Source organism: Callithrix jacchus, chromosome 22 (genome assembly GCF_049354715.1).
Source record: "Callithrix jacchus isolate 240 chromosome 22, calJac240_pri, whole genome shotgun sequence".
Taxonomy (NCBI): domain Eukaryota; kingdom Metazoa; phylum Chordata; class Mammalia; order Primates; family Cebidae; genus Callithrix; species Callithrix jacchus.
In genome coordinates, this window is record NC_133523.1 from 21048026 (window position 1) to 21164045 (window position 116020).

Here is a 116020-nt window from a genome sequence, read left to right on the forward strand (position 1 = left end):
CTTTACCTTTTTGCAAAGTAAATTAGCAGTTTACAGAAACCAAGGTTAGCAGTCCTTGCGAGGAGAATAGAAACAGTTTTGTCTTTTATAAAATGGCAGTGTACGGGTTCTAACTCTAGGCTAGCTATATCACAATATAAAGGCAGAGCCTCTCTTTTAGACAAGCTGGGTTATTTAGACAAATCATTGCCTGGCTCCCGGCCATAATAATAATAATAATAATAATAATAATAAACTCCTTCCTTCCCCGTTAGGTGTTCCAGAGCTCTGTTTCTCGCAGCCACTCCTGCTATCCTAGCAGAGATTTTCCATTAGCCTTTGCCTCTGCAGCAGGCTACTTTCCCTTCCTACTCTCCAACACTCTCTCACAACCTTACTATAAACCTATTCCTCCCCACCTTACCCAATCATTTTTTCCTTCATGCTCACCAACCTCCAGTCCATGATTGAATAACCTCCTACCAGACCCCACCTTCAACATTTGGGAATACAATTCCACATGAGTTTTGGTTGGGAAACACGACAAATCATATTATTCTGACCCTGACACTCTGAATCTCATGTCCTCAGAGAACAAAATACAAACAAGTATTTTCAAATGTTCCAAAAATCTGAACACATTTCAACAGTAATTCAAACGTAAAAAGTTCAAAGTCTCATCCAAAACAAGGCTACAGTCCCTTCTGCCTGTGAATCCCTGAATTTAAAAGGGAGGTCTTGTCTTTCAAGATACAATGATGGTACACGCATGAGCAAGCTTGCTAAGGCAAAATGTGCAGTCCAATGGGAAAAAAACATTCCATTAAAGTAACACAAGGAGAAACAGGCCCAATGTAAGTTCAAAAGCCAGAAGGTCAGTATTCATTTATCATGGGAATTCACTATCACCCAGACAGCATTAAGAAGATAGTGTTAACCATTTGTGCCCCACACCCTCACTTCCAAACGCCACCGTCCACCATGATTAAATCACCTTCCAGCAACCGCTTCCTTTAACATACGCCATATTACATTTCACATGAGTTCTGGCAGGGACACGGAGCCGAACCATATTATTCTTCCCTTGGCTCACCAAATCTCATGTCCTCCTCACATTGCAAAATAAAATAAGGCCTTCTCTGCAGTCCCCCAATGTCTTAACTCATTCCAGCATTTACTCAAATGTTCGAAACCCAAAGTCCCATCAGAGACAAGGCAGCAGTCTTCTCTGCCCCTGAGCCTCTGAAATACAAAGCAAGTATAATAGAGACTATACCGTCTAATTCTTTTTTCTCTCCGTTTTCTAATTTATTACTATAAGGTTTTTTATATTGGTCTCCAGGGGTTTAAAAATATCAATTGTTGGGGCCGGGTGCAGTCGCTCACTCCTGTAATCCCAGCACCTTGGGAGGTCCAGGCGGGTGGATCACAAGGTCAAGAGATCAAGACCATCCTGGTCAACATGGTGAAACCCCGTCTCTACTAAAAATACAAAAAATCAGCTGGGCATGGTGGCGCGTGCCTGTAATCCCAGCTACTCAGGAGGCTGAGGCAGGAGAATCGCCTGAACCCAGGAGGTGGAGGTTTTGGTGAGCCAAGATTGCGCCATTGCACTCCAGGCTGGGTAACAAGAGCAAAACTCCGTCTCAAAATATATATATATATCAATTGTTTTAATAACATGTATTAATATTTAAGTTAGTTTTTTTTCAACATTGCTCTAGGTCTGTGTATTTTACTGTTGATTTTACTCATTTGTGTTATATTCTCTGTAATAATTGTTCTGTATTTTATTATCTACCTTATGCTTTATTGCTACACATTACTGTATTTCACCTATGCTTCTTTTTGTAAATTCCAGAGACTGACATCTAGCATGCATATTGTCGGCATCCTCTATTCTAGTAAGTAAATTTGCAGTTATCTTATTTTGCCTAAAACTTTTTTTTTTTTTTTGAGACAGAGTTTCCCTCTTGTTACCCAGGCTGGAGTGCAATGGTGTGATCTCGGCTCACCACAACCTCCGCCTCCTGGGTTCAGGCAATTCTCCTGCCTCAGCCTCCTGAGTAGCTGGGATTACAGGCACGCGCCACCATGCCCAGCTAATTTTTTGTATTTTTAGTAGAGACAGGGTTTCACCATGTTGACCAGGATGGTCTCAATCCCTTGACCTCGTGATCCACCTGCCTCGGCCTCCCAAAGTGCTGGGATTACAGGCTTGAGCCACCGCACCTGGCCTGCCTAATACTCTTGAATTAAATAGAGTGAGCAGCTTTGATGTGAAGGATTTAAACTGTCTTTTAGTCTAAAAAAATAATATTCAGTAGGAGTATTTCCCAGTTATAATCTTTAAAATTCTTTAATATACTATTTCAAAAATATTATTATATCATGAATAACAAAGCTAATCTCTTTGATTAAAATATTTTATATTTGGTAAAAATTTCTTTGAGATCAAAATATTTCAGTGACCTACTTGTGCTGAAAAATGTGATGTAAAACCCACTTTCTCCATATGTCAATTAGAACTAGCATGTGTGTCATATTGTTGAAATTGTTGAATAATCAGTAAATGCTATCTATGTTATCACAAATATAATCACAAAGCGTCTTTTAAAATTTTCCACTGTGGTCAAAGAATTGTACATTTTACTTCATGATACCTTTAAAAATTCTCCCTTGAATATTTCAAAGCAACAATTATCTTCCCTGCAAAATAAACAATGACCTATATGCTCGGACACCTTGTCTTCAGCTCTTCCATGGACAGTAGACGGTTCCCCCATAGATTCATTCCCAAAGTTCAAAGCAGATACTCAGTCTTTTTTTTTTTCATTTTATTAAGTCTTTCTTATATTTCTGTGTCCAGTTAATTTTAGGATATTTTTAATTAGTTAGTTTTATGTTACATACTCATACATGTTTTTCATTGTCTCCAAGTTGTTAGAGGCCCATTTTAAAAAGAGTTTTTACCCTTGAAATGTCTCCATTAAAGTGTTCAATAAATGAAAATTATAAAATCATTTTCAAAATATTTAATCTGTACCTGCCATTCTCATCCCATGACACATCATACGAGAACAGAGGCTCGGTTTCTGGATCACACTCTCTGTCATGTGACTGCTCACAATGGTGCTTCAACCTTGGCATGGGGAGAAGAAATGGCTGAACAACGTAGAAGCACTCAAGACAGCTCACATAAACTGGAGCTATCTGACTAGCTCAGGAGATTGTCTATTCCTGCCACAGCAGGTAGAGCTGAGCCTGGATGTCCCGGGATCACGGCCCATTGAGGACAAAGGGGCTGACTGTGGGAAAACAGGCAGTGATCGGTGCAGACGTGTTCACCAGCCACCAGCTGGGGTTAGGGTACTTAGCCAAAAATAGTGTGAAGACAGAGGAGAGGATGTAAAATGATGCAAAGGTGCTCACTAGAACAAGGATTCTTTTGGTGACTCTGGACTCCCGGGAGGACCTGGGGAAGAGCTTAGTCCTGTGAAGGTGTTGGACCCACTTCCTGTGCCCATGCAGAATAAAAACCATGGAGCCGCTGGCCCAGGTGGTGAGGCCCAAACACAAAATATGAGAAGATGATGGCAACGTTGTATGTAGTAATCCTGTAGTTCCGTTATTACCTACTGCAGAACAACATCTCAAATCTCTTTTCTGTGTATTATTTTTGTTACTCCACTTGCCAGTCACACTCCTAAGAAAAATGATCGTTACCAGCATATTCCTCAGCCAGCACAGGAGGTTGAAGGCCCCAGTGTATCTGGGAACTTGTAGTTTCAGCTCTGCCCACCTGGAATTTGTGGGGCTGATCACAATGGCCTAGAGGATACTCAGGAAGCAGGAGGTGCCCATGCACATACCCCTGATCACTCTGAAAACAGAAAACAAATTGGCACTCAGTTACACAGGGGAAATGTTTCAGCCTCAAGGAGGTCACTGTCTGTGGGGCTCCTTTAGAGAGAATGACCAAGGAGTTGGCTACAGTCAGGTGCTGGAGAGTCAGATCTGTGGACATTAATGTGCATCTGGTGAAATGAATAACAATAATGGTAAAGAAGGAAGCAATTGCCCAGGAATCCTACTGTGGTTTGAGATAAGAAGATCATTCCTATGGCCACATCCCTGGAGGCCATTTGTCATTTTTCAATGACTATTCATCTTATTCAGAGTGAGAGGATCCAGAGTGGAAACAAGAGACCTGTGGTACCGTGGCAACTGAAATCCACTCTTTTCCACTTACCATTGTTTCCAAGCCATCAATTTCCTGTTACATTTCATTTTCTTTTTTTCTGAGAGTTCTGCTATAAAAATATACATGTGTGTATAGATAAAAATTCCTAGCCTGAGTACTATAACAGTGTTGTACATCAAACTGTTACCATTCTCTGACGTACTCTATTGTTTCCATTTGGCAAGTGAGGCAATCTTGGGGACAGGAAAACTGAATGATATTGGACTTGACAATGGACTTGACCACTTGATATTGACAATGGACTTGACCGCTATGCTGCCTGAGCAACAGAAACAATTAATTTTTAAGACAATCCAGATATTTAAAACATATTTTTGTATTTCTTTTGGGATTTTAAAAGAATGGTTGTGAGACTTGTTTTTCAATATCATCTATAGTGATCAGAGATCCAAGTAAAATATACATGAGCTGATTTTAGTATAATATTAAAAGAGTATTACATATGACCAAATGGAATCTATTAAATGCAAAAATGGAATTAAAAGAGGAAGCTATTTTCCATCTTAACCATGAAGGAGCGCACAATGGAATGACCACGTGCTAAGTAAGAGAGCAGGAAAAGGAGTAGGAGGTGAAACATTGGGAGGATAAATTAAAACACCATGAATGTATAAAGAAAATGAGTAGTTGTGAATGCAAAAATATCAAATATAGTATTCAATGTCAGAATGGTTAACTGTCTTAAAACTCAAGTCCATTAGGCAAAAGAAAAACTGAAGGTAAAAATTATACATTGACTCAAAATAGTACTAAGATGAGCACTGAGCCCGGGACTGGCATGAAAACATTTTTAAACCAGAGGATAGATCACAAAATAATGCAATTATGAGAACTGCTGAAGAGCATAACATTTTTTTTCTACCACAAAAAGCTGAGGTCAGTTACTTTTCTTTCCTGATTTCATGACGGAAAACAGTCTCACCATAGTAAAGAGACAACAGATTTTTTTCTGTCCTGACACAGTTATGGTCTCCATTTGGTATATTCTATGCACAGAGTTGGTGAAAACACTATATTTACTATTTCCAAACAGAATAAGGTAAGTCAATTGGCTATATCTTATACATGATTACAGGCATGGAGGTGTTATAGAAACACCTCTATGAATATTGGAAATGTTCATGTAAATAAGACAGCAGCTGGCAAATTAATTTCCAAATTATATTAGGTATCTTAAAAATAGGCTGAGTGTGATGGCTTATGCCTATAATCCCAACACTTTGGAAAGCTGAGGCAAGAGGATTGCTTGAGGCCAGGAGACCAGCCTGAGCAACACAGGGAGAGCCTGTCTCTACAGATTTTTTTAAACATTTGCTGAATGCAGTGGCACATGACTGTGGTCTCAGCTACTCAGGAGGCTGAGGTGGGAAGATTGCTTGAGCTGAGGTATTCGGGGCTGCAGTAAGCCACAATTGCACCTTCACTTCAGCCTGAGCAATAGAATAAGGCCCTGTCTCCTTATTCTTTTCTATAAAAAAAAAAAGATTTCCTGACTTTATTGAGACAAAAAATTATAAACAGCGAGGATTACATTAAATGAGAAGCAGTTAGGGGCTCGTTCGTGGTCTTGACCTTCATGGCTTTTGTAGGTCTCTAAGAATGTGTTTTTTTTAAAATCTGGGTGCTCCTTGGATTGATTCTTTTAGCGTTATGTAATGCTCTTTTTGTCTTTTTTGATCTTTGTTAGTTCAAAGTCTGTTTGTCAGAAACTATGATTGCAACCCCTGCCTTTGCTTCTGCTTTTATTTGCTTGGTAAAGTTTTCTTTTCTTTTTTTTTTTTTTTTTAATTTTGAGCCTATTTGTGTCTTTGCATGTGGGATTGGTCTTTTATTATTTTTTTTTTGAGACGAAGTTTCACTTTTGTTTTGGCTGGAGTGCTGGTGTGCAATGATGTGATCTCGGCTCACCACAACCTCCACCTCCTGGGTTCAAGTGATTCTCCTGCCTCAGCCTCCCAAGTAGCTAGGATTACAGGTATGTACCACCACACCTGGCTAATTTTGTATTTTTGGTAGAGAGTCTTTAACTCTCAACCTCAGGTGATCTGCCTGCCTTCGCCTCTCAAGTGCTGGGATTACATGTGTGAGCCACTGCACCCAGCCCATGAGATGGGTCTCTTAAATATCGCACAGCAATGAGTCTTGACTCTTTATTTAACTTCCATTCTGGGTCTTTTAATTGGGGCATTTAGCCCATTTACATTTAAGGTTAATATGTTTTGTGTGAATCTGATCCTGTCTTCATGGTGCTGGCTAGTTATTTTGCAGACTTGGTGTTGTTTCACGGTGTCATTAGTCTTTGTACTTGAGTGTGTTTTTGTGGTGGCTGGTAATTCTTTTTCTTTTCCATATTTACTTCTTTTAAAACCTCTTTCAAGGCAGGCCTCATGGTGATGACAGATTTCTTCAGCATTTGCTTGTCAGACAAGGATTTTATTTCTCCTTCACTTATAAAGCATTATTTTGCTGGATACGAAATTCTTGGTTAAAAATTATTTTCTTGGCCAGGCACGATGGCTCACGCCTATAATCCCAGCACTTTGGGTGGCCGAGGCGGGTGGATCACGAGGTCAAGACATTGAGACCATCCTGGTCAACATGATGAAACCCCGTGTCTCCTAAAAATACAAAAATTAGCTGGGCATGGTGGTGCGCGCCTGTAGTCCCAGCTACTCCTGAGGCTGAGGCAGAAAAATTGCTTCAACCCAGGAGGCGGAGGTTGCAGTGAGCCGAGGTCGTGCCATTGCACTCACTCCAGTCTGGGTAACAACAGCGAAACTCGGTCTCAAACACAAAAACAAACAAACAAACAAAAAACAATCAGGCTCTTCTTTTTTCTTTCTTTTTTTTTTTTTAGATGGAGTTTCACTCTGGTTGCCCAGGCTGGAGTGCAATGGTGCGATCTCGGCTCACTGCAACCTCCACCTCCAGAGTTCAAGTGATTCTCCTGTCTCAACCTCTTGAGTAACTGGGTTTGCAGGCTCTTGCCACTTCACCCGTCTAATTTTTGGTATTTTTGGTAGAAATAGGGTTTCGCCATTTTGTCCAGGCTGGTCTCCAACTCCTGACCTCAGGTGTTTCGCCTGCCTCCACCTCGCAAAGTGCTGGGATTACAGGCAAGACAGGCTGTTCTGTAGGGCTGCTGTGATTCGCTTGGAATTCACTTAAGACTCTTTGAGTTTCTCTCACACCTGGAGATGTCACCAGTGGAGCCTGCAGAACAGCAGAGATGACTGCCTGCTCCCTTTTCTGAGATCTTATTTTTTCTTGTTTTTAAAAAAAAGAAAAATGTAAACGCCGCCCCCGCCAGGCTGAGGACGGGGGAGCACAGCGAGGTCGGGCCGGATTCCATACCACTATGCCTCCCAACACAAACCCCACAGGCAGGGAGGAGAGGCAAGGGGCCCCCGCGGGCAGGACGAGAAGAGCGTTCCCATTGACTATGAATGTCCGTCCCTCACCCACCGCGGATCGGTCGCGGCCGGGGAGAGCGTGACGTCACCACGTCGATCGGAAAATCTCTGAGATCTTAATCTCAGAGGGGCACCAACCTGATGACAGTGGGAACACTCTTTTATAAGTTGTCTGACAATGCCTGTTGTGAGGAGGTGTCTCACCAAGTCAGGATGCCCAAGATTGGGAAGCACTTAACAAAGCTCTCTGGCTGCCCCTTGGTGGAGGGGGCATGCTGCACAGGGGGAAATTCCATACATCTGTACTGCCCTGTTGCTCAGAGCCAGCAGGGGGAAAGAATAAGTCTGCTGATCTGCAGAAACCACCTCATTGTTAGAGTTTTATGTGTTTCTTGGAGACATATTTTTTTTTCATTTCCTGTTTTACTTCCTTAATTTTTAACTTTGTTGTGACATGCTTTGATTCCTTTTTTATTTTGTATTGTATATTTTCTATAAATATAATGCAACCATCTTGTAGCATACTGTAACCATCTTAACAAATGAAGATTACATTTGTTAAGACGGAGTTTCGCTCTTGTTACCCAGGCTGGAGTGCAATCGCGCGATCTCGGCTCACCGCAACCTCCGCCTGCTGGGTTCAAGCAATTCTCCTGCCTCAGCCTCCCAAGTAGCTGGGACTACTGGCGTCCACCACCATGACCAGCTAATTTTTGTATTTTTAGTGGAGACGGGGTTTCACCATGTTGACCAGGATGGTATCGATCTCTTGACTTCGTGATCCACCCGCCTCGGCCTCCCGAAGTGCTGGGATTATAGGCTTCAGCTACCGCGCCCGGCCTACATAAAAAATCTTAAAGTTAAGGCCCCGCGCGGTGGCTCACGCTTGTAATCCCAGCACTTCGGGAGGCCTAGGCGGGTGGATCACGAGGTCAAAAGATCGGGACCATCCTGGTCAACATGGTGAAAACCTGTCTCTAATAAAAATACAAAAAATTAGCTGGGCAAGCTGGCGCGTGCCTGTAATGCCAGCTACTCAGGAGGCTGAGGCAGGAGAATTGCCTGAACCCAGGAATCGGAGGTTGCAATGAGCCGAGATTGCTCCATTACACTCCAGCCTGGGTAAAAAGAGCGAAACTCCGTCTCAAAAAAAAAAAAAAAAAATCTTATAACAATTTATTTTAATCTCATAACTTCAATTAAATGCAAAACCTATACTGCTATATTTTCTAGTTTGTTATAGATATTACGCATTATCTTATATTGTGTATCTATTAAGAGATTTATGCAGATTTATATCTTGTTTTTTGTATCTATAGAAGAACATTAAGGGTTTTACGCACCATCATGATAGTAAAACATTCTATGTGTGTCTGTATGTTTACATTTAATAGAGAGCTTTATATTTATATATGGTTTTATGATGCTGTCCAACATCATTTTGTTTTAACATAATCGACTCATTTTAGTATTTCTCTTTGTTTATATGCAGTCTATGTTTCTCAGGCTTTCTTCAATTCCTTGTCTCAAGTGGTCTGACTGCCTTGGCTTCCTAAAGCTGTAGAATTACAAGCATGAAAAAAAAAAAAAAAAAGAAAGAAAGAATTACAAGCATGAGCCACTGTGTCTAACCACTCTGTAACATTTCTTTTTATATATTTTTTATACATTTTTATTTTATTTCTGTAACATTTCTTATAAGATTATGCTAGTTGTAATAAATACCCTGAGCTTCTATTTTGGAAAGTCTTTATTTTTATCTTGTTTTTGAAGTAAAATAACTTTGAATTAAGTATTATTGTTAGAATATTTTAAAATACATCAAAATTTGGAAAATTCTCAGTATTTTTGTCTTCATGTTACCTGTGTATTACTTTTTCCCTATATTCTGCTTCTAAGATTCCTGTCATGAATATATTGATCTACTTGATGGTGTCCAATAAGTTTTACATTCCATATTTTAATTTTGTTTTGCAACATTATATTTTTGTGTTATATATTTCAGGGTATGCCACCTCAAACCAATTAGTTTTCTTATTTTGGTTTATGTTATAATTGTGTATGACAATGTTTAACTCTGTACAATTTAAAACAGTGCTGAGCAAAATTAGAATCAGTCATATGTCTATTGCCAATATCACATTACCTCTGTTTGTTTCTCTGTATAAATATTATTCCTGTTTTTTGCCGGGTGTGGTGGCTCACACTTGTAATCCAAGCACTTTGGAGGCCAAGGCAGGTGAATCACCTGAGGTCGCGAGTTCAAGACCAGCCTGACCAACATGGTGAAACCCCGTCTTTAAAAAACATAAATAAAGGCCGGGTGCGGTGGCTCACGCCTATAATCCCAGCACTTTGGGAGGCCGAGGCGGGTGGATCACGAGGTCAAGAGATAGAGACCATACTGGTCAACATGGTGAAACCCAATGTCTACTAAAAATACAAAAATTAGCTGGGCATTGTGGTGCGCGCCTGTAATCCCAGCTACTCGGGAGGCTGAGGCAGGAGAATTGCCCTATAACACTGGTCTGGGCGGCAAGTTTTTTGATTAAACCTAAATGTCCCAGGACACAAAAGAAAAAATAAATAAGTCATATCATTTCAAATTAAAAAGCTGGCTGGGCACAATGGCTCAAGCCTGTAATCCCAGCACTTTGGGAGGCCGAGGCAGGGGGATCACGAGGTCAAGAGATCGAGACCATCCTGATCCACATGGTGAAACCCCGTCTCTACTAAAAAAATACAAAAAATTAGCTGGGCATGGTGGCACGTGCCTGTAATCCCACCTACTCAGGAGGCTGAGGCAGGAGAATTGCCTGATCCCAGGAGGTGGAGGTTGTGTGAGCCGAGATTGTGCCATTGCACTCCAGGCTGGGTAACAAGAGCGAAACTCCGTCTCAAAAAAAAAATTAAATAAATAAAAAATAAAAATAAATATAAAGCTGATGTGCAGAATCTGATACAGTCCACCAAAGGTGACAACTAAAAGACTGACAAAAATATTTGCAAATTATACATGTGATGAGGGGTTAATATAAAAAAAATCTATTAAAAAAACTCAAATGACAATACAATTAAAAAACTACTAAAAATAAGCAAGTAGCTGAAATAAGTATTTTTCAAGACAAGACATACATCTGTCCAACGGATATATTTGAAAATGCTCAATGTCAATTATTATCACAAAAAGGCAAACCAAAACACAAAAGCTATGAGATATCAACTCATTCCTGTTAGAATGACTCTCATTAAAAAGAAAAAATTGTTGGTAAACATGTGAAGAAAAGGGAATCCTTGCAGACTTTGGTTTGAATGTAAATGAGGACAGTCATTATGAAAAACAAAATAGAGATTTCCCAAAAAACTTAACTACCATGTAATATGGCAATTGCACTACTGGATATATATACAAAACAAATAATATCAGAATGAAGAAATGTTTGCACTTCTGTTGTTTGCAGCACTTTTCACAATAGTCAAAATACAGAATAAACAGTTCAACATCTAATATGTAAATGAAGACAAGGTGGTAGGCATACACAATGGAATACTATTTATTATTATGTTTGTTTGTTTGTTTGAGACAGAGTCTCTCTCCATGACCAGGCGCCAGGCTGGAGTGCAGTGGTGCGATCTTGGTTGACTGCAACCTCCACCTCCTGGGTTCAAGCAATTCTCCTGCCTCAGCCTCCAACAAGTAGCTGGGACCACGTGTCAAGGTATTTAGAATGGAGGGTTGAAAAAATGTCTGTCAAATAATACATAATTACAGTTGAAGAGGACAAATAATTTCAAGAGATTTATTGTACAACATGGTGACTACAGTTCATAATGATGTATTTGGATTTTTGAAAAACAAGACAATGTCACATGATCTCACCAAAAAATGTTAACTATGTAAAAGTATTAATTACTTTCTCTGAGTTGAAGTTACAAACTAACTGCAGCAGGAATCTTTGCGAATCATTATGGAGCATCTATTACACAGCAAAACCTGCAAGGTATGTTTGCTACCTTTATATATAAAAACATCCTCATAACTTGCTGAGTGCGGTGACTCAAGCCTATAATCTCAGAACTTTAGGAGGCAGAGGAGGGTGGATCACTTGAGGCCAGGAGTTCAAGACCATCCTGGCCAACATGGTGAACCCCATCTCTACTAAAAAAAATTACCTGGGCATGATGACGCATGCCTGTCATCACACATGCCTCTAATCCCAGCTACTCGGGAGGCTGAGTCTGAGAATCACTTGAACCCAAGAGGTGGAGGTTGCAGTCAGCCAATCATGCCACTTCACCATTGCACTCCAGCCTGGGCAACAGGACTATGTCTGAAAAAAAAAGAAAAAAAAAGTCCTTAAATGACTTATGAAGACTGTCTAGTACTTAGCTGAACAAATGGACTTAACAGTTAAAAATACTTATGTCAATTATAAAAGGTGAAGGAACAATCACTAAAGAAAAGAAAGCTTATATATTGTTCTCCCATTAAAAGAACAAAATGGAGTGCATCAACTCAAGAAAGTGTAACAATACACTAATTTTAGAATTAACATCTAAAAATTATTTTGAGTGTACTAAATTTTATAAAAATTATTGGCTGGGCGCAGTGGCTCACGCCTGTAATCCCAGCACTTTGGGAGGCTGAGGCGGGTGGATCACGAGGTCAAGAGATCAAGACCATCCTGGGAAACATGGTGAAACACCGTCTCTACTAAAAAAATACAAAAATTAGCTGGGCATGTGGTGCGCGCCTGTAGTTCCAGCTACTCGGGAGGCTGAGGCAGGAGAATTGCTTGAACCCAGGAGGCGGAGGTTGCAGTGACCCGAGATCACGCCACTGAGCTCCAGCCTGGTGCCTGGCAACAGAGCAAGACTCTGTCTCAAAAATAAATAAATAAATAAAAATAAAAATAAAAATTCTTACAATCACAGACCAGTTCACATAATGAATACTTCATAAACTAGTAAACAAACAAAAAATATGCAAGAAACAAAAAAAGTAGGGGTCTAGCATGAATACTAGGCAAGTAAATACAGAGAATTTGCATGGGAAGATGCAGAACTGTAAGTCATGGATTTTGCAGGGAGAAATTCAATACAAAGCAGAAAGTATATGTTTGCTTTCAGCATTTTTTTAGATTTTTTAAAAAATCTAAAAGTAGTCACTTTAATTAAAGTAATTTTTGTTCCCATTTTGCTCTTTTCAAACTCATACTCATACAAACACACTCTATAATTTTCTTACACCTAAGGTTTGTCTTTACACTAATATATATTTAACTCTATGTAAGTCAAAAGTAAAAGTCTGTATGTTTTTGCAGGCAGACAGGCCACAGGTTCAAAGAAAAATATATAAAATTTGAAAAAACATTTATTAAGAATCTAAAAATAAATTATATTTATACTTGTCTATAATTTTTATTATGACCATAAAAATAACCCTGTAGTAAATAAAAATTGTACCTGTAAAATTTATTCTTATGTGTAGAATTGGATTGTTTGTAAAACAAAAGATAAATGCTAGCACTGAAGGATGCCTCACTTAATGCTGATATGACTATTACATATTCTACTCCTGTATTAAAATAAGGCATATATCACATGAATGTATACTCATATTATGTACCCAAGATTAAAATAAATTTAAATGATTAAAAACGGAATAAAAATTTAACCTGGCTGGGCGTGGTAGCTCATGCCTGTAATCCAAGCACTTTGGAGGCCAAGGTAGGCAAATCACCTGAGGTAGGGGTTCAAGACCAGCCTGACCAACATGGTGAAACCCCATCTTTTTATTTTTGAGACGGAGTTTTGCCCTTGTTACCCCGGCTGGAGTGCAATGGTGCAATCTCGGCTCACCGCAACCTCCGCCTCCTGGGTTCAGGGAATTCTCCTGCCTCAGCCTCCCGAGTAGCTGGGACTACAGGCTGCGCCACCATGCCCAGCTAATTTTTTGTATTTTTAGTAGAAACGGGGTTTCACCATGTTGACCAGGATGGTCTCGATCTTTTGACCTTGTGATCCACCCGCCTCGGCCTCCCAAAGTGCTGGGATTACAGGCGTGAGCCACTGAGCCTGGCAACCCCATCTTAAAAAAAAAAAAAATTTAATGTACAGAAATAATATTCTTTAACTTATTTGCAGTTGAAAGCCACTGGCAAAAAAAACTAGAGACGTTAATCCGTTATGTATATTTTTACGATCTTTTACCTATACCCTTGGATAAGGTGGAAGAGGTTAAAGTTTGTGGCATAATAATGCTTCATTGAATGCAAAATAGTGTTTAACATGTAAAAATTTTGAATTAAAGTATTAACTTTATTAATCTAAAAATTTTTAAATGTACTGCATTTCATTATATAATAGTTAATATAATACTAATTTAATTTTTAACATGTTGTCTTCATATGACAATGCACAATATTACTCTGAACATCTCCGTCATGCATCACTCAATATTATGTTAACCTTTAAGAGCCTCTCCACTCAGATTTTCATTGTGCATTTTACATTTTAATGTCTTCACTTTTGTATAGAAAAGATCATAAGTAACACCCACCTAATAAAAAAGAACTTCTTGTCTAGAGGCCCAGGTGGGTGGATTACAAGGTCAGGAGTTTGAGACCAGCTTGTCCAACATGGTAAAACCACATCTCTATTAAAAATACAAAAATTAGTTGGGTGTGGTGGCAAGTGCCTGTAATCCCAGCTAATTGGGAGACTGAGACAGGAAAATTGCTTGAATCCAGGAGGTGGAGGTTGCAGTGAGCTGAGGTGTGCCACTGCACTCCAGCAACTCTGTCTTAAAAAAAAAAAAAAGCCAGACGCAGTGGCTCACACCTGTAATTCCAGCACTTTGGGAAGCTGAGGTGGATGGATCACGAGTCGGGCCAACATAGTGAAACCCCAACTCTACTAAAAATACAAAAAATAGCTGGGTGTCATGGTACGCATCTGTAATCCCAACAACTCAGAGGCTGAGGCAAGAGAATCGCTTTAACCCAGAGACAGAGGATGCAGTGAACCGAGATTGCGCCACTGCACTCCAGCCTGGGCGAATGAGCAAAACTCCCTCTCAAAAGAAAAAACAAAAAAACAAAACAGAATGTCGCCTATCTTTGATGCAGCAACAATTGATCCATGCTTTCATGTGTGAATCCAACAGAAATGAAGAAACAGAGAATAATTTCAGGATTGAATGACATTATTATTCACTTCTCAAAAAATCTGTAATATTTTTTAAGAAATATACTTTGAATGTCATACCTGCAAAAAACCCTTCTGATCCTCTTAAAGTTATATACAAAGAATTTCTCTACCGACTTTAGTTTTAGATTTTCTATACTCAGCATTCTGATTTAGGATATCTGATGTGTCAGTGCCTTATATATTTCTACCATAAATACTCTGATATTTGCATAGACTTAATTATGTATTAATTTTTTTAACTTTTAGTGTAACTGCATAAATATCTTCTAGTATAAACTGTTATTTTCTAAGATGTAGGTTTTGAAAAAGTTTTTCCAAATCTATTACATCTGCACAACTTTTCTTCAATATAAATCCCCTGATGCAGAACAAAGTTTGAGCAACTACTTCAGAGTTTTCCTCTAGAACAAACTGTCTATAATAAAATCTGATACCAGTAAAGAGGTATAACTCTCTTTATATTTGTAATGTTCATCTTCAAAATAAATACTCTTCACTATGAAAGCTTGTATTTTCTGAAAAATCTTGAAATTGCACTTATAATGCTTTTATTAAGTACAAATTCTCTGGTGTTAAGATGTGAGCATGTGGTGTGAGATGTGAGCAAGTAAGACATGAGTCAGATATGAAAATGGATTTTTCAGTCTTTATATAATTTATCTCAAGTATAAAGGCTTTCTTGTACAGTAAGGTGTGAGCACTGGTTACAAGTTTTGCCACATTGTTCAAACGTGTAGGCCTTTTTTATAGTATAAATTATCTTACCTAAATCAAGTGTGACAACCATTTAAAGGCTTTGTCTCATTCTTCAGATTTCTAGGGTTTCTCACCATGATAATTTCTCTTATGGTTAGAAAAGTTTGCGGTGTTGTCAAAAGCATTGTCAAGTATTTCTGGTTTGTAGAGTTTCTCTCCAGTATAAATTATTTTATGTCTGTTAAGAATTGAGGGCTGGCCGGGTGCAGTGGCTCATGCCTGTAATCCTAGCACTTCGGGAGGCTGAGGAGGGTGGATCACCAGGTCAAGAGATCAAGACCATCTTGGCCAACATGGTGCAACCCCGTCTCTACTAAAAATACAAAAATTAGCTGGGCATGGTGGTGCGCGCCTGTAGTCCCAGCTACTCAGGAGGCTGAGACAGGAGAATTGCCTCAACCCGGGAGGCAGAGGTTGCAGTGAGCCGAGATCGCGACATTGCTCTCCAGCCTGGGTAACGAGCAAAACTCCGTCTCAAAAAAAAAAAAAAAAAAAAAAAGAATTAAGGGCTTACTAAAGGCTTTACCAGGTCTTTCACACTTGTAGGATTTCTGTACAGTATAAATTTACTACTTAGTAAGACTTGAGAAATGGTTAAAAGCTTTGCCACATTCTTCACATTTGTAGAGTTTCTCTGCAGTATAAATTATTTGTTTAATAAGGTTCAAGGATTAAAAGCATTGCCACATTCTTCATAGTTGTAAGGTTTCTTTCCAGTATGAATTTTCCTATGTTTAATAAGAACTGAGGATTGGTTAAAGGCTTTACCACATTCTTCACATTTGTAAGGTTTCTCTCCAGTATGAATTATCTTATGATTAGTAAGGGTTGAGGACCAATTAAAAGCTTTGCCACATTCTTCACATTTGTAGGGTTTCTCTCCAGTATGAATTATCTTATGTTTACTAAGGTTTGAGGACCAATTAAAACCTTTGCCACACTCTTCACATCTGTAGGGTTTCTCTCCAGTGTGAATTCTCTTATGGGTAGTAAGGAATGAGGACCGATTAAAAGCTTTGCCACAGTCTTCACATTTGTAGGGTTTCCCTTGAGTGTGAATTTTCTTATGTTTAGTAAGGATTGAGGACTGATTAAAAGCTTTGCCACAGTCTTCACATTTGTAGGGTCTCTCTCCCATGTGAATTCTCTTATGTTTAGTACGGTTTGAGGACCAGTTAAAGCCCTTGCCACATTCTTCACATTTGTAAGGTTTCTCTCCAGTATGAATCATCTTATGTGTAGTAAGGTTTGAAGGCTCATTAAAGGCTTTGCCACATTCTTCACATTTGTAGGGTTTCTCTCCAGTTTGAATTCTTTTATGTGCAATAAAGGTTGTGGAAAATTCAAAAGCTTTGCCACATTCTTTGTATTTGAAGGGTTTCTCTTCAATATGAATTCTCTTGTCTCTAGTAATGGTTGAGAACCACTTGGAGGCTTTGCCACGTTCTTCACATTGGTACAAATTCTCCCCACTATGAACTCTTTGATGTTGACTTAGGTGTAAAAGCATGCAAAACAATTTGTCACATTTTTCACATTTGAAAGGTTTCTTTCTAGTCTGTCTTATATTATGTCTATTTGAATTTTAAAATTTATGAAAGACTTTCATTTATTGATCACATTGAAATACTTTGCTCTGGGTAGTTGTGAAACACTGGTTGAGTTCATTATAACCTTCTTTATGCACCTTAAACTCATCCACCACACTTTCACAGCCTTTTCTTAACTGTAAATTCTCAGGTCCACATTTTCTGTACCTTCTCAGTATCACTTCTTGAAAAGAATCTTTTATGTCTTGCTCTGGCCAAAGGTATTTTGGAAAATAAGAACACATAGCTGAAAGAAATAAAAACAACAAATTGTTAAACTTACTATGCTTAGATAAGCATACTTTACAAATTGAACCTATATTATAAAGGTAGCTGAGGACTGTAATCCCAGCACTTTCAGAGGCCAAGGCAGGCAAATCACCTGAGGTCAGGAATTTGAGACCATCCTGACCAACATGGAAAAACCCTGTCTCTACTAAAAATACAAACTTAGCTGGGTGTAGTGGTGCATGCCTGTAGTCCCAGCTACTAGGGAGGCTGAGGCAAGAGAATCACTTCAACCCGGGAGGCAGAGGTTGTGGTGAGCCGAGATCACGCCATTGCACTCCAGCCTGGGCAACAAGAGCGAAACTCTGTCTCAAAAAAAAAAAAAATTCTGAGGCTGGGCGCGGTGGCTCACGCCTATAATCCCAGCATTTTAGGAGGCCAAGGCGGGTGGATCATGAGGTCAAGAGATCGAGACCATCCTGGTCAACATGGTGAAACCACGTCTCTACTATAAATACAAAAATTAGCTGGACATCATGGTGCGTGCCTGTAGTCCCAGCTACTCGGGAGGCTGAGGCAGGAGAACTGCCTGAACCCAGGAGGTGGAGGCTGCGGTTAGCCGAGATTGAGCCATTGCACTCCAACCTGGGTAACAAGAGCAAAACTCTGTCTCAAAAAAAAAAAAAAAAATTCCGAAAGAAAAAATGTCAAAATAATGAGGCTAAACAAAGATATTTATAACAAACATATATATAAGAACAATTTCAAAAGTCACAGAAAAGAGAATGGAGCTGCAAGATAAAAATGATGTGTCACTTATAAGCATAGTCTTATGAGATAGGTGGTGAACTGTCCACAAAAACTCTGCCAGCCACAAAGAAACTGTGTGATATAGTTAACATCCTGAAGAAAATACCTATCAAGTGAGAATAACACCATCAACATATCTATCCTGCCAAATAATTTTTTAAAAAGACCTTAAAAAATAACCAAATTCTGAAAAGTTATATTGCAATTCATTTGCCCTAAATATAAACGGAGCTGAAAGCAGTTGCTTTTACTGAAAATAACACGATTCAACAAAACAACACATAATTGTATAAAATACCTTATTTTCTGGGAAGAAAATGTACATACATAAAAATGGAATTTCTTAGCATTATAATAATGGTGCAAAAACATTTTTAGTTATTCTCTAAAATTTGAAAGATAAAAGCATATAAATCATTATAAACATTTATTAATGAATATACAACATGATATATATAATTAGCAACATCAATGACAAATTTTAGGGCAGATATAATGAGAAAAAAATTTTGAATGCAGCTTAAGTTCATTTTCACCAGATTAAAATACATTTTTGTATCTTTTAGAGGCTCTGTGTAATCCCAAAGGTACCACCAACAATGTGTCTGCATAGATACACAACACAAAATAAAAAAGTGAAAGCATATCAAGATAAGTATAAAAAAGACACAAAGACAGAAAAAGAGAATGAAGAACAAAGATACAAGAAGCAAATGAAACAAAATAACAATACTAAGTTTTCATAAGTGAAGAAAAGTAAAATTATTCTCACACAAGCAAATGCTGAAGGAATACATCACCACCAGGCCTGCCTTGCTAGAGCTCTAGAAGGAAGCACTAAATATGGGAAGAAAAAACCATTACCAGTCATTGCAAAAACACACTGAAGTACCAAATCAATGACACTATAAAACAACTACATCAACAACTCTTCAAAATAAGCAGCTAGCTCCATTTGGACAGAATCAAAACCACACATAACAATATCAGCCTTAAATGGAATAGACTGAATGCCTCAACTGAAACAGAAGGGCAAGCTGGATACAGTTACGACCCATATGTATGCTGTATTCAAGAGACCCATTTGACAGGAAAAGACAAACCCAGGCTCAAAGTAAAGGAATGGAGGAAAATTTACAAGGCAAATAAAAGCATAAAAAAGCAGGGATTGCAATCATAGTTTCTAACAAGACAAACTTGTTGTTCAAACCAACAAACATCAAAAAAGAAATGCATTAAATAATGGTAAAGAGATCAATTCAAGCAGGACCCAGATTCATAAAACACATTGGTAGAGACCTACAAAGAGACTTAGACTCCCGCATAATAATAGTGAGAGACTTTTAACATTTCACTGTTAATATTAGACAGACCTGTGAGACAGAAAAGTAACAATAGTTTTCAAGACTTGAACTCGGCTGCGGGTCAAATGGACCTGATAGATATCTATCTACAAAACTCTCTAGCCACAAACACCACAATACACATTCTTCTGAGCTGCACATGGCAGGTAAATATACATATTGATCATACAATTGGAAGTAAAACACTTCTCAGCAAATGCAAAAGAACTGAAATCATAACAGTCTCTCAGACTGCAGTGAAATCAAATTAAAACACAAGAGTAAGACTCACCAGGCACGATGGCTCATACCTGTAATCCCAGCACTTTAAGAGGCTGAGGTGGGTGGATCACTTGAGGTCAGGAGGTTGGGATCAGCCTGGCCAACATGGTGAAACCCCATCTCTACCAAAAATACAAAAAGTTACCTGAGCATGGTGACACATGCCTGTAGTCGCAGCTGCTCAGGAGACTGAAACACAAGAATCACTTGAAGCCAGGAGGCAGAAGTAGCAGTGGGCCAAGACCATGCCACTGCACTCCAGCCCAGGTGACAGAACGAGACTCTGTTACAAAAAAGCAAAACAAAAAACACCTCAAAAGTAAGAAACTCATTCAAAAGCACACAACTACATAGAAATTGAGCAACCGGCTCCTGAATGACTTCTGGCTAAATAACAGAATCAGCAGCGGGCATCTATGCCTACACCCTTCTGATCATACCGGATCTCTGTATCTAAGCAGGGTTGGGCCTTATTGAGACTTGGATGTGAGACCACTTGGGAATAATGGGTGCTTTACACTTTCGCTGGGCATGGTGGCTCACTCTGTCCAACACTTTGGGAGGCTAAGGCGGGCAGATCACCTGAGGTCAGGAGTTTGAGACCAGCCTGGCCAACATGGTGATACACCATCTCTACTAAAAATACAAAAAACTTAGCTGGATGTGGTTGTGGACACCTGTAATTCCTCAGGAGTTTAAGGCTGGAGAATCACTTGAAACTGGGAGGTGGAGGTTACAGTGAGCCGATATCATGCCACTGCACTCCATCTAAAACTAAATAGATAGTTTTAGATAGAGCAAAACTCCATCTAAAAAATAATCAGAAATAAAAAAATTATTTGAAACCAATGAGAATGAAGAGACATTCCTTGTACCAGAATCTCTAGCACACAGCTAAGGTAGTGTTAAGGGGGAAATTTATAGCACTAAACACCCACATCAGAAACCTAGAAAGATCTCAAATGGACACTCTAACGTCATAACTAAAAGAATGAGAAGACCAAGAGCAAAGAAACCTTCTAGCAGAAGACAAGAAGTAACCAGATTCGAGTGGAAGTGAAAGCCACAGAGACAAAAAAACTCTTCTAAAAAAAAAAAAATCCAATGAATAGGAACTTTTTTTTTTAAAACAGAGTCTCACTCTGTCGCCAGGCTGGAGTTCAGTGACACAATCTTGACTCACTGCAATCTCCACCTCCCAGGTTCAAGCAATTCTCCTGCCTCAGCCTCCCGAGTAGCTGGGACTACAGGCGAACACCACCACATCCAGCTCATTTCTGTATTTTTAGTAGAGACGGGGTTTCACCATGTTGGCCAGGATGGTCTCGATCTCTTGACCTCGTGATCTGCTCGCCTCGGCCTCCCAAAGTGCTGGGATTACAGGCGTGAGCCACCACACCCGGCCAAAACGTTCTTTTTTTTTTTGACAAAATTAATAGACTGCTACCTAGACTAATAAAGAAAAAGAGAAGAATGAAATAGATAATAAAAAATTATAAAGGGGATATCACTACCGACCCCATAAAGTAAAAACAACGTTCAGAAAATACTGTAAACACCTGTATCCACATAAATTGAAAAATCTAGAAGAAATTAATAAATTCCTGGACCCATCCATCCTTTCAAGACTGAACCAGAAAGAAGTTGAATCCCTGAAAAGACCAATAACAAGTTCTGAAACTGAGGCAGTAAATAGCTTACCAACCAAAAAAGGCCAGGACCAGATGAATTTATAGCTGAATTCTACCAGAGGTACAAAGAGAAACAAAAAGAAACCGTTTCTTCTGAAACTATTGCAAATGATAGAAAAGGATGGGACTCTTCTTCTTTTTTTTTTTTTAGAAAGGAGTCTCGCTCTTTTGCCCAGACTGGAGTGCAGTGGTGCGATCTTGGCTCACTGTGACCTCCGCCTCCTGGGTTCAAGCAATTCTCCTGCCTCAGCCTCCTGAGTAGCTGGGACTTTAGGCATGTGCCACCACACCCGGCTAATTTTTCATATTTTTAGTAGAGACGGGTTTCATTATGTTAGACAGGATGGTCTCAATCTCCTGACCTTGTGATCCATCTGCCTCTGCCCCCCAAAGTGCTGTGATTACAGGTGTGAGCCACTGCGTCTGGCTGGGGCCTCTTCCTAACTCATTCTATAAAACCAGCATCATCCTGATATCAAGACCTGGCAGAAATTTAAAAAAATAAAATAAACTTCAAGCCAATATCCCTGATAAACATCAATGCAAAAATTCTCAATAAAATACTAGCAAACTGAATCCAGCAGCACATCAAAAAGCTTATCCACCACAATCGAGTTACCTTTATTCCCAGGATGCAAGGCTGGGTCAACACACAAAAATTGACAAACCTAATTCATCACATAAACAGATCTAAAGACAAAAACCACATGATTATCTCAACAGATGCAGAAAAGGCCTTTGACCAAATTCAACATTCCTTCATGTTAAAAACTCTCAATAAGCTAGGTATTCATGGAACATACCTCAAGATAATAGGAACTATCTATGACAAATCCACAGCCAGTAGCATACTAAAAGGGAAAAAGCTGAAAGCATTCCCCTTGAAAACTGGCACCAGACAAGGATGCCCTCTCAGCACTCCTATTTAACATAGTATTGAGTTCTGGCAGGGAAATTAGGCAAGAGAAATAAGTGATATTCAAATAGGAAGTCAAACTGTCTCTGCAAACAACAGGATCCTAGATCTAGAAAGCCCCATTGTCTCAGCCCAAAACCTTCTTCATCTAATAAGCAACTTCAGGAAAGTACTGAGATACAAAATCAATGTGCAAAAAACACAAGCATTGCAATAGGCCAACAATAAACAAGCGGAGAGCCAAACTTCGAATAAACTCTCATTCACAATTGCTACAAAGAGAATAAAGTACCCAGGAGTACAGCTAACAAGGGAAGCAAAGGACCCAAATAAAAAAGACAGAAAGAATCAATATTGTAGAGATGGCCATACTGCTCAAAGTAATTTATAGATTCAGTGCTATTCAGACTAAACTACCATTAGCATTCTTCACAGAATTAGAAAAAACTATTTTAAAATTCATATGAAACCCCAAAATATCCTATATAGCCAAGAGAATCCTAAGCAAAAAGAACAAAGCTGAAGGCATCATGATATCCAACCTAAAAGTGTACTACAAGACTGTAGTAACCAAAGCTGCCTGAAACTGTTATAAAAACAGACACAGAGACCAATGGAACAGAATACAGAACTCAGAAATAAGATTCCGTATCTACAACCATCTGATCTTTGAAAAACCTGACAAAAACAAGCAATGGGAAAAGGATTCCCTTTTAATAAATGGTACTGGGAGAACTGGCTAGCCATATGTAGAAGGTTGAAACTGGACCCCTTTCTTCCGCCTATACAATTAACTAAAGATGAATTGAAGACTTAAATGTGAAACTCAAAACTACAAGAATCCTAGAAGAAAATCTAGGCAGTACCATTCAGGACATAGGCATAGGCAAAGATTTTATGATGAAAGCAATTGCAACAGAAGCAAACATTGACAAATGGCATCTAATTAAAGAGCTTCTGCACAGCAAAAGAAATTAGCATCAGAATGAACAATCTACAGAATGGAAGCACATTTTTGCAGTCTATCCATCTGACAAAGGTTAGATGCAGAGTCTACAAAGAACTTAAACAAATCTACAAGAATAAAACAACCCCATTGGAAGGTGAGCAAAGAACAAGAATAAACACTTTTCAAAAGAAGACATTTATGTGGCCAACAAACATGAAAAAACTTTCAACATTAGTTATCATTAAAGAAATGCAAATCAGGCCAGGCGCGGTGGCTCAAGCCTGTAATCCCAGCACTTTGGGAGGCTGAGGCGGGCCGATCATGAGGTCAAGAGATCGAGACCGTCCTGGCCAACATGGTGAAACCCCGTCTCTACTAAAAATACAAAAAAAAAAAATAATGAGCTAGGCGTGGTGGCGTGTGCCTGTAGTCCCAGTTACCTGGGAGGCTGAGGCAGGAGAATTGCTTGAACCCGGAGGTGGAGGTTACAGTGAGCCGAGATCACACCACTACATTCCAGCCTGGCACCTGGCGACAGAGCGAGACTCTGTCTCAAAAAAAAAAAAGAAATGTAAATCAGAATCACAATGAGATACCATGTCACGCCAGTCAGAATGGTGATTATTAAAAAGTCAAGAAACAACAGTGTTGGGGAGGCTATGGAGAAGCACACATGCTTTTACACTTTTGGTGGGAATATAAATTAATTCAACCATTGTGAAAGCCAGTATGTGACTCCTCAAGACCTAGAACCAGGTATACTACTGGACCCACGAATCCCATTAGTGGATATATACCAAAAATATATAAATCATTCTATTATAACGATACATGGTTGTGTATCTTCATTGAGCACAATTCACCATAGCAAAGATATGGAATCAACCCCCATCTATGGTAGACTGGATAAAGAAAATGTGGTACACATGCACCATGGAATACTATGCAGCCATAAAAAGGAACAACATCAGGTGCAGCAAACTACCACAGTGCATGTTTACTTATGTAACAAACCTGCACATCCAGCACTTTCAGTGGGAATGTAAATTAATTCAACCATTGTGAAAGCCAGTATGGTGACTCCTCAAGATCTAGAACCAGGTATACTACTGGACCCAACAATCCCATTAGTGGACATATACCAAAAGAATATAAATCGTTCTATTATACAGATACATGGATGTGTATCTTCATTGCAGCACAATTCACAATAGCAAAGACGTGGAATCAACTCAAATGCCCATCTACAATGGACTGGGTAAAGAAAATGTGGTGCTGGGCATGGTGGCTCATGCCTGTAATCCCAGCACTTTGGAAGGCTGAGGTGGGTGGATCACGAGGTCAGGAGTTCAAGACCAGCCTTACCAACAAGGTGAAACCCCATCTCCGTTAAAAATGCAAAAATTGGCCAGGCACAGTGGCTCACACCAGTAATCCCAGCACTTTGGGAGGTTGAGGCGGGTGGATCACGAGGTCAAGAGATCAAGACCATCCTGGCCAACACGGTGAAAGCCCATCTCTACTAAAAATACAAAAATTAGCTGGGCGTGCTGGCACACACCTATAGTCCCAGGTACTCAGGAGGGTGAGGCAGGAGAATTGCTTAAACCCAGGAGGCGGAGGTTGCAGTGAGCCAAGATCATACCATTGCACTCCAGCCTTGGTGACAGAGTGAGACTCCATCTCAAAAAAAATAAAAAAAGTAAAGAAAATAAAAGGAACTCTGCTTGATTATCCTCTTTATAGCAAAACAATTTTTCAATAATCCCTGAAAAAAATGCCTTCATGAGAGAGCCAGGCATCATGGCTCACATCCGTAATGACAACTATGTGGCACAGTCAGGTTGGAGAATTTCTGCAGGCCAGGATTTCAAGACCAGCCCAGGCAATAAACAAGACCCCATCTCCAAAGTAAGTGCCTTTAGGAGACCTTTGAGATTTAGGGAGGGAATTGTGAAACTCTGCTAAAGCCAAAAATTGAGGAGTGTTTTTTTTCAGAGGACAGGACCTCATTCCGGTGGGAAACTACCTGATCTTAGCTACAGAACAAGAAATGGCCCAACCAACTTGGTCCCACTGAGAATTCTGAAGTTAACCCTGTAATTATTACAACCGCCTCCCTGTTACAGTTTGAGAGAGGTCCTGCCCTACCAGAGATGTGGAGGAACATACCCATTTACAGCCACACAGTTTTTACTGTGGCCCCTCAAGCAGTTCAGTAACTCAGTTCCAGATCTCTGAGCCAAACTTCATTACCACTTTTGCCTAAACAGAAATTCACACAGTGACTTGAGACCACTCTGTGTACTTACTCAGTGAAAGCCATACCCATTCACCTGCTGATATAAGGGCCATTATATATGGACCCAACCGCAGAAACCTGTCCTACAGATCAAAGTCCTTAAGGATAAAATCTGTCCAAAAATAAAATGGAAATTACAACTACCCAAACCCTTTGTAACAAGCCACCTAAAGGTGGACCCTAGTGCAGACGCAGCAGCCTGTGACCAAGCTACAAACCCTCCACTACAAACCCAGAGGGCATCCCATCACTCTAGGCACACAACAGAAAATGGTCTTTGCCTCCTGAAACCAGTTTATAAAATCGTAAGGAGTTGTTGCTCCTTCAAATTCACAGACACCAATATGAAAACATATTGTGCCCACCGTCAATGCTTCTATTTTAATGTGGAATTGAAAGTGTGTGGCACAAGAATTACTCAAAAACATTTTTAAAAAGCCATTGGAATTGAAAAGAAATCAGTAAAAATTGCTGTTTGTGGATCATATGATCTTATATATAAAAAACCATGAACAAACATTAAAATTTGTCTAAACTAATAAATACAGTCAGTAACTTAACAAAATATAAAATTAACATAGAAGTTATGATTCCATACACTTAGCACAAGATATCTGATACAATAAAGAAAACAATCTTATTTATAATAGCATTAAAATAATAAATTTCCGAGAACAAATTTAACCGAGAAGATGAACAATCTTTGCAATGAAATATATAAGCTATTAATGAAAGAAATTAGAGAAGACAAAAATTTAAAAATATTTTATGTTGGCTGAGTATGGTGGCTCATACTTGTAATCCCAGCACTATGGGAGGCTGAGGCAGGTGGATCATGAAGTCTGGAGATAGAGACCATCCTTGACAACATGGTGAAACCCTGTCTCTACTAAAAATACAAAAATTAGCCAGGCATGGTGACACATGCTTGTAATCCCTGCTACTTGGGAGGCTGAGGTAGGATACTCATTTTAACTCAAGAAGTGGAGGTTGCAGTGAGCCAAGATCGCACCATTGCCCTAAAACCTGAGTGACACAGTGAGAATATGTCTCAAATAAAAAAAATTATGTCTGTGGATTGAAAGAATAAATATTGCTGGGTGTGGTGGCTCACTCCTGTAATCTCAGCCCTTTTGGAGGCTGACGCTGGCATATCACCTGAGGTCATGAGTTCCAGACCAGCACAACCAACAGAAGAAACCGTCTCTAGTAAAAATACAAAATTAGCCAGGAGTGGTGGTGCATGCCTGTAATCCCAGCTATTCGTGAGGCTGAGGCAGGAGAATCACTTGAACCCAGGAGATGGAACTTGCAGTCACCTGTACTGCACCATTGCACTACAGCCTGCGAAATAAGTGAAACTCCATCTCAAACAAAAACAAACAAAAAACAACAAAAAAAGGAAGAATAAATATTGTTAAAGTGCCATATTATAAGTATTCTACACATTCAATAAACTTCCTGTCCAAATTCCACTGGCATTTTTTTCATGGTAATAGAAAATACAATTCTAAAATTTATAAGAAACTACAATAAACTTAAATAGCCAAAGCATTCTTGAGAAAAAAAGAACAAAGAGGAGGAACATCATAGTTTACCATTATTTTTTTATTTTATTTTATTTTTTTGAGACGACGTTTTGCTCTTTTTGCCCAGGCTAGAGGGCAATGGCACCATCTTGGCTCACTGCAACCTCTGCCCTCCAGGTTCAAGCGATTCTCCTGCCTCAGCCTCGCAATTAGCTGGGACTACAGGCACGCCACCACACCTGGATAATTTTTGCATTTTTAGTAGAGAGGGGGTTTCACCTTGTTAGTCAGAACCACCCTCCTTGGCCTCCCAAAGTGCTGGGATCACAACCATAAGCCACCATGCCCAGCATAATTTTCAATTTCAAACTATATTTTAAGACTATAGTAATATAGTTGGCTGGGCGTGGTGGCTCACGCCTGTAATCCCAGCACTTTGGGAGGCTGAGGCGGGTGGATCACTAGGTCAAGAGATCGAGACCATCCTGGCCAACATGCTGAAACCCTGTCTCTACTAAATTAAAAAAAAAAAAATTAGCCGGGCATGGTGGCACATGCCTGTAATCCCAGCTACTTGGGAGGCTGAGACAGGAGAATCGTTTGAACCCAGGAGGCGGAGGTTGCGGTGAGCCGAGAATGCGCCATTGCACTCCAGCCTGGGTAACAAGAGCAAAACTCCGTCTCAAAAAAAAGACTATATGGAATATGCAGAAAAATTAACAAAGACGCCTCTAATGCAACAGAAATCACTACTCTCACACATTCCAGACATGATGCAAAAAAAGAACTAATAGTTTAACATAGAGGTTTTCAAAATTATGCAAATATTTGTGTGTCCCCCAAAAACAATTAAAAAGCAGTCAGATTGTACGGTCTCTAATATGCCATGAAGAGGACTTTGGCTCTCACTGGAAATGAAGGAAGGTCACCCAAGGAAAAGTAGAATTTTTAGAGAATTTAAAAGCATAAGACAAAAGATGCCTCCACAAGAGAGAAAAATTTAAGAAAATACTCAGGCTTCCCAAAAACTATTTGCTTTTCAGCATACCTTCCCAAATCAAGTTGTAAGAACTGGCTTTTTTTTACCTTTGGACCTCTCATCTGTGATGTCTATTATATTCACTTTCACCTACCATTGGGTCTGGCCACCATCTCATGTGTCTTCACATTACAGGGCTCTTTTCCTTGCACCAGACAGGTGATTGGGTTTTCCTTACAGACAGTAATACCTGCTTTATTAAAAATAAATAACATGTATCATTCTTCTATTCTCTAATTACTAACCTAGTACTGTGCTCAGTAAAAAGTATGTAATAGCATATTCTAGAAAATTAATCCCCAAATACTAATTAATGAGAGACATCTCTAAATATTTGGAAATATTTTAAATTTGTAAGTCCTTAATTTAGTACCTAGTACTTATGAATTAAAAACTGATGGCAGTAAATAGAGTTTAAAATATGGGCAATGATATTTTATGCCACTAAATTTCAGGAATTACCATTAATCTAGAGTAAAAAATACAGGGCAGCTGAGGAATGTGGAAAGTTCAGATCAAGATCAAACATGTTGAATAAATTCTTTTCTACATAAACAAATTCATCAAGATTTTCTTAAAACAAATCAGAAAATCATTTATACAAAGTATAAATTACCAAAATAAAAAATTCTACAGAAAAAGAAACATAAATTTTAGGATATATTAATAATTGTGTATTAAAGTTATTCTCACCCAAGAAGACCAGGTTTCTGTAGTTCTCTAACATCACATTTCTATACAAATCCTGCTGAGCAGGGTTCAGGCACTGCCACTCCTCCAAAGAGAATTCTATGGCCACATCCCTAAAAGTCAGTGTCTCCTGAAAAACACACATGCACACATATATTTAACAAGTGGCCATGGGAAGAATTTCTTATTTGAGTTAAGGTGAAATGACAGCATAAAGACAATTGGTTCTGACTTATAAAAATAACAAATTATCCAATAATTTTCAATGCAGAAATATTCTCTAATGTATTCTCTTCCTTTGAGGGCAGAGGAAGGCATAAGATACACATCACCAGTGCCTATCTGATACTCTTCTGGATGATAAACTGTGGGTGGGAGACCCTATAAGTATGAGGAAGGAGTCAGAAGCCTCAACCTGTTCCCATATAAATAATGAAGAAAATAACTAGAGATATAACTATAGTAGTTATTCCTACGTGATCTTAGTTATTCACAGGTTATCTTAGATATTCATAGGTAACCATTAAGATATATATACATATACTCAGCATAATCTTTTACTAAAGCCTCTCAGGTTGAAGTATGAACCTAAGGTGACACTGTGAAAGAAGTGACCCTAATGCAAGATACTCTAAGCCCTCTGTCATGCCCACGTAAGGGCTGCTGGAGGGTGCCTTGGCTGTGCAGCAGCACCAGCACTGGGAAAGGGCCCGCTGTTTAGCCAGCTGTGGAAGGGGATATTTACGATGTCTCCTTCCCCAGAGGAGCTAGGAGAAAACTCGGCGCCTCCAACCTCTTGTGGTATGTGACATCTGGGGACTTAATTGTCTCTATGTGATGCTGTGCTTCAGTGGTCATATTCCATGTCCACTTTCATCTTCCGCTTCTGCACCTGGTCTTTCTTTTTCTTAGAAGATATTAGTAATACTAACATAAATCTCAAGGTCTTTATTCTTTCTTGACAAGTATGAAAAAAGTGTTGGCGTATTATGCTTCTTACCTCATCTTGGCTACTTGAAAGTTCTGGGCCGCCATTCCTATGGCACATAATGTACTTGACCCTACCACTGACAACCATGACCTCACCCTACCTACCCTGCCCCCTGCTTTTTATTCAATAAAAGTCAGAGTGCCCAGGCACTCGGGGCCACTGCCGGACTCCGTGCTTTGGCTGGCAGTGGACCCCTGGACCCAAACTCTGTTTTCTCTTTCTCAGTGTCTTGTGTCTTTTATTTCCACAGTTTCTCATCTCCACACCTGTAGAGAGGGGCTCACAGAACCCTGTAAGGGCTGGACCCTATAATAAAATATATAATTAAGGACATAAACACAAATGTATACATTTTTTAGTGTTATATTTACATCATGATGAGTTGTGTATATTTTCAGACAAAGAAAACATGATGAGTTATAAGGTAACTCTCAAATTTAAATGTACAATAAACTAGAGATCCTGTCATAACAATTGTTTTTTTTCCCAGAAGATTTGGAATAAAGTGTTCGTTTTTAAAATTCTAACAAGGTCACTAGTAATGCCAGTGTTTTTGACCCAAGAAGACTATTTTGTCAAACATTCAGTAAGTAAAAGAGACTGTTGTCCCCAATTTTTCTGGCCTGTAAACAAAGACAAGAGCCGGCCAGGCAAGGTGGCTCCTGCATGTAATCCCAGCACTTTGGGAGGCTGAGGTACTCAGATGACGAGGTCAAGAGATCAAGACCATCTTGGCTAACATGATGAAACCCCGTCTCTACTAAAAATACAAAAATCAGCTGGATGTGGTGGCACAAGCCTGTAGTCCCAGCTACTCGGGAAGCTGAGGCAGGAGAACTGCATGAACCCAGGAGGCAGAGGTTGCAGTGAGCCAAGATCATGCCACTGTACTCCAGCCTGGTGACAGAGCAAGACTGTCTCAAAGAAAAAAAAAATTCTTCATTTTCCAAAGACAGATAGGTGAAAAAAATAAAAATAAAAAAAAAACCTAAGAAAAAATGGCAGGTGCCAGATTAAATGTGATGGTTTATGCACATTAGCTGCATAAATATACTTGACAATGAAAAGAAAAATAATTAACTCTATAGTTTAAAAAAAAGAGAGCTCTTTAAGCAAGTAAAGTATTCACATCAACTACTCAGAACAATTTCTCATGATGTGCTATTGCACACGGAAAAACAGCATCACTGCTGAGATACTGCCCCTCAAAAAGTCAATTATAGACTGAATTTAACCATAAAGAAAAATTAGTTTAAGCAAAGGTGAAGATATCTTCCATATTCTATACTTTTTAACCATGATTTTAAGTAATCTTTCTTTAGCACCCTAAAGAGCAGGTATCTCTCAATAATTTTTTTCAGAATACCTGGGTAACAAATGCCATCCCGTTTAAATAAGCATTTTCTTAATCCTGTTCTGCACAGTGCTACCGGAGAACACAGATGAAACCTCAACATTCTATGTTCTCCATCTTTACTAATGACCTCAGCTTTCCCCCAATAGGAATCATGAGTATCCACCTCTTCCCATGTTCAACAGCAACAAAAGGAAGACTTTTTTTTTTTTTTTTTTTTTTGAGACGGAGTTTCACTCTTGTTACCCAGGCTGGAGTGCAATGGCGTGATCTCACCTCACCACAACCTCCGCTTCCTGGGTTCAGGCAATTCTCCTGCCTCAGCCTCCTGAGTAGCTGGGATTACAGGCGCGCACCACTATGCCCAGCTAATTTTTTGTATTTTTAGCAGAGACGGGGTTTCACCATGTTGACCAGGATGATCTCGATCTCTTAACCTCGTGATCCACCCGCCTCAGCCTCCCAAAGTGCTGGGATTACAGGCGTGAGCCACCGTGCCCAGCTTCACAGATGTTCTTAAATGCAAGCTTAAGATAACTTTAGGAATTGTGACATTAGAAGAGAGAATAAATTTTAGTATTTATGGGAACTGAAATGTTCATGACTATCAAACAGAATAGGAATTAACTGAAGGGACTGAACTAACAGAAGACTGAGTAATATTTTTGACTTTGCACAAAACATCACTGATCCTTTGGTTTGTTTTTTACAGTCAAGAAACTGGGCCAGGCGCTGTGGCGCACGCCTGTCATTCCAGCACTTTGGGAGGCTGAGGCTGATGGGTCACCTGAGGTCGGGAGTTTGAAACCAGCCTGACCAACATGGAGAAACCCTGTCTCTAATAAAAGTACAAAATTAGCCAGGCGTGGTGGCACATGCCTGTATTCTCAGCTACTGGGAAGGCTGAGGCAAAAGAATTGCATGAACCCAGGAGGCAAAGGTTGCGGTGAGCTGAGATTGCATCATTGCACTCTAGCCTAGGCAACAAGAGCAAAACTCCATCTCAAAAAAAAAAAAAAGAAAAGAAAACTAAATAGTAAGGCAAAAATATCATCACCACTATTCAGCATGAAATAGTTACAGTAAATGGATCTTCGTCCCTTTACAATCCTTAGGACTAATGGTGTCCTTGTAGAAAAAAAAAAAAAAGAGGCGGGAGATGTCAGAGGTAGACGGAACCAGAGCAAATCTATTTTGAATAGGGGCTGGGTAAAATTGGGCTGAGATTACTGGGCTGCATTCCTGGATAGTTAGGCATTCTACGCAACAGGATAGGATAAAATGTCAGCACGAGATACAAGTCATAAAGACCTTGCAGATAAAACAGTTTGCAGTAAGGAAGTCAAATAACATCCACCACCGAGAGTTACGGTGGCTGTATGAGAGTACATCTCTGTACTCTCTGTAACAAGAAAATAAACAAATAAATTAAAAAATTGCTTGAACCCAGAGAATACAGTGTATTTTCTCTGAATACAGAGAAATAATTTCTTTACAGAAAATATACTCTGTAAAGAGAGTGACCTCTGGTCGCCCTCACTGCTACACTCCCACCAGTGTCATGACAGTTTACAAATGCAATGGAAACATCAGGAACTTACCCTATGTGGTCTAAAATTGGGAGACATAAATAATCCACCCCTTGTTTAACATATAATCAAGAAATAAAGATAAAAATGTGCAACCAGCATCCCTCGGGGCTGCTCTGCCTATGGAGTAAGCCATTCTTTTATTTCTTTCCTTTCTTAATTAATTTTGTTTTTTACTTTACTGTATGGACGACCCTGAATTTTTTCTTGAGCGAAATCCAAGAATCCTCTTGTGGGGCTTGAATTGGAAGCTCTTTTTGATAAGAACTCTGCACATTTTCTTCTTTTTCCCATTAAAAGAATCAGCTGAAGGGACAGGCACAGTGGCTCAAGTCTGTAATCCCAGCACTTTGAGAGGCTGTGGCGGGTGGATCACCAGGTCAAGAGATCGAGACCATCCTGGTCAACATGGTGAAACCCCGTCTCTACTAAAAATACAAAAAAATTAGCTGGGCGTTGTGGCACCTGCCTGTAATCCCAGCTACTCAGGAGGCTGAGGCAGGAGAATTGCCTGAACCCAGGAGGCAGAGGTTGCGGTGAGCCGAGATCGTGCCATTGCACTCCAGCCTGGGTAACAAGACGGAAATTCCGTCTCAAAAAAAAAAAAAAAGAAACTGAATTTGTCTCCAGTGGTCTAAATACAATTTTTCACAGGCTCCAGAACTTTGAACTATTCTCAGTCTGAGTCAACAACCTCATTTTATATCTCTTCCAAGAGCATGATGACTTCACAATAAAATATTCTCTGATCTAAAAATCTGATTTTTCACCCTTCATTTGCCATTCTCCTCCCACCTTCTCTCTAATCTTGTTTGCTGCTCCCTAGAAAAGAAAGCCCCTGTCTGCCTAAACTTTGCCATCCTTTCTTTTTTTTTCTCTCTCTTTTTTTTTTTTTTTGAGACTGAGTTTCACTCGTTACCCAGGCTGGAGTGCAATGGCACAATCTCGGCTCACTGCAACCTCTGCCTCCTGGGATCAGGCAATTCTCCTGCCTCAGCCTCCTGAGTAGCTGGGATTACAGGCACGCGCCACCATGCCCAACTAATTTTTTTGCATTTTTAGTAGAGACGGGGTTTCACCATGTTGACCAGGATGGTCTCGATCTCTTGACCTCGTGATCCACCCGCCTCAGCCTCCCAAAGTGCTGGGATTACAGGCGTGAGCCACCGCACCCAGCCTTTTTCCTCTCTTTCATACCTATGACTCAACTTTGCCATCCTTAAAATTTTTTTTATTTATTTCTTTATTTTGAGACAAGGTCTTGGTTTATTGCCCGGGCTGGAATGCAGTGGTGCGACCTTGGCTCACTGCAACCTCCACCTCCAAGGTTCAAGCAATTCTGCCTCAGCCTCCTGAATAACTGGGATTACACATATATGCTGCCCACGCCCAGCTAATTTTGTATTTTTAGTAGAGATGGGGTTTCTTCATGTTGATCAGGCTAGTCTCAAAGTCCCGACCTCAGGTGATCTGCCCACCTCAGCCCCCAAAGTGTGAGCCACCACATCTGGCCCTTGAAGTTTTTAATAATTGGTACTTTTTCCTGTTGCAATACTCCTTTGGAATTTAATTTTTTTAAAACATAAATCTAACTTTGTTTTATATTCCAAAGCCCAGAAACTGCCTCAAAACAATAATAACTTCAACACCCATAAGACCCTCTCAGTCCCCTTTCATCTTAACCTTAACTGCACTTAGCAGTAAGTCTTCTTCCATAACTGGGATGCGCAGGCTGAGACATCTGCAGGAAAGGCAACCCAGAAGAAAAACTAACTTTGCTTTTAAAAACCTTTTTGCGGCCTGGCGCGGTGGCTCAAGCCTGTAATCCCAGCACTTTGGGAGGCCGAGGCAGGTGGATCACGAGGTCAAGAGATCGAGACCATCCTGGTCAACATGGTGAAACCCCATCTCTACTAAAAATACAAAAAATTAGCTGGGCATGGTGGCACGTGCCTGTAATCCCAGCTACTCAGGAGGCTGAGGCAGGAGAATTGCTTGAACCCAGGAGGCAGAGGTTGCGGTGAGCCGAGATCGCGCCATTGCACTCCAGCCTGGGTAACAAGAGCGAAACTCTGCCTCAAAAAAAAAAAAACAAACCTTTTTGCAAGCTCAATATTACCCTTAGCTATTAGTCACTGGGCTGAAGATTTAATTTCCATGTTAGTTACTGACTTGGTTTTGGAAACTATGTGTTTGAAAAATTCAGCAAAATTACTCAAACACAGTGTTCATGTAAGGGAAGAATATTTTAAGCTACTTATATTTTATACATCAGTAAGAAAAGCAAAAGTATCTATTCCTATCAGATAACATATTATTTTATTGCTTTTATTAAAAATCGTGTAGTAAAGAATTAGTCATATGGGAACACTTCTAGGTGGTACCAAATTTCATCTCATAAAACTCAGAAATCAAGATAACAAGATGTGAACAGAGATATTCACTCTCAGAAATTTACCCTCCTAAAAGAATCTCTGTAACTCACCAATTATCTACCACATTTCTCATGAAAATATATTAACTGGCCGGGCGCAGTGGTTCATGCCTGTAATCCTAGCACTTTGGGAGGCCCAGGTGGGTGGATCACCCGAGGTCAGGAGTTCCAAGACCAGCCTGGCCATCAGGGTGAAACCCACCTTAAAAAATAAATAAATAAAAGGGAAAACCCATCTTAAAAAAAAAGGCCGGGCGTGGTGGCTCACACCTGTAATCCAAGCACTTTGAAGGCCAAGGCGGGCGGATCACCTGAGGTTGGGGGTTCAAGACCAGCCTGGCCAACATGGTGAAACCCCATCTTAAAAAAAAAAAGAGGCTCAAGCCTGAAATCCCAGCATTTTGGGAGGCCGAGGCGGGTGGATCACGAGGTCCAGAGATCGAGACCATCCTTGTCAACATGGTGAAACCCGGTCTCTACTAAAAATACAAAAATTAGCTGGGCATGGTGGCACGCGCCTGTAATCCCAGCTACTCGGGAGGCTGAGGCAGAAGTATTGCTTGAACCCAGGAGGCGGAGGTTGTGGTGAGCAGAGATCGCGCCATTGCCCTCCAGCCTGGGTAACAAGAGTGAAACTCCGTCTCAAAAAAAAAAAAAAAAAAGTGAAACTCTGTCTCAAAAAGAAAAATGTCTACCTTTCAAGCCCTACGAATGTAATGCAATTTACAGCTAAAAAACTGAGGTCAAAATAAGTAAACAAATATTTTTCGACGTGACAAACCCAGGCAGTGCTGATCAAAAAACAGATGTGTCAGCCGGGCGCGGTGGCTCAAGCCTGAAATCCCAGCACTTTGGGAGGCCGAGGCGGGTGAATCACGAGATCAACAGAGACAATCCTGGTCAACATGGTGAAACCCCGTCTCTACTAAAAATACAAAATACCAGCTGGGCAGGGTGGCGCGTGCCTGTAACCCCAGCTACTCAGGAGGCTGAGGCAGGAGAAGTGCCTGAACCCAGGAGGCGGAGGTTGCAGTGAGCCGAGATCGCGCCATTGCACTCCAGCCTGGGTAACAAGAGGGAAACTCTGTCTCAAAAAAAAAAAAAAAAAAAAAAGACACTGCTTAGGACACGTGAAAAATGTAGCAGAAAATCAATTTCCCATGGAGTGTGAAAATAATTAAATGGCAATTAGACTGAGGTGTGTCTAGTTCCTGGATTCGTACTTTTAAAGAAATCTAACTGAGGTGCATTTTTTAGTAAATAACTACACTGAGAGAAAATTCAGCCTTAACCAACTATAAACTGCCAATTAACCTCTGATTACATAACCAAGAAATGCTCAGCTTTATTGTACCAATTAAGAAACTCCATAACTGTACCTAACCAGTTAGTGAATTTGGTTTCCTTCATCATGCAGTTTATTTATTTGTATTTTTATTTCTGATGAATTCACAGAAACAGGCTTCAGAAGGTGGGCATCATGCAGTTTATAACGCTCTTTCCTTCAAGCCCCGTCCATGAACCACAAATGACAAACCACAGCAGGTGCTTGACAATTTTTTAATCACTCTTTGATTAAATTATTTAATGGTTTTAGGGTGACTCCCATACATTTTTAACAGAAGAAAAGAGCTGGGAACCCCACGGACTAAAGCTTTTCACTCATGGAACCCGCACCCGGAGTCAGAATTCTCCCCTGACGACCCTCCTGTGGTCCCTGCACAATCGGAGAGACGCGACGCTACGGGTGAAGAGCCGCCCAGGGATGGCTCCAGACCAGAGCACAGTCACTGTGCAGGGAAGAGGCAGTACACCGGGCCCGGCTGTAAGCGCAGCCGCCATCTTATGGCTGAAGGGGACTGAGGCCGAGCTGGGCAAGAACTCCGGGCGCAGACTGTGGGGAGCCCTGAGTCCCGCCACAGCCACTTCCCACCGGTTCCAACCAGCCCCTTCCCCTGTCTCGGGGGTTCGACCCGGCACTCTCACCATTTCTAGGGCTCCAGGGGGTCCCGGCGTCATAGCTGTGGAACTCCCAATAGCTGCAGGTCGCAGAGCCACAGAGGCTGAGACTCTAGGAGCAGAAGACACAGAGAAGTGAAGATGAGACCCGGAGCTCCTGCAGCGGGAAACAAAGGCCGCGCCACATTCCGGAAACCTTCCGGTCCGCTCCAGCTGCGTGCCTGATTGGACGGTTCCCAGCCCAGCGTCGCTGATTGAATAACGTGTAAAACCCCACCCTCTCAGGCCCTGAGTGACAGAAGATGTGATCAGACGCTGGACTGAGTAAAGAAAAAGTGACAGACAGCCTAGGCTGCAGCCTTTTCGGGCGGTACTTCCTTCCTGAGCTGGGCCTGGCCCACCACAGAGTATTAAATGCCTTTAAACTGGTGTGTAAAGTCGTATGCATTTACAAATAATATTTTACATGGCTATTTACAAATAGAAAGAATATACCTGGGTTCAAACAATTCTCCTGCCTCAGCCTTCCGAGTAGCTGGTACTACAGGAGCACGCCACCATGCCCAGCTAATTTTTGTATATTTAGTAGAGACGGGATTTCACCTTGTTGACCAGGATGGTCTCAATCTCTTGACCTCGTGATCCACCCGCCTCGGCCTCCCAAAGTGCTGGGATTATAGGCGTGAGCCACCACGCCCGGCGCATCTTTTTTCTTATTGTTTTCAAAGACTTTCTTGATTTCTGACTTAATTTTACTTAATTTTTTTTTTTTAACAGAGTCTCACTGTAAGGCTGGAGTGTGATGGCATGATCTCAACCCACTGCAACCTACGCCTCCCAGGTTCAAGTGTTTCTCCTGCCTCAGCCTCCTGAGTAGTTGGGACTACAGGCACCCACCATCACACCCAGTTAATTTTTGTGTTTTTAGTAGAGGCAGGGTTTCACTATGTTGGCCAGGCTGGTCTCAAACTTCTGACCTGGTTATCCACCAGCCTTGGCATCCCAAAGTGCTCAGATTACAGGCATAAGCCACCGCACCTGGCCCTTAATTTTACTATTTACCCAGAAGTAATTCGGGAGCATGTTGTTCAATTTCCATGTGGTTGTATAGTGTTGAGGTCTTTGTTTGTTTGCTTGTTTTTAGAGGAAGTTTCACTTTTTCGTTCAAGCTGGTGTGCAGTGGCCTGATCCGGGCTCATTACAACCTCTGTCTTCCAGTTTCAAGCAATTCTTCCACCTCAGCCTCCCGAGTAGCTGGGATTAGAGCTGCCCGCCACACACCCAGCTAATTCTTGTATTTTCAGTACAGACTGGATTTCACCATGTTGGCCAGGCTGGCCTCAAACTCCTAACCTTGTGATTCACTTGCCTTGGCTCCCAAAGTGCTGGGATTACAGTGGTGAGGCATCACACCAGGCCATAAATTCTAATTTGATTTCTCTGTGCTGAGAGAGATTGTTATAATTTTAGTTCTTTTGCATTTGCTGAGGAGTGTTTTACTTCAATTATGCGACCACTTTCAGGCTAACTGCCATGTGGAACTTAGAAGAATGCCTGTGTTGTTTTTGGCGGGAGAGTTCTGTAGATATCTGTCAGGTCCGCTTGACCCAGAGCTGAGTTCAAGTCCTAAATATCCTTGTTACTTTTTTTCACAGTTATCTGTCTAATATTGGCAGTGAGGTGTTAAAGTCTTCCACTATTATTTTGTGGCAGTCTAAGTCTTTTTGTAGGTCTCTAAGAATGTTTTTTATTTTTATTTTTTGTTGAGACGGAGTTTCGCTCATGTTACCCAGGCTGGAGTGCAATGGCGCGATCTCAGCTCACTGCAGCCTCCACCTCCTGGGTTCAGTCAATTCTCCTGCCTCAGCCTCCTGAGTAGCTGGGATTACAGGCACGTGCCACCATGTCCAGCTAATTTTTTGTATTTTTAGTAGAGACGGGGTTTCACCATGTTGACCAGGATGGTCTCCATCTCTTGACCTCATGATCCACCCGCCTTGGCCTCCCAAAGTGCTGGGATTACAGGTGTGAGCCACCGCGCCTAGACACGCTAAAATGTGTTTTCTTTTAAATCTGGGTGCTCCTTGAATTGATTCTTTTAACGTTATGTAATGCTCTTGCTGTCTTTTTTGATCTTTGTTAGTTCAAAGTCTGTTTTGTCAGAAAGTATGGTTGCAACCCCTGCCTTTTCTTCTGCTTTTATTTGCTTGGTAAATTTTTCTTTTTTTTCAATTTTGAGCCTATTTGTGTCTTTGCATGTGAGATCGGCCTTTTTTTTATTTTTATTTTTTTGAGACAAAGTTTCACTTTTGTTTTGGCTGGAGTGCTGGTGTGCAATGGTGTGATCTTGAATCATCACAACCTCCACCTCCTGGGTTCAAGTCATTCTCCTGCCTCAGCCTCCAAGTAACTAGGATTACAGATATGTACCCCACACCTGGCTAATTTTGTATTTTTGTTAGAGAGTCTTTAACTCCCAACCTCAGGTGATCTGCCTGCCTTGGCCTCCCGAAGTGCTGGGATGACAGGTGTGAGCCACTGCACCTAGTCCATGAGATGGGTCTCTTAAATACAGCACAGCAATGAGTCTTGACTCTTATTCAACTTCCATTCTGGGTCTTTTAATTGGAGCATTTAGCCCATTTACATTTAAGGTTAATATTGTTTCGTGTGAATGTGATCCTGTCTTCATGGTGCTAGCTGGTTGTTTCGCAGCCTTGATGTTGTTTCACAGTGTCATTAGTCTTTGTACTTGAGTGTGTTTCTGCAGTGGCTGGTAATTTTCTTTTCCATATTTACTTCTTTTAAAACCTCTTTCGGCCGGGTGCGGTGGCTCACGCCTATAATCCCAGCCCTTTGGGAGGCCGAGGTGGGTGGATCACGAGGTCAAGAGATCGAGACCATCCTGGTCAACATGGTGAAACCCTGTCTCTACTAAAAATACAAAAAATTAGCTGGACATGGTGGCGCGTGCCTGTAATCCCAGCTACTCAGGAGGCTGAGGCAGCAGAATTGCCTGAACCCAGGAGGTGGAGGTTGTGGTGAGCCGAGATCACGCCATTGCACTCCAGCCTGGGTAACTAGAGCAAAACTCCATCTCAAGAAAAAAAATAAATAAATAAATAAAATAAAATAAAACCTCTTTCAGGCTGGGCGCAGTGGCTCACGCCTATAATCCCAGCACTTTGGGAGGCCGATGTGGGTGGATCATGAGGTCAAGAGATCAAGACCATCCTGGTCAAAAAGGTGAAACCCCGTCTCTACTAAAAATACAAAAATTAGCTGGGCATGGTGGCACATGCCTGTAGTCCCAGCTACTCGGGAGGCTAAGGCAGGAGAATTGCTTGAACCCAGGAGGCGGAGGTTGCGGTGAGCCGCGATTGTGCCATTGCACTCCAGGCTGGGTAACAACGGCGAAACTCCGTCTCAAAAATAAAATTAAAAAATAAATAAATAAAACCTATTTCAAGGCAGGCCTCATGGTCATGTCAGGTTTCTTCAGCATTTGCTTGTTTGACAAGGATTTTATTTCTCCTTCACTTATAAAGCATAATTTTGCTGAATATGGAATTCTTAGTTGAAATCATTTTCTTTAAGAATGTTGAGGCGGGGCACGGTGGCTCAGGCCTGTAATCCTACCACTTTGGGAGGCCGAGGCGGGTGGATCACGAGGTCAAGAGATCAAGACCATCCTGGTCAACATGGTGAAACCCCGTCTCTAGTAAAAATACAAAAAATTAGCTGGGCATGGTGGCACGTGCCTGTAATCCCAGCTACTCAGGAGGCTGAGGCAGGAGAATTGCCTGAACCCAGGAGGTGGAGGTTGCGGTGAGCCGAGATCATGCCATTGCACCCAGCCTGGGTAACGAGAGCAAAACTCCATCTCAAAAAAAAAAAAAAAAGAATGTTGAATATTGGTCCCCAATCTCTTTATGGCTTGTAGGGCTTCTGCTTAGAGATCCACTGTGATTCTGATGGGTTTCCCTTTGTAGGTAACCTGGTCTTTCTCTCTGGCTGTTGATGTTATTTTTTCCTGCTTTTCAACCTTGAAGAACCTGATGATTATGTGTATTGGGTTTGATTTTCTCATGAAATATCTTACTGAGGTTTTTGGATTTTCTGAATTTGTATGTTGGTCTGTATTGTTAAGTTGGAAAACTTCTTCTGAATGATACTCTGAAATACATTTTCCAACTTTGTTCCATTATCTTAATCTCTTTAAGATACCCTGATCAGTCATAGTTTCGGTCATTTTACATAATCCCATAATTACCAGAAATTTTGTTTATTTTTTAACTTTTTTTTTTTTTTTTTGAGACGGAGTTTCGCTCTCGTTACCCAGGCTGGAGTGCAATGGCACGATCTCGGCTCACAGCAACCTCCGCCTCCTGGGTTCAGGCAATTCTCCTGCCTCAGCCTCATGAGTAGTAGTTGGGATTACAGGCACGCGCCACCATGCCCAACTAATTTTTTTGTATTTTTAGTAGAGACGGGGTTTCACCATGTTGACCAGGATGGTCTCGATCTCTCGACCTCGTGATCCACCCACCTCGGCCTCCCAAAGTGTTGGGATTACAGGCTTGAGCCACCGCGCCCGGCTGAATTTTTCAATTTAAATATATGTCTTCTCCCTTTTCCTTTGGTGGAAACTTTCTTTTCAGCGGCCGGAGCAGATTTGTATTTAGTGTTTCTGAGCCGAGCAGACCTCCTGTGAATTTCCTGCTTACTCTGCTTGCCGCCCCCGCTCCCATTACTCTGCGGAGGGGCGGCGGAGGTGCTGGCAAAGGTCACCGCGCGGAATCTGCCGCCGCCGTGGTCGCCGCTGCTGCGGCCTCCAGTCCCTCCCGCCGCCCCCGAGCCGGCAGCCCCGCCGCCCACGCCGCCCGGGCCCGTGCAGTGATGGCAGAGGATCTTCCCCTGAGCGCCCTTCTTCCACGTGGAGGAGACGTGGTCTTGCAGACGCTGCAGGTGGGCTTCAGGCCCAGCGGCATGGTGGCCGGCTCGGGCGGCCCCCGCGGGCGCAGAGACACTGGAATGGTGGAGGCTGGCCCGGCTGCCCGCTGGTCGGTCAGCCACTCCGGCGATAGGAAGAGCTGTGAGGCCGATGGCACCGAGCTGCCCGTGAAGGGACTAGGCCTCGGCCGCTGTCCTCTGGAGGCGGGAAGCGGTTCCGCCAGCTCTGCCAGTTCAGCGCCCAGCACCAGCCCCGGGAGGCCGGAGACACTGGGAAGCAGGACGGACCTGGCCCAGGAATCAAATATTTAAAAAAAGTGTCAACTGCTCTGTGAAAAAGTGTTAAAATACTGCTTCTGAAATGTACAATAAAGGACAAAATTAGTTGGTCATGTTGTGAATTGAAGGGGAGAACTTGGCTTTGGGGAATGTTGGAAAGAAACTGGGAATTTAAGATTTTACTGCAAACCTGGCAAGTCCTGGCAAGGCTGAACAGAACAGAGAGTGGATTTTGACCCTCTTTGCCCACATTTGGAAAATGCAGGGGGACACCAGTGTCTTTGATCAAAGTTAAAATAATTAAATAGCAGGTAACTTGACTGGAGTGGCTCTAGTGGTCTAGGTTCCTATGTAACAACAACAACAAAATCAAGCTCAAATGCATTTTTTTAACTTACTACCTTAAGAAAAAAACAAAATCCAGGCTCAATCAACAATAAATCTCCAATTAATCTGATATATAACCAAAACATGTTCTCCCGACACAGCAAATGAATTGACTACCTAACTGTACCCAGTGGATTATTTAATTTGCTTTGCCTCTTCACACGCCTTACAGAAGCCTTTTCTTCAGCACGTTCTGGTGGCTCCAAAACCACAAGCTATTGGGACTGTGGCTCATGCCTGTAATCCCAGCACTATGGGAGGCAGGTGGATCACCTGCCTGGGAGCTCCAGACCAGTCTGACCAACATGGAGAAACCCCGTCTCTACTAAAAATACAAAATTAGCCGGGCATGGTGGTGCATGCCTGTAATCCCAGTTACTTGGGAGGCTGAGGCAGGAGTATTCCTTGAACCCAGGAGTTGAAAGTTGTGGTAAACTGGGATTACAGGCATGAGCCACTTCACCAAGCCAAGTTTTGTATTTTGTGAAGTGAAACAACTAGTTCCTGCCTCAACTGATTGCTCTCCCCTACAACCTTCAACCATTGTTCCTGTTCAGTCATGTGAAAATTTCACCCCTAGACATTAGGTTTCTCAAGACCCCCACTCCTGTCACCATGTAATTTATCTCACCCTCCCTCTGCTTATAACCAATAACCCCCATCCTTATGATCATGCCTGTTTGTTATAGATGACCCCCACCCTTGTGGCCATGCATCCCTTGATGCCCTTCCTTTCCCTAAAATAGATTACCCACTTTTAACTAACAATTTTCCCCAACCTATATAACCAGCCCCCTTTCTTTTTTTTTTTTTTTTTAAATAAAGACTGGGTTTCACCATGATGGCCAGGCTGGTCTTGAACTCCTGACCACAGGTGATCCACCCACCTCAGCCTACCAAAGTGCTAGGATTACAGGTGTGAGCCACTGTGCCTGGCTAACCAGCCCCTTTTCTTACTCCCCTTGCCTAACTCCTTTTTTGGACTTGGCCTGCTTGCACCCAAGCATGAAAGAAAATGGCCTCATTGTCCACACAAAGCCTGCCTGGTGGTCTCTTTATGGGAGTGAGGCACCTAACAGTGCGGCTGGATGTGAGTGCTAGAAAGGAGACAGCATATTTGTCATAGGAGATTATGAGCTGACCAGATCCCTTTTGACAGCCCCCCAGGACAAGTGGGGGCTGGTGCTGCATTGAATGATGCCCCCTAGAAAATGCGTTTGCACTGGCTTAATAAATATGCAATGCAGAGGCCTACACGAAGACACATGAACGGCGTATGCAAACATCAGCTTGCAGCTGGGAAACAGGTGCCTCTCAGGACCCACATTCTCTCCAGCAAGTGTGGAATGTGTCCATGCACATGAGTGTATAGATCTGTCCTTCTTAACTTGTACACAATTCCAGGTCAGCTCTGAGTGAATGATGTGTAGATGGGATTTCTCAGGTTTCTCAGGTCATTTGTATGTTTCATATTATCGCTGCTGTTTTGCTGCTACTACCCGCAGTCCCGACCTGGTTCAAAGTTCAGGATTTAGGTCAAAAAGATGGAGGGCTTTCTTGGGTTATGGAATGGGACGTCCGAGATCTGTGGTAGGGCTGGCAGTTCGGGTACCCTTGACTTTTGTGGCAGGATGTGGTTTTAATTGTGATTGACCTGGCCTGGTTGTAGCTCTGGGTGATGAAAAGGGAGTCAGCAGTGGTAGTCTCCCAGCATTCATGTGCTCAGGTCTGGCCTGCCTGCCCTCAGGCCCAGCAAAGGCACCACCACAGGCACAATTACCCTGAGAATCGCTGCTTCACACAGAATGTTTGAGGAGCCTTTCTAAGATGAATACATTTGGCCAACATAATCATAATTCATGCTTATCCATTCCCAGCCCCTGCTGTCCCTGCCATTCCTTTTTTTGCGGGTGGGGGGACGGAGTTTCGCTCTTGTTACCCAGGCTGGAGTGCAATGGCGCGATCTCGGCTCACCGCAACCTCCGCCTCCTGGGTTCAAGCGATTCTCCTACCTCAGCCTCCCGAGTAGCTGGGATTACAGGCGCGCCCCAACATGCCCGGCTAATATTTTTAGTGGAGACGGGGTTTCACCATGTTGAACAGGATAGTCTCGATCTCTAGACCTCGTGATCCACCAGCCTCGGCCTCCCAAAGTGCTGGGATTACAGGCGTGAGCCACCGCGCCCGGCTGTTCCTGCCATTCCTAATGGCCATCTGATGATATGGTCAGCATTAGGGTACAACATGGTGAGAGAGGGGCTCAGGGATGGGATGAAGTTCCTTCCTGCATTATCAAAATGATTAAAAAGTTGTTAAAAAGGTGTCCAATTTTTTTTTTGCCTTTAAATAGCTACTAAGATGTATTATACAAGCCGACCCAAGTAAGGGAAAGAGCAAGTGCATTTCAAGCCTCAGCTCGCTTCTTGATTAGCTGTAATTCTCTGGGAACAGGACTGCCTGTTTGAGCCTGTTTTTCCTGTCCGTAAAATGCGCTAATGCTGGGGAAGGTGCGGCCAGGAGGTGGGTCTTGAAGGTTTATCCAATCGTGGCGCAGGCGCGGGTACCGCCCCATTAGTCGCCCAATTGGAGAGGAGGGCGTGGCTTCCCGCATTTGGCTGGGCCTTCGTCTCTCGCTCCCGCCAGAGCTTGGGATCCATCTCCACCGTTCTGCGTCCTCCACCTCTGGAGCCTCCAGTGACTGTCACAGCCTCTGTTGCCCTGTGATCTGCAGGTCCTGGGAGAGGCACAGCTAAGATGCCAGGACATCCTGGAAGCTGGAAAACGGTGGGTGTGCAGGGTTGGACAACCCGACAGGGGAGAGCCGGCTGTGAAACCGTCTGGACCCGCCTCCACACAGTCCGCTTTCCAGTGGCCGACCTGAGTCCCCGCTGGCGCAGCTCCGCCCCAGGCCCCTCTGGCCGCAAGATGGCGGCTGGGCCCGCAGCCCCGCGTCCCGCCTGTCCCTGCGCGGCGCCCTGTCTGGAGCTCTCTGGGCAGCTCCGCACCCGCTTCCCCGAGTATTTCCCAGATTGTTCATGGATGACAGGCGGGTCATCAGGGCAGAATTCCCACTCTGTGTGTGAGTGGGAGGGGCTGCGGTTCGTGGGGTCTTAAGTCTTTCATGATCATTATTGTTTGTGTGTGTGTGTGTGTGTGTGTGTGTGTGTGTGTGTGACGGAGTCTCGCTCTTGTCGCCCAGGTTGGAGTGCAGTGGCGCGATCCTGGCTCACTGCCACCTCCGACTGCCGGGCTCAAGCGATTCTCGTGCCTCAGCCTCCAGAGTATCTGGGATTACAGGCACCCGCCACCGCGCCCGGCTAATTTTTTTTTTTTTTTTTTTTTGAGACGGAGTTTCGCTCTTGTTACCCAGGCTGGAGTGCAATGGCGCAATCTCGGCTCACCGCAACCTCCGCCTCCTGGGCTCAGGCAATTTTCCTGCCTCAGCCTCCCGAGTAGCTGGGATTACAGGCACGCGCCACCATGCCCAGCTAATTTTTTGTATTTTTAGTAGAGACGGGGTTTCACCATGTTGACCTGGATGGTCTCAATCTCTTGACCTTGTGATCCACCCTTCTCGGCCTCCCAAAGTGTTGAGATTACAGGCGTGAGCCACCGCGCCCCGCCAGAAAGAAATTTCTGTACCATCCTTTTAATATTTATTCATTGCATTTTCTCATTAGAGCCTATTATTGATTGTAATGCATTTCTCTGCGAAATTTTGCTGCCATTCATTGAATGCCAATGATTCAGAATGCCTGCTTTGCATGAGTACACGCAGCTAACAACTGTAGATATCCAAAGAATTATTTTTTATAGTCTATCTATGTTGTATTCAGCATTTTATGCATTAAAATCTTTCTTGGCCAGGCGTGGTGGCTCATTCCTGTAATCCCAGCACTTTGGGTGGTGAAGGTGGGTGGATCACCTAAGGTCAGGAGTTGGAGACCAGTGAAACCCTGTCTGTACTAAAAAAAAATAGCCAGGACTGTTGGTGGGTGCCTGTAATCCCAACTACTTGGGAGGCTGAGTCAGGAGCATTTCAGTAGGCGGAGGTTGCAGTGAGCCGCAATTGCGCCACTGCACTTCCAGCTTGGATATATTGTTGTATATAATCTATACAGCAAACCCCCATGACACAAGTTTACCTGTGTCACCAACCTGCACTTTTACCCTTGAACTTAAAAGTTTTTAGAAAGACCTATTTGTACATTTTAAAGAGGAATCATTGAGTATTTTTCAAAGATAGTTTTGTTTATAAAATGTAATCTTTCATTTGTCCAGTAGATACTCTTCATATACTGATTGATTGATTCATTCATTCATTGGAGACAGACACTGTCTCCCAGCCTGGAGTGCCGTGGTGCAATCTCATCTTCTGCAACCTTGGCCGCCCAGGTTCAAGTGATTCTCCTGCCTCTGCCTCCTGAGTAGGTGGGATTATGTCCATGCCGCAACACCCGGCTAATTTTTTATTAGTAGTAAAGACGGGGTTTCACCATGTTGGCAAGGCTCACCAGCCCAGATTCACAATGCCCAGCCAGAAGCTCTAACTTAATTTGATCCCATTTGTTAATTTTTGCTTTTGTTGCAATTGCTTTGGCATCTTTGTCATGAAGTCTTTGCCTGTGCCTATATCCTGAATAGTATTGCCTAGGTTGTCTTTCAAGGTTTGGTTTTTGTTTTGTTTTGTTTTTGGAGATGGAGTTTCACTCTTGTTCCCCAGGCTGGCGTGCATGGCAAGATCTCCACTCACCGCAACCTCTGGTCCTAGTTTCAAGTGATTCTTCTGTCTTAGCCTCCCAAGTAGCTGGGATTACAGGTTCCTGCCTCCGCACCCAGCTAATTTTTGTATTTTCAGTAGAGACAGGGTTTCACCATGTTGGCTAGGCTGGTCTTGAACTCCTGACCTCAGGTGATCTGTCTCCTCAGCCTCTGAAAATGCTGGGATTATAGGTGTGAGCCACCATGCCCGGCCCTCCATTAAAGTCTTTAATCCATCTTGAGTTCATTTTTGTATTTAGTGTAAGAAAGGGGTCCAGGTTCAATTTCTAGTCAGCCGGTTCTCCCAGTACAATTTATTGAAAATTCTTTCCACATTGCTTTTTTTTGTCAGCTTTGTCAAAGGTCATATGGTTGTAGGTGTGAGGCTTGATTTCGGGCCCTCTATTCTGTTCCATTGATCTGTTTCTGTTCTTGTACCAGTACCATGCTGTTCTGGTTACTGTAGCTCTGTAGTATAGCTGGAAGCTGAGTAGCAAGATGCTTCCAGCTTTGTTTTTCTTTTTTTTAGGGAGGATGGAGTTTTGCTGTTGTTACCCAGGCTGTAGTGCAATGGCACGATCTCGGCTCTCTGTGACCTCCACTTCCTGGGTCCAAGTGATCCTCCTGCCTTGGCCTCCTGAATAGCTGGGATTACAGGCATGTGCCACCATGCCTGGCTAATTTTATATTTTTAGTAGCGATGGGGTTTCTCCATATTGGTTAGGCTGGTCTTGAACTCTCTACCTCAGGTGATCCACTTGCCTCAACCTCCCAAAGTGCTGGGATTACAGGTGTGAGTCACCATGCGCAGCCAGCTTTATTATTTTTGCTCAGGATTGCCTTGGCTATTTAGGCTCTTTTGGTTTCCTTTTTTTCTTTCCATTGCCCAGGATGAAGTGCAATGGCATGGTCTTGGCTCATTGACAACCTCTACCTTTTGTGTTCAAGCGATTCTCCTGCCTCAGCCTCCTGAGTAGCTGGGCTAACAGATGCCCACTACCATGCCCTGCTAATTTTTGTATTTTCAGTAGAGACGAGGTTTCATCCTGTTGCCCAGGCTGGTCTGGAACTCTTGACCTTGTAATCTGTCTGCCTCGCCCTTCCAAAGTGCTAGGATTATAGGTGTCAGCCTCCATGCCTGGTCTCAGGCTCTTTTGGCTTCATATAAATTTAAAAATGATTCTTTTAAATTCTGTGAGAATGTTAGTGATTGTTTATGGGGAATAGCGTTGAATGTATAAATTGCTTTGGGCAGTATGGCCATTTTAATGATACTGATTCTTTCTATTCATGAGCATGGAATGTATTTTAATCTGTTGGTGTCATTTCTGATTTCTTTGAGCAGTGCTTTGTAGTTCTCCTTGAGAACCTTCACCTCCGTAGTTAGCTGTATTGCTAGGTATTTTACTCTTTTTGAGGCAATTGTGAATGTGAGTTCATTCATGATTTGGCTCTCAGCTTGACTGTTGTTTGAGTATAGGAATGCAAGTAATTTTTGCACATTGATTTTGCATTCTGAGACTTTGCCTAAGTTTTTTATCAGTTTAAGGAGCTTTTGGACTGAGACTATGGGGCGTTCTAGATATATGATTATGTAACCTACTAACAGAGATGGGTTGATTTCCTTTCTTAGTATTTGGATGCCCTTTATTTCCTTCTCTTTCCTGACTACCCAGACCACAACTCCCAGTAGTTTGCTGAATAGGAGGGATTAGAGATGACACCCTTGTATCATTCTGGTTTTCAAGGAGAATGCTTCCAGCTTTATCCCATTCAGTATCATGTTGGCTGTGGGTTTGTCATAGATGGCTCTTATTATTTTGAGGTTTTTTTTTTCCCCCAATACCTAGATTATTAAGAGTTTTTTTTTTTTTTTTTTTTTGAGACAGAGTCTCGCTCTGTCACCAGGCGCCAACCTGGAGTGCACTGGCACTATCTCGGTTCACTGCAACCTCCGCCTCCCGGGTTCAAGCAATTCTCCTGCCTCAGCCTCCTGAGTAGCTGGGACTACAGGCGTGCGCCACCATGCCCAGCTAATTTTTGTATTTTTTTTAGTAAAGACGGGGTTTCACCATGTTGGCCAGGATGGTCTTGATCTCTTGACCTCATGATCCACCCGTCTCGGCCTCCCAAAGTGCTGGGATTACAGGCTTGAGCCACCGCGCCGGGCCTATTGAGAGTTTTTAACATGAATAGATGTTGAATTTTAATGAAAGTCTTTTCTGGTTTGTTTGTTTGTTTTCTGTGTTTTTGTTTTTGAGATGGAGTTTCACTCTTGTTACCCAGGCTGGAGTTCAATGGCGCGATCTCGGCTCTCTGCAACCTCCGCCTCCTGGGTTCAAGCAATTCTCCTGCCTCAGCCTCCCGAGTAGCTGGGACTTACAGGCGCGCGCCACCAGGCCCAGCTAATTTTTGTATTTTTAGTAGAGACGGGGTTTCACCTTGTTGACCAGGATGGTCTTGACCTATTGACCTCGTGATCCACCTGCCTTGGCCTCCCAAAGTGCTGGGATTATAGGCTTGAGCCACCGCGCCTGGCCGATGAAAGTCTTTTCTGAATCTATTGTAATGATCATGTGGATTTTGTCCCTAGTTCTGTTTCTGTAATGAGTTGTTTTTATTTATTTGGGTATTTTGACCCAGACTTGCATCCCTGAGATGAAGCCTACCTGAGCAAGGTGGATAAGTTTTTTGTTTTTTTTTTTTTGAGACGGAGTTTCGCTCTTGTTACCCAGGCTGGAGTGCAATGGCGCCATCTTGGCTCACTGCAACTTCCGCCTCCTGGGTTCAGGCAATTCTCCTGCCTCAGCCTCATGAGTAGCTGGGATTACAGGCACGCGCCACCATGCCCAGCTAATTTTTTGTATTTTTAGTAGAGACGGGGTTCCACCATGTTGACCAGGATGGTCTCGATTTCTTGACCCCGTGATCCACCTGCCTCGGCCTCCCAAAGTGCTGGGATTACAGGCGTGAGCCACCGCGCACGGCCCGGTGGATACGTTTTTTGATTTGCTGCTGAATTTGCTTTGCTAATATTTTTTTGGAAGATTTTTGCATCAATGTTTATCAAGGATATTGACATGAAGCTTTCATTTTTGTTGTCACTTTTTCAGGTTTTTATGTCAAGATGGTCCTGACCTCATAGAATGAGTTTAGGGAGAAGTCCCTTCTCTTCAATTTGGAATAGTTTTAGTAGGAACAGTACCAGCTCTTCTTTGGGAGAATTCAGCTGTAAATCCATCTGGTCCTGGACTTTTATTGATTCATAGGCTGTTTATTACTGCCTCAATTTCAGAACTCATTATTGTTCTGTTCAGGGATTCAGTTTCTTCCTGCTTCAGTCTTGACAGGGTGTACGCTTCCAGGAATTTATCCATTTCTTTGAGATTTCCTAGTTTCTGTGCATCAAGTTGTTCATAATATTTTCTGATGGTTGTCTGTATTTCTGTGGGGTCAGTGGTAATATCCCCCTTGTTGTTTCTTATTGTGTTTATTTTGTAATAACCTACCCTGGGCTAGCATCACTGACTCCATCTTAGCTGTAAGCTCCAACCTGGCTTCCCCTCCCTACCACAGTCCCTTTGGGTGCATAACTGGGCCACACTGACACTGTGCTTATGTCACGCTGACTCTGTGCTTATCCTACCATATAACCAATGTAACTACATCCTGCTTGGCAAGCACACCTTCTATATGTGTAACTCTCTTTAAACCCCCTCTTGGTGATTGTTTGGAAATACCCTTAGCAACCAACAATCCTGGGAACCTCCTCCCCCCTGGTTACTAGCTAACTTGCCTCTTCTGCTTCTGTAAAATTCCACTTCAGCTAGGCTCTTCCTCCCCTACCTAAATCAAGGTATAAAGGGAAATCCAGCCCCTTCCTCGGGCGGAGAGAACTTTGAGCATTAGCCATCACAGGCTAATTAAAAGGACTCTTAATTTGAAACTCAGTGTGTGGCGCATTCCTTCTAACTGGCCTGGATGTTAGAATTTGAAACTTCTCCCTTTTCTTTTTTGTTAGTCCAGCTAGTGGTGTTTTTATTTATTTTATTTTATTTTATTTTTTTCAAAAAACCAGCTCCTGGATTTGTTGGTCTTTTGAATATGTATTCATGTCACTATTTTGTTCAGTGCAGCTCTGATTTGGGTTATTTCTTGTTTTCTGCTGGCTTTGGGATTTGTTTGCTCTTGGTTCTTTAGTCCTTTTAGTTGTGATGTTAGGTTGTTAACTTGAGATCTTTCTAACTTTTTGATGTGAGGCCTTAGTGCCAGAATGTAGTGAGATCAGATGTATTAAGGAAGACCAGGCATGATGGCTCATGCCTGTAATCCTTACACTTTGGGAGGCTAACACAGGAGAATCACTTGAGCCCAGGAGTTTGGGACCACGCAGGGAAACGTGGAAAACCCGTCTGTACTGAAAATACAAAAATGAGCCAGGCGTGCTGGCGCACACCTGTGATTTCAGCTACTTGGGAGGCTGAGGTGGGAGAATCATCTAAGCCTGGGGAGGTTGAGGCTGCATGAAGCCATGATGATACCACTGCACTCTACTCTGGTGACAGAGTGAGACCCTGTCCTAAACAAATAAGCAAGCGACAGATATTTTATGCCCTTCTCAGGGTAGGAAACAAAATTAACTATATACAGTATTTTAAAATTAAAATTTTATTTTTAAATTTTTTCTTTCTTTTTTTTTTTTTGAGATGGAGTCTCACTCTGTTGTTAGGCTGGAGTGCAATGGTGCGGTCTCCGCTTACTGCGGTCACTACCTCCTGGGTTTAACTGATTTTCCTGCCTCAGCCAACTAAGTAGCTGATACCACAGGCGCCCGTACCACACTCGGCTAATTTTTGTATTTTTAGTAGAGATGCGGTTTCACCATGTTGGCCAGGCTGGTCTGGAATGCCTGACCTTGTGACCTGCCTGCCTCAGCCTCCCAAAAGTGCTGAGATTACAGGTGTGGGATACCTCACCCAATTTTTAAAATTATAATCTACTTATTTATGTATTTTGAGATGAGGTTATGAAACTGGCTAATTTTTGTATTTTTGCTTGAGACTTAGTTTTACCATCTTGCCCAGGCTGGTCTTGAACCCCTAGGCTCAAGCAATCCGCTTTAGTCTCCTGAAGTACTGGGATTACAGGCGTGATTCACTGTCTGCCCGTGATTTTTTTCTTTTTTTTTCTAATTGCTTTTCTTTCTGAGAGTTTCATGGTAAAGAGTTTGGTTTGTTTAAATTCATTCTAAGTAGACATTTAGGATGTCAGCTTCTGGCCTCATGGACTCTGAGGTTACAAGTCCCCTGGTCTATCACAGGACCATACACGTAAGAAAGAAAAAAATCAGCTGGGCATGGTGGCTCATGCCTGTAATCCCAACACTTTGGAAGCCTGAAGCCGGCAGATCACCTGAGGCCAGAAGTTTGAGACCAGCCTGACCAACGTGGTGAAACCCCGGCTCTACTAATAATGATAAATGAGCCGAGCCGGGAGAGGTGGTGCGTGCCTGTAATCCCAGCTACTCAGAAGGTTGAGGCACCAGAATCGCTTGAACCTGGGAGGCGGAGGTTGCAGTGAGCTGAGATCGTGCCACTGCACTCCAGCCTGAGCGACAGAGCAAGACTCCATCTCAATAAATCATAACGTTTATAATTAATTTTGTTTATTTTATTTTTTTCCCTTTTAAAATTTAATTTAATTTTTTTTTTTTTTAAGAGATGGGGTTTCTCCAAGTTATTCAGGCTGGTCCCAAACTCCTGACCTCAAGTGGTCCTTCCACCTCGGCCTCCCAAAGTGCTGGGATTACAGGCGTGAACCACCGCGCCTGGCCTTTGTTTATTTTATTTTTTGTCTTTCTGTTTTTTCCCTTTTTGTGGAGAACGGGGTCTCGCTATATTGCCCAGGCAGGTCTCAGACTCCTGGGCTCAAGCTGTCCTCCTGCCTCTGTCTCCCTAAGAGCTGGGGATTACAGGCGTGAGCCACTGCGCCCAGTAGTAATTTTGTTACATTGAAATATAGTTATGTACCAGAAACCCAGGTCTCACAGAGGAAAGAGCACAGGCCGCCTGTGCAGACTGCGGCAGCTGTCTTCTCTACCTTCCCCACCTTAAAGTAGCTTTCTCCCTTGTTGCCTAGAAAATCACCTCCCTGACTATGATTTTTCTTTGATCAGTATATGCATGCGCGCGCACACACACACACACGTTTTTTTTTTTTTCCCCCATTCTCTCCAGGCTGACCATTGCGTGGGTGGTCCTTGGTCGCCATCTAGCGACCGTCTAGCGGCACAGCCCTCCAGAGACCGCCTGGGTTGAAGGCACAGCGTGTGGCCCACGGGAGCCCCCGCCTTCCTGGAGTTCTCTTGTTCTCCGGAGCTCCAGCGGCAGCTGCCTAGAGAGGGACAGTCCCCGCTGTGAGCTGGGCAGAGCTCGGGAGTCCCGCAGCCTTCAGCAGAACTGTCCCGATGGTGCCGGAGTTCTGTCGCGTCCCTTGTGAGTCAGAGCTCCGCTGTGCAGGGCAGTGGAGGAGAGGCTGTCTCCGCGCTCTCGGGATGAGCCCAGTGTGGGGCTGCCCGGGCTGTTCCCCGGCTCACCGAAGCTGCAGAGGCGCCACCCACGGGACCCACCAGGCATGATGCAGGGTTCCAGGGACACCCAACAGGATGACGGATCAGGCGCCCTTCACCTTCCCGGGCTCAACTAGGTCATCCTCCCATTTTGGCCTCCAGAGTAGCTGCAGCTCTGGGGATCTGTTTTTCAGTCTTAGGTTTTTTTTTCCTACCCTCGCTTTGGGTTTGTTTCCACAGTCCATTGAGGTATTGGTTTTTCTTTGTTTTGTTTTTTCTTTCTCTCATGCTCCTTCGTCACAGTGAAGTTGCTGTCGTTTTAAATGTCTTTCTTCTTTTATATACGTGTGTATACAAATATATACCTCTATATACACATAAATATATATATTGCATGAGGTCTTCTCACTCTGTCACCCAGGCTGAAGTGCAGGTGTGTGATCATGGCTCACTGCAGCCTGGACCTCCTTGGGCTCAGGACCTTCCCGTCTCAGCTCCCCTTGTAGCTGGTCACTTGCCACCACGCTGCCTCTTTATTTTGTAATTTTTACTTTTTATTTTTGTAGAGACATGGTTCTGTTACGTTTCTCAGGCTGGTCTTGAACTCCTGTGCTCAAGCAATCCACCAGCCTTGACCTCCCAAAGTGCTGGGATTACGGGCATGAGCCATCCTGCCTGGCTCTCTATCTATCTATCTATCTATCTATCTATCTATTTATCTATCAGTCATCTATCTACCTGTCATCTATCTCTGTCTCTCTGGCTCTATCTATCTATCTATCTGGCTGGCTCCATCTGTCTTTCTGGTCTATCTACCTATCATTTTTTTTTAGTAGAGATGTAATCTTGCTATGTTGTCCACACTCTGGATATGTTGCTTTTTGTTTTTTTTGTTTTTGTTTTTGTTTTTTTTTTTTAGGAAGGGAAGTCAGGAAGGGAGGAAAGGAGGAAGGGAGGGAGGAAGAAAGGAAGGGAGGAAGGAAGGAAGGGACGGAGGGAGGGAGGGAAGGAGGGAAGGGAAGGAAGTAAATCAAGCAATGAGAGAGACATTGCCGACCTGGATCTAGAGGTTTACAAGTTGATTTCTTTTTTTTTTTTTTTCTTCTTTCTTTGAGAGAAGGAAAGAAAAAAAAGAGTAAAGAAGAGGAAGAAAGAGGAAGAGAAAGAGGGAGGGGGAACGGAAATATTGCTTTATTCTGAAAAAATTGGGTATTAATAATGGCCAATCAATGTTTCATTTAAACCTATGAGTAGGTATGATGTGGTATTGACAAGAATGTATATTTTGTGTATTTGAAGTGGAGAGCTCTATAAATATTTATTAAATTTACTTGTTCCAGATCTGAGTTCGAGTCCTTGATATCCTTATTAATTTTCTGTCCCATTGTGTCTAAGTTTCTGTGTATCTGGGTGTTAGGATCGTTAGCTCTTGTTGCTGCATTGATCCTTTTACCACTGTATCTTTGTTGCTTTGAAATCTATTTTATCAGATGCGAGAATTGCAACTCCTGCTTTTTATTTATTTATTTATTTATTTATTTTTGTTCTCCATTTGGTTGGTAAATCTTTCTCCGTCCCTTTGTTTTGAGTCTTTGTGTATCCTTGCATGTGAAACGGGTCTGGATGTACCATGCCGTTGGGTTTTGGCTGTGTCTTTTGATTGGGGGATTTAGTCGATTTAAATTTAGGGTTACTGACATTTGATGTTAACTGGCTGTTTTATCCATTCGTTGATGTAAATTCTTCTTTATGTTGGTGCTCTTTACTTTTTGGTGTATTTTTAGAAAGGCTAATACTGGTTGTTTCTTTCTGTGTGTAATGCTTCTTTCAGAAGCTCTTGTAAAGCAGGCCTGGTGGTAATAAAATATCTGAGTACTTGCTTGTTCATAAAAGATTTTATTTTTCCTTCAGTTGTGAAGCTTAGTTTGGCTGGATATGAAATTCTGGGCTGAAGGTTCTGTTCTTTGAGGATGTTGAATATTGGCCCCCACTCTCTTCTGGCTTGTAGAGTTTCTGCTGAGAGATCTGCTGTAAGTCTGATAGACTTGCCTTTGTGGGCAACCTGACCTTTTTCTCTGGCTGCCCTTAGTATTTTCTCCTTCGTTTCAACCCTGGTGAATCTAACGATTATGTGCCTTGGGGTTGCTCTTCTTGAGGAATATCTTTGTGGTGTTCTCTGTATTACTTGGGGTTGAATATTGACCTGCTTTGCTAGTTTAGGAAAATTTTCCTGAATAATATCCTGAAGGGTATTTTCCAGCTTGGATTCATTCTCTCCGTCGCATTCAGGTACACATATCAAACGTAAATTGGGTCTTTTCACATAGTCCCATATTTCTTGGAGACTTTGCTCATTCCTTTTTACTTTTTCTTCTCTAATCTTGTTTTCTCGTTTCATTTCATTAATTTGGTCTTCGACCTCTGATATCCCTTCTTCTGCTTTAACTATTCGAGTGTTTAAACCTGTGCATACTTCTCGGAGTTCCTGTATTGTATTCTTCAGTTCCATTAATTCACTCATACTCCTCTCTAAGTTGTCTATTCTCATTAGGATTTCGTCAAACCATTTTTCAAAGTTCTTAGTTTCTTTACGTTGGGCTACAACATGTTCTTTTAACTCACAGAAGTTTCTTATTATCCATACCCTGAAGCCTGATTCTGATATTGGGATGCACTCGTTCTCCATCAAGCCTTGTTCCATTGTTGATGTGGGACTGTGATCATCTTTAGAGGGAGAGGCATTCTGACTTTGAGTATTCTCAGCCTTTTTACACTGGTTTCTTCCCATCATTGTAAATTTATCCTCCTGTCGTCTTTGAAATTACCAACTGTCAGATTAGGTCTCTTGAGTGGACGTCCAAGTTGTTAGTTCCCAGGGCCAAAGCAGTGGCATTAAGACTGATGGTGCTTTTCTGCCCAGGATTCTCCTGTCTCGCTTCCTTCTTGTGTCCGTAATAGGCGACTCTGCCTTCCCGGAGCGCCAAACCTCTGTCAGAAGGGGGGCCAGCCTCGTTTACTCTGCTCTGAGAGCTGCCACGCTGAGGTGCCAGCAAAACTGCTGTGCCGGCCACAAGAGTTGCGCTGGCGACCCATTGTGGCTCCTCCACTGGGAATCTTCTGCTCCCTGAGCGACCAGAATTTGTCTGAAAGTGTGGCGTCCTCTAGTTCTCTGCGCTTTCACTGAGAGCTACAATCCTGAGATGTTAGCGATCGGCCATCTTGGATCGTCCCCCTGCTTTTTGTTTTTTGTTTTTTGATTTTTTTTGAGACAGAGTCTCACTCTGTCGCGCAGGCTGGAGTTCAATGGTGTGCTCTCGGCTCATGGCAACCTCTGCCTCCCAGGTTCAAGCAATTCTCCTGCCTTAGCCTCCCAGGTAGCTGTGATTACAGGTGCACACCACCATGCTGGCTAATTTTTGTATTTTTAGGTAGAGACAGGGTTTCACCATGTTGGTCAGGCAGGCTGGTCTTGAACCCCTGACCTCATGATGCACCGCCTCAGCCTCCCAAAGTGCTGTGATTACAGGTGTGAGCCACCATGTCCGGCTTATGTATTTCTTTTTTTAAGTTTAATTATTATTTTTTAATAAAGATATCATCTCTTCATGTTGCCCCCAGGATAGTGTTTGGACTCCTGGGTTTCAGGTATCCTACGTGGCCTCCCACAGTGTTGGGATTACAGGTTTGAGCCACTGTACATGGTCTGATCTGTGGGGATCGCTCCTGCAAGGGATCCTTGACAGGACCCTTGCCATCTTGAGCTTGAGCCCATACACATTTCTCCTGTCCTGGAGGCTGTTGAGCTAAGGGAAAAAGAGGAAGTCTGGTTGCACTGATTTTATAAACATCAATCTTTGCCTCTGACATTTGCAACAGGATGGCTGAGCTCAGGCTTTGTGGTCTAATGAGACATTGTGTGGTTAGACATTGTATGCCTCCTAGTTCCTTCTCTGCACAATAACTGTATGACTTTGTTTACCTCTGCTAACTCAATCATATTGTTTGCATATGATCCTATATGAATAGGCAAGGTTAGAATGACATTTGGAAAGTTCCAGCTGTACCTTGTTAATGATCTTACCTGCTTGCTTGACTGATATTAAATAAACACGTTTAGATTTATGACCCCCTTTTTTGCAAACTTTATTGTCCCTTTGCTGTACACCCTTTGATTATGAGTCATACTTTCTGTACCCCTTTTTTGTGATTCTTATTCTTGATTTTAAGATACAATGGAATGTATGTCACTCCTCAAGCACTGAAAGGTATATAACCTGTGGTGTGCACAAATAAACTCACTGTTCCGGCATTGCCTGGCAGTCCTCCAGACCCCACTGTCTATCTGTCTTTTCTTCTGCGCACTCCCTCTTCCAGGTTGAGAACACTTGAGTGGGGCTGAGGCTCTCCGCTGGTCAGAAGCCCCCCGGCAGATGTGCCAGACCCCCACACTGGCCATATTTTTGATGTGTTGATTCTTTCCAAATCAGGTGCATAATCTCCTATCTGAACATTCCCACTGGTGTGATTGTAACATATGACTTTCACCAGAGTGATTTGGTGCTCCTGCACTGGCCCAGCCCACAGAAGGGATTGTGACATATCCTTGGACTCAGCACTAAGGTGACGTGACTATTTTACTGCCTTGCCACAGCCCACAAGGGACATTGTGACATCACTACGTCTTATACCCAAGTGATATGAATCTTCTCTCCAGCCTTGGCTATTCCACAGGGACATTGTGTCATATTGCTGGGCCCCACACATAGGTTATGTGACTCTCCTGCCTGTGCCCTGCCCTTGTGAGCCATTGTGACCTTTTCTGGGTCTAACACCCAGGTGATGTAACTGTGCTGCCTATGTCCTGCCTACAGAAGACATTGTGACGTATTTCTGCATCCATCACACAGGTAATGTGGCTCTCTTCTCCTGCCTGGCCCCTGCTCACAGAAGGGATTGTGACGTATCACAGGGCTCAGCACCTAGCTGGGTTTTCTTTGGTGATACTCATGTTTTCCTGATTCTTTTTTGTGTGTTTGTTTTTGGGAGGGAGTGTTGCTCTGTCGCCCAGGCTGGAGTGCCATGGCACAGTCTAGGCTCCCTGCAACCTCCGCCCCCCAGGTTCAAGTGATTCTCCTGCCTTAGCTGTGTTCTTGGTTTTCTAATTCTTTTAGTTGTGATGTTTGGTTAACTTGATGTCTTTCTAACATTTTGATGTGAGGCTTCAGTGCCAGAATGTAGTGAGGTCAGATGTATTAAGGCCAGGTGTGGTGGCTCACGCCTGTAATCCCTACACTTTGAGAGGCCAACATGGGAAAATCACTTGAGCCCAGAAGTTTCAGACCAGACTAGGAAACATGTGGAGAATCTTTCTTTACTGAAAATATGAAAATTAACTGGGTGTTCTGGCTGTGATTTCAGCTACGTGGGAGGCTGCAGTGGGAGAGTCATCTAAGCCTGGGGAGTTTGAGGCTGCATTCCATGCGGGGCGACAGAGTAAGACCCTGTCACAAACAAACAAGCAAGCAACAGATATTTTATGCCCCTCTCAGGGTAGGAAGCTAAATTAGCAAAATACAGCATTTTAAAATTTAAATTTTATTTTTAATTTAATTTTATTCATTTTTTTGAGACAGAGTCTTGCTCTAGTGTTTAGGCTGGAGCGCAATGGTGTGATCTCGGCTCACCACAACCTCCACCTCCCTGGTTCAAGTGATTCTCCTGACTCAGCCTCCTGAGTAGCTTGGAGTACAGGCATGCACCGCTACGCCTGGCTAATTTTTGTATTTTTAGTAGAGAGAAAGTTTCTCCATGTCGGTTAGGCTGGTCTCAAACTCCCTACCTCGGTGATCTGCCCACTCTGGCCTTCCAAAGTGCTGGGATTATGGGTGTGAGCCACCATGCTTGGCCTTAAATTTTATTTTTAAATTTTAATCTATTTATTTATGTATTTTGAAATCAGGTTATGAAACTGGCTCATTTTTGTATTTTTGATTGAGATGAGGTTTCACCATCTTGCCCAGGCTGGTTTTGAACTCCTGGGCTCAAGCAATTCACTGTCTTGGCTTTCTAAAATACCGGAATTACAGGTGTGATTCACTATGCCTGGCTGCAATTTTTTTGGGAGAGAGTTTGGTTTGTTTATATTCATTCTAAATAGACATTTAGGTTGTCAGCTTCTGTCCTCATGAACTCTGAGGCTACAAGTCCCCTGGTTTATCATAGGACCATGCAGGTGAAAAATAAAACAATAGAGCTGGGCACAATGGCACACAAGAATCACTTGAACCCAGGAGGTGGAGGTTGCTGTGAGCCAGGATCATGCCACTGCATTCCAGCCTGGGCAACAAAGCAAGACTCAGTCTCAGGCTGGGCATGTTGGCTCACTCCTGTAATTTCAGCACTTTGGGAGGCCGAGCGGACAGATCACAAGGTCAGGAGTTCAAGACCAGCCTGGCCAACATAGTGAAACCACGCCTCTTCTAAAAGTAATACAAAAGTTAGCTGGGCATGGTGGCACATGCCTGTAATCCTAGCTACTCGGTAGGCTAAGACAGGAAAATCGCTTGGACTTGGCAGGTGGAGGTTGCAGTGAGCTGAGATCACGCCATTGCACTCCATCCTGGGTGACAAAATCAGACTCCATTAAAAAAAAAACAAAAAACCCTCAATCTCCAAAAGTAAAGAAAGAAATAGGAAAACATAACGTTTATAAGAAGTCATTTTGTTATACAGAAAGTTATATATACTAAACCAAGGTCTTAGAGATAAAAGGAAACCTGTGCACAGACTGGGGCAACTATGTCTTCTCTACCGTCTCCACCTCAAAGTTGCTTCCTCCCTTGTTGCCTAGAAAATCACCCGGATTGGGTATGATTGTTCTTTGATCAGTATGTGCATATTTATATTTTTTCCATTCTTTCCAGATTGACCATTGGGTAGGTGGTCGTTGGGCGTCACCTAGCGGCCGGCTTGCAGTACAGGCCTCCTCCAGAGGCCTCCTGGGCTAACAGCGCAGCCTGTGGCCTGCGGGGGCGACAGTCTTAATTTCTTTCTTTCTTCTTCTTTTTTTTTTTTTTTTTGAGACGGAGTTTCGCTCTTGTTACCCGGGCTGGAGTGCAATGGCACGACCTCGGCTCACCGCAACCTCCGTCTCCTGGGTTCAAGCAAGTCTCCTGCCTCAGCCTCCCAAGTAGCTGGGACTACAGGCATGCGCTACCATGCCCAGCTAATTTTTATATTTTTGGTAGAGACGGGGTTTCTACCATGTTGACCAGGATGGTCTCGATCTCTTGACCTCGTGATCCACTCGCCTCGGCCTCCCAAAATGCTGGGATTATAGGCGTGAGCCACCACACCCTTCTTTCTAGAGTTCTCTTGTCCTCCGGAGCTCCAGCGGCAGCTGCCGAGGGAGGGACAGTTCCTGCTGTGAGCTGGACAGAGCTCGGGAGTCCTGCAGCCTTTAGCAGAACTGTCACAATGGTGCTGGAGCTCTGGTGCGTTTCTCGTGAGTCAGAGCTCAGACGTGCAGGGCTGTGGAGGGGAGGCTGTCACCGCGCTCCTGGCACGAGCAGAGTTGGGGGCTGCCCGGCTGGTCCCCAGCTCACAGCAGCTGCAGAGACCCCACCCGCGGGATTCACCAGGCATGGTGCAGGGGGCCGGGCACAGCCTCCAGGCCCAGCTGTGGGCCCCCGTGGGTCCTGACCGTCTGAGGCTCCGGCCGATGTTTTTCCCAAATCCCCATGAAGAGTCGGGACAATCCTGTGCCATCGCTGGAGGGCCGGGAAAGCTGTCTGTGGGCTTTCCGAGCGCAAAGGGGCCATGGGCTGCTCCGAGGCTGCCACAGGTTCGGAGGGCGCCCCTGCTTGGTGTCCACTCCCTCTGGTTTCCTCTTCCCATCCTTTGGGTGGCTCATCCCCCGGGCTGGGACTGGGCTAGGGTAGTGTCCTGGGGATGGCTGAGATGCGGTTGTCGGAGGGTGAGGCCTGGCTGTCCGGGTCCTGGGCCTCGCCCACTGCGCGGTGGGAAGGAGGGGCGGGTCGCCCCCTTGAGCCCTTCTCCGTCTTTCTGCCTCCCGGGTGGACCAGCAGACAGCGTGGGGGAGCGGTGGGAAGGAAGGTTGGCGGAGTTAAACTCCCGGCAGACGGCTTCAGGCCCCGTGCGCCACACTCGGTCACACCTGGCCTGTGGGTGGCCCGGTGGGCCTCTGCCCTTACCACTGGCTGGCTTCTCTGTCCAGCTGCCGGGTCGACCAGATATCAGCTCCGGGGCTAGGACTTGGCCACCGGCTTGAAAATGTTTAAGGTGGACCAGACGCCTCTCTGCCTCTCGCCGGCGGCAGTACCGCTTAGGTCCAGGAGAGGGCGCCATGACGGCTCACGGCCCTCCACCTTCCCGGGCTCACCCAGGTCATCCCATTTCGGCCTCCAAAGTAGCGGCGGCACTGGGGATCTTTCTGTTTTGTTTTGTTTTTTCCTAGCCCCACTTTGAGTTTGTTCCACAGTACATTGAGTAATTGTTTGTTCTTTGTTGTTTTGCTCTCTCTCTTATGTTCTTTCCTGCACACTGAAGTTGTTTCTTGTGTGTGTGTGTATATTTATAATACATATGTGTATATGTATGTGTACACATTTTTTTTCGAATGAGGTCTTCCCACTTCGTGACTTAGGCTGAAGTGCAGGTGTGTGATCACGACTCACTGCAGCTTGGACCTCCTTTTTGTAGAGACGAGGTTCTGCCATGTTTCTCCGGCTGGTCCCAAACTCCTATGCTCAAGCAATCCACAAGCCTAGACCTCCCAAAATACTGGGATTACGGGTACGAGCCATCCTGCCTGGCTGTCTATCTATCTGTCCGTCTATCTAACTGTTTATCTATCATCTATCTCTGTATGTCTGGTTCTATCTGTCTATCTGGCTGGCTCTGTCTGTCGGTCTTTCTGGCCTTTCATCTTTTCAGTAGAGATGTGATCTTGCTATGTTCTCCAGGCTCTGGATATATATTTCTTTTTTAAGTTTAATCATTGTTTCTTTTAGAGATGTTGTCTCTCCATGTTGCCCCAGGATAGTCTTGGAACTCCTAGGTTGCAGGTATCCTCTGTGGCCTCCCAAAGTGCAGGGATTACAGGTGTGAGTCACTGTGCATGCTCTGGTCATGTTTTTGATGTGTTGATTGTTTCCAGTTCAGATGCATAATCTCATGTCTGAACATTCCTGCTGGTGTGATTGTGACATTTGACTTTGCCTAGTACCAGAGTGATTTGGTGCTCCTGCACTGGCCAAGCCCACCGAAGAGAATGTGAAATATCCCTGGACCCAGCACTGAGTTGGTGTGACTATTCTCCTGCCTTGGCACTGCCCACAGGGGACATTGTGACATCACTGGCTCTTGTAGCCAGGTGATGTGAATCTTCTGTCCAGCCTTGGCTCTTCTACAGGGAACACTGTGTCATATCACTATTTCATGTGACTCTCCTCTGTTACCTGGATGTGGCCCAAAAAGAGATTGTGACATAACTTTGGGCCCAACAGAGAAGTAATGTGACTCTTCTCTCCTGCCCATTCCTTGCCCACAGAAGAGAAAATGACTTATTGCTGAATTAGCACACAGGTGATGTGGGGGTGATTCTTCTGCCTGCTCACAGAAGTCATTGTGACATATATCTGGGCCTGTCACTGAGATTATGTGACTCTCTTCTTCCTGGGACCTGTCCACAGTGGGGAGTGTGACATATTGCTTGGCCCAGAACCTACATGATGTGTCTCTCCTCTTATGTCCAGGCCCTGCCCACTGGGGTGATTTTGACATGTAGCTGGGCCCAGCCCCAAGGTTGTGTGACTCCACCTTCTTCCTGAGCCCCACCCACAGGGGCCATTGTGTTATATGTCTGAGACCCTCCATTAGGTGATGTGACTCTTTTGTTTGGGCCCTTTTCTCAGGATATTGTGACATCGCTGAGCCCAGCATCTAGGTGATGTGACTCTTCCCTACAGTTTGGTCGCTACCCAAAGAAGGATTGTGACGTATCACTCTGTCAAGAACCTAGATGAGGTGACTCTCCTCTCCAGCTAGGACCTGCCTACATTGTGTATGGAGACATGTCACTGGGTCTAACACAGAGGTAATGCATCTCTCCTGCGTGGATCCTGCCCATAGGGGTATTACGAGCTGTCTTTCTATTAATCACCTAGGTGAGGTAACACACCTCTTCTGCCTGGGACCTGTCAAAAAAGTATTGTTGGTATCGCTGAGCCCAGCACTAGGTGATGTGACTCTCTCCCATGCTTGGGCCGGGCCAATTGGGGTGTTTGCTACGTACAGCTCAGCCCATCCCCCAGGTCACGTGATTCTTTTTTTTCCTGAGTCCTACCCACAGAGAGAATTTGGACCTATTTTTGGGCCCATCATTTAGGTGATGTGACATTTCACCGGCCCTCCCCGCGAGGTGTAGTGTGACACATTGCTAAACCCAGTACATAGGTGATGTGACTCTCCTCTGTGGGTTGGGCTTTGGCCAAGCAGGGACTGTGATGTGTTGCTGGGCCCACCACTCAACTGCTGTGATTCTTCTCTTCTGCCTAAGCCCTGCATACATCGTGTATTGTGACATATACTTGGATTTAGCACCCAGGTGATAGAACTTTATGTCATGAGAACTGCCCACATTATTATGACATATCTCTTTTTCTTTAATTTTTGAAATGGAGTTTCTCTCCTGTTTTCCGGGCTGTAGTGCAATCTCGGCTCTCGGCAACCTCTGCCTCCCAGGTTCAAGCAATTCTCCTTCCTCAGTCTTCTGAGTAGCTAGGCATGCGCCACCATGCCTGGCTAATTTTTTGTTTTTTGGTTTTTGTTTTTAGTAGAGAAAAGGTTTCTCCATATTGGTCAGGCTGATCTCAAACTCTCGACCTCAGATGATCTGCCCTCTTCAGCCTCCCAAAGTGCTGGGATTACAGGCGTGAGCCACCACACTTGGACCTGTGATGGGGTCTTTTTATGTTAGCCAGGTTGGTCTTGAATTCCTGGCCGAGGCTGTTCTACCTCAACTTCTTCAATTTTTTTTTTATTACAAGTGTGAGCCACCATGCTTGGCCTACTTCTCCATTAGATTTCTCATTTTGTTTCATACAAAATTTTCAGTTATCTATTTGTCTTTTTTTATTATTTTTTGAGACGTCTCTGTCACTCAGGCTGGAGTGCAGTGGTGCGATCCTGAGAATAGCCGCTTCACACAGGATGCTTGAGGAGCCTAAGATGAGCAACTTTGGTCAACATAATTCATGCATAGCCATTCCCAGCCCCCGCTGCCCCCGATTCCTAATGGCCTCCCACGATGTGGTCAGCAGTGGGGTACAGCATGGTGAGAGAGGGGCTCAAGGATGGGATGAAGGTTTTTCCTGCATTATCAAAATGATTAAAAAGTTTTCAAAAAGGTGTCCAAACTTTCTTTTTACCCTCAAGTTGATACTAGGATGTATTAAACAAGCAGACCCAGGTAAGGGAAAGAGCAAGTGCATTTCAAGCCTCAGCTCACTTCTTTATTAGCTGTAATTCCCTGGGCCTGTGGCCCTTCCTATGGGAGCCTGTTTCCCTGACTTTAAAAAGCGTTGATGGGGGGAGGGTGGGAGTGGGAGGTGGGCCCGGATCTTTATCCAGTCAGTGGCGCTGGCGCGGGAACCTCCCAATCAGGCCCGCAGTTGGAGCTGAGGGCGTGGCTTCCGGCATTTGGCGGGGCCTTTGTCTCTGCTCCCGCCAGAGCTTGGGATCCGTCTCTGCGGCTCTGAGTCCTCCACCCTGGGAGACCTTGTGACTTGGTTACATCCTCTGTTCCCCTGTGATCTGCAGGTCCTGGGAGACGCGCAGCTAAGATGCCAGGAGACTCTGAAAGCTGCGAAACAGTGAGTGTGCGGGGCTGGGTATCCCGAGAGGGGAGAGCGGGCTGTGAAACCGGCTGGACCGGCCTCCCCACAGTCCGCTCCCAGGTCGCCGACCTGAGTTCCCGCAGGCGCAGCTCCGCCCCAAGCCCCTCTGGCCGCAAGATGGCGGCTGGACCCGCAGCCAGGACCCCCGCGTCCTGCCTGTACCTGCGGGGCGCCCTGTCTGGAGCTCTCTGGGCAGCTCTGCACCCGCAGCCCCGGGTATTTCCGACATTGTTCAGGGATTTCAGGCGGTCATCAGGGCAAAATTCCCACTCGGTGTGTGCGTGGGAGGGGATGCAGCCCGTAGGATCTTCAGCCTTTCCTGATAATTATTTTTGTGAGTGTGAGACGGAGTCTCGCTCGTCTCCAGGCTGGAGTGCAGTGGTGCTCTCTCGGCTCACTGCAACCTCCGTCTCCCGGGCTCAAGCGATTCTCGTGTCTCAGCCTCTTGAGTATCTGGGATTACAGACACTTGCCGCCGCTCCGGGTGAATTTTTTGTATTTTTAATAGAATCGGGGTTTCACTATATTGGCCAGGCTGGTCTTGAACTCCTGGCCTCAGGTGATCACCCCCACCTTGGCCTCCCAAAGTGTTGGGATTACAGGCATGAGCCACCACGCCCGGCCATAAAGAAATTATTCTATCGTCCTTCTAATATTTATTAAACTTTATTTTAATGATCGTAGTGAGTTTTACTGTGAAATTTTGCTGCTATTCATTGAATGCCAATAATTCAGAATGCCTGCTCTCCATGAGTACACACAGATAAAAACTACAGATATCTAAAGAATTATTTTTTAAAATTTATATTTATTTATTTATTTTTGAGACGGAGTTTCGCTCTTGTTACCCAGGCTGGAGTGCAATGGCGCAATCTCGGCTCACCACAACCTCCCCCTCCTGGGTTCAGGCAATTCTCCTGCCTCAGCCCCCTGAGTAGCTGGGATTACAGGCAGACGCCACCATGCCCAGCTAATTTTTTGTATTTTTAGTAGAGATGGGTTTTCACCATGTTGACCAGGATGGTCTTGATCTCTTGACCTCGTGATCCACCCGCCTCGGCTTCCCAAAGTGCTGGGTTTACAGGCTTAAGCCACCACGCCCCGACAATAATTCTTTTTAATAGTATATCCATGTCATATTCAGCGATTTGCGCATTAAAATCTCCCTTGGCTGGTGCTGTGGCAAATCACTTGAGGTCAGGAGTTCGAGACCAGCCTGGCCAACATGGTGAAACCGTCTCTGTTAAAAATACAAAAATTAGCTGGTCGTGGTGGTGCACGCCTGTAATCCGAGCTGCTGGGGAGGCTGATGCTAGAGAATCACTTGAACCCAGGAGGCAGAGGTTGCAGTGAGCCCAGATTTCACCACTGCACTCCAGCCTGTGGGACAGAGTGAGAATCCATCTCCAAAAAAGAGAGAGAAGGAGGGAGGCAGGCAGGCAGGCAACAATTCCATAAAAAAGTAGATGAATAGGGCCAGGCTCAGTGGCTGACGCTTGTAATTCCAGCTCTTTGTGAGGTCAAGGTGGGTAGATCACTTGAGGTTAGGAGTTCAAGACTAGCCTAGCCAACATGGTAAAACCCCATCTCTATTAAAAATACAGAATATTGGCGTGGGCACTGTCGCTCACGCCTGTAATACTAGCACTTTGTGAGGCCGAGGTGGGCCAATCACAAGGTTAGGATTTCAAAACCAGTCTGGCCAACAGAGTGAAACCCCATCTGTACTAAAAATACAAATTAGCCGGACGTGGTGGCCCATTCCTATAGTCCCAGCTCCTTGGGAGACTGAGGCAGAAGAATTGCTTGAACCCTGGAGGCAGAGGTTGCAGTGAGCCGAGATCACACTACTGCACTCCAGCCTGGGCGACAGAGTGAGACTCCAACTCAAAAAAAAAAAAACAGCAAACCAACCAACCAAAATATTGTCAGGTGTAGTGACTCACGCCTATAATCTCAGCACTTTGGGAGGCTGATGAAGGTGGATCACCTGAGGTCGGGAGTTCGAGACTAGCCTCACCAACATGGAGAAACCCATCTCTACTAAAAATATAGAATTAGCCGGGTGTGGGGGCACATGCCTATAATCCCAGCTACTTGGGAGGCTGAGGCAGGAGAATCTCTTGAACCCAGGAGGTGGCGGTTGGGGTGAGAGGAGATCACACCATTGCACTCCAGCCTGGGCAACAAGAGCAGAACTCATAAAAATATATATATAAATATATATTAGTTGGGCATGGTGGTAGACACCTGTAATATCAGCTACTGGGGAGGCTGAGACAAGAGAATTGCTTGACCTGGGATTATGCCACTGCACTCCAGCTGGGTGACAGAGCAAGACTGAGTCTTAAAACAAAAGCAAAAACCAGAGTTGGGAAAGGACATCAGCAGACATGTATTAAAAGAAAACTTTTGGCCGGGTGCGGTGGCTCACGCCTGTAATCCCAGCACTTTGGGAAGCCGAGGCGGGTGGATCACGAGGTCAAGAAATCGAGACCATCCTGGTCAACATGGTGAAACCCCATCTCTACTAAAAATACAAAAAATTAGCTGTGCGTGGTGGCGCGTGCCTGTAACCCCAGCTACGCAGGAGGCTGAGGCAGGAGAATTGCCTGAACCCAGGAGGCGGACATTGCGGTGAGCCCAAGATCGCGCCATTGCACTCCAGTCTGGGTAACAAGAGCAAAACTCCATTTCAAGAAAAAAAAAAAAAGAAAGGAAACTTTAGTGTGGTCAACAGTCATATGAACAAAAAGCTCAACATCACTGATTATTAAAGAAATGCAAATAAGATATCATCTCATGCCAGTCAGAAAGGTGATTTTTTTTTTTTTTTGAGACAGAGTCTCACTCTGTCACCAGGCGCCAGGCAGGAGTGCAGTGGCACAATCTCGGCTCACTGCAACCTCCGCCTCCCGGGTTCAAGCAATTCTCCTGCCTCATCCTCTCGAGTAGCTGGGACTACAGGTGTACGCCACCACGCCCTGCTAATTTTTGTATTTTCAGTAGAGATGGGGTTTCACCATGTTGGCCAGGATGGTCTCGATCTCTGGACCTCATGATCCGCCCGCCTCAGCCTCCCAACGTACTGGGATTACAGGCTTGAGCCTCTGAGCCTGGCCAGAAGGCGATTTTTAACAAGTTAAAGAAATAACAGATGCTGGTGAGGTTGTGAAAAAAAGAAATGCTTATACTGTTTGTGGGAGTGTAAATTAGTTCATCTATTGTTGAAGACAGTGTGGTTATTATTATTATTTTTCTGAGACAGAGTTTCTCTCTTGTTGCCCAAGCTGAAGTGCAATGGCACGATCTCAGCTCACTGCAACCTCCACCCCTTGGGTTCAAGCAGTTCTCCTGCCTCAGCCTCCCAAGTAGCTGAGATTACAGGTATGTGCCACCATGCGGCTAATTTTTGAACTTTTAGTAGACACTGGGTTTTGCCATGTTGTCCAGGCTGGTCTCAAATTTCTGACTTCAAGTGATCTGCCCACCTCAGCCTCCCAAAGTGCTGGGATTACAGGTGTGAACCACCATGCCTGGCCCAGTGTGATGAGCAATCCTATTACTGGTTATATGCCCAAAGGAATATAAATTATTCTATTATAAATACACATGAACATGTATGTTCACTGCTGCACCATCCACCATAGCAAACACATGGACTCAATGTAAACTTCCATAAATGATAGACTGGACAAAGAAAAATGTGGTACATATACACTATGAAATATGCACCCATAGCTGGGCGCGAAGGCTCACACCTGTAATCCCAGCACTGTGGGAGATCGAGGCGGGTGGATCACGAGGTCACGAGATCGAGACCATCTTGGCCAACATGGTGAAATCCCCGTCTCTACTAAAAATACAAAAAAAAAAATTAGCCGAGTGTGTTGGCCAATGAATGCCTGTAATCCCAGCTGCTTGGGAGGTTGAGGCAGGAGAATTGCTTGAACGTGGGAGGCGGAGGCTGCAGTGAACAGAGAATGCACCATTGCATTCCAGCCTGGGCAACAAGAGCAAAACTCTGTCTCGTAAAATAAAAATAAAAATGCTACGCAGCTATAAGAAAAATGAGACCATGCCCTTTGCAGGGGTGTGGATGGAGCTGGAGAGCTGGAGGCCATTATCCTTAGCAAACTAACACAGGAACAAAACCAAATGCCACATTTTCTCCCTTATGATTGAGAGGTAAATAATGAGAACACACAGACACAGGGAAGGAAGCAACACACACTGGGGTCTTTCAAAAAGTGGAAGGTGAGAAGAGAAAGAGGATCAGAAAAAATAACGAACGGGTACTAGGCTCAGTACCTGGGTTAGTAAATAATCTATACAGGAAATCTCCGTGACACAGTTTACCTATGTCACAAACCTGCACTTGGATTCTTGAACTTAAAAGTTTTTTAAAAGAACTATATTTTGAGACAGTCTTGCTCTGTAGCCCAGGCTGGAGTGGAGTGAGTGGCGTCATCTCCGCTCACTACAACCTCCATCTCCTGGGTTCAAGCGATTCTTCTGCCTCAGCTTCCTGAGTAGATGGGATTCCAGGGATGCATCACTAGGCCCTGCTATGTTTGTACCTTTTAAAGAGGAATCAACCAGTATTTTCAAAGATGGTTTTGTTTATAAAACATAATCTTCCACTTGTCCAGTAGACCAGTAGATACTCTTCATATATTGATGGATTGACTGGAGACAGACACTGTCTCTCCCAGGCTGGAGTGCAGTGGTGCGATAAGCTCACTGCAACCTTTGTCTCCCGTGTTCAAGCAATTCTCCTGCCTCAGCTTCCAGAGTAACTGGGATTACAGGTGTATGCCACCACATCTGGCTAATATTTTATAGTTAGTAGAGATGAGGTTTCACCATGATGGCCAGGCTGGTCTTAAACTTTTGACCTCAGATGATCCACCCACCTCAGCCTCCCAAAGTGTTGGGATTACAGGCTTGCGCCACCACACCCAGCCGGAAGCTCTTTAACTTAATTAAATCGCATTTGTCAATTTTTGCTTTTGTTGCAATTGCTTTGGCATCTTCGTCATGAAGTTTTGCCTTTGCCTATGTCCTGAATGATATTGCCTAGGTTGTCTTTCAGGGTTTTTATAAGTTTTGGGTTTTACATTTAAGTCTTTAATCCATCTTGAGTAAATGTTTGTATAGGGTATAAGGAAGGGGTCCAGGTTCAATTTTTTGCTTATGACTAGCCAGTTCTCCCAGCAAAATTTACTGAAAATTCTTTCCCCATTGCTTCTTTTTGCCAGCTTTGTCAAAGGTCAGATGGTTGTAGGTGTGCAGGTTGATTTCTAGCCCTCTGTTCTGTTCCACTGATCTATTTTTCTGTTCTTGTACCAGTACCATGCTGTTTTGGTTATCATAGCCTTGTAGTATAGCTGGGAATTGAGTAGCATGATGCCTCTAGCTTTGTTATTTTTGATTAGGATTACCTTGGCTATTCAGGCTCTTTTGGTTTTATATAAATTTTAAAATAATTCTTTTAAATTCTATGAGAATGTCAGTGGTTGTTTTTGGGAATAGCGTTGAATATATAAATTGCTTTGGGCAATATGGCCATTTTAATGATATTGATTCTTTCTATTCATGAGCATGGAATATGTTTGTTTGTGTCATTTCTGATTTCTTTGAGCAGCGATTTGTAGTTCCTGAGATCTTCTGCCTCCCTGGTAGTTATCTGTATTCCTGGGTATTTTATTCTTTTTGTGACACTTGTGAATGTGAGTTTGTTCATGAGTTGGCTCTCGTCTTGACTGTTGTTTGAGTATAGGAATGCTAGTAATTTTTCACATTGATTTTGCATTCTGAGATTTTGCCGAAGTTGTTTGTCAGCCTAAGGAGCTTTTGGGCTGAGACTATGGGGTTTTCTAGATATAGGATCATGTAACCTGCAAACAGGGATAGTTTGATTTCCTCTCTTCCTATTTGGATGCCCTTTCTTTCTTTCTGTTGCCTGATTACCCAGACCAGAACTTCCAGTTGAATAGGAGAGATTAGAGACGACATTTTTGTCTCATTCCTATTTTCAAGGAGACTGCTTCCAGCTTTTTCCCATTCAGTATAATGCTGGGTTTGTCATAAATGGCTCCTATTGAGGTTTTTTTTTTTCTGTTTCTGTAATGAATTGTAGTTATTAATTTGGGTATTTTGACCCAGACTTGCATCCCTGAGATGAAGCCCACCTGAGCATCGTGGATAAGTTTTTTGATTTGCTGCTGAATTTGCTTTGCTAGTATTTTGTTGGAAGATTTTTGCATCAATGTTCATCAAGGATATTGACATGAAGCTTTCTTTTTTGTTGTGACTTTTTCAGGTTTTTATGTCAAGATGGTTCTGGCCTGATAGTATGAGTTTAGGGAGTCCCTTCTCTTCAATTTTTTGGAATAGTTTCAGTAGGAACAATACCAGCTCTTTGGGAGAATTCAGCTGCGAATACTTTTTACTATTTATAAAAAGTAATAAATAGCCTTTTATTGATTGGCAGGCTATTTATTACTGCCCCGATTTCAGAACTTATTATTGTTCTGTTCAGGGATTCAGTTTCTTCCTGGTTCAGTCTTTTTTTCCCCCCCCGAGACGGAGTTTCGCTCTTGTTACCCAGGCTGGAGTGCAGTGGCGCGATCTCAGCTCACTGCAACCTCTGCCTCCTGGGTTCAGGCAATTCTCCTGCCTCAGCCTCCCGAGTAGCTGGGATTACAGGCACGTGCCACCATGCCCAGCTAATTTTTTGTATTTTTAGTAGAGACGGGTTTTCACCATGTTGACCAGGATGGTCTCGATTTCTTGACCTCGTGATCCACCCGCCTCGGCCTCCCAAATGCTGGGATTACAGGCGTGAACCACCGCGCCCGGCCCTCTGGTTCAGTCTTACTTAACAGGGTGTAAGCTTCCAGGAATTTATTGCTTTCTTCTAGATTTTCTAGTTGATGTGCATTGAGTTCATAATATTCTCTGATAGTTGTCTGTATTTGTCTGGGATCAGTGATACCCCCTTATTGTTTCTGATTCTGTTTATTTGAATCTTCTCCCTTTTCTTCTTTATTAGTCCAGCTAGTGGTCTTTTTAGTTATTTTATTTTATTTCATTTTTCAGAAAACCGGGTCCTGGATTTGTTGGTCTTTTGAATGTGTTTTCACGTCACTTGTTTAGTGCAGCCCTGATTTTGGTTATTTCTTGTCTTCTGCTGGCTTTGGTTTTTTCTGTTCTTGGTTCTCTAAGCCTTTTAGCTGTGATGTTAGGTTGTTAACTTGAGCTCTTCCTAACTTTTTGATGTGAGGCCTTAGTGCCAGAATGTAGTGAGATCAGATGTACTAAGGAAGTCCAGGAGTGATGGCTCATGCCTGTATCCTTACACTTTGGAAAGCCAACACAGGAGAATCACTTGAGCCCAGGAGTTTGAGCCAGACTGGGAAACGTGGAAGACCCATCTGTACTGAAAATACAAAAATGAGCCGGGTGTGCTGGCACACACCTGTGATTTCAGCTACTTGAGAGGCTGAGGTGGGAGAATCATCTAACCCTGGGGAGGTTGAGGCTGCATGAAGCCATGGTGGTGCCACTGCCCTCCATCCTGGGTGACAGAGTGGCACTGTGTCACAAACAAGCAGCAGATATTTTATGCCCTTCTCAGAGTAGGAAGCAAGATTAACAGAATGCAGCATTTTAAAATTGAAATTTTATTTTTAAGTTTTTTTTTTTTTTAATGTAAACGGTTTTATTTAGAAACAACCTTTTTGCATTGTAGAATATAAAACTTGGTTTACACTCTATAAAAAATAACCAATATCCAAATTCAAGAGAGCTAGCATTCACAGAACACACGATATGGGTGTGTAGCTACTGTTCACCAGCCTCAGGCTTGATTTAAACCAAAAAAATAATCCAAGGGGATCATTCAAGATTAGCATACAGTGCTTGCTGCCGGGTCCTCAGCATGCAGAAGTTGCTATCTTAGCAGATTAAGGTTTGCTTTTCAAGTGCATGCCTTTAACATAAGGCCTGGGCTCTCTGCACCTAGTGAGGTGTGAAACTCTCTTGCCACACAGTTCACAAAACTAAGCCAGAATTGGTGGCATTATTAAATTATCACTGGTCTTTTTTTTTTGTTTGTTTTTTTTGAGACGGAGTTTTCTTGTTACCCAGGCTGGAGTGCAATGGCGCAATCTCGGCTCACCGCAACCTCCGCCTCCTGGGTTCAGGCAATTCTCCTGCCTCAGCCTCCTGAGTAGCTGAAATTACAGGTACGCGCCACTATGCCCAGCTAATTTTTTGTATTTTTAGTAGAGACGGGGTTTCACCATGTTGACCAGGATGGTCTCGATCTCTTGACCTCGTGATCCACCCGCCTCGGCCTCCCAAAGTGCTGGGATTACAGGCTTGAGTCACCGCGCCTGGCCTATTGCAACCTAATTTCTATATATTTGTGAATGTTTCAGTTTTTTCTATTATTGCTATATACTCTCATTCAATTTTGGTCATAGAAAGTAATCCATAATATTTCAGTTTTAAAAAATTTGTTAAGACTTCTTTTTTGGCCTAACAGGTGATCTAGCAAGAAAAATTTGAATGAGCATTTGAGAAGGGTGTGTGTCCTGATGATGTTTAGGGGTATTCTCTATAACTCTGTTAGGAATAACAGTTTTATATACCTTCAATTCCTCTCTTCCCTTATTAATGTTCTGTCTTGTCTTACTATTATTACAGGAAGTGGGTACTGAAATATCCTACTATAATTATACTGCTTTCTGTGTGTTTCTTGAATTCTGTCAGTATTTGCTTTACATATTGGGAACCCTATGGCTGGGCATTGTGGCTCATGCCTGTAATCCCAGCACTTTGGGAGGCCAAGACAGGTGGATTGCCTTGGCAACACAGTGAAACCCTGTCTCTACTAAAATTTAAAAAAAAATTAGGCGGGCATGGTGGCATTCTACTCCCAGCTACTTGGGCAGCTGAGACAGGAGAATTGCTTGAACCTGGGAGGTAGAGGTTGCAGTGAGCAGAGATCACACCACTGCACTCCAGCCTGGTCAACAGAGTGAGACTCCATCTCCTTTCACGTTTACACATGCAAATTTGTCATAGGTTCCCAGTGAATGAATCTGTAATTGTTTAATGTTGTTCTTAGTCTCTTTGGAGTTTCTACTTAAAGTACATCTTATAAAATATGACAGTTTTTGAAATAAACTTTAAGTATATTTTATAAAATATGACAGTATCTTGTGTGATATTATTTTGACTTCTCTCACTTGGCTAATATTTCCATGAAATTTCTATTTCCATTTTGCCACTCTCAGTCTTCTTTTATCGTTAGATCTTCACTGACTCTTGTAGAAAGGCAAGTTGGATCTTGATTTTTTAAATTTTTATTATAAATCCCTTTATTGAAAGTATGTCTCTTGATGGGAAAGTTAAATTTATATATAGTTAGATAATTTGCTGAAAGAAAAACTGTTGTTTTATTATTTCATTTTTATATCTTTGTCCATTTTCTCTTTCTGTTTTGCTTTGTGTGTTTGAAATTTTTGTATTGATATGCTTTCACTTTTTGTGTGTGTGTGTGTGTGTCTGTCTGTACAGATGTGTTTGTTGTGGTACCTTCAGTATTAAAAATTTCTCAACAGTAAAAGCGTGTGTGTGTATGTGTATATATATTTTTTTAGATAGAGTTTTGCTCTTTGTTGCCTAGACTAGAGTGCAGTGGCACGATCTCTACTCACTGCAACCTCTACCTTGCAGGTTCAAGTGAGTCTACTGCCTCCGCCTCTTGAGTAGCTGGGATTCCAGTTGCCCACCACCACACCCGGCTAATTTTCCTATTTTTAGTAGAGACAGGGTTTCACCATGTCAGCCAGGCTGGTCTCGGATTTAGACCTAAGCTAATCCTCCCGCCTTGGCCTCCCAAAGTGTTGGGATTACAGACATGAGCCACTGCGCCTGGCCAAAAGAGTATATTTAAATGTGGTAAAACATTAACTTCAATTGCATACAAAAATTCTTCCTCATTACATCTGCCCTCAGATTTGTTATTCATGTTGCTAATTGTATCTTTTTATGTTGTATATTCATTAACAGATTTCTATAATAATTTTTATGCCTTTATCTTTCAACTTTTAGATAATAATTAAAAATGCTTTCTCCACCGTTGTGATAATTCTAAGCAATTTTATTTTTGTGTATGTGCACATCATTCCCAGAAAGTTATGTATTTTTACATAATTATGTGTTGTTTTCTTGCATCGTGTTATTTTCAGCAAAGATACTATATATCAGTATCTTTGATATATAGGAGATAGGTAGGGTACACACAGTGCCAGTATGCTTTCTCAGCATTTGGTTATTTTGGAATGGGTTTTACTTTTTATTTGGTAGGACAGTTTTGCTGACTATTATATTCACTTGACAGCTGTTTTTCTTCAGGATTTTGAGACTATCACACAGTTTACTTCTAACCTGAAATGTTCTTGCCGACAGATTCACTGGTTATTATATAAGACTATGCTTGTAAATGACACATCACTTTTGTCTTGCAGCTTCTAAGATTCTCTTGTCTGTGACTTTTACAATTGTGCTATATATGTTTTTGTTATAAATATCTTCTGTGTATATCCTAGTTTGCTGAACTTCATTTTTATATTTTTTTACTTTTATAATTTTTCAGTTATATTTTTATCTCTACAATTTTTGTTTCTGTAACAATGTTAGTATTTTTGTTATCCTCCTTTCTCTGATTTTCAATCGTAGATTATGTTCCTATTTTACTCACTTAGTGTTATTTGATTTATCTTAATTTTTTTTTTTTTTTTGAGATGGAGTTTTGTTCTTGTTGCCCAGGCTGGAGTGCAGTGGCATGAAATTGGCTCACTACAACCTCTGCCTCCCAGGTTCAAGCGATTCTCCTGCCTCAGCCTCCTGAGTAGCTGGGATTACAGGAATGCACCACCATGCCCGGCTAATTTTGTATTTTTAGTAGAGCTGGGGTTTTGCCATGTTGGACGGGCTGGTTTCAAACTCCTGACCTCAGTGATCCACCTGCCTCGGCCTCTCAAAGTGCTGGGATTACAGACATGAGCCACCACGCCCGTACTTTTCTTAAATATTAAAAATTAATCTATCAATCTATATTTTTTAGGTGGAGTTTTTGCTCTTGTTGCCCAGGCTGGAGTGCAATGATGCAATCTCGGCTCACTGCAACCTCCACCTCCTGGGTTCAAGTGATTCTCCTGCCTTAGCCTCCCAAGTAGCTGGGATTACAGACATGCAGCACCACACCCAGCTAATTTTTTGTATTTTTAGTAGAGACGGGATTTCACCATGTTCGTCAGGCTGGTCTCGAACTCCAGACCTTAGGTGATCCACCTGCCTTGGCCTCCCAAAGTGCTGGGATTACAGGTGTGAACCACACACCCGGCTTATCTCTATTTTTTAATGGTTTTGCTTTCTAAAAATTTTAGAAATTTTTTGATGGGGCCATGGTGACCTAATATTTTCCATGTTGCAATCTTCGATTGAGATTTAGACATTTAAAAAAGCTCTCTCACAATCTTGATAATGCAGCTCTGTTCTGCATAGTCTGAAATCAATTGTCTTGGTTAGAGATTCTGGCAGTCTCTCAAATATGTTGTTAGCATGTGTCTTATCTGAAACTTTGTTTTTATTTTTTAGTTAAAGAAGTGTATTTGGCTGGGCATGATGGGTCACGCCTGTAATCCAAGCACTTTGGAGGCCAAGGCAGGCGGATCACCTGAGGTTGGGAGTTCAAGACCAGCCTGACCAACATGGTGAAACCCCGTCTTACTTTAAAAAAAAAAAAAAAGAAGAGAAGTGTATTCATGTTTCATCTTAATAGTCAGTGGTCACTTTCTACACCTGTTCCCTATCTGTGGTACTGCAGTCTCTCCGCTGTTTGGTCTCAGCAGACTCAAATTGTCATTGCAATGTATGCCACTATTTCTTTCAGCATTTTATGTCATGGGAAACTAAAACCAGCCTCTGGTAATATCCCTAGAAGCCAGAAATAAAGATGTATGTGCCAATTTATTTCTTGTCTTTTAAAAACAAAACCAGGAGTTGGCAGTTTACTTCTAGAGGCACTATGTTTTACTGGGGAACAGGCGTATGCTAATATAATATTGATGTAAATAGAGGGCATTAGGTAAATATGGTCTATCATAATCTGTGTTGGGTGGGTGTAACAGAACATTTTTTTTTTCATTCTGTGTGACTCTTTGCATTGTATTCAGCTGTGGCACTGCACACACTTATTTATACATTATCCGCAAATATATTTTGGTCAGTATGTCTTTGTTACATTTATAGATGTTTATGAAGAAATTAGAGTCTGGTATTTTGCTGTGCCGTGTTGCTCATGTAGTTTATATAATTTTAGAGGTTACATTTGTAAAGTATATATATCTGAGACTAGTAAGTGAAGTAATTTGTTGTTCTAATTTTTTGTTTAGTTACATGTTCTCATTTTGCTGAAGACCTTTTGCCAGAGCAAGACATAAAAGATTCTTTCCAGAAAGTGACACTGAGGAGATATGATAAATGTGGACATGAGAATTTACAGTTAAGAAAAGGCTGTGAAACTGTAGGTAATGGGCAGCTACACAAAGGACGTTACACTGCTCCTAACCAATGTTTGACACCAACCCAGAACAAAATGTATCAATGTGATATTTATGTACAACTTCTTTATACATTTTTAAATTCAGGTAGATATAAGATAGGACATACTGGAAAGAAACCTTCCCAATGTAAAAAATGTGGCAAATTATTTTGCAGGCTTTCACAACTGACTCAACATAAGGTAATTCATGTTAGAGAGAATACTTACAGATGTAAAGAATTTGGCAATGCCTGTAATCAGTCCTCAACCATTACTAACCATAAGAGAATTCACACTGGAGAGAGACCCTACAAATGTAAAGAATGTGGCAAAGCATTTAACCACTACTCAACCCTTACTACCCATAAGAGAATTCATACCGGAGAGAAACCCTATAAATGTAATGAATGTGGCAAAACCTTTAGCATATCCTCAACCTTTACTAAACATAAGATAATTCATACTGAAGACAAACCCTACAAATGTAAAGAATGTGGCAAAGCCTTTAACTGGTCCTCACACCTTACTAGCCATAAGAGAATTCATACTGGAGAGAAACCCTACAAATGTGAAGAATGTGGCAAAGCCTTTAACTGGTCTTCAACTCTTAATAAACATAAGAGAATTCATACTGGAGAGAAGCCCTACAAATGTGAAGAGTGTGGCAAAGCTTTTCACCGGTTCTCAAGACTCACTCGACATAAGAAAATTCATACCGGAGAGAAGCCCTACAGCTGTGAAGAATGTGGCAAAGCTTTTACCTGGTCTTCAAGGCTTACTAAACATAAGGAAGTTCATAATAGAGAGAAACCTTACAAATGTGAAGAATGTGGCAGAACTGCTAACCAATGCTCACACCTTATTGTTCAGAAAACCATTAATACTTGAAAAAACGTGTATAAATTTTAAAAATTGTGGAAAAGCCATTAATATCTGCTCACTTCCTAACAACAGAGAGTTGATACTTACTAAGAGCACTGTAAAGGCAATCACTGTCAAACATTCTTGTAGAGGCTGGGCATAGTGGCTCACGTTTGTAATCCCAGCACTTTGGGAGGCTGAGGCTGGTGGATCACCTGAGGTCAGGAGTTTGAGACCAGCCTGACCAACATGGTGAAACCCTGTCTCTAAAAAAAGAAAAAACAATCTTGTAGAAAATATAAGCCTTAAGAGTAAAGGGAAACTATGTATTCCGAGGAAAAGCATTACAATATAAGAGGGTTGTAGTGCCTTTACTTGTATCATAGATGTTATTGTACACATTTTGTACTAAAGGAAAACCCTGAACCAGTTGTACAAACTTTGTTCAACATCCAAAAATTTATATTGAAGAAAAATCCAGCAAATGTAAAAATTTGGAAAAACATTTTTTCCCCACAAACTATAGCTTAGAAAACACTGGATATATTTCTAAGATATATTTTTGCATATGCAGTAAGCACGAAAAAAATATTTCATTCAAAATTGAGTCTGTAAATAACAATGTAAGGTACAAATAACTAATAAACCGTTCAGACATTACACTAAAAGTGCTCAGTATAGAAAATAAAACTAAAGTTGTCAGATAAATTATTTGTATGTAACTTCAAAAAGAACAACATATTTTGCAAAGTTATAATTACATTCAAAGTGTACTTTTTTTTCTTTTTTTGAGAAAGAGTCTCACTTTGTTACCCAGGTTGGGGTGCAGTGGCGTGATCTCAGCTCGCTTTCAACTTGCACTTTTGGGTTCAAGCAGTTCTGTCACAGCCTCCCGAGTAGCTGGGAGTACATGCATATACCAGCATGCCTGGCAATTTTGTGTGTGTGTATTTTATTTATTTATTCTGAGACAGTATCGCTATGTCGCCAGGCTGGGGTGCAAATGGCAAAATCTTGGCTCACTTGCAACTTCCACCTTCCTGGTTCAGGCGATTCTGCCTCAGCCTCCTGAGTAACTGGGATTACAGGTGAGTGCCACCATGCCCAGCTAATTTTTATATTTTTAGTAGAAACGAGGATTCACCATGTGGTCCAGCTTGGTCTCAACCTCCTCACCTCAAGAGATCTGCCCACCTCATCCTCCCAAATTTTTAGATTATGTGTAAATTTAATTTTAATATATATTTTTTACCATGTTAAGACTATTGTGTGTTTAATGAAGCATTATGCTACTAACTTTAACCTATCACACCTTACTCATGGGTGTAGGTAAATGGTGGTAGCAGTATATTATTTGGTAACATAGTGGAATAGCATCTCAAGTAATCTCTTTTGCCAGTAGTTTTAACCAGCAGATAAGTTAATATTGTTTCCATAGTTTAAATATTTATCTTTTTTAGTTATTTAAATTTATTTTTCTTATATTTTGGGTAAACATAATATGTATTTATATTTATGCAAATCTGGCATTTTTATACAGGCATATAATATATAATTAGATCAGGGTAAATTATGTAACCATCACTTGTAACATTTATGTTTTATATTACAAACCACTCTATTATATACTTTTAGTTATTTTAAAATGTACAATAAAATTGTTATTGACTACATGATTATTTTTATGGTCATAAAAATTATGTATAAGTAGAAATAAAATCAACTCATTTCTGACTCTTAAACATTTTCAGATATTTGTAACATATATATTTTTTGAACTGGCCTCTGCATGCAAACACACACAGACTTTTAGTTTTGATTTACATAGAGTTAAATATACACGTGTATTGTTCCAAAGATAAATTTTAGATGTAAGAAAATTACACGGTTATAAGTGTCTTGATGTGAATCTATCTGTTTTCTGAAGAAAAGAGCACTATTGGAACAGAAGGAATCATTTTAATAAGGTGGGTAATTTACTAGAAAACAAAAAGAACTCAAAAATGCTGAAAGCAAATCTGTACTCTCTGTATGGAATGTATTAGTGTAAAATTTTAGGGCTTATGGTACCTGGTACTCAGGCTAGGCCCATAATTTTATTGTGTGTTTTACATATTTTTTGTTGTGTAGTTTATGGAGTATTCATTATGGGAGCTGGTCAGAGATTATAATAATTTTTATAAAATTGAATCATGCACACAAAATAATTTTTAGATATAATTCCAAAATTAGGGTATTAGTTTGCATATTTAGTTAGAACATTGCATTTTGTTTTATTCGTTGGAGAACCTTATATAAGCCTACTTTTTTTTGTTACTGTTTCTTTCACTTTTTATTAGCGGCAAGTAAATCTATTGATCCGATTTGCTGAGGTAAGCACTAGGGAGACGTCATAAGTCATGAGGATGTAAATCTATAAATGTAGCACACAAATATGAAAGCACTTCCTGTGTCACAGATGATCCATCATAAGCCATAAATATTCCTGCTGGAGTTAGTTTGTAACTTCAAATCAGAGCTAAAAATATCATTGGTGAAGAAATAACACTGATTTTTCATGTGGAGAAGGCATTTTTGTCTAGGCTGCCAAGCTGACTCTTCCTGAATTTAAAGAGAACTTTGGCTTTTGTTTTCTAATTATCCTGTTTTGTTTGGCTTACTATATGTCTTATCATAGAGGTTATATTATATACATTACAGCTTCCTTCTTTTACTGTGTTATGGCAACAGTTTTCTCCCTGGTGTCTTTATGCCATGGCATTTCACATGGTATTTTATAGGTTTTAATGAGAAAGTTTTTTTTTTTTTTTTTTTACTAGGCAAAGAACTTTATTAACCTTGGTTTCAAACTTGATTCCCAGGCTTCTTCGGCTTAATTAGCTGCAAAGAATGAATTGTGTATAAGCAAAAAACTGAAAAGAGCTGCAGTGTCCAAGGGGCTTGGGCTTAAAAATATTAGAGATCTAGATTTTATCAGATCCATAAACAAAAATTTCTTAAAAAGCAGTCATAATATAAAATAGCAGCTCCCAGTAACTTCTTCAAGTTTTATCTTCAGGAGTTGACTCAATTCAGTTTGCCTCATTCTTGGAAGCCTCATCAAAATTCTCCACAAGATCTGGAACTTCATCATCATCCTCCTCTCCAGTAGCAAGCGGTGCTTTTCCATCCACAGATTGTTTGGGCAGAGCTTCAGCCAGTCTCCTTAAACTGGTCAGACTGTCTGCCCCAAGCTGGTTTAAGATGCTGGGTAGCATTTCTGTCAGCTGCTTTGTCTCAGCATGGCCTGTAATGGTGAAAGTGTTCGCTGCCAGAGATGCCTGAACTTTAGGGTTGTTAAAGTGGATCACTGTTCCTGGGTTTGTAAACATATTCATCTCTTCAATACCAGAGATATTGTTCACCCCTAACTTCTTTAAGGAGAACTGAAGTTTTTTATCATCTGCTGTAGCTGTTCTATGAACCACCTTCTTTTTGCGAGCAGTTCCTTTCCCACCAATGCGCACTTGTGCCTGCAGTTTGGCGAGTTTTTCCTGGTTCATGATTGTTTCTTTCATCTTGTCGGAGCGGATAAGAGGTCGCGAGGGGGACTAGGGTTGGTGCTCAGGGGGCCTCGGGTGGACCAGCTGAAATTAGGCGCACACAGGCGGGGACGCAAGATCGAGAAAGTTATTTTTTAATGAACTGAAAAAAGTTGTTTTAACTAGAGAATTCGCTTATCATTATAACTTTCAGATTGATAAATAAGAAGCATACATTTTTCATGGGTGAGAGAACCCATCACTTAACATTGTTTCTTTGTAAAAGAAAAAAAAAATTTTTTTGTGATGGAGTCTCACTCTTGTCACCCAGGCTGGCATGCGATGACGTGATCTTGGCTCACTGCGACTTCCACCTCCTGCGTTACCTCAGCCTCCTGTGCAGCTGGATACAGGAACCTGCCACCACGCTCAGTTAATTTCAGTATTTTTAGTAGAGATGAGGTTTCATCATGTTGGCCAGGCTGGTCTTGCTGACCTCAGGTGATATGCCCTCCTCAGCCTCCCAAAGTGCTGAGATTACAGGTGTGAGTCACTGCACCTCTCCAGAAAAATCTATTTGATTCTAACACAAAGTGTGCTAAATAATTTGTTAGAGACTCTTTTTTTATTTTTTTTTTCTTGGCTCACTGTAACCTCCACCTCCCAGGTTTAGCACTTCTGTCCTGGCCTCCCGAGTAGCTGGGATTACAGGTGTGTGCCACCATGTTCAGCTAATTTTTGTATTTTTAGTAGAGACAGGGTTTCACCATGTTGGCCAGGCTATTCTTGAACTCAATACCTCAAGTGATCTGCCCACCTTGTCCTCTGAAAGTGCTGGGATTACAGGCATGAGCCACTGCACCTGGCCAGAAACCATGTTTGAAAAGTGATTTTAAAAAACTTTTTGAGACGGAATCTCGCTTTGTTGCCAGGTTAGAGTGCAGTGGCACGATCTCACCTCACTACAACCTCCGCCTCCCGGGTTCAAGCAATTCTGCCTCAGCCTCCGGAGTAGCTGGGACTACAGACATCCGCCAACATGCCCAGCTGATTTTTGTATTTTATTAGAGATTGGGTTTCACCATGTTTGCCAGGATGATCTCGATTTTTTTTTTTTTTTTTTGAGACGGAGTTTTCGCTCTTGTTACCCAGGCTGGAGTGCAACGGCGCGATCTCGGCTCACTGCAACCTCCGCCTCCTGGGTTCAGGCAATTCTCCTGCCTCAGCCTCCTGAGTAGCTGGGATTACAGGCACGCACCACCATGCCCAGCTAATTTTTTTATTTTTAGTAGAGACAAGGTTTCACCATGTTGACCAGGACGGTCTCGATCTCTTGACCTTGTGATCCACCGTCCTCGGCCTCCCAAAGTGCTGGGATTATAGGCGTGAGCCACCACACCCAGCCTCTGAAAACAGATTTTTAAGAGTTATAGTAATTGAAGATTTTTTTTTTAGAGGGAGTCTTACTCTGTCGTCCAGACTGGAGTGCAGTGGCACGAGCTTGGCTCACTGCAGTGCTTTTCCGCCTCCTGGGTTCAAGCAATTCTGCCTCAGTCTCCCAAGTAGCTGGGATCACAGGAGTGCACCACCATACCCAGCTAATTTTTTGTATTTTTTAGTAAAGACGGGGTTTTACCGTGCTAGCCAGGCTGATCTTAAACTCCTGATCTTATGATCTGCCCGCCTCGCCCTCCCAAAGTGCTGGGATTACAGGTGTGAGCCAGGGTGCCCAGCTGAAGATGTTTTAATTTTAGCGTAGTATACTTAGAGCACAAGTTATATTTCTATGCAGAATTTTCTGTTTTGTAGTTGTGAGTTAGAGTTGCAAAACAATAAAATGACCTCTGTGGATTTTAAAGTCGGAGTAATACTTATTTTCCATATTGATATAACAATTTGGAGAAATATCTCGTTTTACATAATTTTTTGAGTGGGTGAAATTCAGTCTACGGTTTTTGCTCTTAGTCATCTAACTGTAGCCACCTCCTTGGTCATTGGTAAGTGACTGATTAGTAATTCCAATCTATTTCACTCTTGTCACTGAGCAAACAATATTCTATATTCAATGAGGAAGAGTAGTTTTATATTAGATTTTTGGAAACTTTCAGCAACTGTAGACCACTCAATAGATTGTGATGTACATACAGACAGAAATTTTCTGTGTTATTATAGGCTCATCCTGGCTTTTAATATAAAAATTTAATATATTTTCAAAGTAAAATCCAGAGTTCTATAATGTCATGAGACGGGTATCGTTAGAATGTGTTTACCAAAATATTTGTGTTAAGCTTAGTAATGAGTACTTTAAACCAAAAATCAATGTCTACGTAGTATATAAAAGTTTAAAAAGTGTTTTGTTTTGTTTTTGTTTGTTCGTTTTCTGTTTTTTTTTAGATGGAGTTTTCGCTCTTGTGCAGGCTGGAGTGCAATGGCACAACCTCGGGTCACCGCAACCCCTGCCTCCTGGGTTCAAGTGATTCTTCTGCCTCAGCCTCCTGAGTAGCTGGGATTACAGGCACGTGCCACCACGACTGGTTAATTTTGTATTTTTAGTAGAGACAGGTTTCTCCATGTTGGTCAGGCTGGTCTCCAGCTCGCGAGCTCAGGTGATCCACCCACCTTGACCTCCCGAAGTGCTGAGATTACAGGCGTGAGCCACTGCTCCCAGCCAAAAAGTGAGTTTTAAGATACTCTTTATTTCTACTAGATTAGAAAATTCGATGCCAAAATGTGGGCTCAGGAATGAAAACAAAAATTGGGTGCAAGGGTGTTGTGGATTGTGGTTAAGATTGAAACTCAGTATCAGGTGGTTCCTGGTTGCATCTCAGTTCTGCCGCTCATGGGCTGCATGACCTGAATACAGTTTCACGACTCGTCTGTGCTTCACTCTCCAGCTGTACGGTGAGGATAATAGTGCCCGAATTCCAGGGGTCTGTAAAGTTGACGCAATTAATGCAAATAAAGATGCCAGAAGAGTGCCCAGCATATAGGGAGTGTACGGGAAGTTTATTAGCTTTTATTTGTTGATTCTGTTACATCATAATCAACAAAAAGCCTGAAAACAAGGTGGCCACATCAGTGGTTTGCAATCCATGTTCGTTCTAACTAGTCATTCTGGGGCTGTAATGGAAATTGAATGCTTTCAACACTATCCTTGCAAATTCCCACATATTCACATAGAGGATGAATATAAATATGATGGAAAGATTTTTCATTGAGTACTGCTCTTTTTTTTTTTTTTTGAGACAGACCTTCGCTCTTGTTACCCAGGCTGGAGTGCAATGGCGCGATCTCGGCTCACCGCAACCTCCGCCTCCTGGGTTCAAGCAGCTCTGCCTCAGCCTCCCGAGTAGCTGGGACTCTACCATGCCCAGCTAATTTTTCTATTTTTTAGTAGAGACGGGGTTTCACCATGTTGACCAGGATGGTCTCTATCTCTTAACCCTCATGATCCACCCACCTCAGCCTCCCAAAGTGCTGAGATTATAGGCGTGAGCCACTGTGCCTGGCCACAAGTACTGCTCTTTAACATGCCAGTAACACTAGATAAATGAGCACCTAAATGTTGAGCACTTGCCAGTCTTAAATTAGGCAAATTGTTCCCTTATCTACTTAGTTAATACATTTCTCATGGCCAAGTATGTTCATTTGATAAATTTAAATGTAGTGTAAAAAATATATTTAAATACCTTTTTTCTAATAAAGGTAATCAGTTAGGCACTTAGAATTTTACTCTAAACAGTTGCTTTAAAGTCTGTCTTTTAAAGTATTATATTATTTTGAACATTAAAAATCAAGATGGCCAGGTGCTGTGGCTCACGCCTGTAATCCCAGCACTTTGGGAGGCTAAGGTGGGTCAATCACCTGTGTCAGGAGTTGAAGACCAGCCTGGCCAACATGGTGAAATCCCATCTTCACTAAAAATACAAAGTCAAATGCCTTGCTCATTTAGTGATGTAGGTAAATAATGGTTTAATATTATGAAGAGTCTGAACACTTGCTCTTGTCGCCCAGGCTGGAGTGCAGTGACACCGTCTCGGCACCTCAGCTCACTGCAGCCTTTCTCTCCTGGATTCAAGTGATTCTCCTGCCCCAGCCTCCTGAGTAGCTGGGGTTACACACGTGTGCTATCACACCCAGCTAATTTTTGTATTTTTAGTAGAGATTGCATTTCACCATGTTGGCCAGAGTGGCCTCCAACTCCTGACCTCAAGTGATCCACCCACCTCAGCCTCCCAAAGTGCTAGGATTACAGGTGTGAGTCACCAGACCCCGAAAGAACTTTGTAATACATTTATCCTGAATATACCTGTTTAGCATAATGCCATAAATTTCTATATACATTTCTAAGTAAATTTAGGCTTATTTTCTACAAATATTATTCTGGACATCCAATTATAAATGCTATGAACACACTGGAAGACAATAAATGTATTTACTGAATTTTACAGTATCTCAGTTATCTTTACCTAGAGTATTAAATATTTCTCAATCAAAATGGTGCACTGGCGCCATCTTAGCTTACTGCAACCTCTGCCTCCCAGGTTCAAGCCATTCTCTTGCCTCAGCCTCCCAAGTAGCTGAGACTACAGGTGTGAGCCACTACACCAAGCTATTTTTTGTAATTTTAGTAGAAATGGGATTTCACCATGTTGGCCAGGATGGACTTGAACACCTGACCTCAAGTGATCTGCCCGCCCCCGCCTCCCAGAGTCCTGGGATTACAGGTGTAAGCCACAGTGCCCTGCCTCTAAGCCTGAACTTTATTTCCTGAATGCAATTTAAAAGGGTCCTAAGGCTATAAGAACTTAGTCATACACAAACATAAAGAAAATACTAGTTTAATCAGGTAAGATGTGGCTTTGGGTAGGGAAAAACCCAAATTATTTCTGGAAAGTTTTCTGATTCTTTTTAATATTTTAATATTCTTTTTGCCATTTTTTTTGCTTCCATCTTTGCTATATAAATGAAAAGCAACACAGATCCTATTGTTGAGCTCTTCAAAGAAGCCTTGGATAGAGAATCTGAAGACTATTCTGTTTTTTTCTTTGAGTGTAGACAGCTTTGACAATTTTCGAATTAAAGAAAATTTCGAAGTAATTGAAAATTTTCTAACATGGTGAAACCTCGTCTCTACTAAAAATACACACACACACACACACACACACACACACACACACACACACTCTGTAGGGAGGCATGGTGGCATACACATATAGTCCCACTTACTTGGAAGGCTGAGACAGGAGACTCTCTTGAACCTGGGAGGCAGAGGTTGCGGTGAGATCGCAACACTCCACTCCAGACTGGGTGATAGAGTGAGACTCTGTTTCAAAAAAAAAAAGAAAGAAAGACACAAATAGAAATATTCTATTAAGTAGGATACATGGTACTGTCTTTATAATAATCTTTGCTTCCGTTTTTTAAAATTAATAATTCATATAAGATTACTTCTATTATTTTAGTACTAAGTTTAGAAATCTTGTTTAAGTTATTGTCAGCCCAGGCCAATTTCAAACTGTAATATTGGAATTAACAGAGTTTTGTAAGGATTTTTGTTTCTGCAAAATATCCTCAATGTATGCACAAGTTTTTATACATAGAAACAATGTCCATTAGTGGGCTTTTGCATAAAATTGGCCTTCGACAGGGTTCAAATCATGTTGTTATTGATGGTTTTATTTTTCACTTTTTAAAATTTAAATTTAAATTTTTATTTTACTTTCAGTTGTACAGAATGTGCAGGTTTGTTATGTAGGTATACTTGTGCCATGGTAGTTTGCTGCATCCAGCAACACATCATCTGGGTTTTAAGCCCCAAATGAGTTAGGTATTTGTCCTAATGCTCTCCCTCCCTTGCTCCCAACCCCCTGAGAGGTCTGGTTTGTGATGTTCCCCTCTGTCTGTCCATGTGTTCTCATTGTTCACTTCCCACTTATGAGTGAGAACATGCAGTGTTTGGTTTTATGTTCCTGTGTTAGTTTGCTGAGAATGGTGGCTTTCAGTTTCATCCATGTCCCTGCAAAGGACATGAACTCATTCTTTTTTATGGCTGCCTAGTACTCCATGCTGTGCCACATTTTCTTTACCCAGTCTATCATTGATGGGCATTTGGGTTGGTTCCAAGTCTTTGCTATTGTAAATAGTGCTGCAATGAACATACATGTGCATGTATAGTAGAATGATTTATAATCTTTTGGGTGCATACCCAGTAATAAAATTCCTGGGTCAAATGGTGTTTCTGGTACTAGATCCTCGAGTAATCACCACACCGTGTTCCACAATGGTTGAACTAATTTATACTCCCACCAACAGTGTAAAAGCATTCCTATTTCTCCACAGCCTCATCAGCATCTGTCGTTTCCTGACTTTTTAATAATTGTCATTCTAACTGGTATGACATGGTATCTTGCAGTTTTGATTTGCATTTCTCTAACAACCAGTGATGATGAGTTTCTTTTCATGATTGTTGGCTGTATAAATGTTTTCTTTTCTTTTTTTTTTTTTTTGAGATGGAGTTTTGCTCTTGTTACCCAGGCTGGAGTGCAATGGCGCGATCTCGGCTCACCACAACCTCCGCCTCCTGGGTTTAGGCAATTCTCCTGCCTCAGTCTCCCGAGTAGCTGGGACTACAGGCGCATGCCACCATGACCAGCTAATTTTTTTTTATTTTGAGTAGAGATGGGGTTTCACCATGTTGACCAGGATGGTCTCGATCTCTTGACCTTGTGATCCACCAGCCTCGGCCTCCCAAAGTGCTGGGATTACAGGTGTGAGCCACCACACCCGACCAAATGTCTTCTTTTGAGAAGTGTCTGTTCATATCCTTCGCCCACTTTTTGATGGGGTTGTTTTTGTCTTGTACATTCATTTAAGTTTCTTGTATATTATGGATATTAGACCTTTGTCAGATGGGTAGCTTTCTCTCTTCTTTTCTTTCCTTTTTTTGATCAAGTTTTGCTCTTGTTGACCAGGCTGGAGTGCAATGGCCCGATCTCAGCTCACTGCAACCTCCGCTTCCTGGGTTCAAGCGATTCTCCTGCCTCAGTCTCCTGAGTAGCTGGGATTACAGGTATGTACTACCACGCCCAGCTAATTTTTGGTATTTTTAGTAGAGATGGGTTTCTCCATGTTGATCAGGCTGGTCTCAAACTCCTGTCTCAGCCTCACAAAGTGCTGGGATTGTAGGCATGGGCCATCATGCTGGGCTAATGATAGTTCCTTTTGCTGTGCAGAAGCTCTTTAGTTTGATTAGCTCCCATTTGTCAATTTTGGCTTTTGTTGTAATTGCTTTTGCTGTGTTAGTCATGAATTCTTTGCCCATGAAGGTGCCCTGAATGGTATTGCCTAGGTTTTCTTCTAGGGTTTTTACGGTTTTGGGTTTTACTACTTTTTTCTTTTTCATACTAGAAGTCTACAGTAACCAAATACATTACTTTTTGTTTTTTTTTTGCAAGTTTCACTTTTGTCACCCAGGAAGGAGTGCAGTGGCAAAATTTCAGCTCACTACAACCTCTGCTTCCTGGGTTCAAGCTATTCTCCTGTCTCAGCCTCACAAGTAGTTGGGATTACAGGCATGTGCCACCACACCGAGCTAATTTTTTTTTGTTTTGTTGTTGAGACGGAGTTTTGCTCTTGTTACCCAGACTGGAGAGCAATGGCACGATCTCGGTTCACCGCAACCTCCGCCTTCTGGGTACAAGCAATTCTCCTGCCTCAGCCTCTCTAATAGCTGGGACTACTGGCGTGCACCACCATGCCCAGCTAATTTTTGTATTTTTAGTAGAGACAGGATTTCACCATGTTGACCAGGATGGTCTCGATCTCTTGACCTCGTGATCCACCCGCCTCAGCCTACCAAAGTGCTGGGATTATAGGCGTGAGCCACTGTGCCTGGCCTAATTTTGTATTTTTAGTAGAGATGGGGTTTCTCTGGGTTGGTCAGTCTGGTCTCAAACTTGTGACCTCAGTGATCCACCTGCCTCGGCCTCCCAAAATTCTAGGATTACAGGCGTGAGCCACCGTCTAGGCCAGGTTTTACATTTAAGTCTTTAATTCATCTTGAGTTAATTTTTGTCTGGTATAAGGAAGGGGTTCCGTTTTTGTTTTCCACATACTGGCTAGCCAGTTTTCCCAGCACCATTTCTTAAATAGAAAATTATTTCCCCATTGCTTGTTTTTGCCAGGTTTGTTGAAGATCAGTTGGTTGTAGATGTGTGGTATTATTTCTGAGGCTCTGTTCTGTTCCATTGGTCTATATATCTGGTTAGACCAGATATATACCATACTGTTTTGGTTACTGTAGTCTTGTAGTATAGTTTGAAGTCAGGTAACGTGATGCCTCCAGCTTTGTTTTTTTTGCTTAGGATTGTCTTAGCTATCTGGGTTCATTTTTGGTTCCATATGAAATTTAAAGTAGTTTTTTCTAATCTGCAAAGAAAGTCAATGGTAGCTTGATGGGAGTAGCATTGAATCTATAAGGGTACTTTGGGCAGTATGGCCAATTTCATGATATTGACTCTTCCGATCCATGAGCATGGAATTTTTTCCCACTTGTTTGTGTCCTCTCTTCCTTGAGCAGTGGTTTGTAGTTCTCCTTGAAGAAGTCTTTCACATCCATTGTAAGTTGTATTCCTAGGTATTTTATTCTCTTTGTAGCAATTTTGGATGGGAGTTCACATGTGATTTGGCCCTATGCTTGTCTATTATTGTGTATAGAAATGCTTGTAATTTTTACACATTGATTTTGTATCTTGAGACTTTGCTGAAGTTGCTTATCAGCTTAAGCAGTTTTTGGGCTGAGACGATGGGTTTTTCTAAATATACAATCATGTCATCTGCAAATAGACAATTTGATTTCCTCTCTTTCTATTTAAATATCCTTTATTTCTTTCTCTTGCCTCCTTGCTTTGGCCAGAACTTCCAATACTTTGTTGAATAATAGTGGTGAGAGAGGGCATCCTTGTCTTGTGCCAGTTTTAAAAGGGAATGCTTCCAGCTTTTGCCCATTCAGTATGATATTGGTTATGGGTTTATCATAAATAGCCCTTATTATTTTGAGATATGTTCCATCAATACCTAGTTAATTCAGAGTTTTTATCATGAAGGGATGTTAAATTTTATCGAAGGATTTTTCTGTATCTTTTGAGATAATCATGTGGTTTTGTCATTGGTTCTGTTTACATGATGGATTACATTTATTGATTTGTGTATGTTGAACCAACCTTGCATCCCAGGGATAAAGCCAACTTGGTCGTGGTGGATAAGCTTTTTGATGTGCTCCTGGAATTAGTTTGCCAGTATTTTATTGAGGATTTTTGCATTGATGTTCGTCAGGAATATCGGCCTGAAATTTTCTTTTTTTGTTGTGTCTCCACCAAGTTTTGGAATCAGGATGATGCTCACCTCATAAAATGAGTTAGGGAGGAGTCCCTCTTTTTCTATTGTTTGGAATAGTTTCAGAAGGAATGATACCAGTTCCTCTTTGTACCTCTGGTAAAATTCGGTTGTGAATATGTCTGGTCCTGGGCTTTTTCTGGTTGGTAGGCGATTACTGCCTCAATTTCAGAACTTGTTATTGATCTATTCAGGGATTTGACTTCTTCCTAGTTTAGTCTAGGGAGGGGGTATGTGTCCAGAAATTTGTCCGTTTCTTCTACGTTTTCTAATTTATTTGTATAGAGGTGTTTGTAGTGTTCTTTGATGGTAGTTTGTATTTCTGTGAGATCAGTGGTGATATCCCCTTATTTTTATTAAGTCTATTTGATTCTTCTCTTTTCTTCTTTATTAGTCTAGCTAGTGTCTATGTATTTTGTTAATCTCTTCAAAAAACAGCTCCTGGATTTATTAATTTGTTGAAGGAATTTTTGTGTCTCTATCTCCTTTATTTCTACTCTGATCTTAGTTATTTCCTGTCTTCTGCTAGCTTTTAAATGTATTTGTCTTACTTCTCTAGTTCTTTTAATTGTGATGTTAGGCTGTTGATTATCAATCTTTTCAGCTTTCTGATGTGGGTCTTTGGTGTCGTAAGTTTCCCTCTTAACGCTGTTTCAGCTGTGTCCCAGAGATTCTGGCACATTATCTCTGTTCTCATTGGATTCAAATACCTTCTTTATTTCTGCCTTTATTTCATTATTTACCCAGTAGTCATTCAGGAGCACATTGTTCAGTTTCCATGTAGTTGTGCAGTTTTGAGTGAGTTTCTTAATCCTGAGTTCTAATTTGATTGCACTGTGGTCTGAAAGATTGTTTGTTATGATTTCAGTTCTTTTGCATTTCCTGAGGAGTGTTTTGCTTCCAATTATGTGATTGATTTTAGAATAAGTGCTATGTAGCACTGAAAAAAATGTATATTCTGTTGATTTGGGGTGGGGAGTTCTGTAGATGTCTATTAGGTATGCTTAGTCCAGAGCTGAGTTCAAGTCCTGAATATCCTTGTTAGTTTTCTGTCTCATTGATCTGTCTAATATTGACAGATGGAGTGTTAAAGTTTCCTAGTATTATTATGTGGGAGTCTAAGTCTCTTTGTAGGTCTCTAAAAACTTGTTTTAAAAATCTGGGTGCTCCCGTACTGGGTGCATATATATTTAGGATAATTAGTGATTCTTGTTGCACTGTTCCCATTACCATTGTGTAATGCCCTTCTTTGTCTTTTTTTATCTTTATTGATGTAAAGTCTGTTTTAGTAGAGACTAGGATTGCAAACCCTGCCTTTTGTTCTTGTTTATTTGTTTTGCTTTCCATTTGCATGGTAAATATTCCTGCATCCCTTTATTTTGGGCCTGTGTGTGTCTTTGCACGTAAGATGGGTCTCCTGAATACAGCATACTGATGGGTCTTGACTCTTCATCCAATCTGTCCATCTGTGTCTTTTAATTGGGGCTTTAGCCCATTTACATGTAATTGTAATATTGTTATGTGTGAATTGGATCCTGTCATCATGATGCCAGCTGGTAATGTTGCACATTAGTTGATGCAGTTTCTTCATAGTTTCATAGGACTTTATATTTCGATGTGTTTTTGCAGTGGCTGCTACCAGTTTTTCTTTTCCACATTTTGTGCTTCCTTCAGGAGCTCTTGTAAGGGAGGCCTGGTGGTGACAAAACCCCTCAGCCTTTGCTTTTCTGTAAAGGATTTTATTTCTCTTTCACTTATAAAGCTTAGTTTGACTGTATATAAAATTCTGAGTTGAAAATTATTTTCTTTAAGAATGTTGAGTATTGGCCCCTACTCTCTTCTTGCTTACACTGTTTCTGCAGAGAGATCCACCGTTAATCTGACGGACTTCCCTTTGTACATAATCAGACCTTTCTCTCTGACTGCAGGTAACATTTTTTTCTTTATTTCAAACTTGGAGAATCTAATGAGTATGTGTCTTGGGGTTGCTCTTCTCGAGGAGTATCTTAGTGGTGGTCTCTATATTTCCTGAATTTGAATGTTGGCCTGTCTTGCTAGGTTTGGGACATTCTCCTAGATAATATCCTCAAAGTGTGTTTTCCAGCTTGGTTTCGTTCTCTGCATCACTTTCAGGTATGCCAGTCAGTCATAGGTTTGCTCCTCTCACATAGTCCCATCTTTCTTGGAGGCTCTGTTCATTCTTTTTTATTCTTTTTTCTCTAATATTGTCTTCACAACTTTTTCTATTAAGTTGATTTCCGTCTCTGATATTGGTTCTTTGGCTTGATCGGTTTGGCTATTGATAATTGTGTGTGGTTCACAAAGTTCTCCTGCTGTTTTTCAGCTCCATCAGGTCATTTATGTTCCTGTCTAAACTGGTTATTCTAATTAGCAGTTTCTGTCACCTTTTATCGAGGTTCTTAGCTTCCTTGCATTGGGTTAGATCATGCTCCTTTAGCTCAGAGGAGTTTGTTATTACCCACCTTCTGAAGCCTACTTCTGTCAATTTGTCAATCTCATTCTCCATTCATTTTGTTTTTTCAGACAGACTCCTACTCTATTGCCCAGGCTGGAGTGCAGTGGCACGATCTCAGCTCACTGCAGCTTCTGTCATGCAGTGCAAGTGATTCTCCTGCCTCAGCTTCCTGAGTAGCTGGGATTACAGGCAGCTGCCACCTCAACCAGCTAATTTTTATATTTTTAGTAGAGACAGGGTTTCACCATCTTGACCAGACCAGTCTTGAACTCCTGACCTTGTGATCCAACTCTCTTGGTCTCCCAAAGTGTTGGGATTACAGATGTGAGCCACCATGCCTAGTCTTCTCCATCCAGTTTTGTGCCCTTGCTGGAGAAGGGTTGTGACATTTAGAGAAGAGGCATTCTGGTTTTGGGAATTTTCTGCATTTTTTCACTGATTTTTTCCTCATATTTATGGATTTATCTACCTTTGGTCTTTGAGGCTGATGACATCGGATGGGGTATTTATATGGTGGTCCTTTATATTGATGTTGTTGCTTTCTTTTTTTTTTTTTTTTTTCCCAAGACAGAGTATTGCTGTTGTTACCCAGACTGGAGTGCAATGGAGCAATCTTGGCTCACTGCAACTTCCACCTCCTGGGTTCAAGCAATTCTCCTGCCTCAGCCTCCCAAGTAGCTGGGACTACAGGTGCACCCCACCATGCCCAGCTAATTTTTTGTATTTTTAGTAGAGATGAGGTTGCACCTTGTTGACCAGGATGGTCTCGATCTCTTGACCTCGTGATCCACCCACCTCGGCCTCCCAAAGTGCTGGGATTATAGGCGTGAGCCACCGCGCCCGGCCCTGCTGTTGCTTTCTGTTAGTTTTTCTTCTAACAGTCTGGCCCCTTTCTGCAGGGCTGCTGCAGTTTGCTGGAGGTCCACTCCAGACCCTGTTCACCTGACATCACCAGTAGAGGCTGCAGAATAGCAAGAATTGCTGCCTACTTCCTCTGGAAGCTTCCACCCAGAGGGGCACTAGCCTGATTCCAGCTGGAGCTCTCCTGTCTGAGGTGTCTATCGACCCGTGTTGGGAGGTCTCTCCCAGTCAGGAGGCACAGGGCTGATCATCAGGGACCCAGTTGAGGAGGGCGTCTGTCCCTTAGCAGAGCTGGTGTGCTGTGCTGGGAGAATCCCTCTTGTGATGGGCAGCTATTCTCTTCAGAGCCAGCAGTCAGGAATGATTAAATCCGCAGAAGCTGCACCCACAGCTGCTCCTCCCTTTTCCTCAGGTGCTCTGTCCCACAGAGATGGGGTTTTGTCTCTATGCCCCTGAGTGGAACTGTTACCTTTCCTTCAGGGATGCTCTGCCCAATGAGGAGGAATCTAGAGAAGGAGTCTGGCCACAAGCACTTTGCCATGCTATCCTGAATTCCGCCCACTCCTGACCCCTCAGCCTCCTTAGCATAGTCAGGAGAAAACCGCCTCGTAATGAGACAGAGAAAATGCCTCAGTAATGGGGCATGCCCCTTCCCTCCCTAAACTCGATCATTCCAGGTCAACCTCAGACTGCTGTACTGGCAGTGAGAATTTCAAGCCAGTGGTTCTTGGCTTGCCAGGCTCAGTGAGATTGAGACACGCTGAATGAGACCACTTGGCTCCCTGGCTTCAGCCCCTTTCCAGAGGAATGAATGGTTCTGTCTTGCTGGGGCTACAGATGTCACTGGGTTATGGAAAAAAAAAAAACTCCTGTAGCCAGCTTGGTGTCTGCCCAAACAGCCACCCAGTTGTGTGCTTATTACTCAGGACCCTGGTGCTGTAGGCACACGAGGGAATCTCCTGATCTGCAGATTGCAAAAACTGTGGGAAAACCGTAGTAACCCAGCCAGAAACCCAGTTCCTCATGGTTTCCCATGGGGGAGGGAGGTCCCTGGTGAAGTGACACCCCACCCTGCCTCTGCTCACCCTCCATGGGTTGCATTCACTGCCTAACCAGTCCCAATGAGATGAACTGGGTACCTCAGTTGGAAATGCAGAAATCATCCACCTTCGGCCGGGCACAGTGGCTCACACCTGTAATCCCAGAAGTGTGGGAGGACAAGGTGGGCAGATCACAAGGTCAGGAGATCGAGACCATCCTGGCCAACATTTATTTTTTTTTAGACAGAGTTTTGCTCTTGTCCCCCAGGCTGGAGTGCAGTGGCATGGTATCAGCTCACTGCAAACTCCATGTCCCATATTCAAGTGATTATCCTGCCTCAGCCTCCTGAGTAGCTGAGATTACAGGCATGCACCACCACACCCAGCGAATTTTTGTATTTTTAGAAGAGATGGGGTTTCACCATACTTGCCAGACTGGTCTCAAACTCCTGACCTCAGGTAATCTGCCTGCCTCAGTCTCCGTGCTTTTGTTTTTTGTTCATCTTGACCTAAACTATAATAATAACAATCTAAATTTGCATAGGACGTGGACCCTATATTTAGAACTTAAAGCATTTCTGGCAAAATTCAGATTAAATTAGCTAATAATGCCCTTCAAATTGCTTTCCCCTGCTCCAATAATGAAGTATAACTTCTAGAAACAGCTGAAATGTGTTGTTGTTCAGGTTATATGCTCTTAATGTTACTTGGAAACACAGTATAAAGCCTTGGAAATATCTAAAGAGAGAAAATGGGATTAGCAGTGTTCCAGCTTTCACCTCACTACTTAATAATTGCACTTTTAGCCAATTCATTTACTTGTCTTTAAACTCTACACATTCTGGCAGGGTAGCACTAATTACTGATCCAAATTACTGTTGTTGTTTTTTTTAATGTAGTCTTGCTCTGTCACCGAGGCTGGACTGCAGTGGCATGATGTCAGCTCACTGCAACTTCTGCCTCCTGGGTCCATGGGATCCTCTTGCCCTCAGCCTCTCAAGTAGCTGGGATTAAAAGCATGTGCCACCACATCCAGCTAAATTTATTTTTTAATTTTTTATTATGATATCTTTGAGACAGGGTCTCACTCTGTCACCAGGCTGGAGTGCAGTGGTGTGACCTTGCTTGGCTCACTGCAACTTCTGCCTCCGTGTTCAAGAGATTCTCCTGCCACAGCCTCCCTAGTAGCTGGGATTACAGCCACGTGCCGCCACGCCCAGCTAATTTTTGTATTTTTAATAGAGACGGGGTTTATGTTGGTCAGGCTGGTCTCAAATTCCTGACCTTGTGATTCACCTGCCTCGGCCTCCGAAAGTACTGAGATGACAGACGTGAGCCTCCGTGCCCAGCCTGATTTTTTAATATTTTTAGTAGAGAGAGAATTTCACCATGTTGGCTAGGCTGGTCTTGAACTGCTGAATTCAAGTCATCTGCCTGTCTCAGCCTCCCAAAGTGCTGGAATTACAGGCATGAGCCTCCCTGACCTGCCCTATCTTTAAAAACTGAGCAGGAGGGAAAGGCTTTACCAACAGTGATTAGTTCAAAAAACTGCAACTCTGATCTCTGGCTGGAACGCATATTTGTAGATTGCAAAAGCACAGAATTATCATAATACTGTTGAATTCAAAAATCTAGAAACCTCAGGGAATCCACAGAAGACAGAGCAGATGGTCTGAATAGTCACCTTTTGCTTTGTTTACTCACTTAATTACAGATGGCGAATATGAGAAAATTGCCTTTCTCTTATTTTTAATGCTAACCCTAAAATGGCAAGACTCTTGCAGGTTGAAATTAACAGGTTCTTACTGGCCCTTCAACAGAACGTTAAGGGTAGTGAAGGTGCCTCAGTGGTAAATTCTCCATAAATTCCCGGGTGAACAAATCTGGAGTCTGTTCTTGCCATTCCGAAATTCACGGCTTTCTTACAATGTCTTGATTTATGAGTTGCAAAATATGAGAAATTCCACCTCAGATAATTCTGTTTGTAAATACTTGTTTATAAAAGCTTCTTCACATCGAATAATCTCAAGAGATATAAACACAGCAGTGTAATTGTTAATCCTTGGAAAAAGAATTGACAATTATTTCTGAAGACATGAAAAGCTTCATATAATAAAAAGGCTCTTAAATGTAAATCAGATGTTATTTTTAATTTGGAGAATAATAAATTGCCAGCAATAAAAAATAAATCATTCTTCACTATTACCATGTGACCAATCGCTGGTCCATATAGGTTTGCACTGATTTTGTTTTTTCCAGTCTCAAGTAATCTAGCACAGAGACAAAGAGTGAGTTTGAAGCATAAATGGGGTGTTCCTGAAAGGAAATAAAGTGCCCTTGGGAAAGAATCAAGAGATCAAGTGAGATCAAGTGCCAGAGAAAGGTCATATATCAGTTAAACTCCGCTATTTTGCCCCTCAGTGTGCATGGTTGAGTGTCTTGCCCAAGTTTTGAGGTTTTATTACAAAGTTGCTCCCCATGAGCTCAGCATGTGTTCTGTTTTCAGGATGTTTCCCCCTACCTGGAGCCAGCTGAGATGACTTACTCCCTGCTCTAACTGGGTAATCAAGTATATACATACATAGACAGATGATAGATAGACAGATGATAGATAGATAGATAGATAGATAGATAGATAGATAGATAGATAGATGATAGATAGAGAGATAGATAGATAATAGATAGAGATAGTTATGGAGTTTCACTCTTGTTGCCCAGGCTGGAATGTAATGGTGTGATCTCGGCTCTCTGCAACCTCTGCCTTCTGGGTTCAAGTGATTCTCCTGCCTCGGCCTCCTGAGTCGTTGGGATTACAGGTATGCACCACCACACCCGACTAATTTTTTGTATTTTTAGTAGATACAGGGTTTCTCCATGTTGGTTAGACTGATCTCGAACTCCTGACGTCAGGTGATCCACCCGCCTCAGCCTTGCAAAGTGCTGGAATTACAGGTGTAAGCCCCCGCACCTGGCCCTAGATATTCTATTGGCCTTGGAGATTTTGGTATGTAAAGCTTTTACCGATCAATATATGTAGATCAACTTTCTTAACTTTCATTGTAATATGAGCTTGATTTTTTTGTTGATATTTTATTTTATACTTAAAAATGTATTGATTAATGGCTTAGACAACTTCTCTTACAACTTCTAGAGATAAGGCTTCCTAAAGATACAAGTTTGTCTTCGGATATTTGGGATATTTTGAAAGCTTTCTAATTAAAAGAATTGAACTGAGGCCAGGCACAGTGGCTCACGCCTGTAATCCTAGCATTTTGGGAGGCTGAGGGGGTTGGATCACTTGATGTCAGGAGTTCAAGACCAGCCTGGCCAAAATAGTGAATCCCCATCTCTACTAAAAATATAAAAATTAGCCAGGCATGGTGGTTCATACCTGTAGTCCCAGTTACTCAGGACGCTGAGGAGAATTGCTTGAATGCAGGAAGCAGAGGTTGTAGTGAGCCAAGATCGTGCCACTGCACTCAAGCCTGGGTGACAGAAAAATCAATTCAAGCTCAGCTACCTGAAGCCTCCCCCTCCTGTGTTCCAATGATTCTCCTGCCTCAGCCTCCCAAGTAGCTGGGATTACAGGTGCCGGTTGCCATGCCTGGCTAATTTTTGTATTTTTAGTAGAAATGGGGTTTCACCATGTTGACCAGGCTTGTCTCAAACTCCTGACCTCAGGTGATCTGCCCACCTTGGCTTCCAAAGTGCTGGGATTACAGGCATGAGCCACCATGCCTCGTAGGGTCCAGCCCTACTAGGGTCATGGGGTGCCCCCATCTCTGTGTTTTGGCGCTGGATCCAAGGTGGGGAAGGGTCGTGAGTGAGGTCATCTTAAGGGTAGTGATAGGGTCAAGACAATTATGTGAGCGATAAGGGGTCCACCCCCATTAGGTCACCGAGTCAAAGAGGTGGGCAGTACAAGGCCCCCCTCCAATTAGGTTACCGAGGCAAGGAGGGTGCAGTGTGCAACATCTCTGATCTAGGGGTAGGCAACTTCTAAGACTTTCTATGGAAGGAGTTTCAAGTCAGCAGAGTAGCAAGAGAGCTGCCAGGATTTACAGCCACCTAGGTGTGATTATACCAGAGGGGTTTTAAGTCCTTGGATGTTCGTGGGATTGGGGGCCAGAGGCCAGCTTTCCATAAGAACTGGACACGATGCAACTCCCTTACAGGAGTGACTCTTGCTCCAGGCCTGCCGTACAGCGGGTATCTTTATAATACTGTATGCTGCCGCCTGGGCTGGACTGCCATGTAGCACATGCCTTTTCAGGCAGGGGCACTACCACCCAGGCCACTGATTTTTGTCCTGGTATGGCTGTTTTCCCCTAGTTCATGCACTGCACTATGTCTGCTCTTGACACTCCTCCGACTACGAACTAAGATATGATTATATAAAAGGAAAGAAATGAGCAGTATGTTATTCTTCAGGCACTAGTTGTGCTGGGGGGCTACTTAGCTCTCCTTCCTCGGTGCCCAGAAGGGGGGTTACCCACAATGCCCTGCTGGGAGTTTTTATCTTGATAAAGGACTACATGTGCTCTCTAAAATGCATTTCCTTATACATTATTGGATGTGTTCTGCAGCTGTAGGCAAAGATGGAGTGTGCAGCCCTTGATTATTTTACTGCTGTCTGCTGAGCCCGTGGCAGTCCACCTCTGCATGTGGCTCTCTCCCTGCACCATGACACCACATCCCACCTCCAGGCCTGGGGACATGACTAAAGGCAGACCCAGGAGCCGGGCCTAAGCCCCCCCCCACTACTGCTGCTGCTTGAGCTGCTGGCCTCAGGAGTGCAGGAAGCTTGGGGGACACCAGGGCACTGAGAACAGCCACTCCGGCATGCTCAATGCCTTCTTCTGGAGCATCCATAATCCCCTCCTGTTGTGAGGAGATAATGGCGGAAGGGCTTGACTCTGCTGACCGAGGTTTGTGTTTAGTGAATGTTTCTACAGACACTGTGGAGTGTGTCACAGCTCTTGTATGTTCTTGGACTTGGCATTTCCAACCTGTCCCAGCATTTCAACTCAGCCTCAGTGGCCAGCAGCCCAGCCCATGCCCTTCTGTTGGCTGGTGCCCTCTTTTCTGCCAGCTGGCTCTTGTCTCCAGCCCTGAGCTTAACCTTCAAAGCACTGCACTGTGTTCAGGACCTCTTTTGGATCATGTGGACCATTCTGTTCCCCGTGTCCTGCAAACAAAAGGGTGGGGAATGAGGTGCAGTGGCGTCCACGTTATGACCTGGCCCAGGGGCTTCTACAGACATGGCAGCTCCAGTGTGGATGAGAAGCTGGAGCACCCGAGAGCCAGGTCAAACTGCTCCACACCTGCCTCCACATGGGGCTAACAATCCTTCAGTGCTCCAAAGACAAGGCCAGCCAGCAGTGTCATTATTTACCAGGACCGGGGAAGGGGAAGGGAGAGGGGGAAGGAGAGAGAGAGAGAGAGAGGGAGAGGGAGGAGAGGGAGAGAGTGGGGAGAGAGGGAGAGAGTGCGGAGAGAGGGAGAGAGGGAGGAAGAGAGAGAGAGAGGAGCGAGAGGAAAAGAGAAAAGAACTCCAGACCCCAAACAATAAACATGGCTGAGCAAGTCAGGGCTAACTGGACGGGCATTTTCACCTTCCATTAGCTCTTAAAACAGCTCTTTTTATTCTTCTGGGAACTAAACATGAAAAACTCCTAGATGCTAGGTTTAAAACCTATGTAACAAATCTGCACGATCTGCACATGTACCCCAGAACTTATTTTAATAAAATTTTTTGGCAAAAAGCATGCCTGGTGTGTGCTAGGAAAAGTAAAAGGAGTGAGTTCAGTTGCCTGAAGTTCATGAATGAGAGGGAGAGTAATAGAAGATAAGTTTTAGAGATTTGAAGCTCTCGGTGAATGTGTGGAGATGTGAGTCAGAGCTGCACTTCCAGACTGATCTTTGTTGCCCACAGAACGGGGAAATTCCCAGGTATAAAGGAGACGCGGGATGCCAGGCAGAGGTTTTGGCTGGTACAGCTGGCAGCCAGGGTGGCGGCGGCTGGCCCTACACAGCACCCCGCATGGGGTGCGCTTGTCCGGGTGCCCTGTTGAACCGGCAACCTGAGACTTAAGAGGGCTGAACTTGAGACTGAATGGGACTTTGACAGTGAACCAGCCCAGGGGATTGCAGGGACACAGCGTTTGGGGTAGCGCAGTGGGACAGACAAAATGGCAATTCCAAACGCTCCCGGTGGAGACGTTCCCTGAGACGCTCTGCGGGGGAGGGGCATCCACCATTACCGAGGCAATCCGCCCTACTGAGATACACGCCCACTGCTGATGCAGCCTGCCGTTGCTGAGGCAACCCGATACAATAGAGGGACTCTGCCGCAGGGCGTAGCCCGTGGCAGCAGGGCGGAGACCGCAGCTGAAGAGGAGAACCTGCAGCAACAGGGCGAACCTCACACCAGCAGGGCGGAGCCTCGGCAGGCAAATAGTGACTAGACTGCCTCCTACCTGGGCAGCACAGTGCAACGGACATTCAAAAATAAAGCCCCAACCACACCAGACAGAGCATCTGAGAAAACAAGGGTTTGTTAATGAGTTCTGTTGCAGCAGAGTTAAACATAGCAGCCTAACAGCCCTGAATGAACAACAGAGCTCACAGTTCAGCAATAGAGCTCCTATAAAGTACAGACTATCTCCTCAAGCAGCTCCCTGACCCCTCTATATCCAAAGGACTGACATTTGGCAGGCATCATCCTGGGACAAAGATAGCAGAAAAAGAAACTGGTAGCATCCCTCACTGTTCCGCAGCAGCTATAGGTGCACCCCAGACAAGCAGGGCCTGGAGTGGACCTCAGAGGTCGTACAGCGAAGAGGCTAGACTGGTAGAAGGAAAACCAAGTAACAGAAATACTTCATCATCAACAATCTGGGTGTCCACTCAGAGACCCAATCAAAAAGTCAGCAACTACGCAGACGACAGGTGGATAAATCCACAAAGATGGGAAGAAACCAGTGCAAAAAGGAGGAAAACACCCGAAACCAGAACACCTTGCTTCAGAAAAAGGACCAAAACTCCTCACCAGCAAGGGAACAAAGAACGGAGAATGACTGTGATGAAATGACAAGAATTAGACTTCAGAACGTGGATAATGAGAAACTTTTGTGAGCTAAAAGATCATGTATTAAATCAATGCAAATAAACTAAGAACCTTGAAAAAAGATTTGAAAAAAGATTCGAGGAAATGATAACAAGAATGGATAACTTAGAGAGGAATATGAATGAATTAAAGGAGCTGAAAAACACAATATGAGAACTTCGCGAACCATGCACAAGTTTCAATAGCCGAATTGACCAAGCAGAAGAAAGAATATCTGAAATCAAAGATCAACTCAATGAAATAAAACGAGAAACCAAGATCAGAGAAAAAAGCACAAAAAGGAATGAACAAAGTCTCCAAGAAATGTGGGACTATGTGAAGAGACCGAACCTACGTTTGATAGGTGTTCCAGAACGTGACGAAGAGACTGAATCCAAGCTGGAAAATACTCTTCAGGACATTATCCAGTAAAATTTCCCCCACCTAGCAAGACAGGCCAACACTCAAATGCAGGAAATACAGAGAACACCACAAACATATTCCGCAAGAAGAGCAACCCCAAGACACATAATCGTCAGATTCAACAAGGTTGAAATAAAGGAGAAAATACTAAGGGAAGCCAGAGAGAAAGGTCGGGTCACCCACAAAGGGAAACCCATCAGACTCACAGCGGATCTCTCAGCAGAAACACTACAAGCCAGAAGAGAGTGGGGGCCAATATTCAACATGCTTAAAGAAAAGAACTTCCAACCCAGAATTTCATATCCAGCCAAACTGAGCTTCAGAAGTGAAGGAAAAATAAAATCCTTTGTGAACAAGCAAGTACTCAGAGATTTTGTCACCACCAGGCCTGCTTTACAAGAGCTCCTGAAAGAGGCACTACACATACAAAGGAACAACCAGTACCAGCCATTCCAAAATCACACTAAATGCTAAAGAGCATCAACATAATGAAGAATCTACAACAACTAACGGGCAAAACAGCCACTTAGCATCAAAATGGCAGTATAAAACTCACACATAACAATATTAACCCTAAATGTAAACGGAATAAATGCGGCAATCAAAAGACACAGACTGGCAAATTGGATAAAAATCCAAAACCCATCTCACATGCAAGGATACACAAAGGCTCAAAATAAAGGGATGGCGAAAGAGTCACCAAGCAAATGGAGAGCAAAAAAAAGCAGGAGTTGCAATTCTCATCTCTGATAAAATAGTCTTTAAAGCAACAAAGATCAAAAGAGACAAAGAAGGCCATTACATAATGGTAAGAGGATTGATACAACAAGAAGAGCTAACGATCCTAAACATATATGGACCAAATACAGGAGCACCCAGATACATAAGGCAAGTTCTTAATGACTTACAAAGAGACTTAGACTCCCACACAATAATAGTGGGAGACTTTAACACTCCACTGTCAATATTAGACAGATCAACCAGACAGAAAATCAACAAGGATATCCAGGGCTTGAACTCAGACCTGGAGCAAGCAAACCTGATAGACATTTACAGAACTCTCCACCCCAAATTCATAGAATATACATTCTTCTCAGCACCACATCACACCTACTCTAAAATTGACCACATAATTGGAAGTAAAGCACTGCTCAGCAAATGCAAAACAACTGAAATCATAACAAACAGCCTCTCAGACCATAGTGCAATCAAGTTAGAACTCAGAATACGGAAACCAAACCAGAACCGCACAGCTTCATGGAAACTGAACAACTGGCTCTTGAAAGTTGACTGGATGAACAACATAATGAAGGCAGAAATAAAGAAGTTCTTCGAAACCAAGGAGAACGAAGACACAACATGCCAGAATCTCTGGGACACATTTAAAGCAGTCTCTAGAGGAAAGTATATAGCAATAAGTGCCCATATGAGGAGAATGGAGAGATCCAAAATTGACACCCTATCATCAAAATTGAAAGAGCTAGAGGAGCAAGATCAGAAAAACTCAAAACCCAGCAGAAGACAAGAAATAACTAAGATCAGAGCTGAACTGAAGGAGATTCAGCCACGAAAAACCTTTCAAAAAATCAATAAATCCAAGAGCTGGTTTTTTGAAAAGATCAACAAAATAGACAGACCACTAGCCAGATTGATTAAAAAGAAAAGAGAGAACAACCAAATAGATGCAATAAAAAATGATAAAGGGGAAATCACCAGATTCCACAGAAATTCAAACCATCATCAGAGAATATTACAAACAACCCTATTCACATAAACTAGTAAACCTGGAAGAAATGGATAAATTCCTGGACTCCTGCGTCCTCCCAAGCCTAAACCAGGAGGAAGCTGAAACTATGAATAGACCAATAACAAGGTCAGAAGTCGAGGCAGCAATTAAGAGCCTACCACACAAAAAAAGCCCAGGTCCAGACGGGTTCACAGCCGAATTCTACCAGACACACAAAGAGGAGCTGGTACCATTCCTTCTAAAACTATTCCAAATAATCCAAAAAGAGGGAATCCTTCCCAAATCATTTTATGAGACCAACATCATTTTGATACGAAAACCCGGCAGAGACCCAACAAGAAAAGAAAACTTCAGGCCAATATCCATGATGAACATAGATGCAAAAATCTTCAATAAAATATTGGCAAGCCGATTGCAGCAGCAAATCAAAAAAGTTATTCATCATGATCAAGTAGGATTCATCCTGGGGACGCAAGGCTGGTTCAACATACGCAAGTCTATAAACGTATTTCACCAGATAAACAGAACCAAAAACAAAAACCACATGATTGATGCAGAGAAGGCATTTGACAAAATTCAACAGCCCTTTATGCTAAAAACCCTCAATAAACTCGGTATCGATGGAACGTATCTCAAAGTAATAAAAGCTGTTTATGACAAACCAACAGCCAATATCATACTGAATGGGCAAAAACTGGAAGCATTCCCTTTGAAATCCGGCACTAGACAAGGATGCCCTCTTTCACCACTCCTATTCAATATAATACTGGAAGTTCTAGCCAGAGCAATCAGGCAAGAAAAAGAAATAAAGGGTATTCAAATAGGAAAGGTGGAAGCCAAATTGTCTCTATTTGCAGACGACATGATAGTATACCTAGAAGACCCCATTGCCTCAGCCCAAAAACTCCTGAAACTGATAAGCAACTTCAGCAAAGTCTCAGGATATAAAATCAATGTGCAAAAATCACAAGCATTCCTCTACACCAATAATAGACTTAAAGAAAGCCAAATCAAGAACGAACTGCCATTCACAATTGCTACAAAAAGAATAAAATACCTTGGAATACAACTCGCAAGTGACATAAGGGACCTCTTCAAGGAAAACTACAAACCACTGCTCAACGAAATCAGAGAGGACACAAACAGATGGAGAAACATTCCATGTTCATGGTTAGGAAGAATTAATATCGTGAAAATGGCCATACTGCCCAAAGTAATTTAGAGAATCAGCGGTATCTCCATCAAGCTACCATTGACTTTCTTCACAGAATTGGAAAAAACCACCATATGGAATTTCATATGGAGCCAAAAGAGAGCCCGCATAGCCAAGTCCATTCTAAGCAAAAAGAGCACAGCGGGGGGCATCACACTACCGGATTTCAAACTATACTACAAGGCTACAGTAATCAAAACAGCATGGTACTGGTACCAAAACAGAGATATAGATCAATGGAACAAAACAGAGGCACCGGAGGCAACACAACATATCTACAACCATGCAATCTTTGATAAAGCTGACAAAAACAAGCAATGGGGAAAGGATTCCCCGCTTAACAAATGGTGTTGGGAAAACTGGCTAGCCATGTGCAGAAAGCAGAAACTGGACCCCTTCCTGACACCTTACACTAAAATTAACTCCAGATGGATTAAAGACTTAAACATAAGACTTGGCACCATAAAAACCCTAGAAGGAAATCTAGGCAAAACCATCCAGGACATAGGAGTAGGCAAGGACTTCATGAATAAAACAACAAAAGCATTGGCAACAAAAGCCAGAATAGACAAATGGCACCTAATCAAACTCCACAGCTTCTGCACGGCAAAAGAAACAGTCACTAGAGTGAATTGGCAACCAACAGAATGGGAAAAAATTTTTGCAGTTTACCCATCTGACAAAGGGCTGATATCCAGAATTTACAGAGAACTCAAACAGATTTACAGGAAAAAAACAAACAAGCTCATTCAAAAGTGGGCAAAGGATATGAACAGACACTTTACGAAAGAAGAAATATATGAGGCCAACAATCATATGAAAAAATGCTCATCGTCACTGGTCATCAGAGAGATGCAAATCAAAACCACACTGAGATACCATCTCACGCCAGTTAGAATGGCGATCATTAAAAAATATGGAGACAACAGATGCTGGAGAGGATGTGGAGAAAAAGGAACACTTTTACACTGTTGGTGGGAGTGTAAATTAGTTCAACCATTGTGGAAGACAGTGTGGCGATTCCTCAAGGCCTTAGAAATAGAAATTCCATTTGACCCAGCAATCCCATTACTGGGTATATATCCAAAAGACTATAAATCGTTCTACTATAAGGACACATGTACACGAATGTTTATTGCAGCACTGTTTACAATAGAAAAGACCTGGAATCAACCCAAATGCCCATTGATAATAGACTGGATTGGAAAAATGTGGCACATATACACCATGGAATATTATGCAGCAATTAGAAATGATGAGTTTGTGTCGTTTGTAGGGACGTGGATGAATCTGGAGAACATCATCCTCAGCAAACTGACACAAGAACAGAAATTGAAACACCACATATTCTCACTCATAGGCGGGTGATGAAAAATGAGAACACATGGACACAGAAAGGGGAGTACTAAACACTGGGGTCTATTGGGGAGAAAAGGGGAGGGCCAATGGGAGGGGGAGGTGGGGAGGGATAGCCTGGGGAGAAATGCCAAATGTAGGTGAAGGGGAGAAGCAAAGCAAAGCACACTGCCATGTGTGTACCTACACAACTGTCTTGCATGCTCTGCTCATGTACCCCAAAACCTAAAATCCAATAACAAATTAAAAATAAATAAATAAATAAATAAATGGGGCCGGCACGGTGGCTCACGCCTATAATCATAGCACTTTGGGAGGCAGAGGTAGGTGGATTACGAGGTCAGGAGATCGAGACCATCCTGGTCAACATGGTGAAACCCTGTCTCTGCTAAAAATACAAAAAATTAGCTGGGCATGGTGGCGCACACCTGTAATCCCAGCTACTCGGGAGGCTGAGGCAGAAGAATTGCCTGAACCCAGGAGGTGGAGGTTGTGGTCAGCTGAGATTGTGCCATTGCACTCCAGCCTGGGTAACAAGAGCAAAACTCCGTCTCAAAAAATAAAAAAAAAAAAATAAATAAAAAATAAAAATAAATAAAAAGCTGCTGTGCAGAATCTGATACAATCAACCAAAGGTGACAACTAAAAGACTGACAAAAATATTTGCAAATTATACATGTGATGAGGGGTTAATATCAGAAATACACCTCCTGGGTTCAGGCAATTCTCCTGCCTCAGCCTCCCGAGTAGCTGGGACTACAGGCACGCGCCACCATGCCCAGCTAATTTTTTGTATTTTTAGTAGAGACGGTGTTTCACCATGTTGACCAGGATGGTCTCGATCTCTTTACCTCGTGATCCACCCACCTTGGCCTCCCAAAGTGCTGGGATTACAGGCTTGAGCCACCGTGCCCAGCTAAGTATAAGTATCTCTTAAGGACCTGTGATCTTGGGACTTTTTGTCACCAAAAATAATTCTATTCCTTATTGTTTCAATGTTATAGAAAAAAAGAAAAAGTAATAATTATATTTCCATTCCTATAATAGGCACTTCCAAGAGATTTAGAAAGAAAAATTTCATTTGGTTTTTGTTTTTCTGTTCCATGTTGCTTCAAAATTTTTGCTTTTCTTCAGAATCTTCTTAGTCTTTTAATATAAATAGCTTTAAGTGTTATACTTTTTAAGGCTAAAGTGTATTTCTTTTTAAAATCAGAATTGGTCTGCAGAAAGTGACGAGGAAAATGATCCACAGCCATTAAACAGAGAGGACTCTGGAATTCAGGTAGACGGGACACCATTAGAAAAACAAGATCAAAACAGAAAACTGTGTCCTTGTATCAGTAGGAAAGGTACTGTGTGTTGTGAGGTGCTGGTATTTTCTAATAGACAAATTCCCCGGAAGAAAAGGCAAGCTTGAGATCAGTTCGATGTGATCAAGGTATCTGCTAAGCGGTATCATCTTTATAAAATCAATTTTTAAAACTATTAGTAATCTTTTCTGTATGATGCTTAAGTAGTACTATAGAATTAATGTTGAATTAATGCATGCAATGTGTAATTTTGTAATTTTTTTCCTATTGTTCTGAGAACTTTCTTAGGTCTAAATTATTTCTATTTTTTTTTTAATTGGAGAAGGACCGATTTTGCTAAGATTGTGCTACTACACTCCAGTAACAGAGTGAGACCTTGTCTCAAAAAAAATTAAAATAAAAAACTGTAAGGGAGGATATGCATAGATTATATGCAAACACTATGCCATTTTTTTATCAGGGACTTGAGCACGTACAGATTTTGGTATCTGCAGCATTCCTGTAATCAATCCTTGGTGGATATTGAAGGACAGCTGTATTTATTCCAGACTTTCCAATCTGTGCTCTTGGTGTCAGTGTGACCTGGAAACAGACACACTGTTATTTATGTGGCTTTATAATATTATGTCTTAATACATAGATGGCAGGATTCCTCTCAGCTGCTTGGGAGGCTGAAGTAGGAGAATCACTTTGCTCTGTTTTTTTTTTCCTTTTTTCCTTTTCTTTTTTTTTTTTTGGAGACAGGGTCTCACCTGTTGCCCAGGCTAGAGTGCAGTGGCACAATCTTAGCTCACTGCAACCTTTGCTTCCTGGCCTCAAGCAATCCTCCTACCTCAGCCTCCAAAGTAGCTGGAACCACAGGCGAGTGCCACCACACCAAGCTATTTTTTGTAGAGACAGGGTTTCACCATGTTGCCCTGGCTAGTCTCAAACTCCTAGACTCAAGCAATTCACCCACCTCTGCCTCCCAAAGTGCTGGGATTACAGGTGTGAGCTACTGTGCCCAGCCCACTTTGCTCTTTTTTTTTCTCCCCTTTCAGCTTCCCCAGGTAGCTGGGATTACAGACATACATCACCACACTTAGCTAATTTTTGTATTATTAGTAGAGACGGGGTTTCACCATGTTGGCCAGGCTGGTCTCGAATTTCTGACCTCAACTAATCTACCTGCCTCTGCCTTCCAAAGTGTGGGGATTATAGGTGCCAACCACTGCACCCAGCCCACTTTGTTCTTTTTCAAAATTGGCTTAGCTATTTGCGAACTTTTATTCTTCCATAGACCTTTTAGAAGCAAGATGGTAACATTAAAAAAAAAAAGGCCCACCTGGCTCCTGCCTGTAACCCCACCACCGAGGCAGGTGGATCACTTGAGGTCAGGAGTTCGAGACCAGCCTGACCAACATAGTGTAACCCCCTGTCTACTAAATATACAACATTAGCTGCACATGGTGGCAAATACCTGTAATCCCAGCTACTTGGGAGGCTGAGGCAGGAGAATCACTTAAACCAGGCAAGGCAGAGGACGCAGTGAGCCAAGATCATGCCATTATTATCATCCTGGGCTGCAAGAGAAAAACTACATCTCAAAAATAAAATCCAGCTGGAATTTTTATTGGGATTGCAGAAAATTTATAAATCTAACTTGGGGAGGTTTGATTGCCTTAACATGTTAATATCTACATTTATTGTAACTCTTTATCTTTTACTAGATTTTGGAAATTTTGTTTTTGAAGATCTCCAGTGTTCCTTTGTTAACTTCTACATCTGTTACAGTTTTTTTGTGTGTGTGTGTGAATGATACTTCTTTTGTTTATTCCTGATGTGAAGGAAATAATACTGGTTTTCTTATGTGCAGTCTTTTTGTTGAATTCTGATATGAATCATAATACTTTGTTGATTTCATTTTGTTTCTTATATAGATGATTAGTGTCATCTGCAAATATTGGTTTTTATGTGCAAATATTGTTTTAATATCATCTGCAAATAATGGTTTTATGTCCTCCTGCTAGTTCTTATGCCTGTGTCTTCTCTGTGATGTTGTGATCTAATCTCTTTTCTGGCCCAGCAGCCTAGCCCTCTACTCCGTAGCGGAAGCAGCAGCTCATAGGAGTGGGCTTCCTGGACGACTAGGTCTCATCCTAATGGGGTTATACCTGAAACTCCTCCATTAAGTGTGGTGGTTGTTTGGTATCAGTTCAGGGTATGTAGCTTTTATCAATTTAAGACAGTATCCTTCTATTCCTTTGTTCCCACAAGTCTTTAATCATAAAAAAATGTTGAATTTTTATTAAATGCTATTATTTATCTGTGAGATGATCTCATAACTTTTCTCTTTTGTACTGATAATACACTGATATACTTTCTGATAATGAATTATTCTTGAATTCTTCACCTAAACGTGTTTGATCATGTTATTTTTTTAGTACATTATTAGATTGGGTTCAATTTTGGATTCACTTTTTGTTTTTAAAGACAGAATCCTGATCTGTCACCCAGGTTGGAGTGCAGTAGCATGATCACAGCTCACTCCAGCCTCAACCTCCTGGGCTCAAGCTGTCCTCCACCTCAGCCTCCTAAGAAGCTGGGACTTCAGATGCATGCCACCATACCCAGCCAATTTTTCCTTTTTTTTGCTTTTAGTGTAGAGATGAGGTTTCACTATGTTAGAGAACAGCCCAGGCTGGGATTACAAGTGTGAGCCACTGAGCCCAGCAGGTTAGCTCTGTATTAATGTAATATTTTTCATCTTTATTCTTTGATGAATTACATTTAACATGTCTTTATCTGGTTTAAGCATCACTGTTATATTAGCCTCATAAAATGTTAGGTGGCTTTCTCTTTTTCCACTTTTTCAAATGACTCACATAAGATAGACATTATCTAATCCTTCAAAACTTAGCACCAGTGCTGAGGCTTTTGGAGTGGTTGGGAAGGTCTTTGGTTACCATTTTAATTTACTTAATGGTTATTGGACTATTAACATACCATTTACATCTTTTTATATGTGGGACAATTTTTTTTAACTTTCTAGTCAATTACATTAATTAAATTTAGTATGTGTTTCTTTCTAAATGTGTTGCTGGTCTTGAACTCCTAGACTCAAGTGATCATCCCACCCTGGTTTCCTAAAGTGCTGGGATTATACACGTGAGCCATAGAACCCAGCCGATATATGTGGTTTAAAATAAATGATCATATGTAAGTAAATGTTGTTAGGCTGCTGTTATTTTTAAAAAGACATTTTCAACTGTGCACTGGAATGGATCTGTAAGTCCAGATATTGTGACCCAGTATTTATTGTTGTTGTTGTTGTTAACTATTACAACTCAAACTTACTACATTTCTTTCAAGCAGATGAGCTGGATGACCGAAGCTGGCTGGAACATCACGTGGTCCATCAGTACTGGACAGCCAGGCCCTCCCAGTTTCCTCTTAGCTTACATTTGCACTCCAGCTTTGCTGCTATCTGGTAAGAAGCTAAAGTTTCCATTTAATGTGGTAATAGAAAAAAACTTTGATGTTTAAACATTTGGCTTTGACTTGTGACTTCAGTTCCTCTCTGAAACTTAAATTTGTTTTGGTTTTGACAATTTCTTTTTTGAACAGAGTCTTATTCTAGTTGCCCAGGCTATAATGCAGTGGTGATATCTCAACTCACTGCAGTCTTCACCTCACCCAACTAATTTTTTATTTTTTATTTATTGATTTTTGGCAGGGGGGAAAGAAAGTCCCACTCTGTCACCTTGGCTGGAGTGCAGTGGCATAATCGTGGCTCACTCCAGCTTCTGCCTCCCTGGTTCCAGCAGTTCTCATGCTTCAGCCTCCCAGGTAGCTGGGATTATAGGCACAGATCACTACACCCAGCTAATTTTTTTATTTTTAGTAGATATGGGGTTTTACCATGTTGGCCAGGCTGAGCTCCTGCTAGTTCTTATGCCTGTGTCTTCTCTATCCACAAGTGATCCACCTGCCTTGGCCACCCTAAGTGCTGGAATTACAAGCATAAGTCAGCACACCTGGCCAGTGTTGAAAATTCTAGTTGAATAGTTTTTGATTATTTAATTGTTGAAAATCATAAAATTATAGTGTTATTTAATTATAATCTGTATGTCAGTATTTTTGTTACTTTCAAGGTAAATGGATTGGTACATATTAGGGCATTATTTGATTTCTGTTTTGGTATACTTACTATAAAAATAGACATATTGTTTTCCAGAGGACAGCATCACATAGTTGTAAACATTTGCCTAAATCAACAATAATCATAACAATTGCAGTTGTTCTGAAAGTGTTTCTCAGGATTTCGAGTGGCGTGAAAATATAGGGGGCATTTAAGCCATTTGTTATGTGTACTTGCTAATTCATAGCCAGTTAAGGTTAGCTCTAAATTGCAAATATTCTTTGAGATTAGTTATTTACTGAGAAACCTTTCTGTTGACTTTTATCTTTGCGGTTTCATAGGGACCAACACTTGTACAGCAGTGATCCATTATATGTTCCGGATGAGAGGGTTTTGGTTACCGAGACTCACGTTATTCTGGAAACCCTGTGGTAAGATACGTTCACTTAATTAATAGTCTTTATTTATGATGCTTGATTACTGAGAAGCAAAACTTTTATTAAAGAAAACTATTAAAGCATTTTCACATGCAAACTAGAAATAGACCATTAGATGTAAAGTTCAGACCAGATTCGAATGTGGAGATTGAGAGATTTTGACATATTTACTTCATTTTTATTTTAAATAGTTGAGCATATCATTTACTTAGATTAGTTCATGGCTTCTTTAACACTTGAGTTCAAAGCAAGGTTTTCTACTATTCTTAATAGGCAGAGAATATCAGTGAGGGCCTGCGCCCGTACCTGGAAGCCAGAAATCTAATGCAGCACGTGGTGCTGGTACTCCCAAAATTCCAAGTCCCAGTACTCTCACTATGAAGTATGATATTGACATGCTGGCATTCTTAGAAATAGTAAGATCTCTTTGGGTCATTCAGTATATGGGGGAGATGCTTTGACAATATGTCTTGGACTTCTCTTTAAGACGATGTTGAAATATCTTGAGTCATAAGGTAATCAGATGAAAAGATTGATGTCTTCCATTTTCTTATTATCTGATCTTGTTACCCCTTAATTCTGAATATTTAATAAAAATTTCCTGAAATGGGGCATGGTGGCTGACACCTATAATCCCAGTGCTATAGGAGGCCAAGGTGGGTGAATCACTTGAGATCAGGAGTTCAAGACCAGCCTAGGCAACATGGTGAAGCCCCCATCTCTCCAAAAAATACAAAAATTAGCCAGGCATGGTAACATTTACCTGTAGCCCCAGCCATTCAGGAGGCCGAGGCTGGAGAATCACTTGAACCCAGCAGGTTGAGGCTGCAGTGAGCTGTGATCACTACTGCACTCCAGCCTGGGTGACAAAGTGAGACTCTGTAAAAAAAAATTTTTTTTTCTGGGAATACTGTCATGAATATTTTTCTAGACTTAAAGTATATTCATCTTTTTTAACTAATTTCAGGTTACTTTCAGGAGTGAAAAGGCTCTTTATATTTCAGCTGATAGATGGGAAAGTAACTGTATTATAGTAACTCATTTAAAACATGTAAGTTGTTTGTATTTATTGTTATTTAAGAAATAATAGGATTTATGTAAACTGTGGCAATACAATTTTAGAACATTTTGCAATATTAAAATTAACTATAATTGAACTCATTTGTGCTTCCTTATGCAAAAAAGATTAATTTAAAATTATTTAATATCCAAGCCAGGCACACTGGCTCTCGCCTGTAATCCTAGCACTTTGGGAGGCTGAGGTGGGTAGATCATGAGGTCAGGAATTCGAGACCAGCCTGGCCAAGATGGTGAAACCCTATCTCTACTAAAAAATGTAAAAAT

At 42.3% G+C, this 116020-nt stretch overlaps 2 protein-coding genes and 1 pseudogene across 9 annotated transcripts; 1 reads left to right on the forward strand and 2 right to left on the reverse strand.

Moving 5' to 3' along the window:
• Nucleotides 1-15494: 15494 nt before the first annotated feature.
• LOC100395582 (uncharacterized) lies at nt 15495-37520 on the reverse strand. Of its 2 annotated transcripts, none has more exons than XM_035285606.3 (4): nt 37347-37520; nt 28996-29122; nt 28397-28492; nt 15495-17460 (listed from the first exon to the last, which is right to left on the reverse strand). In XM_035285606.3, the coding sequence occupies exon 4, from the start codon at nt 17132-17134 to the stop codon at nt 16289-16291; it is 846 nt and encodes a 281-aa protein (XP_035141497.3). In that variant the 5' UTR covers nt 17135-17460; nt 28397-28492; nt 28996-29122; nt 37347-37520; the 3' UTR covers nt 15495-16288. The 2 variants fall into 2 exon arrangements, with proteins under 2 accessions (XP_035141497.3, XP_078218217.1); XM_078362091.1 differs by having other exon boundaries at nt 28397-28495.
• An 8059-nt stretch (nt 37521-45579) lies between these two features.
• LOC108590173 (uncharacterized) lies at nt 45580-108854 on the forward strand. 6 transcript variants are annotated; one of them, XR_013531348.1, is made up of 9 exons: nt 45580-45722; nt 64203-64384; nt 66109-66161; nt 78659-78789; nt 83521-83732; nt 85584-85704; nt 90164-90261; nt 99681-99778; nt 108730-108854. XR_013531348.1 is itself a non-coding variant. In XM_054249768.2 (5 exons), the coding sequence occupies exons 3-5, from the start codon at nt 66132-66134 to the stop codon at nt 79693-79695; spliced, it is 1164 nt and encodes a 387-aa protein (XP_054105743.2). In that variant the 5' UTR covers nt 45580-45722; nt 64203-64384; nt 66109-66131; the 3' UTR covers nt 79696-81410. The 6 variants fall into 6 exon arrangements, 5 of the variants coding, with proteins under 5 accessions (XP_054105743.2, XP_035141499.3, XP_054105745.2 ...); XM_054249768.2 differs by lacking the exons at nt 83521-83732; nt 85584-85704; nt 90164-90261; nt 99681-99778; nt 108730-108854 and adding an exon at nt 69476-69572 and having other exon boundaries at nt 78659-81410; XM_054249770.2 differs by lacking the exons at nt 45580-45722; nt 83521-83732; nt 85584-85704; ... (1 more) ...; nt 99681-99778; nt 108730-108854 and adding exons at nt 61786-62110; nt 69476-69572 and having other exon boundaries at nt 78659-81410.
• Nucleotides 82470-83308, reverse strand: LOC118150189 (transcription factor BTF3 pseudogene; annotated as a pseudogene). The gene has a single exon (XR_013531349.1). The product of XR_013531349.1 is annotated as a transcription factor BTF3 pseudogene (transcript).
• Nucleotides 108855-116020: the final 7166 nt, after the last annotated feature.

What these genes read in the sequence shown, in the direction of transcription:
- LOC100395582 (XM_035285606.3), bottom strand. Translation starts at nt 17,134, where the DNA reads ATGCTTTTACACCTAAGTCAACATCAAAGAGTTCATAGTGGGGAGAAT.
- LOC108590173 (XM_054249768.2), top strand. Translation starts at nt 66,132, where the DNA reads ATGCCAGGAGACTCTGAAAGCTGCGAAACA. An exon ending in ACTCTGAAAGCTGCGAAACA is followed by an intron (nt 66,162 to 69,475) that starts GTGAGTGTGCGG and finishes TTGTTGCCCAAG; the next exon opens with CTGAAGTGCAATGGCACGAT. An exon ending in CCAAGTAGCTGAGATTACAG is followed by an intron (nt 69,573 to 78,658) that starts GTATGTGCCACC and finishes TTTTTTGTTTAG; the next exon opens with TTACATGTTCTCATTTTGCT.